Source organism: Theropithecus gelada, chromosome 1 (genome assembly GCF_003255815.1).
Source record: "Theropithecus gelada isolate Dixy chromosome 1, Tgel_1.0, whole genome shotgun sequence".
NCBI lineage: Eukaryota > Metazoa > Chordata > Mammalia > Primates > Cercopithecidae > Theropithecus > Theropithecus gelada.
Window position 1 is genome coordinate 190,845,297 of NC_037668.1, and position 144,179 is coordinate 190,989,475.

At 44.4% G+C, this 144,179-nt stretch overlaps 2 protein-coding genes across 6 annotated transcripts; one reads left to right on the plus strand and one right to left on the minus strand.

Annotated features, from left to right (window-relative positions):
* Positions 1-6,182: 6,182 nt before the first annotated feature.
* KIAA0040 (KIAA0040 ortholog) lies at positions 6,183-41,068 on the plus strand. 5 transcript variants are annotated; one of them, XM_025387881.1, is made up of 5 exons: positions 6,183-6,615; positions 6,754-6,838; positions 21,789-21,862; positions 31,943-32,114; positions 37,489-41,068. In XM_025387881.1, exon 5 carries the CDS (start codon positions 37,622-37,624, stop codon positions 37,916-37,918), a length of 297 nt encoding a protein of 98 aa, XP_025243666.1. In that variant the 5' UTR covers positions 6,183-6,615; positions 6,754-6,838; positions 21,789-21,862; positions 31,943-32,114; positions 37,489-37,621; the 3' UTR covers positions 37,919-41,068. The 5 variants fall into 5 exon arrangements, with proteins under 5 accessions (XP_025243666.1, XP_025243646.1, XP_025243685.1 ...); XM_025387891.1 differs by lacking the exon at positions 6,183-6,615 and adding an exon at positions 23,005-23,079 and having other exon boundaries at positions 6,657-6,838; XM_025387861.1 differs by lacking the exon at positions 6,754-6,838.
* An 8,776-nt stretch (positions 41,069-49,844) lies between these two features.
* TNN (tenascin N) lies at positions 49,845-121,211 on the minus strand. Its single transcript, XM_025404818.1, has 19 exons — positions 121,140-121,211; positions 111,180-111,623; positions 109,312-109,686; positions 108,598-108,861; positions 105,092-105,277; positions 103,517-103,606; positions 94,476-94,739; positions 91,062-91,328; positions 90,167-90,430; positions 79,696-79,962; positions 77,636-77,899; positions 73,116-73,379; positions 70,580-70,710; positions 69,509-69,641; positions 68,928-69,079; positions 61,703-61,799; positions 60,659-60,826; positions 53,117-53,280; positions 49,845-50,714 (listed from the first exon to the last, which is right to left on the minus strand). Exons 2-19 carry the CDS (start codon positions 111,586-111,588, stop codon positions 50,574-50,576), a joined length of 3,900 nt encoding a protein of 1,299 aa, XP_025260603.1. The 5' UTR covers positions 111,589-111,623; positions 121,140-121,211; the 3' UTR covers positions 49,845-50,573.
* Positions 121,212-144,179: the final 22,968 nt, after the last annotated feature.

Below are 144,179 nucleotides of genomic sequence, written 5' to 3' on the forward strand. Positions count from 1 at the left end.
ATTTCTAGTACCCAACAACATTTACTATGTTACCCAATAATATGTACTAAGCAAAGCAATTGCTGTCAAATCATAAGAAAGAGGAGAGAACTCATAATTTATTTGAATATGAAATTTCCACAGCTAACAATATAAGTCCTGGAATTTTGGGATTGAAAGAGGTCATATGGACTACTGAATCCTCTCTCCAGGTATGGCAGTCCCCTCCACAACACCCCTCCAGGCGGTCATCCAGTCTCCGTGTGAATTGCTTCAGTGATGGAGAACTCATCATTGATCAAGGCAGCTAGTGAGTTAGCTAGTTAGTTTTAAAGGCAGAAGCTAGAGTATATGGTGGCCTTTTACTAGGTTGAAGTTTCTGACTTCAGTCTCCCAATCTCTCCCCACTCTAATAAATCCTGCAAAAGGCCACCAGATTAACTGTCTTTGAGATTGGTCAGCCCACTATTCAAACTTTGCAGTGGCCAAAATTACCTACGTACAAACTCTGATCTATTTCTAAAAGACAAAAATAGCCCATACCAAAATGCTACATTTTGGTTACCAGAATTATGGATGTTTTGCTTTTCTCCATTGTTTTGAGTCTTTCCCTAATTTTCTGCATCAACAAGAAAGAGGTGGGTGGAGAGAAGAGGAGAGAGAGAATGAATCATCAAATAATTAACATTACTTACCAAAAGAGTCCTACCATGTTTATTCCTTCTCCACACCTTTGTTCAGGCTGTGGTCAACTAGAAACCATTCTATCTTTCCCTATCTTCAAATTCTTCCACACCTCCCACATTCTGGTCAACTCACCTCCACCAGGAAGGTTTTCATGAATGCTCCAGCCCTCACTGCACTTAAATACAAATTACACAGTTTAGTACTTCATTATAAGCAGTTTCTACTACTGCTAATCATTTCAATGGTCAGTTCCACATTAGATTGTAAATTCCTCAGGAACTTCTATATCCTATCATATCGTATCATAGTGCCTACCCAGCACAGTGCAGAGGTTGTGGCAGGTTCTTCATAAATATTTTTCAGTGGACGGATGGATGGATGGATGGATGGATGGAAATCTATGGCTGTATTTATTAGTTCAGTTGGTTAGGGCACAGTTCTAATGCAGTTTCATAGGTCATCTGATACTATGCTTCTCACACTGTGGTGCATACATCCCCAGAGGTGTATGAAAATGTGTGTCAAGTGTATGTGAAGCCACAAGATATTAAATAATATCTTCCTAAAGCAACAATTTCCTATCTTTTAGGGATACTTCAGTGCGGAATTAGAAGCACTTTTATAGCCATTTTATAGCTTTCCCAAGTGGAAGAATTCCCTCCAAGGCTAATGTCCATACTCTGCATGAGTTCAACAGTCTGAGCTTTGATTCCAGTTACTTTCTGATGACCATTTCAGTATACTACCAAGAGATATTCCTGGAATGTGTCTCTCCAGATACATTCTTGAATTCTGCAAGTAGAGATTTTTGGATTAGAAACCAGACCCCCTGGTTTTAGTCCAGTCATGCAACTATCATGGGCAGCAGCCTCTCCAGGCCCCAGCTCCTCACTGACCTTGCTCCCTTAACAAAGGTTGGATCAAGGTAAATAATCTACGTGAAACATCTCTGAAAACTTACAAAGCTCCAGGTATTATGATTGTCATCATAATGTTATTATTATTGTTATCATCCCAGAATCAGTAATTTAATTCTGCCCCACGGACATCCCATACCCGTCTAGCTGATTAAGGTGAGTAGCAATCAGGCTCTGAATTCAGAAAATTCTGGGTTGAAACTTTAGTTTCACTAGACCAGAGTCCCATTCATTTTTGCAAATCTAATATTTTGCATGGTGCTGGGAACATATCTGTGCTGAATAAAAGTATTTCTCACTACTGTTTATTGAAATATCTGTCTGCCACTTACTGAGCTTTAACAAATTTTTAAATTTTCCAAATCTTAGTTTCCACACCTATTAGATTGATATTATAACAGTACCTCATAGTGTTGTTAGAAATTTAAAGGCAATACGTATAAGCAGTTTAGCACAGTGCCTGGCACAGAGAAAGTCAATAGTGATTAAAACACAGAGAGTGAGTGCACTTTTGCAACTTGATAAATGAAGCCTATCCCATTGTTCTGTGATGTTTTTGTCAGCCCTTCCTTTAACCTGTTATGAACAAGCCAGCCTTGGGAGAGGAAGTTCGTTTGTGGCAACTTTGATGTTCTGAGTCACTGAACTAGTTAAGGAAGTAAATTTCAAAGCCATATTACTTTGTGGGCCCTCAGGGCAAGAGGAATGAACAATTTCAGCCCTCACAGAAACTTCTGCCAGAATGAATGCACTGGGCAGGGCAAGCTGGGGTTTCCCAGGAATCTGTTTGACAAAGTGACAAGAAGTGTTCTACCCAGACCATGTAAATGCTACTACATGAAACCCACATGATGGGCTCACTCAACAAATTGATATGTAAACCCATCCCCAAGGGAAGAGCAGATGACAAGGGAAACCACAAAGAGAGGCAAAATGAGAACTCTGTGAGGCTCTCCCTCTGGCCCGAGACCCCAGCCACAAAATGGAATCCAGAGGCCTGTTGTTTACATCTGAACAAAGCTGATGCTGAATCCCAACAAAGGGTCCTGAAGAGTAGCCCTGGCCAGTTTATGACTGCCAGTGATAGTGCTATAAAAATAGCTTTAAAGACACAACTTGGGGCAGGGGGCTGTGAGCCAGAAACAGAAAATGGAAACTGAGCCCTTTCGTGCCCCAGAAGTATAAACAAAGGGCTTTCTAAGCCACCAGCCCACCCTGACCCCCATACTGGAAGAGGTGGGGCATGGTGCACTATCTCTAGAACTTATAGGAGTGCTCAAGAAAGCACAAAGTGCACGGAGCAGCGGCGCATGTGTGTGGAGGAAGACAGGTAGATTATTAGAGGAGACATCCAAGAGCTTCCTAAACCTCCTCCAGTGCCAAGATTTGGAGCTACAGCTGTAAAAGTAACATTTTCCCAGGCATCCTGGATGTAGCATTGAAGACATTTGGATGCCGCATTAAAAAAAATAAGCTCCCAAGGAAAGTATATTGTTAACTCCGGTTTTTGTTTTGTTTTGTTTTAAGCTTTCATAATTAGAGTAACTTATGTCAGAATTAGATAATTTAGGAGGAAGACCTGAACAGAAATCTAATTGCAAGAGCTAAATATGATAACCAGTATGGAAGCAGACAGACACTCAAATCTGTTTAGAAGTTGAAAGTCAAAATAAAGAAGCAAAGCATTTTAAATGGGCTGTAAGGCTCAGGTAAAAAGAACATGGTTTTGCAGCCTTAAGGCAAAAGCCACAGAGGCTGAAGAATTAGGGAGGTAGTGTTTGTGCCGCCCATCAGCTCCAATCCAAGCCCTGTGCAGGCCAGGACTCTTTTGACCACAAAGACCCTCAGGTACACACTGTGTAAGGCCCCATTGGGTCACCCTGAACTCCCCACCACATGGAGTATCTCTCTGCTTCCTGCAGCTTTCTTTATGCCTCTGCCATTCACCCTTCTGGAATCCATTTATGTTGCCAGTTTGTATCAACTCTGGGAGATAATTCATTCCATACATTTATTACCTGCTGCATGAAGTAGTATTTCCGCTGACTTGTCCTGAACTTGCCCCACTTGTGGTTCCAAAGCACTGCTATATTTCAGGATCTGATGAACAAATCTGTGCTCATCGTATCCACACCATTTATAGTCTGATCATTTCCTCCTAACAGCCTTCTCCTTGTCAGCAGCCCTGTGACTTCTACTCAGTTCCTCAGAGCATCCAGGTTGCTCTTTGGGGACTTTATCCTTTTTAACCTTCTAGACCCTCTCACAGCGTTGCAGGCAAGAATACACCACAGCTATTGGTAAGAGTAAAATAATGTTCCCAATTTAAAATTTCCCACACCTGAAGAATGTGTCCAATTTTGTGCAGCACTGTCCTGGGTGCAACCACATTATAAAAGACATAGTTTCTAGACTCTGAGTTTGCTAACTCACAGGAAACTGTCTCCAGGCAGCACAGGTGGATCAGTACTGGCCAATACTGCAAGTTAACCTGTCTGAAATAGGGGATTGCCAAGAAAGAAATCCAAATGTAGTCAGTCTTAGCTTCAAAGCAGACTAAGTTCAATACTTAGCACTCCATTGATTTTCACAGTATCTGAGAGGGAGGCAACACCTGTTTTCTGCAACATACTGATGTGAAACCAGAGATCAGGAGGTGCTAAAGCTAGTGAGAAGTGGTCAAAAGGGGGTTCCAATTTCCAGTCTCAGTGCACAGATCTGCTTATTTTGGCTTCTTTTTAAAAAAAAAAAAAAAGTTAATATTTTATTCCACTCCATTTAGTGCCCACTAAGCTCTTGACCACCTTCAAATATCCTTACTGAAAACAAGAAAAATAATAAGGATTATGCAAAACATAATAGCCCTGTTGCTGCCTGGGGCTGTCCATGAGTTCATAGGAGTTGGGATTTTACTGCCAAGAGAATAAAATAGTAGGTGGGTGCTCCAACCTACTTTTTTATAAGAAATGCATCATTCATCCAGGGTGAAAACATCCTGGCCAGATGCCCACTTCTTTTCTTCTGCATAATTGCATCTTCCAGTAGTGTCAATACAGCAACAGACTTTGCAGCCTTGGCAGTCTAGTGTGAGTAAATCCATCATCCAGCCCACCTATAAGTCCCTGATTTCTCTGCCACAGAAGTTGCTGGTTTTCAGCACTAGACTTTTCTCCTTACGAATTGAGATAGCTAGAGATACCATCTTATGGATTGCCCCTGGTTTCCTTTCTACTATCAGACAACCATGTCCATGAAGCCCTGAGCTCAACTCGATTGCCCCTGTTTTTCTCATTTAGTTTCTTCCTCTTTTCTCTTAAAAGCAACCCTACATATCCATCACCCTGGCCAGAACCAATCTGTAATGTTGCTCTGGACTTCCAGGAAAGTATTTTCTATGGCCTCCCCCGCAATAGGCATCATTCAAGACCTGCACACTATCCCTGCTCATGTGGAATTCCTTCACAGAAGGCAAGTTCCTCCTCTACTAGGTGATATGGTGGTAAAAGGATGCATTGAAGGTGGGGGGTGGTTGGAAACACTTGGATTCAAACCTGGCTCTACCATTTATTAGCTATGTGACCTTGAGGAACTTCCTTAGCTTCCTCTCAACCACAATTTCCTCACCTATACAATGAGGATAATACTACATCTCATAAATGTGTTGTGAAAGGTTGAATAATACACTGTGTATCAAAGTGTCATTACAGATTTGAGCTTCTCCCAGCTTGCAAATCTACTCTTCCTCTGTAAAAAAAAAAAAAAAAAAAATTATTTTCCTCTTTTTCTAACCATTTTTGGCATTTCAGGCTGGATGGTGGGTTTTCTCTTTGGCCTTTCAACTCAGAACCACGTGGTTTCTACTGAATAAACAGAAAGGAATCTCTTGAATCTCAGTTGTGACAGCTAGTTGCGGTAGGCATTTTAATGCCCACTTACAGAAGCCAAAGGACCCCCATACTCAGGCGCAGTGGATTACGGGCAAGTCCCGGCTCAGCACCTGGCACCTGGTACCTGTGTACCCGGCAAATACAGTCGAGGGAACAGCATCTCAGGCCCTTGTCAGGGAGGACCTCCCAGGATGACACTGAGGAGGCCCCTGAGATGCTCCACAGCCAGGTCCTGGCATCCCCCTCTTTTCCCACCCACAGTATCCCTGGAGGCACTGAACAAGCCCTGAATCATTAGAGCTTTGTGTCTGCAGTCCCCTATTCAACCGGGCGCAGGTCTTTTCATTTCCTAGCATCCCACGTGCTCGGAACTAGAGCCAAGAGATCTGAATAAAAAGTAGACGGAGAGCAGCTGAGGATGAGAGGAAAGAACCCCTGAGAACTTTTTGAAGTCAGCTTTCCCTTCCATCGTTGCTTGTGACAGCTCCTGGAGCGCAGTTTTCATTAACGCCTCCAGGCGTTAAGACTCTTCAGAGACTCTTCTGAGATGACTCTTCTGAGATGTCACCTGCATCCCTTGGAGCAACCGGCGTTGGTTAGAGGGGACTGTCATGCTCATTTGTCCCGATAAGACATCGGAGCCTTCACCCAACCTGTCGCTTGGTATCCCTCTCCAACGCCTCCCACCCCTTCCAGGAAGGCCGCTCTATTCAGGCAGCTGTTTTCCCTGAAGCCGGGTTTGCCCTGAGTTCTATGTCCCGTTCCTGGAACACTGGTGCGTCTGTGAAAGACACTGGGGCTGGCTCCGCAGTGGCTGTGCCCTGAAGGAGGCGTGTTCCGGGGCTGAGGGGGCAAGGACACGTAATGGCGGGGGCGGGGAGTGGGGAGCCACTGGCGGGAAGACAGGGAGGGAGAGCGCGTCTGGGGCGTGTGCGCCCAAGGCCAGAGGCATCCGAGGTGGGCTGGCCCGGGGTGGAAAGCTGGGCCGAGCCCCTGGAGCGGGCGGAACGGCGAGCCAGATTCAGGAAGTTGTGCCTGTGACATCAGGGGCAGGACAAAGTTGGAGCGAAACCTCAACTATGCAAGGCGTCGGCCCGCAGGAGCGCAGGGAACACAGAGGGCGCTGTCCTGGGCGGCAGCGGCAGGTACGCGCGGGGGTGGGGCGGGGCGGGGCGGGGCGGGCTGCTCCCACGACCTCGGCTGACGCCGGGGCCCTACACGCCAGACCTGGCTGGGAGTGGGAGTGCAGAGGCAACCAAAAAGGAACCCACACCTCGCTCCAGGGCCTGGGGCGCTGTCAGACGGGGCAGCACCCAGGAGATTCCCTGGGCAACCACGCCTGCAGGAAGCCCTTCCGCGGACCGAAAGGTGAGTTTCAGGACTTTCTGTTATGTTTTTTAAAAATACATTTTTAAGCGCCTTCTGTTTGGAAGGGGACGCCCACTCAACTGCTGTCTTTAGAAGGATGAGACCTGCCCCAGAGATACAAGGAATTATTCCCAAGCAGCCTCTTGCGCCTTCACAACTTTAGTTCCGTGTGTTTCCCTCCTTCTTGAGGACTCTCAGGAGTCTTCCCCTCTGCGCCTGGGCTGAGTCCACATGAGCTCCTCGGAGGTCGGCGGTGGAGTTACCTTACTCCAGCTGCTGGTAGGAGCGCTTTGAAGGGGACACATGGATATTCTGTTTTTCACTGAGGAAGGCCAAGGCCTGAGACCCTCTGGAAAGCATCGCGGGCTTAGGTGTTTCTAAACCATTCTAGGTGAAGCCAGATTTTCTCTGGGGCTAAGGAACTAGCCAAAACGAAAATATGGCCTGGAGCCAGGGGCGGAGAGGAAACCTGTTTGCTATTCTGAGAGTTTCCGGGGAGCTTGCTGTGACACAGATTACTTTTTAACTTCTCTGACTCTCAATGGTCCCACTCCCAGACCCCGCATCCCACCCATGAAGGTAGAATGGGGGACATAATAGGACCTGTTTCCTTAACATTATGAAGAGCTTTACGGGGATTCTTCATATGATAATAGAGTTAAGTGAACTATAGATGATAGCTAGTGGGAAGACCAGTCCTGTCTAGCCGAAAGGGAAACTGAAGCACAGACAAGCACTCACCCTAATTTAACAGAGAACACTGGCAGCCAGCATGCCATGCTACGTAGTGGGATTGTGCCACCGATTGTGTTGTACGAGGAAGGGAAGGAAAAGACCACTGGAGCATCTTGGAAGCACCTCCCTTCTAAAGCAGTTGCATTTCATTTGCTCAGCTACAGCTCATAAGGACCTGAAGCGAATTTTAAGGTACCCTCATTCTGAAGTTCTGTTAGATAATGGGAGAACCTTGAGTTACAAAGAGCAGGACTTAAAAATATCATTGATGTAACCTGTTCCTAACCCTTTTGCAAATGGTTTGCAAGTTCTATCTAAAGACTTCTGCAAGGGTCTTACCAGCCTTTAAGCTGGATGAGTTGCATCAACCACTTAGTGTAATGTGCCTGCCCTTCACCCAGTGCTGGGTTGTAGAGGCAGCTGTACAGGAAAATCTGACCAAGTCTTTCCTTTTGTCTGAAATTCTGCCTCTGTGTCCCCACCCCAGATACAATTTTAGGAAAGAGATATATTGTAAAACAAATGTTTCTTTGGCCTCCATACATTGTCAATATTTAGCCTGTGAAATGAGTATGACTTCTATCCTCTTCCCTAAGACTAAACCCAAGAGAATAATAAACACTCAGCAAGCTAAGTTATTGATTTCACCAAAGAGGAAGGTACATCCATTCCATACATTCATTCAACATTTACCAAACCTACTGTGTGCTGGCCAGTATACCAGGTCCTTGGAGTCCAAAGATAATGAGATGATTTCTGCTTTTGAGGAGCTTCTGTCTAGTAAGTGAGACAGATACAGAAATAAACTACAGTTCAGGATAATATACATTATAATAGCAGTAGCCACAGGGCACTGACTAATCCAGGGGAGAGGACAGGAGATTCTTCCCCAGAATTATCTGTGAAGTCCACACCACAGAAGTGATGGATGAGCAGGTCCTGAAAATGACTAGGAGTTCCCAGGGAAAAGGTGTTTTGAACAAAGGAAAGAGGGTATGCAAAGTCAATGGCAGGTAGGGAACAGCGTGTAATAGGAATTACACTGCCAGACTGAGAAGGGTGAACTCCCTCCTATGGGAAGCAATTTTAGTTTTTAAGCAGAGGAAGGATCCAGTCAGATTTGTGTTTGGAGAAAGAATTATTGGCCAGATGAGGGCTGGCTTAGAGAGATGGGAAGCAGAGATAATTAAGACCTCAGCTAAGACAACAGCAGTGGGAACTGAGGAAAAGGAATGGATTTTAGGAAGTAGAATCAAAAGTACCTGGTGACCAAGTGAATGTGGTAAAGGAGGAATGAGTTGAACAGAGAGTGATTATAAGGTGTTGAGTGGGATAGGCAGGAGAAGGTACCTTGTGGAGCCATTAATAAAAATCATGTAAGGTAGAGAAGGAGTGGACTTGGGAAGCAGATTGTGGAGAAGGCAGTGGTGAACATTTAGACATATTAAAGTTGAATATGCCCAGGAAATGTCCAGATGGAGATATACAGGTCTGGAACGTAGGTGGAGGTGGAAGGCAGCTAAAGAGGCCTGTGGTAGCACCACATTGGTGCTGAAGAGTCTTGTATTTGTCAGTAGTGGCCTATAGATATTATTTTCATATCATATGGTGACTTCCAGATTACTTTCTCCAAACGCTCAAGGCTTTCTCAGGATACCTTGGAAGATAATTCCTAAAATGAAGGAGAGAATTCTGGGTTCATGGCACAGAGACAGTAAAGATGCATTTAATTATCACTCCCCCATGTGAAAAATTAATAGTTAGTTCAGTTGTAAGATCTGTGAAGACCTTTCCAGAACTCACATTCCAAGTCTTTAGTTACCTACCCCTGTGTGGGAGAGTCCTGACTTCATAAAAACCAGAAGGATGACCTGCTTTGACTAATTTCAGACCGTTACAGAGTAGTTCTTTAGGTCTGGCTGCCAATGCTCAGCTTACTATCTTGTGTGACCTGCATGGAAGAAAAAACCTTGAGCTTGGAGCTAGACATTCATGGGTTCAGTTCCTGGCTTAACCACTTATTAGCTGACCTTGAACAAGTTCTTGAATCTCTCAACTTCATTTCCCTTATATTTAAAATGAGGATAATTATTACTCACCAGGGCAATGGTTAGAATCAGAATCAAATTGAAAAAGAAAGTGCATTTAATGTTCTGCATAAATTATAAGACTCTATAAAAATGTGAGGAGTTTTATTATTATTTCTAATCTTGCCTCTTGAAACTACCAAAATTAGATGGACTGTGTAGGTATAGGCTCTGGGCAGCATCTTCATCTCAAAATTGCAGTTTTCTTATTGTATGACATATTTTAAGGCAGCAATTATAAGTCTCCTTCCGTCATATCAATGACATGCATCTACTCTGGCCTCTTTTGTCCTCCTTATCGAAAGTGGTCAGAGCCCAAAGAAGTCAATGCTCCGCTGTTGCTTATGCTGATTGTGTATTGCATGAGGACTCCTGGGAGTCTATGAAGCTGAAAGCACCAGTATTCCACCTGCTCGGCCTTAGACCCACCCCACTTGCAGTTGAGTCCACATGGAGGGGATGCTTTTTTCTAATTCTCACCAAGGTGCTGGTTTAACCCATTTAATCCAATGGCCCTGAATCTGAGCATCAGTTAATGGTTTGGATATATTTGTGATTTTTCCCTGTCCCGACCAGGGAAGCCTGACTTATTCCAACCCCGTGAAGTTGGAATGTTATGCCAACATCAAAAACCTTCAAGTAAACAGAGTTCTAGTAGAGGCTAAACTGTTGATGAAAAAAAGGAAGTAACCACAGATTCAGAGACTTCAAACGGAAAAACACTTCTGAGAGGAGCCAGCCCCACCCCTTCACTTCACAGATGTGCAAACTACAGTTCAGGGAGGGGAAGTGTGAGCCCAGTCACACAGCTGGTTAATGGAAGGACCAGAATCCAAGTTCTATCTGCCTCTGCCCAGGAATACCCAATACCATCCTGGGTCTCTATCCCCTTTTGTATCTCGCACACAAGGACACGGCTAGGCATTCAAATGCCTGCAGAAAGGTAAAATGAAAAGATTGTACCTGAAGTTCGAATCCTCCCCCAGTGGCCTCCGGGGCGAACTAGGAACAGACCCTCAAGGGATGCAGGTAGTTTTCCACTTTTAAGGCAACCTCTGAACCACCCTCGTCTCTTCTGTTTCCTCAGTTTCAATCCTTAAAGTTTTCTCAGAGTTCCCAAAGACCCCTCAAGAAGAGAAACAACACCGGGTGCCTTAATTAACTAAAATCCTTTTAGTGTTTCCTCAAACTTCTCTCTAGAATGAGCTAGAGACCAGTGGATGAGTCAGAATTATACATCCAATATCGATATGTCATTTACCATTCAGTGAGAAGGGTTCCAGGTGAATAATGGGCATTCAGGAGACTCGTCACAGGCACAGTAAGGGAGATAAAGACAGTGGCATGATAGACTTTTTCCCTCCCTGGACAGCAAAAGGAAAACCAAGTGCAAATTCCTTGAAAGACAATCCCCAGGGCCAGAGCCCAGGCCAGGTTTCTGGCTTTTCCCCCACATCAGTCCCAGCCATCTGAACAGAGCATCATCTGGGGACATGAGTGGACATTTAGTGGAGACCAGGAAAGGGCAGCTAAGTTCCCAAACGAACCTCACACAAACACAAGATTTCTTTCTCAGGGGCAACTCCCAACGGACATGGTGGCATCCAAACTCAATCCCCACCCCTGGGAAGAGACTTTCTCCCATGATTGTGAGCAAGCCTCTCCATGGAGTTTGTCACTAAGAAATAAAACAAAACCTAACCATTGCTGTAGTTCTTCGTCAAAACTGAAGAGATGATTGTATTTTGAAGCCACTGCAGACATGCCCTTGCTCTTGACTATAGCTTCCTCCCAATGGGATGTTTTTCAGTTACGTTTTATTCTCCTCAAATACAACCCTAATTTCAAGCTGGATCGTCTTCAGAAAAGCCCTGCAGCATTTTTTTTTTTTTTTTTTTAGTTTCCCAGGCAAGTTATAAAAAGAAAATTGGCAGAAGAGAGGAAAGTAATATACAAATAATAACAATAAGGATAGTTGCATGTGATAGTGTGTTTAGTCTTCAAATTGTCCTGACAGGGAAAAGAGCTGTGGGCCACAGGTTCAGAGGTGGTGTAGGGGCAGGGAAAGAGGGGCAGGGTCAGGGAAGGAGGCAGTGGGAACAGGGAAGTCCCATGAGCTTAGTATTATGGAAACAGAATAGTACAGTGGATATGCTGTGTATTAACCTGAATGACATGTGACAGTGGCCACCATAAATAAGAGAAAAGAATGCTGCACTCTGAGTTAAGAGCTTCTTGTTCCTCCCCAACCCAAGTAAGATACTGAGTGTGCATCCATCTGCTCATGGTTTCTAACCTGTGATTCCTCTGCAGCCCCATGGGCCACAGTGCCAGCTTTCAAAAGCCCCTCTGCATGTGATCATCATGTACCAAAACCCTGGCTGTAGCCTGCAAGCTCCAGTCAGCCACTCATGCACACTGGCCTGAAACCACCCAGGAACTAACGCTGGGGTCAAAGTGCCCTTCCCAGTGATTTGGAACCCAGAGTAAACAAATGTCCATCCACACTTTCTTGGCTCCCACAAATTTTCAGTGTGCATGCTAGGCTCTCAGTAACCACTTATTGAATGGTGGTGCTAAGAATTTAAGGCATACATTCCTGCCCACCCCCACCAGAAACATATGTAGTTTCTTCAACATTATGTTAGGGAGATGTGTCAATAACAAAAGAGAATAAGTTACTCTTAAGGCCAGTCCTGCAGACTTAGCTTATCTATGAAACCCCTTTCTTGTAAATGACTGATGGCTTCCACCCTCCCTTCTCTTTCCCCACCTTCCACTGCTGATCTGAAACTTCCCTCCTGCCCAAGGCCCACAATCTGCTGAGTAGCAGTTGCCAGCACAGCACAACAGTGGCCTAGATAAAAGCCTCGCAGCTCATTACATGGGTGACCCACACCATCCCATAATGAAACCTCCACTGGGAAAGGGGAACACACTTGCATACCACCCCACCAGGTGCAGCCTGCTCAGAGCTTTCCTAGTTTCCAAATTAGAAACTCAGATCTTGCCCTGCAAGATACTTGGACCAAAGCCTTCACGAGTACAGGAAGAAAGCAATGCATTACCGGGTGCCTTGCTGATTTCCAAAGACTGTGCTTTTCTTGGTTTTGCATAAGGACATCATTGACCCCTTTGAGGAAAGAGCTGGGTTTTGACTCTTTTCAGTGGGTGGATAGCACAACTTCCCAAAGCTGGCCATGGAAAGAACACCTCATTTCCAGACAGAAGCACTGCAGTCCTCCACACTGTCTGGAACAAGGGAGGAGACACAGTCACAAAGCATGTGTCACAGGGGAAGAAGGTCGGATGCTCCTGACTGACATTTTCCAGGAATAAGATTTTGGTGGTTTATAAAATATTATTCCTTCAAGGTAGCGCCTGAGGGTAAGGGGAAAAGTACTTAAACCACTGGGCATGTGGTCATTCAACACTTGGCATTGGAATTGATGAATAAATACACGCTAAAGAGATCACAGACAACATTTTATATTTCTCAAACAATTAATAAGGGAAACTCTGCCATTCTCTCCCATGTGACATCTATTAGTTTTCCAGAAATTTTATTTCCTCTTGCATTTTTTAAATTGAGGTGAAATTTATGTTACATAAAATTAACCATTTTAAAGTGAATAGCTTAGTGGCATTTAGTACATTCAGAATGTTGTGCAATTGCCCCTCCATCTAGTTTCAAAACATTTTCATCACCCCAAAATAAAACCCCATCCTCATTAAGAAATTTCTTCCTATTGCTCCCTTTTCCCAGCCCCAAGCAACCACCAGGCTGCATGCTACCTCTATGGAGTTGCTTATTCTAGATATTTAATATTAATAGAATCACATAATATGTGACCTTTTGCTACTGGCCTTTTCCACTTAACATGTTTTCAGGGTTGATGTATGTTGTAGCATGTATTGGTACTTCATTCCTTTTTATGGCTGAATCATATTCCATTGTGTGCATATACCATAATAGTTTATCTATTTATTCGTTGATCGACATCTGAGTTGTTTCCACCTCGTGGCTATTGTGAATAGTGTGCTGTGAACAAGGATTTGTTTGAATACCTGTTTTCAGTTCTTTTGGGCATAAACCTAGGAATGGAATTGGTGGATCATATGGTAATTCTTACCTTTACCTTTTTTGAGGAGTTGCGAAACTGCTTTCCTTTCCCCCACACTTTTATCAACATACTTATAAATTCATTTTCCTTTCTTGAAGATAATACACATATTAAGTGGCATACCTTTTCCTGTCTGGTCTCTTATTTGATGCATTTGACCTTATGCTTTAATAAAAGATATTAAATACTGCCTCTCATTGCCCTAGAGATTCGGGAGTATTTGGATGTTCGAGATAGAAAATATTTGGGGGTAAACTAAAGCCCCAGAAAATATTTGGGGGTAAACTAAAGCCCCTTCTTGGTATAACTGAGTAGGAAGCAACAGCTAGCAACAGCAATATTTATGGGGTACTCTATCTGTGCTGGGGATAACATTAAGTGCTTTACCTATTTTCCCTTATTTAACCCTCACGTCAACTCAACAAAATAGGTACTACTACAGGTTGAGTATTTCTTATCCAAAATGCTTGGGACTGGACATGTTTTGGATTTCAGATTTTTTTTTCAGATTTTAGAATATTTTTATTTTACTGGAATTACCAGTTCAGCACCCCTATTCAAAGTCCCAGTGTGCATTTCAGTGTCCTATCAGCACTCAAAAACTTTTAGATTTTGGAGCATTTGGGGTTTTGGATTTTCGGATTAGGGATATTCAACCTGTAACATCCCTATTTTATAGAAGAAGAAATTGAGGTCTCCACCAAAAGCTAAGTGCTCTTCCCCAGCTCCTACAAGGGAACTCTGCAGCTGCCACCACTGATGAATAAGAAGCCATTCTGTTTCTCAGGGCATTGCAGTCATTTTGGCAGACAGATAGGTCAAGAGGCAGTTATAACGCAGTGTTACAAAAGCTATGATAGGCATCATGACAGGGACACAGAGGTAGAGCACTTATGCTGGCCCTAAGCTGTAGAATTTTCAAAGGAGATGAAATCTAAGTCTCTTATTTTCTTGATAACCCCGTGGGATCATTGATAATGTTTGACCCTCCCCGGGTACCCTTTGACTTCATTATTCCATCATTGCATTGCCAGTGCACAGTGTCTGGCACACAGTTGCCACTTATTAAACATAGGTTCATAAACGTGTGCTTCCGTAAAAGGAACTCCCAGCCCTGTCACACTGTCATGGAACTCCTATGCCTGGGTCCTATATTTCAAAACTCACAGGCTTTCTCAAAACAGATGTGTCCTGCGATGGGGAAAGGAGATGAGAAAAGGCCTCCAATGGCTTTGGCTGTCCTCTATCTCTGAACAGACACTGTGTGCATGAGAATAAGACAAGGGAAGAGAGAGAAGAAGGGTAGGGAGCGGGGCAGGAGGCCTTCTGGTGGCACTGTGTGAGGTCAGCCCATGCCCAGGGTAGAGACCCTGTAATGTGACATGAGACCCCAGAGAAGAAATGAACTGGGAAACCTCTTCCCTAAACTCTAATTTCTCCTTTTCAATTCAAGGTTTATTATTACTCAAAGATTCATAGCATATGGCTATACATATATTTGCCAATTCATCTCAGCTGGCAGGTACAAGAAGCAGTAACTTCATGGGAAGGTCTAGACTCTGTCCAGTTGGTAATTCTCACTCCTCTCTCCCAGGCACTGTCAGGGTGTATCACTTTTGGTCAGTCATCTGCAACTCCTCTTTGCATAAAGAGAATTTTGAGGACTCCTAAGAGGCCTGGTAGCTTTGCTTTACATGGCAGAAGCTGCCCGGACATGACTCTGGCTGCTTCCATTTTTTCCCATACACAGTTCTCAATCTCTTCTGTGTGTACCTGACACTATACTAGAGGCTGTGGAGAATTTTTAAAAAAACAAAACAAAACGCAGGCACAGATTCCACCCTCAAGGACCTACCACCTACCACCTGCCACCCAGGAGCCTGCAAGCACCTTGCTACAAGCCCTGCCCCTCTCATTGAGAGCTGTGAGAAAAGCCCGTTCCTGGGATTAGTCTATCCTGGGATCTCTGCTCGCTAGTGCGGCCATCTCTTCACCCACTGCTCAGGCTGTGGCTGTGCCATTCTGGAATCCCTGAGTCCTGCTTCACCCTTGTTCCACTGGCTCCCCAGATGTCCGACCAACTTACCTGAACCATAAGCTGCTGCTGTGGGCTGCAACCCCAACTGTGAAAGCTCAGCCCATTGCAAGGTCTTCCTGCTCTGCCCAGGCCCGAGTCCTGGCCCCCTCACCCTGCTGGAGGCCTACCCTGCTATCCCACCCCATCACCTGACTCTGCAGGGGCCTACAAGAAGCTTGCATAGGTATGAGAGCTTGGGGTGCCAGAAGTGAATGTGGGCTTCCTGGCCCATGGAGATAGCATAGCCGTCACAGAGATACTCTTCACTCTGGTTCTTTCTCATCCCCCCCAGACCATAACCAGTCAGTCAGTTACTTAATCAAAAAGCGTGTATTGTACATCTAATATGTGCCAACACTGAACACCCTGGGGATACCCAAAGGAGAAAGCTCTGTAATAGCTTAATGTGGAGTGGGAAAGCAGACAGGAGCAGCCTCTGTACTATCAGTGAGCAAGCATTGTCAGGGAGGTGAGGTGGTAGAGAAGGAAAAAAATTTTCAACTATGATATCTCTGTGCTACACATGATTCCAGAAAATGGCCCCGGGGCTAACAAATCCTCCTTTTTCTCGCCTATTTAGAGGGTACTTTGTCTCAGTTTTATAGGCCTGAGCATTCCTCACTCGCTCTGAAATATTGAAACAGTAGTGTCTTTCCACGATGCACACAGGATTCATCCCTGTCGTCCCTTTTGCATACTCTAGCTCCTCAGCTTTGGGTCCCAGCAGAGGTCACAAGCTCAGATGCCTACAGGGTGCCTGACAGGTAAAGCCAACATGTACTGAAGATGTGCTCTGTGCCAGGCACTGTTTCACCCACGTCACACAGAGTATTTAACTCCTCTGGTTCCCACAACAATCCTACGAGAGAGGGTCTATTCTTATCCCCCTTTTATAGTTGAGGAAACTAAGGCACAGAGAGGGAAAGGGACTTTCCATGTTCAGAAGCCAGTGTGTGGTGGGACCAGGCTTTGACCCAGGCTAGTCCATCTGAGAGGGTCACACAAGCTGGGTGAGAGCATAGACTGAGAGCTGCAGATCAAACACAACCCGCTCTCTGGTGGCAGCTGCCTCCTGGGCTTCTGTTGTACAACCTCTGACCATGGGCCGATCTAGGCTTGACTCTTAGGGCAAAATGTCATTTGGTTTCCACAAACTTTGTGCTAAATGTTGGCAGGCTGAGTGTGGGGGAGGAGGCAGGGAAAGAGGGATCCCTTTGAATGTGAGCCAAGTGGAACTGGCTTTGGTTACCCAGGGCCTTGTGACACCCGATTTGAAGTCAGAATTATCGTCAAATGTAAGGATATGCTGTATAAAGAGATAAAATGTAGTTGGGGTAAGGGTGAGGGACAGGGAGGAGGCAAAAAACTCACTATACACTCAAGTTTCCTTAACACAGTAATCTGCCTTCACAGTGAAATGTGAAAACAATTTGAAATTGTAGCCCTGAATGTCCTTTAGCCCAGTATGTCATCAGTCACTCCTGTTCTCGGCCCTAACCCCGGACACTCAAGTCATAACATGTTATGAGGTATGGAGGGAGAGAACATCAGGAGCAGCCTCCTCCTAGGGCCAGAACCTTGAAGAATCCCCTTCAGGTGCTGGGCTGGTCCCTGGAATGCCATGGCAATTAAAGCAGTGGCTGCGAGAAGACCCTGGGAGAGGGGGTCAGGTGGAGCGAGCTGTTTTAGCGTTGCGGCCATAACATCGGGAGGTTAGAGGCCTCTAGAGCTGAGTTGGAACATAGGCCACTTTGACTGGATTCTTTCCCTGAGCCAGTTCAGTTTCTTGAGCAGCCTGGAATCACCTTTCTTTCCCATCTATGCACCTTGTAGATGCCAACTCAAATCACACCCTCATCGAAGTCTGCCCTGGATTCCTCATTGGAATTAACGGCTCCCTCCTTGCTGCTTCCATAAGCATTTGTTTGAATTTCCCTTGGGACACTGAACCAGTCATGCCTTATGGTACTTTGCCTGTGCTTGCCCAGTTCCCCAACAAAAAAAATAAATTCCTTGACTTTATTCCCCAAGTCTCTATCAGAAGAAGAAAAGTTCAATTCTGATTTCCTTACCCAGATAGCTAGCAAGTTTTCTACTTCTCACTAGGCAGCATTATCTGGGAAAGCCTTAGAAGAGAGGGAAGTTCTTCATGCACATAGTAGATGCTCAACAAATGTGAGTTGAATTGAATAATTTGCTGCTGTACAGCAGAGAATGGAAATGGACGTTCTTGGCTTCCTCGGCCACATTGGTGTCAACAACCCAGAATCAGTGAAGGAAGAAAAAGCCAGCAAAGGAAATTCCTCCCTCCAGGAAAAAGCAGGGAGGTCTTTTTACAGTAATAACAGTGAGGTAGTGAGCCCCCCTACGTACACACATACTCTACTCAGTTGACTTTGCAACCAGAAATTACCAAATGAAATCATACCAATTGAAGAACACACAGAGGCCAAGCGCAGCGTCTCACGCCTGTACTCCCAGCACTTTGGGAGGCTGAAGCAGGAGGTTAACTTGAGGCCAGGAGTTCAAGACCAGCCTGGGCAACATAGGAAGACCCTGTCTCTACCAAAATAATAATAATAATAATAATAAATTAGCCAGGTGTGGCGGTGCACGCCTGCAGTCCCAGCTACTTGGGAGGCTGAGGCAGGAGGATTGCCTGAGCCCAGGAATTCAAGGTTACAGTGATCGTGCCACTGCACACTAGCCTGGGTAACAGAGTGAGACCCTGTATCTTTTTAAAAAGTAAAAAATTAAGAACACCAAGAAGTCAGAAACACAGCCAGTCAGGGCTTTCTAACAACATGGGGGTAGTCTCACTTCCAAGTGATGTAATCTTGATATTCAACATGGCACCCCATGAAAACAAAGCTTGATGTCCATTTGAGACCAATGTTCCTTGGAAGTTGAGCCTTAGCTGCTCTCATCTGTTTCTTAGTCCTGACAGCCTCACTGGAGATTAAAAAGTAGCCAGTCTCCGAAAGAGATCTGAGACTCAGGAGCACCCAAGAATACCTGGTATTTGAGCATACTGCCCAGGATGAAAGAGCTCTCCAAACCCAAAATATTGACATTTCAACTGGCAGACTTTATTTTCCTGGGTATCTCCTTCTAACTGACCAACATGATCTGTATGAACCTAGAAACTAGTGTGGCACAGCAGAAGGAAAACTGGCTATTTAGAGGTAGAGGAATTGGCACATGATCTTTTCTTAGGTATGAGACCTTAGACGAGTCATTTAATTTCAGTGAACCTCAGAGCTTCTTCATCTATAAACATGTTCATTTGTTAATTCAGCACATATTTCCCAAGGGCAAAATATGTCCCAGATGCAGAGGATGCCATGATGGGAATAGATTCCATCTAGAAAGGAAGAACAATGATTAAACAATTATCCTACCACAGATTATGGGTGGTAGCGACAATATAGATATGGCGAAGGGCACAGAGCAGGGGCTCTGACCTGTAATGAGGTCAAGGAAGGTTTCCTCAGGGAAGCAATGTTGAATAGAGGCCAGGAGATGGGGTACAGGGCAGTGGATGGGGGTGGGGTGAGAGACAGCTACGGTTGCATAAGGATCCAAAGCTGGAGGGGAACCCCATATCTCACAGAGTTTGAGAAATGGGAGGCTTTGTAAAATGTGAAGGGGATTGGTTGCCACTGCTTGCTGCCCTCATTGCATTTTAGGAGTTACTTTAGTGCAGAAAGCATCTCATGGGGAAGTGGAAAACTAGAGCCCTGTGTGCCATTGGCCACTAACCAGCTTTACAATTTTGAACAAATTTGGAACAAACTTTTACTGTGAAAAGATTATTCATCTGTGAAATAGGGCAAGAGATCCCTCCCCTCTACAAATTACAGTAGATTGAAGGAAGCAATGTTTTCAGGAGCCTTCAAAAAACTAAACTAAGTTATCAGTGTAGGATATTGATCGGACTTTCACCAATCATAAATAAACCCAAGCCCAGCTGGGTGCCAGTTTGAAGGAGGGAGAACTGATTGCATCCTGTTTTTATCCCTCGCCCCCTATTCCCAAGGGATCAAAAGATAAATAGCCATTTCCTTCTGATTGGTTTGGTGATATTTCATTTCGGTTTATAATTAGATTTTTGTCTAAGGGAGAACGGATGCTATTAATAAAAGTTTTTTTTAATTGTGGTATCTGTGATTACTCTGCCTGACTGGTTAGGGCAGATTGCCAGTGAGCCCATGGCTGGGAGCTTAATCCTGCATAATCCCGAGCTCTGGTAGGGTGTACTTTCCATCACAAGCAAGGTCAGGTAAGAGAATGTGGCCACTGAAACAGTGAGGCTATTAGGTCTCCTCTGCTCACAACTTTCAGGGCCTCCTTGAGGCTGTTGCACCAGCCCCATGTTAGGCTTTCAAAGCCCCCTGTGATCTCACCAAGCTTGCCTGTGCCACCTCAGTTCTCACTCTTCCTTAGAAGGCTTCTTCGCTGCCATCCCCATCTCGAACTCTGTACCTGTTGGCCTCTGTACCTCTGTTCTGGCTTTTCCAACCTATGTAGCTCACCCCAACTCACCCTTTTCCCCACCAGAATGTCCAGCCCTCCATGTAATCACACAGCCCAGGAGCTGGCACAGCCTCTCTCTCCTCCATGATGTCCCCCGCCCCCTGTCCCCCGCTCTGATAAAACCTAAGCCAGCATTGATCTCTCTCCTTTCTAACAGTATCTGCATTTTGTCACTTTCTGGTATTTAGTTTAGTATTTAGTTACTATTATTTTTGAAACTCAACTTTGCAGGACATTTTCAGTTTACAAAGAACTCTCATATATATTATCATTTGACTTTCACAACCACACTGAATAGTGAGGGCAATTGATGTTATCATCATTGTCTTCCCATCTTAGAAACCAGGAGCCTGAGGCTCATGAAGCTCTATGACTTGCCCTACCACTTGGCTAGGCAGAGCAGGACTTCAGTGCTCTAAGGTTCATGAAGAAACTCTTTTAGGATAAGAACCAGTTGGTACAGTTCTTTTTCCCCCTCCAGCACTATGTCAGTTAACTAGTAAATACTTAACTAATACTTCTTGACCGCGAAATCCACATGCAACTACAGGAAAAATCATTCAAATGGCATATTTTATTGATGCAAACAGTTGTTATTAGTGCTATTAGCCTCTTCATGTATAAAGAACAATATGCTTGCAGCATTATTTTTATTATAGGGACTCAGTAAACAACCTAAGGGAGACTCACACACATTTTATACAAAGCTCTCCCCAGCCTCAGAGGCCAAGCAAAAGGCAGCCACAAATGTAGGTACCATTCCCTCTGCTCACACTGAAGGTGCTGCCCCCTGCCTCCTGGCAATGGATGGAATGTGCTTGTCAGAACTTGCTCAGCAGAGTGGACATGCTGGCTAGCCCTTGGAAATCTGGGGTCATTTGTACACATGGAGGACACAAGTTACCCAGCAGCGGCCTCAGCTCCACTACACAAGTAGGTGAAGGGGCTGGCCTGGTTGTGGAGAGGATTTAGGAGTGGTCTCCATCCAGCCATTCTGGGTTGGAGGCAGGAAGACCTCCCAACATTGGACCAAATTTCCCAAGAATTTCAGGCCACTTTGACTATCTGGCGGAATTGAGGAGTGACTTTTTTTTTTTTTTTGCCATACCCCTGCAACTGCTGGGAATAATACCAATTATGACTCTAAATATTTGTACAGTTCCTAACCGCCCAGACACACATTACATGCACTCTGTGCTTTTACCTAAGGACCCTGTGAGCAGGTACTCACTTCCACTTGTTGGTTTAATTTAGAAAGTGTATACATGTGATCAGACATTCAGAATGGTACCAAAGGAATGAGAGAAAAAGCCAGTCTCCCTTCCAGCACTGCCCCCAATTTCCCTCCAAAGGGGCAGTACATGCTATCATTTTCTTGTGTATTCTTCTAGATTTTTCCCCATTTTGGAGATGAAGAAACTGAGACTCAAAGCAGCTGAGTGACCTTCCCAAGGACACACACTGAGTGAGTCATAACTGCTTCTCATTCCTCAATCCATTAGCTTCCTGTGCACTCAAAGTACCCTTGAGCCAAGAATTTGGCTCCTAGGGCAAGTTACGAGAATGTGAATAAGTAAAATCAGATAAAAGTCAAAGCCAGAACAGGGGGCCTAGGCCCCACAGATTCTCCACTGAGAAGCATAACTGCCTACCCCTATGAGGCACTACAAGGACGTCCACTTTCTTCTCTGGCTGCTCTAGGCCAACTGCCATCCCTAGGGCATCTTCTGCCTTCTAACTGTCATGTGTAGAGTCTAACATTCAGAATATCTTGCTCTATCAAAGCACTCCCACCTAACATGTTACTTCTTCAAGACCCTGATACTTTGAGGGTTGGTCTGATAAAACATATGTCTGGGCTGCTAAGGGGAGATAAAGCCTAAAGTCTGGTGGGCAGCCTGCAGATAGCTCAGCCCTGAGGCCACACCATGGAGAGCTCAGAGACAAGGGCTGAGTTCCCTGGCCTCTCTGACCATCCCCACCAGCTCCCAGTGGCCTTAAGTACTTTCCAGAGGTTCTCCCACAAAGCCTTGAGGTCACCAGGCATGGATGGAGCAGAGGTGGTGGACGGGAAGGAATGAGGGGATGAGGCTGAGGGAACCCTGTGTCGAGGGGGGTTCCCCCTGCAATATGGGACACCCCCCTGCAATCCCCAGCTTAAGCAGTTTCTTCCATACATACTCCCAATTCAAGAATTCGCAATACCTGCCATCTCCTTTGGGAACGGCATTTCAAGGATGGAGTGGAAAACGTTTGGGCATGCTGAGGGCATCAGGGAAGAGGTGACGGCTGTTCTTAGGGATAACAATATCTGCACGCAGGCAACTAAAGCTGCACGTGATGAGACTAAGCATATGTCATCTGTATCAAAGAAAGAAGGTGCTGAAGCAAAAAAAAAAAAAAAAAAAGGCATGCTACTTAACCTGACACTGGATGGGTATTCAATAAGTATTTTAGCTCACTCATATATGTTCTCTGCATTCATCAACCATTACTTATCAAAACCATAAAAAAAGAACACCCCCTGCAACATTAGGAATGCAGATTTAAGCCCATGCAGAGAGGAAATAAAGATTTATCCTCAGACACATGAACTCCTCTGCACAGCCCACCCTCTGAGGCAGAAGCTGCAACCCAAAGCCTGGCAAATCTGAAATCCACCACACTGAACATTCCACAGAGGTGAGTTATTTGTAATGAGAATATTTATGCTCACTCCCTCTATGATTTGATCTTTGCATTTTAAGACTTAATATTGCAGTAAGGTAGCTTTTGGCTTTTAATTGCCCAGAAATTTTGTTAACATTAAACGAAGGGACAAAATGGAAAGGAAAATAGAACTATATCTGTATCGCTTTTGAGTTGCATAACTGTATATTTTTGCCACTCCGTTAGTTTTCAGCTACTCCAGCCTGTAAATGTCTCCCCCACCACCACTAACGAAAAGAAATATGTCAGTCATCCTGTTATTGCCACAAAGTTTGCAGAACTCTTAAGTTCCCATCTCTAGTAGTAAAGAGAATTATGCAACTTTTAATTACCACCTGTGTGGCAGGGAGACCCTGAATGACACAAATGTTTGGTTGTTCTGATGCTTTTTCAAAAAACACCTTTTCCTTCCAAGAGGATATGACGTTTGAACACTTAAGCATCAGTTATTGGAGTCGGCCAGAAGCAGAGGTTTCCCTTTATTTGTGGGACAGAAAAGGCAACGCCCCGCTAAACCACTCCTAACTCACAGATGACCTCAGAGCCTTGGCTCTGGCTCTCCAAAAACAAAACTTCACCTAGACACTTTACCACACCCACAAACATTGGCTCCAAAATCCTTTACCAAACTATTTTGAAAAATGAAAATGAGAACTGTATAACCAAGATAGTTCACTGTAACCATGGCTACAGGTTTCATTAGCACTAATACCAGGATGTGGTCAGATCATGTGTGTGTGTATATATGTATATAATATATACATACAGATGACGAACAGAAGTGTGAGTGGTATTAGAGTTCCCCTATGAATTCTCCATATTGGAAATGTAGCTTCTAATAACTACAGACTGGGGGGAAGAGAGGGGATAGGAGGGTGGAGGACTGCATCAGTAAGAGAAGCTCAGTTTTCTACTTTGAGCTTTAATTCAGCCTTTTAATATAATCCCCTAAAATACCACTACCTTGCATTGAGATTGCAATTTTCCCTGCTCAGTGTTCTTCCACATGTTTTGTCTGTTCTTCACAATAATCTTGAGAGATATCCAGGTTGAGTGATAACCTCATTTCTCAGATGAGGAAAGGGCTCAGAAAGCTTAACTGATTTTGCCCAAGGTCAAAGGCCTGGAGGACAACTGAACTGGGACTAGGAGAGGGTCCTCTGACTCCTCGCTTAATTGCACCCTTGGGCCAGCTGTTTGTATTGTGCCCAGGGGCGTTTTGATATGCATTAATTCCTCTTGCACATATCCCTCACCCTTATCATTTGTCTGATTAACCACAGATCAGGATCAGTCCATCAAACTGGAGGTTAAATCTGCTATGTGAGGCTTGCCTTTTGTCCTCATTTATATTTTTTAAGCCCCCTGCATGGCTCTTCTCTACATAGATGACAGCACAGAGAACATGTACCATAGTGCCTACTCCTGAGTGAGTTAAATCCAGGGGAGATGAGCTTAAAATGCTTCCAGGGACCAGGTGGGTGAACAGGACTGGGTGAAGCAGGCAGGATGGGGACTGGGGTGTGGGGTCGGGGAATGGAGAGAACACAGGCCCTTTTAAAGCTCCAGCAGATTGTGGCCCTGTGGGAGATTAGTGTGGCCAAATCTTAGGACCACATTGAGTCCTAAAGATTGAGAATTTGATATGAAACCGAAGGAAGCAGAAAAATAATACAAAGTAAAAGTGCCTGGGGGTTGGATATAGCTCCCAGACTGCCAATGAGTGCTACGCCTATTTAGTGGAGTTTCATGCCTTGGGGCCCCAGCATATATGGGGTGATATATATTATGTGGGATGTTGTATTGCACTTCTATTCAACATGTTTGGTCCTATTAAAACATGAGCTCCTTGAGGTCACGGAAGGCATCGTAATCAAGAGTGCACCCACAGGGTGTGACGCACGTGGCAGGCTTTTACATGCTGATGGATGAATAGTTGGATGAACACCCCATCATCTTGGAAGATCCAGAAATTAAAGTCCTCAGCATTCTGAGAATGGTGGTTACAGCAGGATCTTTGGACTCAGAGAGGACTAGAGTCAGACCTCTTTCTGTGCTTGAGTAGCTCCATGTCTTTGGGCGAATTGCTTAATCTCTCACAGCCTCAGTTTCCTCATCTGTAGAATGGGCATAGGAAAAGCCTACCTCTTGAGTTGTTGAATGGAGACCATGTCTGTAAACCCTTGATTCCACACACAGAGTTGCACACTTAGTAAGAACTCAGCAAATGGTGGCTTTTTGATTCAACAGATCATTCCCCGTTTGTGTGAAAGGTGATAAGACTTTTGCCAACCCTCTGTTTTGAGATTTTTGGCCTCCTGAAGTATTTAAGTCAAAAGAGGACTGTCAAAAGAAAACAAATGAGCATTCTAGCTGAAATGAAGAGGAGAAAATTGATAGTGATGGACAACACAAGGCTCCCTGAGAAGTGCGATCCTGGCGGTCAGGAGGGCTGGGAGAGGGAGAAGCAACTGGGAGTGAATGGAAATAAAGTTAGCAGGAAAGCAGGGGAGAGGCAAAGGTGGCTGCCCTGATTGACTAGGGGCTGATTAACTCATTCTCTACGCCAATTCAGTGAAAAGCTGATCAAACTCTAATTAGAGCAAAATAATTCACAAATGGATGTTTTCACCTTTCACACAATGTGAATAGTATAATAATAAATATAGTGTTTTACAGTTGTCAAGGCAATTTTAAGGCACCCACTGTGTGAAATATACTTACACAACATGCTTCACACACATTATCTCATTTACTCTGCTCAGCAATGCATTCATTCAGTCATCCATTCAGCAAGTACTTACTGCCAGTCCACTTTCTACCAGGCCCTGTGCCAGATACTGAGAGTAAAATGATGTAACACAGTGAATAAAACACCTAGCCCTCTGAGAAAGATGGTAATATCCTTGTTTACAGAAGAATAAATGGAAAAAACACTTAAGTGAATGTTCCCCAGACCCACACCATGTTAGTGGTGGAGACAGGTTTTTTTTTTTGGTTTGTTTTTTATTTTAGAGACAAAGTCTCACTCTGTCACCCGGGCTGGAGTGCAGTGGTGCAATCACTGTAACCTCAAACTCCCGGGCTCAAGTGATCCTCCTGCCTCAGCCTCCTGAGTAACTGGAACTATTGGCATGTGCTACCACACTTGGCTAATTTTTTTAATTTTTATTTTTGTAGAGATAGGTTCTTGCTGTGTTGCCCAGGCTGGCAAAATTCTTGACTACAAGTTATCTGGCATATGAGAAGAAAAATTAGGAAATTTCCTTGATCTTGAGGAGGTAAATATGAGGAAGTTGACTTGCTAACAGACTGGAGAAACTGTATTCACTCACATTTAGTACAGCTGGAATTTTCAGGGAATCAGACATAATTTCACATGATTAATCCTAAGGGTAACATGAGGAGAACTAACTATTCTTAGAGTGTATAGTCTGGACCCTTTGGAGAAAGATAATTAGGGATGAAAAGAGAGAAAAGGAAGGAAAGAGGAAAGGGAAAAGAGTAAAGAAGTATAAAGGAACTGGAGATTCCAGACCTTCCATAATAGAAAATCAAAGAAAGTCCACATGAAGCCTTTTTAAAATTCTTTTCATCATTCTTAAATCATTCTCTAATTATTTCCCTGGTATCATCGTTGAGACAAGAGAGGATGTCTTTTACCTCCCCCATATTTCCTAGCATGTCTTAATTAATACTTGACTGACTGAAAGATTGACTCATTTGAACCCAAAGTGAAATGGAGCTTTTTAATTTTCTTTTCTGCTGAACCTGAAATAGAGCATATAGTAATTAGGAAAGAATCCCTTGTTATCAGAAAGTCCCAGCTACAATGGGCTCTTTGTAACTGAGCAAAAGGAAGGTAGATGATTATTTAGGAGCTGATAAAACACTCACCCCCACTTTCTACTGCTCTCAGTGATAGATTTTCTTGATCATTATTTCTCCCTCCAGTGAGTTTTCGTGGCTGGAAGATCTGGCTGGACAGCACAATCTGCGGGTGGGTAATTATCATCAAAGTCCAGCCACAGTGTGACTGATGGTCACTTTTCTATGCCCTTTGGTGCTTCTACTCTTTCTCCCCAGTGACCTGGTTTGCCTGACAGATGATTATTCAAGACCTCATTTTTTTAGAACCCTTGAATTAACTTCACTTATTCATTAATTCATTCATTCATTCAGCTACATGCCAGACTCTGGGCATCCAAACAGAACAGGACAGGCAGGGCCCTGCTCTCATGGAGCTTATATTCTAATGGAGGAAGACAGGCAGTAAACGTGGAAACCAGTGTGACAGCAGCATTGTAAGTGACTGAGAAATTTCAAAGTGAGGAGTATCACCAAGGCAGTAGGGCAGGATGGTGAGATAGGGGTTGGCTGGGGGTTGGGCGACATTAGATTACCATACTCCATTAGAAAAGGCCTCCTGATGAGGTAACGCAGGAGGAAATTTGTATGAAAATGTATTTGAGCTGACACAATTGTTGTGAAGCAATCACGCCAAGATCTGAGGAAAACCATACCAGGCGAAGGGACAAATAGGGTCCTGAGCGAGCTGACAGTCCAGGAGTAGGTGCGTCTAGCCCACGATGAATGGGAGAGAAGAGAATACCAGATGAGGTCCAGAGGAGCCAGGGGCCAGATGATGGCAGGGCCTGGGGATATGAGAAAGAGTTTAGATGTCATCCTTCTAGTGACAGGAAGCCAGGAGGCGTGAGCAGGGCCTGGGGGCGATATGATCTGGCTCTAGTGGGGAGAACAGGCCGCAGGGAGGGAGGAGCAAAACCAGAGAGATTGGTTAGAAGCTGCTGCAGTAACCCAGGTGAGAGGTAGCAATGGCTTCACCATGGAAATGGTGGGAAGTGAATGGAGTCAGGACACAAAGAGAGAGCAGGTAGGACCAGCTGATGAGGTAGGGGTGGGGAGGCAAAGCTGAGGAGAGAAGCTTAGTCTAAGTGTTGAAGGAATTCATTTATTTGTCCCATGTTGATTAGCACCTATGATGTGATAAACAGCTAGGGTGGTGGGGGTGGTGGAGGAAGGCGAGGCTGCGGTAATAGGAGAGTCAGATCATCAGCGAGTCCTCCTTGCTAAGGAGGTGTGATTATCATACAAGTGGTAGCAGCCAAGCGAGGGGTGCGCAGGGAGTGCACGTTACATCCAGATTTTAGAAAGACGAATTGAAAGAAGGAAAAACTAGAGGTCATTTGAAGACCTGGACAAATAAGGTAACAATGGGGACAAAGCGGAAGGCACCTTTCTGTGCCTTTCCATACCCACAGGGCCCAAGTCCCCCTCGCTCTAAGCCCTGCTTTACTTACGATGCTCACCATGGTTCAGCCGCACTGGCTGCCCTCTCTCACGGATGTGCCTGCTCTTTCCCACTTCAGAGCTCTCACCCTTAATGTTCCTGCTACCCAAGGTCCTGCCCTTAGCGCTGTGCACACTTGGTCCTCAGCACCCCGAGATCTCAGTTCAGAGTCACCTCTGCAGAGGCCACTCCAATTATTTCCTTTATTGCACTAACATGTATACTTTCTACCTGGAGAAGAGACATAACAAGAAGTGCACAAACAAAATGTCTATCTTATGCATGACTATACCCACGGTACCAGGACAAGAACTGACACATCCTAGAAGCTCATTAAATACATTGGGGGAAGGAAAGAAGGGAAAGTAGGAAAAGACGAAAGGGCAGTTTGGTGTGGGGGTAAGGAAGGAGGCTTCTGTGTCCTACTCCACACAATCTTGGGAGAGCCCTGCAGAGAGGGGAAGGAACTATATCTAAACCCTTATAATTCAGCTCCTGAGTGATGCTTATCCATATTTCCATTCTGAAATGGTCGCCTGAAAGAGAATGATGAATGAACTAATTTAGTCTACCACAGGAAAACTAGAGAAAAGAGAAAATGCCTTGTAAAGGAGACCTACATAATCAAAGTCATGACTCCAGAACCATCTCACATTTGAAAAAGACAAATAAAACCATCATTAGCTAAGGAGTCAAGGGATGTTTACTTTGGCCAGCCTATTTGTTTGGGATCAAACAATCAGGACTAACTTTTATTGCCAGGCAAGGCTCTGAGGCACTCTACTTCTACTGACTCATTTCATTCTCACAACATCCTATTATTGTCAATGCCATTCTACAAATGAGAAAACAGAGCCCCAGAGAGAGGTTAACCTGCCTGATGTGATACAGCTAGTGAGTAGGAGAGCCAGAATTTGGACCCAGGATATCTGGTCCCCGAACCACTGCTCAAAAGCACTAAGGTAAACCCCTCTTGGGCCAAAGTTGCCCTATAGAAGAGTTGTTGAACACATTGCACATTTGTTATAAGCAAATCATTCTAGGGATTATATATGCAATGGTAATTAATAATCATTAGCAACTAGCTTTTTTGTCACTTGTATTAGGCAGGATAGGCTAACTGCTATAACAGAAAATCCCCAAATCTCAGTGGCTTCACCCAACAAAAGTTTATTCTAACCCATTTCATTTTTCACTGTGGTCAGCAGGGGTGCTCTGCTCCACGCAGTCATTCAGGAACACCTCCCGTCTCTGCCATCCCCAGGGCTCTTGGAGTCCTCCCCTGGATGCTCTGCATCTGGCCAGCCAATGAGCAAGCAGAGAGAGAACAGGGAGGTCCCATGAGAAGATTTCGGGAGCCACGTTTCCTTGGCTGGAACTCAGTCACATGGCCCCACAGAGACGTAAGGGGCTGAGAAGTATGGTCACACTTGTGCTCAGAAAGAGAATATAGTGGGCATCTTGCAAAGCACTGTGTCAATGCTTATTTTTGAGGATGTTTGTAGAAGAGACCTGGCAGAAAGGTAACCTGGGCCTCAGAAGACATTGGTTCTGGCCCTGGCTGTACTAGCCACTAGCTGAGTAATCTCCCGCAAGATGCCGTCTCTTTGGTCCCAGATTTCCCATCAGTAAAGTAAGATAATCAACCAGATGGCCCATTTCAGGAGTCTTCTAATCCAGAATGTTTACACGATAAAGCATCATTTTATTAAATAACCATGGTGCCTTAATCATTTTTCTATTGATGCTCTATTTGTGCTTTTGTTCAAAATTGCAACCATAATTGTAACATCAATTCTGAGGGAAAATTCTATCTATTTTCCTTTAATACTCAATATCTAGTTACGCATCATATATACTCTGGGGGGAAAAAAGAGCTTCCGACTTTGTGTTAGGACTAGTTATTTGAAGCAATTCATTAAATTGGGGTAAATGTAGATACCTGTTTCAGAATGCCTAGAGCTGGGTCTAAGTAGTAAATGTAATATTCTGCAAGCAGATCATTTACTGTGATCAGACCATATTTGTAAAAACAGTACTTACATCTATTTGAGGGCACCTGAGCATGCCAGGTTAGCAAGGTGAGAACCATCAAGCAAATATATATCCAGAACAGCCGAGTTAATAACTACTGACTGAGGTTCCACTTCGTGCCCTCACTGCCAGAGATCCTTGGTTTCTGAAGTGTGTGATATTATCGTAACCACAGGGATTTTGCAAGGCAGTATGGTTTGAGGGCTGGGGCAAGGTTTCGACAGGCAGGGTGGAGAGGCCTGGGGTTGAATAAGATGTTTTAAACTCCCAGGAAAGATGGTGAGGAGTCAGGTAGAGACTGATGATTTTCCTGTTTTGGAAAGAAAAAAGAAAAGAATATCCATATACAGTCCAGACTCAGAGCCCTCATAGGAGACTAGGGTTAGAAGAAGGAAAGTTGGGCACACCCAGGGACACCTCCTCTCGTGTCCCTCTGCCTGAGAGTTCTCCCACCCACATCTGCTGGAAAACACCTGAGCTACGCCATCATCCCACCCTTTCCGGCCACCATCACCCTTGGCCCAGCGGTCAGTTTCCCTGGACAACTGTGATCATTTCCTCCCCCTACACCCTCTCCCATCTGTCCTCTCACACCTCAGAGAGAGTGTTCTTTATGAAATACACATCAATTATGTCCCCTCCTTGCTTTAAACCCTGTGGCTCTCACAGCAAACTCTAGCCCTCCACGTGGCTTACAAGGTCCTGTGGTGTGGGGCTGCCATTCATGGGTCCCGCCATCCACGCTCACCCCACCACTGCTGCTGTCAGCTACACTGTCCTTTCGGGTCGTTTTCAGGGACAGCAATGGGTCTAATTTGTTCATCTAATAAAAAGCACAATACACATATTATTTGCCTATGTTTCTAGACTTTGGAGGGGACACTTTACAGTGTATTAACAATTGAACTCATTTTTTTAAATGTAGAGAACTTCACCTGAAAAGGTACTGGATGATTGAAGAAAAGCCTATCAAGCATATTACTTGGAAATGCTTTAAAATAAGTTTATTTTGTGTTTCAAGATTTTTCAGACACCCTAGCCGTGTGTTTGCTGTTTTTGTCATTCGGATCTTAGCTCAGTCATCCCTCATCAGACCCTTCCTAAGCTCCCTGTTACCCCTTTCGTAGCATCATGGGGTCTCATTCATGGCACTCACCATAATTACACTTTCACACCTGCCTGTATGGTTCTTTGATGAATGTTTGGTTTGGTTCCCACACTAGACTTGGAGCACAGAAAGGACAGGGATCTGGTTTGTTTGTTCTGGATACACAGTTCCCAGCAGGAGTAGGTGCTCAGTAATTAGACACTGCGTGATGCCTGCTCAGACGCTCATCCTGATGGTCATTTCTTTTCATCACCTTCCTTCAACCCTCTCCAGGCAGGACTGCTGGCTGCTTCTGCCATGCTGCTCCCATGTCCCCCCTACACAGAACTTGACCACAGAACTCATCAAACTATACTTCTATTTTTCTTTCTCCCCCTTGTTAGACTGGGCAGTGATCAGGATCTGAATGCACAGGGCTGGTGTTCCGCGATTGTTTACTACGTTGAACGTGACCTCTAGAAAAGCAGTTCTGGCTGAGATCCCCTGACAACACAGAATAAGAAGTAACGTGGAAGGAGGCTCCCCAGGCTAGCCATTGTGCTGCTGTGTGTGGAGGTAAACTTCTTCCCCCCTCTCCTCACCCATGATTCATTCCCTCATTTAGCACATGGCTCCTGTGCTCATAAATGAAGGTCGGCTGCTCAACTTGCTTATGCAATGGGTCTCAAACCTGACAATTGTCCAGAAACACTTGGGCTGCTTGCTACAAACATAAATTCCTGGGCCCATCCTAGACCCGACTGAATCAGGGTCTCCAGGAGCAGGATGCAGGAATCTGTATTTTTAACTGCTTAAATGACTCTTCATAGCCAACAGTCCATCCTGCTGTCACCTGGGATCCTGGGCAGAGGAGCTAAAGCAAGCACAGTGATCAGTGCAACCCAAGGCAGAAAGCTCAATGGAGCCGTCTGAGCAAAGGCCCAAGGGAAGGTCTTTGCTCCCAACTGTCAGTTATAAAATGGCCCCCCACACAAATCCAGGAGTCAGCAGCCGCAGAAGAGGGGCCTCTTAAGGTTCTCATAGAGAACTGAACCTCCCACCTCCCCCTACAAGAAGGGTGACGATTTGTACCATTTGGAGGTCACTCTGGAGTTGGTCTCAGGGATTCTAATTGGGTGCCAATGTGATCCTTATTATTAACCTTTCCGGAAAGTACTTACTGTCTCACAGACACTGTTCTAGAGCTTTACATGTATTGTTTTATCTAACAAACAAGAACAATGAGAGGCTGATGCAGAATAGAATGTCCTGCTCCCTTCTTGGAGAGCACCGGAAAGAACAGTAGTGTCAGGGCCAGCCCTGAACATAGCCTGCAGTAGCTTTTGGCTCTCAGAGATTGAAGCAGACCTCCCTGTGGAATGACCCACGCCTATAACACTTCCAAGGGTCCCAAAGCCTGGGAGGGAGGCTGGGGCCTGTAGATGGCCAGCTGTTCTCCTCCACCTCACCTATGAACTCAGCAATCCTCCAGGTGCCTTCAAATGTTCCCCAAGCAACCCCTCTCCATCCTATTTCTGGATGCCAGAGTCTAGAGCAACAGCTGCAGACCTACAGAACAACCATATCAGGGAGATTACTTGTGAAGACCTTTTCATTTCAGTGAGGTGGGGGCCCATGATTCTTTGACAATAGGGATTGACTTGGAGGTGAGGAAGGAGGAAGAAAAGCCCAGCACTAGAATTAGTCCATTGTTATTTCAAGATAACTCACTTTTTATGGATTATATTTGTGTAAATATTTTACAGTTTACAGAATGCATTAAATATATTGAACCCTTTTGATCCCCACAATGTCATTATGAGGGAAGCTCATTAGCTTCATTTTGTAGCTGAGGTCTGGTAACTCGCCAAGGTCATGCAGGTTGACCCAAGGCACAAAACCAGACCTTCTGGCTCTGGGATCACTGTTTCATTGACACCTCATACGTGGGTGGATAGAGGCTTGTGACAGAGGATATAGAGGTAAATAATATTTGGTTTCAAAGAAATTGAAAGCAACTTTTCCTCTCTTCTCTCTCCTCTCACCCACCCCCATAGCCACAATCAGACAGATGAGGTTGGTTGGCATCTATTGTTGGTCTTACAAAAACAGATGAATTACTTTTTAAACCGTGTCAGTGCTATTCAAAAGCCAACAAAAGGCTAGAATGTACTTCCAGGGGCCGAAGTGTGTCTTCTTTTGCATTCCATGGAAGTTCTCACTTTTAATTCATGCCACTAAGGAGATATTTGATTGTTTTCTGGAAATGCTAATAATGCAAGACTCATAAATACTAATGAAACGCTATAGATTAGCAGAGCTCAGCAAGTAACCTGGGGGGTGCCTAGAAAAGAATTCTTAGATTAAAAAATATAAAGAATACCTTTTAATGGAATTTTCCCCAGACTGGCTTCCCAAATGTTAATGAATACTCTTTGGCTGTATGGAGAGCAGCCTCAAATAAGTCCCTTAGGAATCCAGAAGTGAATTATTGACTTAGCTTTAGCTTGAAAAGAAATCTATTTATTCAAAGGCCATTTTAGGTGCCAAGGGATGGATGAGTTTAAAGCAAAAGTTGGGAGGGGTGGGAGGGCCCGAGACGTTGAGATAAACATATAATTCAAATGCATGCTTCTACTTCAGCCAACTAAGCAATCTAGTTTGGAATTTGCTTATTATACTTGGCTTTTATGACTTGATCTATCAATAGTAATAACTCCCCTGGAATGGTCAAGGCTCCCCGATGTCCGAAACCATATCTTTGTCATTCACTATTGAATCCTCAACACCCAACAGTGCATGCAACATATTAGGTGCTCAGTGAATGTTTGATAAACGGATAAGGAGTTTTAAAGAACCTTCTTAACACATTTTCCAGAGTTCTTCAGATCTTGTTATCTTTTCCTGAAAGGCAGCTCTGATCACAACATTCTCCTGTTGTAAAGCCCCCAAATAAGCGCAAACCCTATGACGGCCTCTCTACCCTGGCCATGCCTACCTCCTAGCGTCCCTTCTCATCCTCTCTTCTCCCACCCTGAGCTCCAGGCTCACCAGAAGACACCCTGTTCTCCTGCTCATGTTCTAGAAGTTTCTCTGCCTGGAATGTTTGAACATCCTTTTCACTTATATTTCTCTGTCAAAATACCACGCATCTTCAAGGTCTTCCCCAAGTGGCTCCACCTTCATGAAAACTGCCCTGATGTTCTCCATGGGCTTGCCCTCCTTCCTCGCTGCTGAATGCAGAGGGGCCTCTGATACCTGTCTGCTCCCTGCAGGAACAGCACGACCCCTGGCACAGAATAGTTGGTGAACATTTGTGGTGGTGGTGTTATCTAACATGAATCAGGAAAGCTGTGAGTAGGATCAAATTAGAGAAAAGCACCCAAAGCCTTTCCACAACAGAGCAGAAAGATCCCAACAGACAGGGTCAAAAACCCACCCAAGACTGAGGTAAAAGCAAAGGTCATGGCAAAGGGAGAAGGAAAATCCAGAAGAGAGATGAGTGGCCTGAGATACAGTGTCACCAGGGCTTAGAAGCATGCTAAGGGCTGCTTTTCTCTACAGAGAACCTGGCAGCTTGATGGTGTGTGGGCAGATCCATGGCATGGGCTGTTCCTAGGCCTCAGAGGGGCTGGGACTTGAGCAGAGCCTTGGACGAGAGGACATGACTCCTCAGGATACTTTCCTCTGTTGCATGTTGAGTTTAAGTTCGGGCAGCCATATGCTTTCTATAAACCTGCACTTGGGCAGGACTTGGTTTTTATTTTGTGTATCTTCATGCATTTGGGAAATATTTAACAATGAGAAATAAGTCTTTCTGCAGTCTTTCCTATAATAGACTGGGATAAGCATTTAAGTCAATCTGGGGAATAGCCAAATATTGTAAGATTCTGTAAATCCTGGGCTGCTTGCCAAAAATGGGTTAATTCCACACAAAGGAATGGGAGGCCACAGAGTAACGCCTGTGAACAGCTCACTCCTTGGGGATCTGGAGCCAAACTCTCCAGAATGAGGGAGACCGGCTCTGGCACTCACTCACTGTGTGGCCTGAGCCTCCATCTCTTCAGCTGCAGGATGGGGGAATCACAGTACCTACTTCATAAGGGTGTCATGAAGATGAATGAGTTAATAGAGTGCCTAGAACAGTGCCTGGTATATAATTAGTGCTAACTAAAAGTTGGCTAAAGTTATTATTGTCATCCTATAGCATTTCTTTAGGCTCCATGGACCAATGGCTCAGTAGTAGGTGCCAATTTCTACACTTGCAAAAACTATGTAAATAATGTCATGAGAGGGTGGGATTACATGCCGGCAGACCAGGACTGAGGTCAGCTGGGGCTTAGATGGGCACATGGGCACTGGGATCATGAGACATTGATAGAGCATGCTATCCAAGGAATTAGACCTCTGAGGACAATTGCTGGGGCATCAGGTAGAAAACATCACCCAGGAGGGCTGCACATGTATGCAACGAAGCCTGAGCTGATCTTGAATTCCAGGCTCAGCTCCCCAGTGTTCCCATCCATAGGCACAGCACCATCCTGTTTCTCACACAGAAGACTAAATGCAGATGAAAATGATTAGAAAAGTATCAAGTGAAATGCAAGTATAAAGTGACATCATTATATCTTTTGTTCCTCTGCTTGCCTGGCAGCCTGGGGAGAGTGCTGAACCCATTGTCGAGGTCTGGGTGGGTCTGGGTGGGCTTGTGTGGCCTGGGTGGGTCTCCATGGCCTCAGACATGTCACCTCACTGCTCTGGACCTCAGATTCTTCATACTTAAGTGAAAGAGTTGGTTGGGATGATCTCTAGAGTGTCCATCCTGAAAATCAACCACTTCTTAATATTTGGGTCCTGGGGAATGTCTTACACCAACAGGCCTCTTAAATTTCCTTGAATCATGCCTGTCCTTGAAGTCTTGTTTGTACACAGCAACTTGTAATTCCAGAACTGAAGGCAGCCTCTTAAGACCTTATACTTGAGAGCTGAGCTTTAAGATATATGTGGAGGGGTGATCAGGGAAGAGGGGCAGCTCTGTACAAGCAACCAGGAGAATGGCCCCAGCTATATGCTGAGTTCAGAACAGGAGCAGGGAGGCACCCAGGAACCTCACCCTGGTTTCTAAGCACCATCACTAAGCAGCCTGCAAGGACTCCTTTCCCATGGAGAAGAAAGAGAGCAGGAGACTTTGGAGTATTTGGTCGAGGAATAGAAAACAGAGACAAGGGTAATGAGGGAGAGGAAGGTAGAAAGTGGAAAGGCAGCAAACGGTCACCTCTGGTTCTCTCAGCCTTGGAAGGAGAGGACTTTTCAGGCACAGGAATGGGATGTAAGGAGGGGAGGAGACATGGAGTAGGGAAGAGATCATGAGGGGACAGCAAGGAAAGCAGGCATGGGGCAGGATGAGGAGTGATGACCTCTTAGCCCAGAGGAGACCCAAGTCCCCTACTACAAACAGCAAGACGTAGACATCTCACCTTGTGCTTAAAGCTTCAATAAGCTTTGAAAATGGCAAGTTATGTTAATAACAGGTTACATACAGATCTGTCCCATGGGGAGTGTGTGTTCAACATCTGTCTGTTGAGCTGCAGTGGAAAAAAGATTGAGAACTGCTGTTGCAGAAGGGTTCAGGGAAGCAACCCCTCATCAGAACACTGAACACACACATTGATTCATTTATTCCACAACTGCTGAGAACTTCCTACGTGCCAGACCTGATATACTATTCATTTTTATATCCTAATATAATGTGTGTACATAGCAAGAATTAGTTGATGCTTATTGATTACATGCATGCATTTATCTTGTTTATTGAGTCTCAATGCAAGTTTACTGAACCCTGGAAATCTTCAATTCCTTCCCCTTTCCTAAGCCTAAAATCTATGAAACTATTAAAATTGTAGACCAGTCCCTCTGCATTTCTCTTCAGTTGTCTGTTTTAATCCTTCAGGTGCTGTCAGTGGCATGCCCAAACCCAAAACTGGAAGAGGAATAAATTACAAGTGGTCAAGGTTGCATCCTTTTGAGCCCAGGACCTGCTAGTAAGCCGAGAGGGTTCTCTGGCCCTAATCTAGCCAAGCACCATGGAGAGAATCAGCGCCTTCTTCAGCTCTATCTGGGACACCATCTTGACCAAACACCAAGAAGGCATCTATAACACCATCTGCCTGGGAGTCCTCCTGGGCCTGCCACTCTTGGTGATCATCACACTCCTCTTCATGTGTTGCCATTGCTGCTGGAGCCCACCAGGCAAGAGGGGCCAGCAGCCAGAGAAGAACAAGAAGAAAAAGAAGAAGAAGAAGAAGGATGAAGAAGACCTCTGGATCTCTGCTCAACCCAAACTTCTCCAGATGGAGAAGAGACCATCACTGCCTGTTTAGTTAGGCAGGAAGCAGAGGTGTTTCCTTTCTGGGGCTAAGCCTCCTTCTGACCACACACAGACATTTCAGGAACCCCTGAAATGATGCACTTTGTCCACAGAGTAACTACTCAACCAAGGAACAAACCTCAGACTAAGTGTCCCGGTGGAGGGCAGTCCCAGGGACCACGTGGACAATTCTTGGATACTGTCTTGGCAGCTATGTGTCCAATAGCAATGCTCCTTACTGCAGACCCAGGCATGCCTCCCACCTGTCTCTGGCATACCCCATATGCAAAAGCACAAAGAACATTTATCCATGTATCTTGATATGGTTTCCAAGTGTGTGCACATGCACATAACACACACACACACACACACAAATTCAGGCAACAGGTACATGGGCAAGTATATTCTGCTCATCAAATGGTCATTGGCTATGTACTTTGTTCAGGGAAGTACATTATCTATAATCACAAAAATGTCTCACGGGAAAGCCTTGCCAGATTCAGACACATATATACAAATTCATAACCAGCAAGGCCCCCATACACCATCTATTCCATAAGCCACTCAGGTTAGATATGCATGCTTTCCTATTTCTATCTCTACACATAAATTTTACTGGAAGTACTCATAATTGGACATTCCAGCAAACTGCTACAGTCCCCACCCCTGTATGTCTTGATACAGACACACCAAGTTTATGTGCCTCTGACGCCTCACCTGTGCCAAGATATTTAAAGCGTCATGGTTCAAAATTCATTGAAAGCTCTTTTCTTGTAACTCATGACAAGGTCCATCCTCATTGCCACTGAGAGGTGTTTAATGTGGTCCAAGACCTCTCTTTGAAACATGACCCCCCGAAACCACTCAGCAAAGTCCCTTTCTCCACAAACAGCTCTTGGTAGTAACTGCTAGAAAGCTATGGAAGCCCACTCATTTATGTCAGTGGACTGCAATTGGTTACCTGTGCAATGTAGGTTTTACAGATGGAAAGGGTAAGGAGATGCTACACCTGAGCTAGGTATCTCCTATATAACCAAAGTTTCCAGCAGGGAAGGAACTAGACAATCATCAGGACAGTCTCACAGAAGGCAACACTGGAAGTGATGTCATAAGATTGTAATGCGTGCATGGTATGGCACAGGCGGGATGCAGAGGTAATGGAGTTTAAATGAAAGTAGGATAAAGCTAAAAGAGGTTTATTTATGTTTATCTTGAAGCTCAGGCAAGTGCCTTGCACACAGTAGGTACTTATAACTGTTTGTGGTTACTGTTGGATATGTGATGTTGTTAAGGGTAAGCTTGTAATACCTCACCAATTCTCCCCAAGTGATCTTCTCTTCTAAGTGAGCCCACTAATTGCTGCAATGGATGAAATTGGGTGTTTAATGCTGCAGGTGGGTACATGTAGGTGACACGTGTGCCCTGAGGTATGTGAGGACATGTATATTAGATCCACAGTGAGCTGAGGGGGGCTTTCCCCACCAGAGAGAGGTTGGGAAGCAGAGTTAATCCACTTATAGGATGAACTGGTTGGTATTTTGATTGTATTGTGACTGTATTGCAAAGATGGACAATTCACTCCTTGGGAGCAAGTTGTGCTCTAGAAGTTTATTTGCAAATATGCTGGGAAGCTCTCTTGAAGTATTTTCCCAAGGAAGCTATTCTACACAGTGGCAAAATTGCTATCTAATTAATAATGTAGCTAAACTATGATATTTATAATAGCAAAAAACTAAATTCTATAAGATTGCATTAAAGGAAAGATATATTCTATTTGCTCATTTGGGCTGCCTGGTACTCACCTGCCCTCCAGGTGTACTTTAGGCCTGTGGAGGGTGGGCATTTAGTGGTGACCCTTGCACCAGGGTTTTCTAACAGATGACCCCTGTGAATCATCATTCAAACCTGCATATATTTTACAGCCAGTCGCATTTGCCCTCTCACCGTATATGGCCGTAAACTGCCTGAGCGCTCAGGCCTCCCACTCATCAACCCCTTTGACCAGAGAACGAAGCACTCTGGTTCTCTATCCCCTTGTCATATAGAGAGTTTTTCATGGAGCCGCTGGCTGTGCCCTTCACATAACAGAATGACTTGCCATCTGCCTGCACCAAACCCAGGGATGTGGGAGATGTCTCCCCACATCTCCCACTGCTCACCAGGACAAGCTGCCCTTCCTGTCTCCACCTCTCAGTCCCCCTAAAGTGGATGGCAGGGGAGACGTGGAGGCTGACAGCTGAGACGTGGTGTCAGATATGATCTAGGAGGGCGGATCACCGGGATCCGGGACCATACAAGTAACATGGTTTCCATGGCAACTGCTTGCTCCTTTGAATTAAGACAGTAGTCAGTTGTCATTGCCATGACAAGGCCTCTATCTCCAGGCACAGTGTCCCTGCTGTCTTCTAATCCAATGGACTTGCTGTCACGCCAGGCATGAAACACCCAGGACCTCACTTCTCAGTCACTTCCACAGCCTATGACTCAGAAGAGCCAAACCCAGAATGGGGCCTCTCTTTTCCTCACCACAGCCTCCCCTGACAACATTTCGTGGTGTAGCTAGAGGAGTCCCAGCGCAGGATTGGCCTTAAAAGTTTTGTTAAATAAACAGGTGCATGAAAAGAGCCTAAAGCCTTTCGTTGGTGTCCGCTCTCTTCTTTCCACTTCCTTCTCATCTTTTTCTCCGTGTTTTATGCTTCTCTGATTCCCTCTTCTGCCTGCACCAGGCCAGCCCCAGCCCTTTATTCCTCTCCATTTTCACTCTTTCCAGCCTCTGTCCCTGAACTGCCACTGGCAACCCACGGGACCTCAGAACCAGAGACTGCTTGACTCATCTGGGGAGGTTAAGTTCACGGGGGACAAAAAAAGGATTCCTAAAGAAGAAGCTTCCTAGACCAGCACAGGCTTGAGAAAGAGATTCCCTAGGCCTGGACTTCTCCAGCCGGCAGCCAGAGGCGGCCTTTCCCCATTGCTCGATGGATTCCATGTTTTTATTTCTCGGGGGGGAGCAGGGAGGGAGAAAGGTAGAAAAATGGCAGTCACCTTTCCAAGAAAAATATAAATGGTCCAAGCTGTATAGTATTTGTCAGTATTTTTTTTTCTATAAAATTCAAACACACACAAAAGAAAAATTTATTTAAATAAAATACTTTGAAAATGAAAAGTCTTGATGGAGTCAGACGGTTACTTTCTCAACATTAGGTATTACCCCCACTCAGACATCACTCAGCAATGATCGATGCAGGGACTCTTTCTGTGACATAAATGTCCCAGCCCTCCCCGGTCACTGCCTTCACCATGGTAGAGTCATAGGTCTGAGGACCAGGAATGTGGCTGTCTCACCCTTGCTTGCAAAACAGATGGCCTTGGAGACCAGACTCCCCCAGAGGTGCCAGCTACAGGAAAAATACACTGATGTTCCTTGGCAACATTTAGAGAACTTTCCGTCAATGAGGTCCATCAATGGCTTCTTAAAGGAAAAGGGGGGAAATAGCAAAAACCTAAGGAAAAATGGATCTTTGAGTTAAATCCAGTGTTGGGAAGGAAGGGATCAAAAACCTCTATAGTAGCCACTAGGGCAAAAAATGTGTGTGTATCTGTGTGTGTGTGTATGTGTGTGTACACTGTCCAATATGGTTCAGTATGGTACCACTAGCCACAGGTGACTTTAAATTCATTGAAATGAAATGAAGGTACACTAGCTCAGCTACGTCTGCCATATTTTTTTTTTTTCTGAGATGGAGTCTTGCTCTGTCACCCAGGCTGGAATACAGTAGTATGATCTCAGCTCACTGCAACTTCCACCTCCTGAGTTCAAGCAATTCTCATGTGTCAGCCAACTGAGTAGCTGGGATGACAGGCATGTGACACCATGTCCAGCTAATTTTTTTTGTATTTTAGTAGAGATGGGGTTTCACCATACTGGCCAGGCTGGTCTTGAACTCCTGGCCTCAAGTGATCCGCCTGCCTCAGCCTCCCAAAGTGCTGGGATTATAGGCATGGGCAACTGCGCTTGGCCATGCCAGCCACAACTCAAGTGCTCAGTAGCCACACGTGGCTAGCGGCTGCCATCCTGGACAGCATAGGTCTATGACCTTGTTGGGGGCAGGGTCAAACACCTGGGAAAAACACCCATGCTGATGGGATTTCAAGGAGGGCTTAGGAAGGAAGGCCTAGAGCACAGGTGGACTCTTTGCCTTATCTCCCCCAAAGCAGATTATATCTGTAGTTCCAGATGAGTTCATTCCTGGGCTCTCTTCCCTATCACCACACAGTCATGACAACCAGAGAACAGAGACTCCTCATTCAGCTCCCTGTTCATCCACCCAGGACATTGCTAAACTTTCCAGTGCAGAGGAGGAACTGATGCTCAGAAACCATCTGGGAGGGGAGCAGCTGCTGCACACCTGAGGGGATGCTGGTGCTCAATGCCCGCAGCCCCACCCGCCCCGGCTCCATCCTGGCCTTGGGATATAATATGGATTTGGACGATGCCATCACGCCATTAGCATTCTCAGCTCACCACAGCACTCTGCGCTGGCCCCTTGCCCTTTGACCTTAGTAATATTTCCTAATTCAAAGTCACAGGTTTACAAGACTGAAAAAAAAATCCCTTCAACCTGCTTTCTGTCTGTCATAGACTCAAAGGGGTGTTTTCAAACACCTGTGTGCGCAACGCCACACTATATTTATTCAGGAATGGCTGTGACTGTGTACCTCCAGCCCTCTTTTGAGGCTGCTCATCCGATTAACATTTCTGACTGTTTACTATATGCCAAGCACGCTAGGTGCCAGTGATACTAAGTTGTCCTAGAGGGGCTCAGAACCTGGTAGGGCGGCACAGACAAGCAAGCAGACCATCACAAGACAGTGTGGCCATTCCTTCCTTAGAAGGAAGCTCCCAGGCTGGCTTCAGGACAGGCCAGGGGAGATTGCCAAGGAGGTGTCTAGAGACTTGACAGGAAGAAACTGAGAAAGGAGGGCCCCAGGTGCACAGTCTACAAAGTGCAAGTGCACCCTGGAGTAGTGATGCAGGCAGACAGGCGGACCCTTCAGAAGCCATCGGGGCTCTCTGGAGGCCATAGGTGCGATGGGCTAGGACTCAGGACTAGGGTTGTCCCAACCCTGATGCTAACTCCATCTCTCACTAGTTATGTAATTGGGACCCATGGCTTAATCTCTCTGTAAGACTTACCTGCTAAATAAAGCTAATGAGAGTAACTACCTCATAGAGAGCATTACATGATTGTGTGTATAAAGCATTTAGCACAGCACCTGGCTTATATTAAGTGCCCAATAAATGTTACTTATTATTATTAAGGATTGAAGGAAAATCATGAGACAGCTGTGTCCTAGGAGTCAAAGGAAAAGAAATTTCCAAGAAGAAAGCAACAGTCCATAGAGTCAAATGATACAGGTAAATCGAATGAGATAGGGATTGAAAATAATTTGCATTTTCTATTCCCCATGCTGTGATGTGTTCCTTAATTTCACCACATACTGCACTATCTACAGGATTACCAATACTGCATGGATTAAGGTCTCCTGATTTGCAGTATGTGACAGGCGAGGCTGCCTAATTATCTGTGCCGCCTCTGCCCACAACCAAGTCGCCCTAGCGTGACAGTGCCACCTGGTGGCCAGATCAGGAGAAAGCGTGAGTCAACATCTTACCTTAGAAGTGTTTCCTGTAGAACATCCATCTAGCTAGTTCACCTGTTCTCAAATTAAATGTGCAAAAGAGTCACGGGGCTTTATGTGAAATTCACAAATCTGTCAGGGTCTGGAATGCACTCTACGCGTCCTCTGCTCCCGTCTTCCATGGAGGGCTAGTGCGCCTCCGGCGTCCTCTGCTCCCGACTTCCATGGAAGGCTGGTGCGCACTCCAGGCATTCTCTGCTCCTGACTTCCACGGAGGGCTGGTGCACACTCCACACATCCCCTGCTGCCGTCTTCCATAGAGGGCTAGTGCGCCCTCCAGGCTTCCTCTGCTCCTGACTTCCACTACAGGCTCAGTCAATGTCGTCTCCAGAGGAAACTCTTGCTGCAATGTACACAGATTTTCACTAACCTTTATGAACCTTTCTCTTTTACTCTTCCCTTTCTCTTTCTTCCATTTGCAACCCATAATAATCCTGTTGGTGACTGTTCATAGCAAATATACTTTAGAGCTGCTAAAGAGACATCTCCATCAAAAGGAAAAAAGAGAAAAAGATTTAAATGAAAATATGAAGACTGAAAATCCAAGCCCACTATTCTACCATTCCAGAGTGCCTTCATACATAAAAACCACTTTCATTATTTCACCTGATTCTCACTTTATAAGTGAAGAAAACGAGGCCCAGAGAAGGTAAGCCAGTTTACCCAAAACTGGAATAGAAACCCACGCCTTCAGACTCCTACTCCAGTGCTCCTTCTGCATACCAGGCATCGAGATCCAGGCCAATCTGATGCTGGTTCTTCAAAGACTGTTGAACTTGTAGACGCATCTCCCTTAAGTTGGAAACTTACAGAACACAATCAAGGGCCTGCCCATAAGCCTTGAAAGTGCCTATATGTCTCCTTTATATGTCACACAGCAAGCCTCATCTGCCTCCTTCTCCTTCTCTAATTAAACCTAACTTTCGTCACTCACCAAAATAAAGAACCGTTTCTATTCCATTTTGTTTCTTTCTTTTATTTAAATTACAGTACCGCAATACTATTCTTTTCTATTTTTCATTATACATACACAGCAACTCATCTATGTTGTAGAGTAAACAGAGTTTTATGGGCTAACCTGAGAACCTACCTTCTTTATATAGTATTAGAATTGGAACTCAAATCATTTCACCCACAGAAACAGCCAACTGACAGAAGGAACTGGAGAAGTGAATTCATTTGCAAATTAGGAGCTGCCTGAAATCCCTCCCAGGGGTGCTCCCCTTCACCTTTCATCAGGCTGACCACCTCCATCCGCCTTTCCTCCCCAGCTCCCCAGCAGCCCACTACGCCGGGTCTGGGGATAGAGTCCAATCTCACCAGGCAATCTCCTCAAGGTTGTTCGCAATTATTTTTTGCGCATTAGTCCAGCTTGCTGGACCCTGCCTAAGAAACCACCAAGTGCAGGCCCAATACTAACCTGGACCTCACCGACTGACTCACCAGATAGCACCACCCAGGAAAAGAGAAAAGTGGGGACTTAGCCCCCAGAACAACTCTTTATAGGAGAGAGAAGTGGCGCTGAAATGAGAGGCTCCCGACAGGACAACACTGCCATCTCCTGGCCATGCTGAATATAGCAAGCCTCTTGCACTAAGCTGCACAATACCGTCCCAACGGTATTGATCAGTTTCGTATTGACATGAACTCCCTCCTGATCCCCTCCACCACCCTAGCGATGAGCTTGAGGTAATGACTTATAATTTTTTTTTTTTTGAGACGGAGTTTCGCTCTCGTTGCCCAGACTGGAGTGCAATGGCTCAATCTCGGCTCACTGCAACCTCTGCCTCCTGGGTTCCAGCATTCTCCTGCATCAGCCTCCCGAGTAGCTGGGATTAGTGGAGGGCCTTTTCCATCAGCTGGCTGAATTCCACCAAGAGTTTCTCGCTGTTATACTTGTTTTTCCTTCTGCCACGCCATCCCTTCGTCTGCATGTTCCCTGTCCACATCTCTTCACACACCACACCTGGCCTTTTTCCTTCCGTGATCACAATTTCTGGAGGCATTTTCTATCTTTCTCCTCAGCTCCTTCAGCATTTCCTGGCTTTAATCATCTTGAAATCCCTGAGAATTCAAATTTTAAACGCAGAGCTTTTGATCTCATTTGACAAACATAAACTCTGGGGCCCTATTCCCAGAGGAAGCCACCGTCAGGAACAACCAGTTCTAAGCTCTGACATGAAAAGACTCATCTCTTGCCTGTACCACCCATCCTCTCAAAGCCCCCCATTCCTTCTTCCTGGATATCTCACCAATCTAGGCCCTCCTCCCCTTCTCCGCCACTTCTGCCACAGGCCAAGGAAGTTATGACCACTTGCCTGAACTATCACAATAGCACTCAACTTGCCTGTGAGTCCTTATCCTTCCTCCAAAACCTCCCTCAACACCCCCAGCCCTGTTCTCTATCCTATCACCAGACTGATATTTCCAAAATATGCATCTGACCTTGTCACTCCGAGGTTTAAAAACCTGTGTGTTCCCCACTTTCCACATGCTTTCGTCTGAGCAGTGGCTCTCAACCGTGGTCTACGTTGGAATCCTTGGGGGCACTTTAGGAAGCTCAGGGGCACAGAACTCACCTGAGACCCGCTGGAGCAGAGCCTGTGGAGGGGAGGGGAGCTTCTGTACCCATGGAGGCCCCCCCACTGACAGGCAGTGGGCACCGAGAACCACAGTACTGGCCTGGCAAAGGAAGAATCCCCACCCATCTCACCAGCCTGTCTCCCCACCAAGCTCTCCTCACCCCAGTAAGAAACCATTCTGCCCCCCTCAGACATGCCACACTCCACACTTTCTCTTCCTTGCTGCCAAGTCTCCTGTACCCAATGGCCCCCACCCACCTCGGGCCTCTGGTTTCTTCCCCCCGGAACTCATCCTTCCAGACTTAAAGCCGACATCACATCCCCGTGAAGCTCTCTCCCTTGGCACCCCGGCAGGATGAGTCACCCCGACTCTGCCCACAGTGTTCAGTCCACCTCCCTGTGGACTCACTCTCCCCGGTTTGTTTCCACAGCTGCCTCTGCCACCACTCCAAGAGCTGCTGGAGGGCTGCATTTGTGTTCTGTTCATCACTGTCTTGCTCGCGTCCTGCATAAAAGGCAACACTATGGAAACTTTACCAAGACTTCTATCTTTGCATCTACCCTACTGCCTGGCTTGCAGCCTGTCCCTTCTATGAGAGCTTTTGTTTGCTTTAGTTTGTCCTAAAGGGTAGAAATTGTTCCTATAAGCTTCAAAACCTTGATGGCTCATAACCTGGTTCTAAGAAAATGGACTCTCTCTAAAAAGCAGGTCTATCCAGAAACTCATTCCATGGGCCCATACTCGGCTACCAGATGGGAAGTTGTGAGCACTGGTCACGTCAAAATGAGGTTAGGCATGGAAGTTTCCAGTTGGAATGTTCTCCTCAGTCAGACAAAGTCCCCTTGAAAATGAGTTTCTCCCAACTTCCTTCCTGGTCCCCAGCAGAACCTTTGAAAGGTCAGCTGAGGTTTTCGTCACCCGCTCCTTTGTGCACCATGGGTCCTGCAGGCAAAAGAATGTAAGAAATAGCTCCTGTTTCCCAAAAGTCCTCCTCTTGGCCAGTGGTGGAGAAACCCTGGGGTCAATGAACACAGGGGTGTGCGTTTTATAATTTGCTACCATCACAGACTCCTCCAGAGCAAAAAGACCACCAGCAGCTCCCTCACGCCAGAGCTACTCAGAGTGGACACCACTCCAGCAGCAGCCCTCGGCCCAGACCCACTTAACCAGAGTGTCTGGGGAAGGGACCCCATAATCTCTGTGTTAACAAGCATGTTCAAAGTTGAGAAGGATTGCCAACAACCACCATCCTTGGCGCGAAGTTGATCTCTGGGATTTGATCCATTTTGCAAAGCAGGCAGTTTTCTAAAAAGCCTGGACCACTGTGATGAGCCCAAAGCTTCGGAATCACGAAGTTGAGTACCCTACATGCAAACAGGGTCATGGAACAGCAGAAGGGAATTCCAGCCAGGTGCGGCGGCTAGCACCTATAGTCCCAGCTACTTCCCGAGTCGAAGCTGGAGGATCATTTGAAGCCAGGAGTTCAAGACCAGCCTGGGCAACATAGCGAGACCCTACTATATATCTATAGAGACAGACATAGATATAGATATAGATACAGATATAGATATAGATATATACGTATAGTTGGGCATGGTGGCACTCACCTGCAGTCCCAGCTACTTGGGAGGCTGAGGTGGGAGGATCGCTTGATTCCAGGAATTCAAGGTCACAATGAGCTATGACCACTCGCCTTTTTTTTAATTCCCTTTATTCTTCCTCACAACACCAGAAATTAAAAGGGAGAGATTTACACTGCTTTCCTCACACAGCCTGGGTGACAGTGAGACTCCATTTCTATTAAATAAAACAATAAAAAACTTTAAAAATGTTTTTAAAAGAAGAGAATTTGAGGAGAAGACTTGGAACTGGCAAGTTGTGCAGACAGACCTTTAAGACAGATGAGGAGACCAGCCTGGGTAAGAGAGCAAGACTCCATCTCTACAAAAAAGTTAAAAAATTAACTGGGCACAGTAGCATGTGCCTGTAGTCCCAGCTACTCAGGAGGCTGAGGTGGAAGGATTGCTGGAGCCCAGGAGTTCAAGGCTGCAGTGAGTCTTGGTCCTGTGACTACACACAGCAGCCTGCATGACAGAGGGAGACCCCATTCAAAAACAAAAAAAGACAGACAAGGAAATTAGCTCAGGCTCAGGCCCTGACAAAGCTAGATCAAGACCAGGAGAAATCTGGTCAATCTCTGTAAACATCTCCTCAGAGAGGCTTCATAGTCCAACACCATGTAACACCCTCATCTTCTCATCCTACTTTTTCTTTCGTGACACTTCCTACTTCCTGTAACTACACATTTTTTTTTCCTTTTTTTTTCCTTTTTTTTGGATGGAGTTTCACTCTTGTTGCCCAGGCTGGGGTGCAATGGCGCGATCTCGGCTCACCGCAACCTCTGCCTCCCAGGTTCAAGTGATTCTCCTGCTTCAGGCTCCCTAGTAGCTGGGATTACAGGCATGTGCCACCATGCCCGGCTAATTTTGTATATTTAGTAGAGATGGGGTTTCTCCATGTTGGTCAGGCTGGTCTCAAACTGCCAACCTCAGGTGATCCACCCACCTAGGCCTCCCAAAGTGCTGGGATTACAGGCATGAGCCACCGCGCCCAGCCGTAACTACACATTTATTTGTTGTTTAATGTCAGCCTAGAACCACGAGAATATTAGCACAAGGACGGGATTATGATGTTATGTCCTTGATTAACACCAATGCTTAGAATGGAACTTGGCACATAATAGGGCTTCATCTCTATTTGTTGAATGAGTGAATGTAAACAAATGAATGAATGACAGCACACAAGCTCCATTAATACAAAGATAGTGTCTATCTCGCTCACCTCTGTTTCCCCAGGCACACTGCCTGATACAAAGCAGACAAATACTTAATAAACTCTTGTTGAATCAATTAATAACATGCAGGTACATTTTTTCATCGTCAGTGTCAACACTAAAACTGTATTTCACTGAGACCACTCATTGTCAGAGCAAGCAGTTCCATGGTGTTGCTTAATGTGTGTGTCTGGGGAAGGAAGGCAACAGAGGGGGTGCTGAAGACTTTAAAGGTTGACAGACACGGTTTCAGGAGTATGGTTTGACACTTACCCAGAGGTTAAACGTGCAGACACCTAGGCCATAGACTACACCCTTGTCCTGGAGGGGTATGGCAGCTTTCAGGGCATTGCCTTCTTTCCCATTCACTCACTTCTGTATTCTAAATACCATTATTTCCCATCATGCAAATCAGAGTCCACAGCCAACCAAATTCCATTACAATGCACAAATTGTACCTTCACTTGCACTTAGGTTCAATTTAGAATTCAAGGGCACTTATGTGGGGGGAAATAACACAAGGCAATTTTTTTTTTAATCAAGGGGTTTATTATTTTTTTTCTTCAATAGGAATTTAAGTTACTTCATTGGTCACTGACTTTGCTACAGAAAACCCTCCAAAATGATAGAAAATAAGCAAAAAGGATCTGATCTTGCCAACTGTTCGATCAAACAGTGAGACTCACGGTGCTGAGCACTCCCAGAAAACCCAGGGCTCCAACAGTGCAGGGCGGGGAAAAGAGGGAGTCTGAAGCCTGGTAGGCATGAACGGGAGTTGCAGAAGAGTCTTTGGGAGGAACCAATTATCAAGAGAGTCAAATTATTCAAAGTTGAAATGAGTGAGAATTTATTCACAACATATGCAGTTCTATGGATGCAATTATGCAAATGACTGAAAAGAGGGCACTTAAAAATAGCAGTAAGGCGGCAGTTTTGGTCTCCAGCATGCTGGATACTAGTCAGAACTTAGCTAAGTAAGTCCATCTTAGCCCCTTTTATTCCCTTTATTCTTCCTCATAACACCAGAAATTAAAAGGGGGAGGTTCACACTGTTTTCCTAAAAACCCAGTGGGAAAGGAGTTGACAAACGTCCGGTTGCCTCAGCCCTAACCCCTGAGTCATGAGAACCCCCCTTCTGTGCTTCTTTCCAGAGAAAAGATTTGCATTAGCAGAGCTTTAATACATAGATGTAAATTTCCAGAGATTTCCAATTGGTGAAGTGTTGGGTGATTCCTTCTCTTGCCCTAATCCAGTATATTTGTTGCCGAAGATAAGCTGAGAAACCTTGCCGTCCCAGTCCTGTCTTTCCTACGCATACTGTGTAACTACTGTTTTGATTTTCAAGACCCTCATAAAGACGGGCAAAAATGCAGGTGAGAGGGAAGGAACCTCCATGGCTTGAAGCTTGGTGACATGATTTGTTCTCTGGGCTATCAGGCGATCCCAGGACCCAGAGGCTCTGAGCACTCCCAGACCCCAGTCACCACTACCCACCCCGCCCCAAGCTCCCACAGCTGGTGGTGTCTCCTGCAAGGACTGCTCACACGGGCCATCAGAACGTTCGCAGCCTTCCTCCCAGCGTCCGCTTCTTTCTGCCCAGGACAGGCTCCTTGCTGTAGCCATGAGGGCGGATTTTCAACTCCACGTAAGGAATGGAGAATTCATGTCCTTTCCAAGGCTCCCAGTTCACCCCCTACATAAAATACATAAATAAATAAATAAAGCCACATCAAGAAGAGGCTCTTGGGAGGAGGGCAGGGTGGGTTATGGTACAAAGGAATTAATTAGTCACCAATGAAACCACTCCCTCTCTGCTCAGGGGAAAGAGACGGGGGCGATGAGAAGGGAAGGGAGGGCAGGATCCAAACACACGCGCCCTCTGCTGGGCAGCTGGGGTTAGACTGGCTGAGGACTTGGACATTTGGAAGCTGGCGGTCTCTATGGTGGGAGCAAGGGGGTGTGAGCCCAGGAGGTGGGTGAGGCCAGAGCAGCCACAGAGACAACACAGAGGTCAACCAGGCCGTCAACGGGCAAATTATCTTTGCTTCCCTCTTTTCCTTTCCAAAAAATTAAAGGCAAAAATAAACATATTAATTGGCCAATTGTGTAAAATCATTTTCAATTTAGACTGTTTAGATACTAGCTCTGGGGTAACAAATAGCCTGCTGAAAACTAAATTTCATTTTATGTCTTTTGACTGGTGAGTGCAATAATATTTAATTCACTTAATAACCTTGCAACCTGGCCAATAAAAAGCCCAAGTGACCGATTTTATGTATTTTAATTTGTGAGGTAAATAATAAACAAGAAGCTAAATGCCTTGCAGACTGTGAAAAGCGCATTAACCAGATGAATGTCTTTTATTAGCAAATATGGGATGGTTCAGGGCATCCTGCTTGCTCATTTCCAATATTTGATCTCCTATCCCAGGCTTCCCTGAGCCAGCCCACACGCTGCCACCATGATTCATGGGCCAACCCTCCCCAGCTTCCCTGGGGGCAAATTTCTTCTTCCCTTTGAAAAATCACATAAAGATTGGAAGTCCCCGCAGCCTGGTCAGAGCCAAAGTAATCAAAATGTACCTGGACTTTGGATGTGCTAATATTTACAGTAATATTGGTACAAGGTGAGTTCTGAAGAGGTGGCTTCCTGGAGGCTTAGGATCAGGGCTGTGGATGGGAAATTAGAAACCTAGGATGGGGACTCAGGGTTTGTGGAGGGGAGAGGATTAATGATGAGCAGAGACAAAGATGCAATTTTCAAGAAACTGTGAGGGAGCAGGCAGGAAGTGCCCTGCAGCTGTCAAAGAGTCAGGATGATGCACTGGGGCAGAGGAGGCTTGAGAAATAGCAGGTGGGACAGTTTCAGAGCAATGTGGGGAGAGGACCCCTCCTGGACCCCTGGGCCCTGGGTGCACACTCCCAATGCGGAGAGACTGGTCTAGCTCAATGTTCTGGGCAGGCTTTGGGTGAAGTGGACCCAAGAGTCGGTCTGACCTAAGGCACAAAAGACTGTTTTCCTGGTGATCAAAGGACTTGAGACAAACAGCTTTTTTTTTTTTTTTTTTTTGAGACAGGGTCTTGCTCTGCCACCCGGGCTGGAGTGCAGTGGCTTCATCATGTCTCACTGCAGTCTCAACCTCCCAGGCTCAAGTGATCTTCCTATCTCAGCCTCCCTAGAAGCTGGGACTACAAGTGCACACCATGATGCCCAGCTAATTTCTGTATCTTTTGTAGAGATGGGGTTTCACGATGATACCCAGGCTGGTCTCAAATTCCTGGGCTCAAGCAATCAGCCCACCTCAGCCTCCCAGAGTGCTGGGATTACAGGCATGAACCACCGTGCTCGGCCAAAAGAAATAGTTCTTGTTCAACTAGGAGAAAAACTAGAAAAAAGTAGGCAGTGTTTATTATAAACTGAATGTTTGCATCTCTTCAAAATTCATGGAGTAAAGCCCTAACCACCCCCTACCAACATGATGGTATGTAGAGGGGGCCTCTGGGAGGTAATAAGGTTTACATGAGACCATGAGGTGGAGTCCCCATGATGGGACACATGCCCCTATATGAAGAAGAGATCAGAGCTCCTTTCTGTCCACCATGTGAGGACGCACAGCCATAGTCAGCCATCCACAAGCCAGCAAGGTCCACCAACAAGAACCAAATCTGCCAGCACCCTGATCTTGGACTTCCTAGCCTCCAGAACTGTGAGAAATAAATGTCTGTTGTTGAAGCCACCTAGTCTGTGGTATTTTGTTACAGCAGCCAGAGCTGACAGTGTCCATGTGTGAGCTAGTGAAATGAGACAGTGTGTGGAGCACATCATCTGTCATTACATGGCAGTGGGCAGCCCAAGCTTTCCCCGCACCTGCCCCTAGGCAAGTGTGCAGCACTGGGAATGCAAAACAAGCAGGGCTGTGGCCATCAGGAAGGGGAGGCCACAACCTCAAGGCCATGGAGCCTGGAGGAGAAACTCTACTGCTTTGACTGGAAGCTTCAGAAGGAGAGGGGCTGCCAGACTGGCCTGGAGGGTGTCCCTTTGGAAGCTGAATGTGGGCACACCCTGGGACAGAAAAGACATTCACTTGTCACCTACCTCACTGTGCTTGGTCTCCCCATATCTGCCATTGGGGTTGGCCAAGTGGCAGTTCTTATACCACCAGCCACCATGATGTGTCAGGGCACAGTTGCTAAGTGCAATATCGTTGTCTCTGTCGAAAGTTGTAAACTTCCACCCATTGTGGTAAGAAAGAGCATCCCCTGCAGGAGAGAAGAGACAGAGGTGAGAGCCTAGGGTTAGCCACCAAGGAGATGATCAAAAGAGGACCCAGCAGGAAGATCTCCAGGCATGAAAATGCCAAGGATGCAGCCAGTCATGTCACAGGTGGTCACTGCTCTCTCACAGCCCAAATGGGAACATGACACATGCGAACAGGCTCTTTTTCCTGGCCTGTACCCCAACTTCACGCCTGTTTCTCCAACAGTCCTCATAGCGTTTTCACTTGGAAGCTCCACAGTCAGATCAAACATCCAAACATAACAACTCTCCCCAAGTCCCTGACCACGCCACACACAAGAGCACCACTCTCCACTCTCCCCCGTCTGCCTGGGGTGCACTCCTCTCCCCACCACCCAGACCTGGAACATGGAGCCATGTTTGACAATCCCTTCATACCCTTTCTCAAGCCCGCCCTCCTGCAGATCGCTCACATACACCCCTACGTCTCTGCTCCCATGACACCCGCCCTCGGCCTTCTCTCATCCTGGGTCTGTGTTAACAAAACAGCCTTCTCTCTGGCTTCTTGCCTGCCAGCCCCTCTGGAGTTCAGACGTCCATTTTCATCACCTCAGGCCCAACAGTCTACTTTGTACCACAACGAGGTGAATTCCCGTTCCGTGCCTTGCAGGCCTGTAGGTTGGCTGTGCCCTGTGCACAATCTTGCATCCCACCATCTCCACCACGCACCCTCCAGTGTGGACCAGCCCACCATCCAGGGGATTTCTCTCTGCCCTCATCTGTCCAAATAATCCTAACCATCCTTCAAAGCCTAGCTCAGGCCCACTTGTAAGGAAGATTCTCCTTATTGGTCCTCCCACGCACCCTCCTAACACACACACAAACACACGCACATGCACACACACACGCACACACACACCCCTACACACAAACATCCCTGAACTTCCAGAGTCCTTCTGGAGACACATGTAAAATTCAGTCCTTCCTTACATCCCATCTGGAAAACTGTCTTAATTATTTTGCTTGTGTATCTCCTGTTTCCCTCTCATATTTGTCATCCTTTTATAAACTTTCTTTTCCTGCTCATAAAAGGCAATAAGGGCCCATATCAATCACAAGCTTCATCAAGCTTTGTTCCTGCAATAAGGATTCTTACATTTATATCTCAGCTCTGAGTTTAGCAATCTTCTTCACATGTGCATTCTCATTTCACTCTCACAGCAAACCTGTGAGGTGGGCAGGGCAGCTCTTGGTCCCATGAGGAAACAAATTCAAAAAGGTTTGACTCTAGGAACTTATTAAGGTCCCACACTCCACAAACAGCAGAGCTGGGACTCAAATCTCTGTCCTGAGATTCCAAGTCCAGGGTTCTTTCTGACACACCAATCCACCTATGGCTTCCTTGTTTCAATGGGGGGCTTCATCTATCAATGGTTCTTCAAGTGGGGTTCCCAGACCAGCAGTGTCCACATCCCCTGAGAACTTGTTAGAAATGCAAATTGGCCAGGTGCAGTGACTCACACCTGTAATCCCAGCACTTTGTAATCCCTGCAAGGCTGAGGCAGGCCCATCACAAGGTCAGGAGTTGGAGACCAGCCTGGCCAATATGGTGAAACCCTGTCTGTACTAAAAATACAAAAATTAGCTGGGTGTGGTGGTGCACTCCTGTAGTTCCAGCTACTCTGGAGGCTGAGGCAGAAGAATCACTTGAACCTGGGAGGTGGAGGTTGCAGTGAGCCGAGACCATGCCACCATACTCCAGCCTGGGTGACAGAGCGAGACTCCATCTCAAAAAAAGAAAAAAAAAAAAAAAGAAGGAGAAAAGAAAAGAAAAATGCAAATTATTTGGCCTCAGCCCGGACCTACAGAACAGGAAACTACAGGGTGGGCCCTGGCAATCTACGCCTTGACAAGCCCTTCAGATGATCTGACGCAGTACAGTGTGAGAACCTGTTCTACAACTTCACTCATTTGATTTTAGGGAACATTTACTGAACACCTGCTATGGAGCAGCACATGCTTGGCTCTGTGAACACAAAAATGAGGAGGTCCTTGCTCTCAGAAACGTTTTTGGAGTGAGTTGGGTGAATATGCAGAGTTGGTAGTATATGTTAAAAGGGCAGGTCCTAATTTGTCCCCCAAGTCTGCAATCTCACCAGCAGCTCATTTATACCTCACCCGGAAAAAGCATGAGAATTCCCGGGCCACAGAGGCCACTTCCACGCAGACACAGCAGATGGGTCTGTCTCCAGTAGTTTTCTCCAATCCAAGAAAGTTATATTGTCATGCTAGTCATACACATTTCCTCCTCCCTCCAGACTTCCTACAGAAAGTTAACCACAGCTTGAAATAACGTGCAGTGTCTCCCTTAGTAACCTTCTTTAATGAGCACAGCTTACCTAATCTACATAGAAGGTTCCCAGGGCCGCTTTCTAAGAATCTGTGCAGAGGCTCCCTTAAAGACATGTTTGTGATGATCTAAACCTGGGCACTGGGATAAAGAAATGTAAAGCAAGTGTTCACCCAAATGTGGGAGGTCTTTTTCTGCAGAAGGATTTTCTACCTTCTAGAAACTGAAGCCATCCTAATGTTCAGAGTGTAGAGAGTGAGAATGAGGACTGGAGGGGTTCGTGGCAGGCCCATGAAGGGCGGCACCCAAACTCAGAGGTGACCAAGCTGGTCACCATCCATCTCATCAAAATGTCCCTCTGAGACCCACTCTCCCCCTCTAGGATTCACCAGGACGGGAAAGATGGCCCAGGCAGCTGCACCTCCAAAGATCAGGAGAAGCCATTAACATCACATCCTCCGTCAGTCACACACAGACACAGTACTGTGTGTCTGAACCTTGAATGTCTTTTATTTCAGGATTAAGAATGGATGATTACAAATGATTTGTGCCATTTCTAGCTTTCCCTTTTGTCCATGTACCCATTATTATTTTTTTTTCAAGTGCCAGCATTTAAAAATCCATCCCTGGCCCCCAACCCACTAAATGTTTCCAGAGCTCCCCAGTCACATTTCCAAGTGCCCCCAGGGTGGGACCCATCCCTGGTTGTGCTCCCACTGTAGCCCATGCAGGTGGGACTTGAAATCAGCTGTAAATAATTGGTTAGCCCTAGAATTCAGTCTGCACCATTCTGAATGCCTAGCTCTTTATGTTTTCATTATGATTTCTAAATAGATGAATAGTATCTTAAAGGTGGAGCTCATAAGATGCTCCCTGCCCCCACTCAAAGACTCAGAATCAGAAACTAAATTTACACATCATTTCCTTGCTGGAATTTGCCTCATGAAGGGAAAATGGGCTTTCTGATAAGACTTGAGTGGAAGTCAAAAGTTGAGGGCCCACGTGGACAGTCTCAGCCTTAAGCCACACATTCCTGCCAGGCTGCTAATCAGAGCTAAAATGATGATAGAGGCTGGGGAGAGCTGGTGCGTGCAGGGAGGTATCAAAATGTTCACCTTTCATTTGAATGCCATGTCCTCTAAACAGTGCCTCAGCACTCAAGACATGAGTAGCCAGGAGCTTTCTAAATTCTGAAACCCTCCTCACGGACGATCAGCATACATAAGGAACGTTAGGACTCCACTAATGCTACCATTGTAATTCAGAATTTAAAAGCGGGAATGATAGTACACATGGGAAGACTAGATCACTGCCTAAATGCTGTGTGAAAGTCTCCTATTAAAAAATAAATTCTATTAAAAAACACATCCTCTACTGGCTGGCACTGTTGGCCTGAACAACTTTAGAACAGGAATTATCCCCTCATTGCAGGTAACATGCAAACAGATTACCTGGGAGGAGAATTAAAATAATTCCCAAATATGTTGACTCCCTTTCAGTCTCTTTCCCATTGGCATCAGTTCATTTGCTGGATCATTTTAGCACAGGCTTCAGAAAAGGCAAATGGTAATGGCCAAGGGAAAGGAAATATGCAGCCTGGAGGACAGGCCTGAGTGAGGCTCATGACCAGGAGGCCAGGGAGGGCACTGGGTTTCAGGGAGAGACGTGGGGCATGGGGGCCAAAGAAAAACACCCAACTTCATATTTTGTACAGGGAGGGTCCCACACTCGGAGCTTATGTAGACTTCTTTAACCCAAGAAGGAAAGGCTGAGGCTAACTGATGGCCATGATGAAGAGCAGACAACAGGGTACTGGAAATCGAAGAAATGATCAGATGGACTCCAGGCGCACTGAAGAGGCCCAAGGGTTCTGGGACAGACTGGAATGTGTGTACTCTGTTATACCAAAGGGTTGGAAGAACCTGGAATAAGCTGTCAGGAACATAGTCTGATCTCATTTAGAGATGGGGTGGGAGCATATGGGCAGTGTGCTTAGTCATACAAAAGAGCATCTTTAAATCCCCTCTCATTCAGTTAATATCCTCATAATCATATGAATGTCCATCTATGTTTCCCAATTGTATTATAACTGTCTTTTTCTATACCTGAATTTCATGTTTTATACAGTCATGCCTTGCATAAGAACATTTCAGTTAACAAGGGGCTGCATATACGACAGTGGTCCCATAAGATCGCAATAAACCTGAAAATTACCCAGTGACATCACAGCTGTCGTAAGGTCGCAGACCAATGCATCACTCATGTGTTTGTGGTGATGCTGGTGTAAACAAACCTACCAGTCATACAAAAGTCTTGCACATATCATTACATACAGTAAATAATACTTGATAATGATAAAACAATTATGTTACTGGTTTATGTGAATAATACTATACTTTTTATTGTTATTTTAGAGCGTATGACTACTTATCAAAAAAAAAAATCCTGTAAAACAGCCTCAGGCAGGTCCTTTGGGACATACTCCAGAAGAAGGCATTGTTATCCCAGGAGATGACAGCTCCATGTGTGCTATTGCCCCTGAAGACTTTCCAGCGGGACAAGATGTGGAGGTGGAAAACAGTGATATTGATGATCCTGACCCTGTTGCAGGCCTAGGCTAATGTGTGTGTTTGTGTTTTAGTTTTTAACACAAAGGTTTAAAAAGTAAAAAATAAAAGTAAAAAATGTTTAAATAGAAAAAAACTTACAGAATACGAATATAAAGAAAATATTTTTGTACAGCTGTACAATGTGCTTGTGTTTTAAGCGAAGTGTTACTCCAAAAGAGTCAAAAAATTGAAAAACATGTTAAAGTTTATATAGTAAAACAGTTACAATCAGCTAAGGTTAGTTTTTACTAATGAAGAAAGAACATTTTTAAATAAATTTAGTGTAGCCTATGGGCAGTGTTTCTAAATTCGACAGGAGTGTACAGTCATGTCCTGGGCCTTCACATTCGCTCACCACTCACTGACTCACCCAGAGCAGCTTCCAGTCCTGCAAGCTCCATTCATGGTAAGTACTCTGTACAGACTGACCATTTTTTATCTTTTATACCATATTCTCACTGTGCCTTTTCTATGTTTACATATATTTAGATCCGTAAGTACTTACCATGGTGTTACCATTGCCTACAATATTTAGTAATATGCCACACAGGTTTGTAGCCTAGTAGCAATAGGCTACACCATATACCTAGGTCTATAGCAGGCTCTGCCATCTAGGTCTGTGTAAGTGAATTCCATGTTTGCACAACGATGAAATGCCTAACAATGCAGTTCTCAGAACGTATCCCTGTCGTTAAGCAACGCATGACTATGTTATACTTCAAGTGCACGTAGCACAGCCTGTCTCCAGCCCGTGGAGACCTAGGACTACTGAGGAAAGAAGTGACAGTATCCAAAGGCAGCAGGGATCTTCTAGCTGCAATGCTTTTTTTTCAAGGATTGTCTTTTCCCTGAAATAATTATTTGTATACTTTTTCTCACCCAACCCCTACTCAGAATCCTGGAAGTTTCCTCATGTCTGTAGCCAAAATGCCTCATACTCTGGTAGGTGCCTACCACTCCCTCTTTGTCTCCTCCCATGTCACCATGTCACCAAACTCACACTTTCATTCACCCCTGTGGAACCTATTGGGTCTCAGGGACTATTATGTAAGATGCTAAACATCTGTAAGATTATGTATATAGAAAAGTCCTGCTAGCAATTTCATTTTTTAAACTCTCCCACTCTGTACCAGGCTCTGAGATAGGCCCTGGGAAGTAAGAACAAATGCAAAATTCATCTGACTATTATTTAAATGAAATTGTAAGATCTCAAAGAAAGGTTTGCATTCACAGTTGGCCACCCCAGATCATGGCCCCAGACACTCAGAAGTTCTGTTCACGGTCTTCTGCCATCAGGGCTCCTTGAGTAGACAATCTTGAGAAGTCCAGCAAGGCTGTGAGATAAACTCCAGCGTTCTTTCCTCCACTCAGTCCCCACTCACCCCGAAGCCCCCGGGCCTGGAGAGCCCTCTCTTTCCTCCCACTCGAGTTTCCCCCGTTTTGCAGATCCAACTCCCTCCAGTTGCTTCATCCTCCATGTGCCCACCTTCTCCACACTCCTGTAGCTCTTTATGTTTCTTACCCCTTATGTGACTGTCTGCAAAAGTTACCTTCTTTTGTTTTCACCTATCTACATTTAAGTCTAAGGAGAGAGACCGCCATGTCTTATACAGTCAGTCAATCTGGCTGGTAACACATTCCTATATAAATACACCAAAGTCAAAAACATGCAAATGTCAAAACACAGGCTTACTTGTTAGGGTTTAAAAACCATAAATACAGCTTTTAAAATATTAGTATTAAAACAATAACCACACCTCCCCCTCTTACACAAAATATTTAATTTACTGGTATCATTCCAGCATTTCAGTCATGTTGCTTAATTTTGTTCTTTTTCTTCACAACCAAACACACCAGCAACTGGCTTAGCTCCAATGAGCAGCCACTAGAGGATAAAGGTTCCCCGACTTTCCACTGAACTGCTCATTTCTGTGTTGTCACAGTTGAATTAAGTTAATGAGTCCCATACCTATTATTTGAATCAGCACTTTCATTGTTCTGTTTTTATAGCAAAGTGCCACCAAAGGCTCAAATAATAACACACACACACACACACACACAACTGTGCAAAGATGACAGCCACACTGCTAAAGTTGAATGAAAGACTGACAAGCATCAATAAATTGTTCAGAATATGGGCTCATCAGCTAATGTACAACGGCCCGAATAAGCAGAGCACAAGAGGAGGGTTTTTACTGGGCGTGGGGGCGGGGGGGTTGTGACGTATAACATACACAATTTCCAATTTTATGGTGGTCAAGGATTGCTTTAACTACTTGCTCACTCCTGACCCCCTGCAGACAGTAGGGCCTCCACTGTCAATGAGAACAATTCACCTCCACAGAATAATATTCCATCCCCCAGATCAGTGGCATACAGCAAACCAATCCTTATACGACAGAAAGCAAGAGACCTTTGCAGCAAGAAAACATTTTTCCTCACCCGCTGTGCCTCTGTATTTCCCAACTGTCAGCTTATACCGCTCCTTGCTGGAGGCCACTTGGAAGAAATCATATATAGCATAGGCGGATTCATTGGCAGTCTGTAAATCCACTCTCACCTCATACCGCGTTGGAGTGCCGGTGGTGAGGTTGTGTAGCTTGTCAAGTCCTAAAAATAAAAAACGGAATTCCAACACCCAATCCACTCATGTGTGCGACTGAGTACTCAACATGTGCGTCTGAGGCTTTCAGGACCTAAAGTCACTTTAGTCTTTACCTTCTCTGCTAATAAGGGGCAGTCTCAGCACTTTCTCTTTCGGGGACTCATAGTCACGCTAAGGAGTGTGGAGACCATGTTCTATGGAAGGGAGCAGTGAGGGGTCAGGGTAACCCCAGAAGGAATCTGCCTCCATTGGCTCCATCCCTCTAAAACAGAAGCAGTTGTATTTACCATCCATTTATCTCACCAAGTAGGAGGGCGGGTCAATGACTCATCCTAAGATCCCCGAAGAGATTTTATACTGAACAAACCACAACATCATCTACTCTATTAGACACTGGGTATCTGAATCATGACTTTTTAATTCTTCATTTCCCAATTCATGCTTTTGGCTATTTCCCTCTCTGTGAACATCTGCTCCAGAGGAGAGCAGAGGGAAAAGGGGAAAACATTGCCCATAATGCCTGGCATCACCACCAGAATTTTAGAGACTGCTAGAGTGACCTTCCAGTAATGACCCAGCATCCCAATCCCTGAACTTTTTTTCTACTACTGTGCCTTCTAAGATCTTCAGGCTGCAGGCAGATCCTGCAGAGCTTAAATCAGCATAAAACCCCTGTGACCACCCTACCTTTCAACAAGTTCAGAGTGCAGGAGAGCCTTCCCATCAACACGCCCACCAAGACCCTGCTCAGCACAGTCCTCTGTCTCCCTGCCACTGGGGCCTCTCTGTGAAGGTGGTGAGCTTCCCTAAGCTTCCTAGCTAGCTTGTCCTGGGAGAAATCACCCCCCACAGCCCCAGCCTCCTGGATTCTGAGATCATACCAAGCCAGAACTCCTTCGTGGGGTCCCCAAAGCCTTCCACATAGGTCCTCCATCGCTTGAAGAAATCCAGCTGCCCAGTGTTCCGCCTCTGGAAGACCTGAGAAGGGAGACGAACACTTCATTCTGACCCTCCAAACAGATATAGGTGCTGGGAGACAAGAGAAAACCAAGAACTTGCTCATACACTGCCTTCCTCCAGCTAGCATGTCTTTCTTTTTAGAGAGGCTTTTTATTTATATGTCAGTAGATTCACTATATTAATAAGCATTATTTATATGTACAGTAGTATGTCAGGTACTAAGGAGTGTAGAGCAAAAGCAGAGAAGCTTCCTGCCCTCAAGAAATTTCAGTTCTTTCCATTATTTGTGTGATTCAGTTGCTAGTGTGGATTGTCTAGGGCAAGACATTCCAGACCTCTGCCAATTCTCACATGTAACTTTCAACACCCATTTAACTCCATTGGGGCACATCACATTTATAGCATCTTTTTTCCCCTTTTCTCAAATAGTTTGAGAGTAGAAATTATTTTTTAATTCACCTGATTCTTAGCATAGCGATTATTTAATACTTATGGAGAAAAAAGTTCACACAAGTATTTACTGAGCATCTACTATGCACTAGGCAATATACAAGATAGTGTGCAAAGTGAATAAATCAGAAATGGTTCTTTCCCTCCTGGAGCTAATAGTTCAGTAAATACAATTACTAAATTAAATAATTTTTTAAATGCAATTAAAACTGTAATAAGGGCTATGAGGGAAAGATGCAACAGAACTGCAAGAGCGTAAAACAGGAGGACCTGACCAAGGAGCCAAGAAACCACCCCCAGGACATGGCTGAGCTGCAGGATGAGTAGGAGTGGTCAGGCAAGAGCACGGGGAGCAATGTTGGGGCTGCTGGGGGCTGAGGAAGGGATGGAAAGGGAGGCTGAGAAGATGGTAAGAGTCAGTCCTGGTAAGCTTTTAAAAGAGATTGTTGAAGACATTGGTCCAGGTAAGAACGGTGGAAATTATTGCAGAGTTTTAAGCAGGAAATGAGATCCGATCAGATTCATCTCTAGCTAGAGTGCATGGAATGGACTGGTCAGCGGTAAGAGTGGAAGTGAGATGACTAGTTAGGAGACTACTGTAGAGTGCAGATGAAGGGGGACAGTAGCTTGGATGAGGGATGCCCTGAGGATAGACGGAAGTGGATAAAAGGTAAAGTTGACAGGGCTGGTGACAGAATGTGGAACTGAAAGAGGAGGAAGTCAAGGTAAGATAAGTTTCTTATAGTTTGGGCTTGCAGATGACTCTTCCCTCAGCTATTCACTGAGATGGGGGATTCAGAGAGGACAGGTTGTAGTTTTGGGGGTTTTTGTTGTTGTTGTTGTTTGTTTGTTTTTTGAGGTGGAGTCTCACTTCATTGCCCAGGCTGGAGTGTAGTGGTGTAATCTTGGCTCATTACAACCTCCACCTCCCAGGTTCAAGTGACTCTCCTGCCTCAGCCTCCCGAGTAGCTGGGATTACAGGCACACACCATCATGCCCAGCTACTTTTTGTATTTTTAGTAGTGACAGGGTTTTACCATATTGGCCAGGCTGGTCTTGAACTCCTGACTTCATGATCCACACACCTCGGCCTCCCAAAGTGAAAGTGTGAGCCACCATGCCTGGCCGAGTACAGATTTTAAGAGTGGGTCATGAGCTCATTTGGGGATGTGGTAAGTGTGAGTTATTTCTGAGGTATGCTGGTGAATGAAAATATCACAGAGCAATTGGATGTAAGGGCTGGAGTTCTAAAGAGAGGTCTAGGCTAGACTTATTGAGGTAGAGTGTGTCTCAGGCAATGCTAGGAGTTCACCGAGTCCCAGTTCACTTTCTTCTTCCCAGGAACACAAGAGGATGTCCATTTACAGCTTCCCTTGCATTCAAGTTGGAGCCATGTGACTATTTGCAGCCAAAAGGCTGTAGGTGGGAGCCTTTTGTGTGTGGGTGGGTTCTCCACACTCTCTCTTCTACTGCCATGCACCACAGGGCCATGGGAAAGGCCACACACTGAAACAGCAGAACTATGAGATGGAAACAGCCTGAATCCATGAGTCACACTTGTAACTGGCTGCCAAACCTGCACAACACATTGCACACATGAGAAAAATACATTGTGTTTGTTCAATTGCTGGAATTTAGAGTTGGTTTGTTACTGCAGCATAGCCTATTCTATCCTAGTTAGTGCAGAGAAGCATGGGACCCAGAGGAGGGTAAAATGAAGTCATGGGAAAAGATAAGACCACGTAGGAAGAAGATGGGAACTGAAAAGATAAAGTGGCCTAGAATCAAGCCTTGAGGACATCCAGTATGTATAACGAAGAAGGACAAATCCATCAAGGAAAGAGAAGGGGCAACAGAAGTGGAGAAAAAGAAACTAGAAAAATATGGAATCACAAAAGCCACAAAGAGAAAGGTGTGGTCAGTAGTGTCAAGTACTGATGAGAGGTCAAGGAACAGGAGGTCAAAACCATCCCTAGAATTTAGTGGCACAGAAATCACTGGTGATTTTACCTAGGGCTGTGTCAGTGTGAGATATGGACAGAAGCCAAACTGGAACGGACCAAAGAATGAGTGAGAAGCAAGAAAATGGAGGCAGAGTTGGGTACCATTCACCAAAGTGTGGACTGCTTTGTTTTCAAAAATTCCTCTGTTTGGAGAAGGAAGGCACTGTTCCAGTCACAGTAAATTGGATTCTTTTATAGGAAGTAAATCTGAAAAGTACCTACATACACCTGTGTACACTACTGAAATTGATAACACATCTAATTCCACATGACCTTGAGAACCAAGCTGAACGCCATCCTAGCTAACCTCAGGAACGATTCCCACTAACCAAAGGCTGGAATTGCATTTCTCCCTCTGCCTATTTTTCTTTGCATTCATTCAGATGCAGAAGCCCCAACACAAAATCTAATCTCCCTCTTTTCCACTAGACTTCACAGCATGTGCCTTGAAGTAAAACACATTATCTTGAATTTATAAGGTAAACCGCCTGACATTTGTGCATTCTTTATATTTTTCTCCGGAAAGAGAAAGGGAGGGAGGAGACAGTAGGTTACCCTGCAGCAATGCTGAGAACTCCACATGGGAATTCATATTTAACTCCTTCCAAAGCACCCATCCAAGTTTGCTGGCCAAGGAGTGGGGCACCATGGATGCAGAAGGCTCCAGGCTCCAAGTCAGACCACAGCCACTTCCTGGGCAGGGGACGGGTGGGGATTGCTGAGGCAGCCTCTTCTATTCCTGACCCTCGGCCAGCTCATGGTAAAACAGGAATGGAAGGGAAGAGAAGAGCCTACCTCATAAGACTGCTGGGAGAACTAAATGAGACACCACATAAAATGTTCTATAAACGGGCAAGAGCTGCCAAACAGAATATAGGAAAGATCACGACAAACAGTTAACACCGCGTTAACACTGTTGCTCTCTTTCCCCTTTGCTCAAGGATCCATCTTTTAAAGGTGCCCTGTTTCCTTCTTGGCTTCCCTCACTTTTTTTTCACTCATTTATTCACTTAGATGACAATCATTTCGTGAGCATCTGTTGAGTGCTGGCCCTGGAGCAAGTATTTATGATGCCATTTGACAGATGTGAAAGTCCAGAAAAGCGAGTATCCAGAGTGCTACAGCTAATCACTGATACAGAGACCACGCATAAACCTTATCTTTCTGTCAGAAAGTTTGAAAATACCAGCCCTACTGAATCTGTTTTGCAAATAGCATTTCCAAAGACTCTGAGAACTTGCTAATTTCCTAACAAGGTGCCTGATCCCACCCCTTCCTTGAGACTCTTGTTGTACCGTGGACAGTGGAAATTTAGGACAGATGTAGCACTGATGTATGGCTCCACATACATCGGGTCAAATCACGTTCCCACCACAAGGTCAGGCTCAAATCCAGCCTTTCCTTCCTAGGATGCATTACAAAGGTAGTTGGTCTCTATCTCCAATCAATGGACCCAGTGCCCAAGCTTGATAGGAGCTTTCCAGCGGTGTGTGTGTGTGTGTGTGTGTGTGTGTGTGTGTAACAATACTTCATCTGGGCCAGGGAAGCTTCCAAAAATGATTCTGGTGCTCTTTGCATCACTGTTTTGAACCAGAACCAGCTCTATACTTACTAGCTGTGTGCTTGGGCAACCTTGACAAGCCTCACTTTTCCAAACTGTTAGATTAACATGTTAACAGCCTCTCGGTCACAAGCTTAAATCAAGGCTTCAGCAAGGTCATTAATCATAGTAAATCATAAAGTAGTTAAGCCAGACCGTGGCACATAGAGATATAAGAAGTTGTTATGATCTCTCAATAAATGTTGGTTTGCATTTTATTATATCCGTTTCCAAATGAACGGACCCACAGGGACCACTGATGCATCTGGATCAGGCAGCCTTAACTGACTCACTCAGAATCTAAGCCACTCTCATTTGATGAGATGAAAACACCTTATAATGAACTATTAGGGTATCATAAAACCCCCTGACCAAGTAAGTTTCAAAGGGGGAAAAAAAAACCTCTTTATGTCTCGTTCTATACTAGAGTGGTCATTGCATTTTAGAACTTATTCAATGCCCTGAATGACTAAATACAGAGAAAAAAAAGTCAAACTTGCACTGAAATGTCTGTGGAAAGAGCCTCTAATGCAGCCCTTAAGACTTTCAAGATGGAAAACAAAGATGGAAATATTTGAGACATTAAGTGTTTCCTGATGTTCTTTCCAGCCTCCCACCAGCGGCAGAGTTTACCTCAGGGCACAGTTCTTCTGGTCTGTTCTTCAAATTGAGTTCCTGCTGCTTGGGATGGAAGAATTACCATAAAAGGATTTTAAAAGCTCAATAAAACAGAGAAACTGACTATGGGTCATCCTTCAGTGACAAAGGACTCTTGAACTCCCCCCAAAAAACTATGACAACTGTGAGTAAAATGTTTTGTGGGGAAGTTTTCAGGACTCTGTTTTCTGGAGCATGGTGCCTTTAAGTAAAACCCTGCAGAACCTCAGTTCATGCATGACCCCCAGGAATCTGGCTCAGAAAACAAGACTTGGGGTGGGGTTGGGGCTGGGGAGGGTCAGAATGCACAGTGGTTTTATTATTTTTGGAACCAATCTCTGTGTTTGAGGAGGGGTCCTTTCCATGAGCAGGATATAAATGGCAAGCTGCTTGGGGGCAGGGATTTCCATTGGTTTGGTTCACTGCTGGATCTTGAGTACATGAAACAGTGCCTGACACACAGTAGGCACTCAATAAATATTTGTGCAATAAGTCGTGACTATTCCAGGGCAGACAGACTGACAGATCTCTTTCTAAATGTTGTCCCAGATAAACGCCTCTTTCTCTGTGGGAGCTTGGCTTACAAAAAGGCCACACTAGACAATACAAACATCTTGCCAAAGGTCAATTATGGGCACAAAGGCAGGAAATTGGACTGCAGGCCTGAAGGGACAGAATGCTTAGCCTTACAATGGTGCTGATGAAAACCAGCAGGTACAGCCCTATGGGTCTGGTCGGGTAGAGGACCTCCCATGTTACATTCTGTTCTGTTGTTTTTTACATCAATCAAGAATTTCCCCCAACCAATCCAATTACTGCCTTTCAACCGTCAGATGCCGCTGTGCAGATAATAAGTTTCCTTCATTGCTGCTCATCAGATGGTATCTTTTTATTCATGTCTGCTCAAGTGTCTTTGGTTTCCCAGGCCCCTGAGTGAATGTGTAAATGAATAAGGTTTGAGCACTATGAGATCATGCTCTTTCTTTCCCACAGTGACTTGCGGAGGCACAGCAGGTTAAGGCTGCATTGTAGCTTGGAGCAGTGACAGTCTTTATCATTCAGGCACAGGAAGAAAAGGGGCAAGGGGAGATGGAAGGATCAGATTGCAACCCTCAAAAGCAGCTCATCATATAATTGGATCAGGCTGCTGCAATCAAGGAAGCTGCCATGTGGTTTAGGCAGACAATGGCCCGAGAGAATAAAACGTCTACACAGAAGAGGGACAATTAGAGCATTGCCCAAGTTTCCGTCTTTCAGGCTTTAGTCTTTCCAATCAAAACCTCAAAGGCCTTGTTACTGTACTGTGGAGCCAGGGTACAGAACTTGGACAACAGACTCCAGTTCAGAGGACTGAACTCCCCAGACAGGCTATGCATTTGCATTTTGGATGACCTGAGATGAACTCACTGAGAAGACCAATGAGTTAGGAGGCTGGAGTCTTGAAATCTGGTCCCAGCTTTGTCATTCTTGTATGACTTAGGTCAAGCACTTCTTTCTGTGGGCCTCACTGTCCCTATCTGTAAAATAGGAAAAACAATCCTCTCTCACTTACTCTAAAGCTGTTGTGTGAGGGTCATGTGTTCAAAGTGCTTTGCAGAAGGTAAAATATAGGTAATACACACATATAAGGCATTACTAGATGATGATCAACCCACAAGCCTTCATAGTCATCAGCCTTAGTCTAACCAAGCCTGTTCTAGGACAGGGAATAAGTACTAGGCTCTATCCTTACAGTGGGTTGGTGTCAGAGGCGTTTGAACCAGAGCCATCTTGAGTGAGTGCTAAGACAATGGGGCTAGGACTTGCTGGGCTGCGTTCCCAGAAAGTTAGGTATTCCGAGCCTCCAGATGTTTATGGTTAAGGGAACAGATTGACAGTGTTTACTAAACAGACCCAGACTTAGGAATGTCCTGATATCCTGATATCTTGAGAACAGAAGCACTCCTAATTTTGCTTTAAATATAATAATATTGATTCTTGCAAAATGCAGTAATTAAGAAAATTAATCCTCTATCACAAACCCTTGTAACAGAGCACATCTCCTCAAGATCTTTTTTAATCCTATATATAAACAAGTACCGTACCTAGGGTGCATGCATTCCTCCTTACTTTCAGAAACACCCTACTCTGTCTATGGAGTAGCTGTACTTTCACCACTTTACTTTCTTAATAAACCTGCTTTTGCTTTGCACTGTGGACTCGCCCCGAATTCTTTCTTGCATGAGATCCAAGAACCTTCTCTTGGGATCTGGATGGGGATTGCTTTCCTGTAACATTGGGATCTCTCTAAAAACAGCAACAAGCCACCAAAACTCCTCTCTTCCATGGGTGGAGAAGAAATAGGGCTCCAAACACTCTGTGGAGCATCCATGACCGGCATCCTGGGCTGAGAAGCAAGGCCCTATGCAGAGCTCCCCAGGGTTCTGCGTGACTCACAATCCAGCCACCTCCGTCCGTGTCCATGTCGCAGTACACCTGCAGGGGCCGGCTGGCATCGCCGTGCAGGTAGATGGTGTACAGACCACTGGCGGCATTGCTGTTCTGCTGAACCTGACTGCAGTCCGAAGGGTGTGGGAAACGGGCACCAACTGGGAGCCAAGCAGAGACAGTATCGTTAGGAGCAGGGCAAGGAGGAAAGAGGTGGAGTTTCTCCCAATGTTAAGGCAACTTATTTTGTTTGGAAATCATTTTGTAACTTCCTACTTTAGCTTCTTCCAACTCTTCACTCATATCTTATTTTTCTCTTCAACTCCCCAAATGTACCAGGAAAAAGTCAAGTTCACATCACCTCCTCCCCCAGCTCAACTGCCCACAAAATAACACTCTCTTTCACTCCTCTCTTTAGCCTCCCCATTGTGGGATGGATTTCTTTTGAACACATAACTCCATTTCCACTTCCCCATGCCTAGAGAAATCAATAGTTCTGCATCCACTTGCTCCTCCCTGGACTGCTTTGCTAGCCTCTCCAATGCTGGTTCTCACTGCATGGTCGTTCAGAGCACAGGATTCCACATTACCTGTGGAGAGGGTGGTGGATACATTTCTGCTCCGGAGACCACCCTTAAAGGCAACAAGGGAGACAGGGTAGGTGGCACCTTGCTCCAGGCCTTGCAACTCAAACCTCTGGTCTTCTCGTCCCAGCTGTATCTCCTACCAAACAAGGCAGATAATAGACAGCTAGTGACTCAGTTTATCACCCACTAGCACCCTAGGTGTCAACAGCATTCCCGGGTACTCATGACAGAAGCTCTCTGAGGGCACAGTCTTTTGTCTCTCTGAAGCCTCAGTGGCAGCCCAGAATCACAGTGGGTCCCAGCCACTTCTCTGGAGAGCCATGCCATGGAGAGTCAGCACCACTGGGAGCATCAGCTGAGAGCCAGTACCCAGGACTGCAGCTTCAGGATTACCGGCCAAGTTTCTGGGATACTTTGGCCTTCAGATACACACAGGGGCTCTAACTACAGCCATCGCTGGCAGCAACAGGCTGGCAATGCCGGGCTAAGAAGAAATTAATAGGGGAGGTGAAACTGGCCACTGATATCTGAGACAAGGAGATAGTTGGTATTTCAATAAATTTCCTTCTGAACCGGTCTTACTTCCTCTATAAACATAGGGCTAATCTTCCTAGTGGTGCTGTCATAAGCACTAATTAAGATAACAAATAAACCTAAGTGTCCTTCCTGTTTTTCCTTCCTCCCTTCTTTCTTCATTGGCAAGGAGGGAGAATAATAATTTTCCATTGGGACAGGTTTTGAAAATTTGCTGGCCTTCAGATTCTAAGGGGAGCTATAACCCTTGAAATAAGGGTTAATCAATTCATTCAATAAATATATATCAAACACCTACCATGTGCTAAGCACTGTCCTATGCACTTTAGATATGGTGATAAATGAAACAAACATAGAGCTTACATTTATTAAGGAAGACTAACCATAAACAAAATAACCCGGAGCAGATGTACAAGCAGCAATGTAATCAATAAAGATCAGCAAGCTGCCATGAGGCCAGCAAATGAGCGGGTTGGCCCAAGTTAGTTGCTTCACACAGAAGAGAAGGCACCAGGAGAAAAGACAAGGAATCCCCCGTACCTTAACTGTGCCGTCTGGGAACTGGTAGGTCAGAATGTAGCCATGGATCTGAGCAGAGGGGGGTGTCCAGGTCAATACGCCACCAGACTGCGTTACAGCAGATGGACGAAGGTTTCTGGGAGGGTCAATTTCTGTACGTAGAAAGTCAGGTAATTTTTATTACTAAGATACAACGGAGGTAAGGTAATTTTTGAGACATCAGTTTATATTTTCTCCTTTCAAACCCTCCCATTTCTCCTCCTTCTTTCAAGCAGTTTGCAGACTCTCTTCCTCCCTGCCACAGGGCCTTTCTGACCTTTGTTTCTAAAAGTACAGACCCATTAGAGACAAGAAGAACAGGGCATTGGGTGGGTCCCAGAGGAAGAGAAAGAGAAAGAAAGAAAGAGAGAGAGAGAGAGAGAGAGAAGGAAGGAAGGAAGGAAGGAAGGAAGGAAGGGAGGGAGGGAGGGAAGGAAGGAAGGAGAGAAAGGAGGAAAGAGAGAAAGGGAGAAAGGGAGAAGGAAAGAGAAAGAAAGAAGAAAGAAAAGAAAGAAAGAAAGAGAGAGAGAGAGAAAGAAAAGAAAGAAAGAAAGAAAGAAAGAAAGAAAGAAAGAAAGAAAGAAAGAAAGAAAGAAAGAAAGAAAGAAAGAAAGAAAGAAAGAGAAAGAGAAGGAAGGAAGGAAAAGAGAAGAAAGGAAGAGGTGGGGGAGGGAGGAGGGAAAGAGAAGGGATATAGGAAAAGCAGAGCTTTTCTTCAATGTACTTCCTCACTCAAACACTAGAGGGAAAGCAAGTGTGTAAGCAAGCGTGGGTAAGCAAGTGTGCACTGTAGACCAGGAAAACGAAAGCTCAGTAAAAATACTAGTCAACATCATAACTGGTCAGAAGGCTCTTTTTTTTTTAACCAAAGAAGATATGAATGGAAATTTCTCTTTTGAAAAAGCATTATCACAGAAGGTTATTTTAATTTAGAACTTCCCAAAAAGACGCCTCCAGGCTATTTTCTACCCAGTAGCATTTCAGCTGAGAACTGAATTGCAGTATTTTAATAGAAATCAGACAGCTGTTGTTTTGAATTAGTATGTTTTGACAAATTTTGAGTTTCTGTAATATCAACTTGGTTTGATTTTCTAAAGCATAACATCTGGCATGGATTTTATTCTAGTCGTCTCACAGAAAAACTGAATTTCCTGATTTCATAATCAAGGCAAAACTGTGGCTATTTTAATATCTTAAGCAATCTCCTGCCACCTCTTTGCCCACCACCCCCTGGTTATGGACTAGAGACGTATGTCTTAGTTACTTTCACATTTCTATGGAGCAGGAAAATAAGAATTTTTTTTATTGCTGTCTTCAAAAATGGAGAAGGTGAAACCAAGCAAAGATAAAGAAGAAAGAGGAGAAGAAAGGAATAAGGGAGAAAGGAATAGAGAAAGGAAGGGGAGAAGGAGGTAGGAAGTGGGAAAAAGGGAAGGAGGGAGAACTGGCTACTGGTTGCATCTGGAGAGCAACACTGCGTACTAGGGAGTCCAGGACAAAGAGAAGACTTGTTTGTTTGCTTGTTCTTGAGATGGAGTCTCGCTCTTGTTGCCCAGGCTGGAGTGCAATGGTGCAATTTTGGCTCACTGAAACCTCCTCCTCCTGGGTTCAAGCAATTCTCCTGTCTCAGCCTCCCAAGTAGCTGGGATTACAGGCACCTGCCACCACACCTGGCTAATTTTTTTATTTTTAGTAGAGACAGGGTTTCTCCATGTTGGTTAGGCTGGTCTCAAACTCCTGGCCTCAGATGATCCGCCCGCCTCGATCTCCCAAAGTGCTGGGATTACAGGCATGAGCCTCCGTGCCCAGCCATTTTTTTTTTAACACATCTCTGTTTAGTTTGAAAATATTTACTACAAGCATATATTACTTTTTAGATTAAAAACGCAAGTTAATTTTAACTAATAAAGATCATAGAGAAATTCAAGACATCTCTAGGTCCTGTGGCAACATTTGGTGCATTCAACCATGGATGGAATGGACAGACCTTGCCCGCACTGCCTGAAGAGGCCCACAGACCTCAAGGTGGGCACAGTGCTGTCTTCCAAGTGCTTTTGGGTTCTGACCTCCCTGATGCTCCGCCAAGACCAGAGGCCCCATCCCACACACAAAATACATGCAGTTCAGGTGCCTTTCCTCATCAACTGAGGATGGAAAGGAGAAAGATGCACCCCCTTTGCCTCCATTGTGGAAGATGGAAACAGAAGAGGCTCCTGCCTCTATCTTCTCCCAACTGCAGCTAAGGCCCAACCATTTTCTCCATAGCAAGTGTGGAGAGTCTGAGCGCTGGGCCAGGTGGAGGGGTGAGGGAGGCCGCCTTTGACACCAGCACTCCCTCTACACTCTCTTAGCTGTGCTGTTGGGTCAACTTAATTATCTCAAAGACATAAAAAAGGAACCACTTTGAAGAATGCCCTCAGGTAAAGCAACCACCCTCCTGCTCCCTTCCCTAGCCCATGGAGGAAGGTTCTCTCCTGGTAAGTGTGAGGGGTTCCCCTGGCCTGGTCCCTCTCAGTACCTGTCTGGGCCTTGGTGTCGGTCTTCTTGCTCTCCTGGTCCCCCTTCTGGGCCCACACGTGCACCATGTACTCCATGCCCGGTCTCAGGCCCGTCAGGACGGTGCTGCTGTGCTCCTTCCCCACCGGAACCTCCCTGGTCTCTCCATCCGCAGAGGTGTAGCGCACCACATACTTGTCAATCGTGGCCTGCACCGGGTCCCAGGAGACAGTGGCCATATTCTCTGTCACCCGGTCAGTCACCAGGTTTTTGGGGCTGTCAATTTCTTTTTAAAAGGATTTAGAAAAGGCTGAACTTTAGAACAAAGGAGGGCATCCCATCTTACCACCCCATCACCAGGCGCTCTCCATCATGTTACCATTAATAACGGTAGAATTCTACTTAAAACACCAGTCAAAGGCCCCTGGTCTCCATTTCCAAGGAAACAAACCACTGGACATAAAACTGGAAGGAATCAGATCTTCTCCCAGTTTTTATATATAAAAAATTTCTGTCCTTGTAATTCTCATCAAAATAACAATAAAACTTGCTAAGCAACAAGATGAGCCACCAAAACTGCTGTGGATATAACCTCTTTTCTGATCTCCCTGGTATCTAGTTACTTTGAGAGCCGAGGTCATATCCTCCAATCTTTCTGACTTATAAAACAGGAGGAGAATGCAGGCCCAGGGAAATGGAGGGTACAGGCTAAGTTCCTGTTGACATCTTATGTTAAAGCCAAGACTCTTCACTCTGAATTTTGGGCCCTCCCACCCTCTCAAGGACTTTGCTGCGGATCTGCCCTTTCTCTCCTGTGTCATCAATCTCTTCTTCTCTTTCATCAGTCCCAGACAAGCAAGGTCTAGAATCCCCCATCCTCCCCCATATCATTCCATTTCTCTGTAACCCTAAACTGACAGATTGTCTCAAGAGAAATGTCTACATACCCAACTTCACTGCTTACTCTCCAATCAATTGTGTTTGCATCTTTCTATGCCACACAACTAAATCTGCTAGTCTAAGTCACCAACAACATCTGTATTGCCACCTCTAATGGATACTTGCCTTTCTCAACTTTACACTGCTTCTGGGTGGCATTTGGCAGAGCTGATCCATGCCCTCCTTCTTGAAACACTCTCAACCCTCAGCTTCCGTGACTACACACTCCCTTGATTTTCCTAACTCACTGGCTCTTCTTCAGTCGTTTGTCAGCAACCTTCAAACACTGGAGCACCCAAAGCTCCCTTTCTTTGTTGTTTGCTTTGTTTTGTTTTGTTGATACAGAGTCTCGCTCTTTCACCCAAGCTGGAGAGCAGTGGTGCCATGATAGCCCACTGCAGCCTTGACCTCCCAGGCTCAAACAATCCTCCCACCTCAGCCTCCTGAGTACCTGGGAATACAGGTGCATGCCACCACACTCAGCCAATTTTTTTATTTTTTTTGTAAAGACAGGACTTCACCAGGCTGGTCTTAAATTCCTGAGCTCAAGCAATTCACCTACCTTGGCCTCCCAAAATTCTGGGATTACAGGTGAGAGCCACTGCACCTGTCCCAAAGCTCTCTCTTTTCCTCTCTCTGCTTTTCCGCCTAGGTGACCTCACTCATGCCCGTGACTTTAAATACCAACTAGATGCTAATTGCTCCACAATATCTATTAATTCTGAGCCCCTCACTAGTTTATACAACTGCATCTCCACCACAGTGCCTGGCCTGTATTAGACACTCAATACATATTTATGTAATCAATAAATGAATCACTCAACTAACAAGGAATCTCACAAGTATCTTGAACTTAAATATTTAAAAGTCTTGATGTTCCTCCCCAAACTTTTTATTTCTCAGTCTCCCCTCTCAAGAAATGGTAGTTCAATCTCCCATATTGCTCAAATAAATAACACAAGTCATACCTGAGTCATTTTCTTCCTACCTCAAATCTGTCAACAGGTATTATCATCCATACCTCAAAAATATATTCCAGACATCCCCTCTTCTCTATCCCTTTTGCCATCACACTTATCTAGACAATCAGCATTTTGCACCCAGACTTTTCTAGCAGCTTCTCTACGAATCTCCCCACTTCTATCCTTGTCATTTTATCCATTTATTCTCCTCACTGTGGCCTGGAAAGTGTTTTTTAAATGAACACTGCATCATATCACTCTTCTAATATTAATAAATATAGCCCACTTTGTCCTCTAAGCACCACACGGTCCTGGCTGACCTGCCCCTGCTCCTCCCACCTCATCTCAGGCTACTTGCTCTCCCACCCACTATGCTCCAGCAAAACCAGCCTCTTTTCATTTTCCAATCATCCCCGGTACTGTTCCAGCTGAGGGACATCACACATACTCTTCCCTCTGCCAGAAATGGCTAGTTTTCGCCAACATCCATTCTCCCCCTTCTTCTGTAAGCATACTCACTGTCCAACAGATCTCTCTGCAATGATGAAAGTATTCTATGATCGGCACAGTCCGATACTGTAGCCATTAGTCACATGTGGCTACTGACCATTTGAAATGTGGCTAATCCAAATAAGAAAATTTTTTATTTTAATTATTTTTAATTAATTAAAATTTAGGCTGGGCATGGTGACCCATGCCTGTAATCCCAGCAGTTTGGGAAGCCGAGGCAGGAGGATCACTTGAGCCCAGGAGTTCAATATAGTGAGACCCCATCTCTAAAAATAATTAAAAATTAGCTAGGCTTAGTGGCATGTGCCCATGGTCCCAGTTACTTGGGAAGCTGAGGTGGGAGGATTGCTTGAGCCCAGGAGGTCAAGCCTGCAGTGAACAGTGATAACACCACTGTACTCCAGCCTAGCTAACAGAGAGCCTGTCTCTGAAAATAAAATAAAAATAAAAATAATTTTAATAGCCACATGTAGCTAGCAGCTGCTGTGTTGGACAGGACAGCATAACTGAAGTAAAGCTGGGCACAGGGCCATCCAGCTAAAGACCTCATTTCCTAGCCTTTTGTGCAGTGAGGTCTGTCTGGGACCTGGCAATGGAACATGAGAAGGGCTGATGTGTACAATATCCCAGTGATGCCCTGACCTTCAGCATGCCTCTTCCCACTGGCTACAATGCAGACAGGGTGGTGACCAGGTAAAGGAGGGCAACTTGCTAGGGATGACTAACCAACAATCACAGAAGCAGCCTGGGTGTCCTGGATGAGGAGCGACCGTAGCAGCCCTGGCCATTCTTCAGAGAGGAATACACTCCTTTCCTGCTGAAGCAACTGTTGTTTGAGTGTTTCTGTCAATGTATAGCAATAGCATAGCAATCCTATTACTACTCACCCTTCCCATCTACAAGACATCCTTACCCTGTAATTCTCTATACCTATACCTTGTTCATCTCCTTCACAGAATTTAGCACAATTTACGGGTTTAAATGTGTTTTCTTATTTATTGTCTATCTTCACACTAGACTTCAAGAGAGTAGAGATATTTGGTTTGTTCGCCACTGTGTTCCCCAGGCCTGGCACTTAGACGATACTCACTAAAAGTCAGTTGCCTACTGCAAGGAAACAGGGCTCCAGCGCCCAGGTGAATACTTGCTCCTTTCTATTACACAGCGTCTATTCGGTCAAACCTACACAAAATAGCTTGCCACAAAACAGGATTTTAATCAGTGGTTTTAAGAATTTTATATTGGTTTTACATTATTTTCTATAATTGTCTATAGCTGAGAGACACAATGATTGAAAACACAGGCTCTGGAAAGAGTTCGAAGACATTCGTGGGAAAAGACATTCGTGGGACTGCTCCCACTGGGTCCAGTACTGTAGTTTTTCAGACACGCTTGAACCAGAGCAACTCCATCTTGAACAGGAACTGGGTCAAATAAGGGTGAAACCTACTGGGCTGCATTCCCAGACAGTTAAGGCATTCTAAGTCACAGGATGAGACAGGAGGTCGGCACAAGATACAGGTCATAAAGACCTTGCTGATAAAACAGGCTGCAGTAAAGAAGGCAGCCAAGACCCACCAAAACCAAGATGGCAATGAGAGTGACCTCTGGTCATCCTGACTACTATTCTCCCACCAGCGCTATGACAGTTTACAAATGCCATGACAATGTCAGAAAGTCACCCTCTATGGTCTAACAAGGGGAGGTATATATAATCCACCTCTTGTTTAGCATATCATCAAGAAATAACCATAAAAATGGACAACCAGAAGCCCTCAGGGCTGCGCTGCCTATGGCTAGTAGCCACTCTTTGATTCCTTTACTTTCCTAATAACTTGTTTTCACTTTACTCTATGGACTCACCCTGAACTCTTTCTTCCATGAGATCCAAGAACCCTTTCTAAGGGTCTAGATTGGGACCCTTTTCCTGTATCCTGTAACACTTTGTTCTTTCTTTAGGTGAATGAAAGTTTTTGTTTTGTTTTTTGTTTTTTTTTTTCACAGCAAACTCTCCTAAAACACTCTGCAGCCCTGCGGTTACAGATGTCAAAAGCAGCTGCATCACCACTCAGCTGCAATAGATCAACCTGCATTAACTACCCCGGTTGGCTCTTCTCTTCACTCCTATTACCTGTCTGAGCCTTGGTGTCAGCCTTCTTGCTCTCCTGGTTCCCCTTCTGGGCCCACACGTGCACCGTGTACTCCACGCCCGGCCTCAGGCCCGTCAGGACAGTGCTGCTCTGCTCCTTCCCCACTGGAACCTCCCTGGTCTCTCCATTGGCAGATGTGTAGCGCACCACATACCTGTCAATGGTGGCCTGCACCAGGTCCCAGGAGACAGTGGCTGTATTCTCTGTCACCCGGTCAGTGACCAGGTTTTTGGGGCTGTCAATGTCTGGAAAAAAAAAATGCTGATCAATATGCACTATGAACAGGTCCCAGAGTGCAGAAACTCATGACCATTTTGCGTGGGGTGAAACCCTTTCATGTTTTATGGGGTTTCCGCCTCATATGCTCTTGTTTCGTTTTTAGCTGTTTCATGGACATCATCTTCTCCCCCGAGATACACCTGGCTCCTCAAGTAGAAAGCAAAATAGATCAGAACCTGAAAATCCAGGCTGTTACCTCTACCAAGTCTTTAGCAAAACAAATCTTTTATTCATCTAGAAAGGGTATATCAAGCCCCAACTCTATGCACGAAATGTTCTAGACAGTGTGCAGAATCCAGAGTTGGGAAATACATGGTCTCTGCTCACAAGGAACTAACAATTTTGTGTCTGGCATCATGTCAGTAAAGACTTCCTATTTCATACTAGAAGATTCTAAAAGCCACTCCTAAATGTAAGCCCCTAGAGGAAAAGGGCAGCATCCTATTCTCCTGTGTTCCCAGTGCCTAGTAGTGGGCAGGACACATGGAAAGTACTTACTATATATTATTAAATAAATCAGCAAAAAGTAAAACCCTGGGTGAATATTCTCTAGTATATCATAGATTCACTCATCATGCTGGTTTGCTGATTAAATCACTGTAGAAAATATGGTTAGATATCGCTTCCACTAAAATAAGAATATAACGCAAGAGCTGTCCTTATCCTCAAAACTCTGGCCAATGTATACTCTGCTGTTCCACAGAGGGGAACATGCTCTTTTCTTGTTTAAGCAAGAGTTATTTGGTTGTTCTGGTCATGTGTATCCTATTGCTATTTACACATCCTATCTGAGAAACATCACTACTTCATTATTCTCTACACCTACACCGTGTCATCTCCTTCATAGAACTTAGCATAATTTCTAGTTATAAATTTGTTTTATAGTTATGATTCATTTGTCATAAACCAAATGATATACATCTCCTTGCTATGGCAGATGTGACGTCTACATTCTTTTTTTTTTTTTTTTTTTTTTTTTTTTTTTTTTTTTTTTTTTTGAGACGGAGTCTCGCTCTGTCGCCCAGGCTGGAGTGCAGTGGCCGGATCTCAGCTCACTGCAAGCTCCGCCTCCCGGGTTTACGCCATTCTCCTGCCTCAGCCTCCCGAGTAACTGGGACTACAGGCGCCCACCATCTCGCCCGGCTAGTTTTTTGTATTTTTTAGTAGAGACGGGGTTTCACCGTGTTCGCCAGGATGGTCTCGATCTTCTGACCTCGTGAACCACCCGTCTCGGCCTCCCAAAGTGCTGGGATTACAGGCTTGAGCCACCGCGCCCGGCCGTCTACATTCTTAAAGTCCAATTTTCAGTATACTATTGACAAAATTTGATTTTCATTTTCTGTTCCCACTCACAGACTCACTAAGAGACCCTTGATACTATCTATGGCAAAAGATCCATTCTAAAGTCCAATTTTCAGTATACTATTGACAAAATTTGATTTTCATTTTCTGTTCCCACTCACAGACTCACTAAGAGACCCTTGATACTATCTATGGCAAAAGATCCATGCAATCAGAAGAGGAGCTGATGGACATGACCATGTAATCATAGCTTGGAGACTGCCATGTGGCCCTGACTTGCAAAGAAACTAGTTAAAGGAAAATGAGGGATGGTGTGTGTAATCTGTTATGAAAGGATGGACGCCATCCCACTCTTCCATTAATCATTGATTTCTGCCAATGTCAGAGAAGGAAAACAAAACTTGTCATCCATTGACTTAGCATGAAAGCTCTTATATTCCCAAAGAACAATGCTCCTTACCTGTCTGGGCCTTGGTGTCAGCCTTCTTGCTCTCCTGGGCCCCCTTCTGGGCCCACACGTGCACCGTGTACTCCACACCAGGCCTCAGGCCTGTCAGGACAGTGCTGTTCTGCTCCTTCCCCACCGGAACCTCCCTGGTCTCTCCGTCCTTGGCAGAGGTGTAGTGCACCACATACCTGTCAATAGTGGCCTGCACTGGGTCCCAGGAGACAGTGGCCACATTCTCTGTCACCCAGTCAGTCACCAGGTTTTGGGGGCTGTCAATGTCTGAAAAAAAAATTGCTGATCAATAAACACTATTAACAGGTAGCAAAGAGTGAGATCTGGGCATTTCACTTGTGGTGAGGCAGTTTCCTGTTCTTATGGTTTCTCCATATCACATGCTGGTTTTCAGTTATTTCATGGATGTAGACCTTATCCCCACAGCTGGATTCTTGGATTTTTCAATAAAGCAGCACAGGAGAGTGGTATGAGTACTAAATCCAAAGTCAGAAGAACTGGGTTCTAGTTCCAGCCCAGAGAGGCAGAGTAGAGGTGCAGGGTAGAGCCAGGTTACTAGCAATCTAATCCCAGCTCTGCCATCTGCCAGCTGTGGCTCTGGACAGTTCAGTTGCTGCTGGCTGGGCCTCAGCTTCTTCATCTGTAAAATCTGAGGTTTGGGTTTGATAAACTTTTAAGATTCCTTCAAGCATGAATATGCCATGCATGTAACTAATTTCATAACTTACTAACTTGTTTTTGTGACTTTGGGCAAATTGCTTTACTTTACTTCTGTATTTGTTAAAAGTGGTTGTTAGTGATTATTGCACTTACCACACTCTGAGTAGCTCTGTAAACCAAGAGAAAAAAATGTTATGTAGCAAAGGGCTTTGAAAATGTTAAAGTATTACAGTGTTTACCACTCTGAAGCCACAGAATATTTACTCTATAATTTAAAACGTAATTAAGGGCAAACCTACCTCTCTGCCTCAATTTTCTCCACAAGAGAAAAAAAAGGCAGGGAAAAATAATATTAGTACATATTCTACAGAATTACTGTGAGTATTATATGAGTTAATAACATGTTTCCTAGTGTGATGTCAGCAAGATGGCTGATTAGAAATCCCTGACACTCATCTTCTGCACAAAAACAACTAAAACAAAGAATAAACAACAATATTTTTTAAAAAACTAAAGGAGAGTGCAGGATTATATCAAAGGAGAAACAGAAACTCTGGTAAGCAGAGAAACTCAGGATAGCCAGATAGAGAACAGAAGGAAACCCTGGGATCCCAGCACTCCATTGCCCAGCTAAGAGCAGCTGGAAACCAGGAAGAACTTCTCCCTACAGCAAAAGGCAAGCAAGAAGATCCCAGTAGCCCCTATCAGCACCTTGTACACCTACCATCATCACCATTGGGATCTCCTACAGCTCTCACAGGCACTAAGCCCAGCTGAGGGAGCTGCCTACAGGCACACAACTATGCTCCTTAGAGATGGAGCCAATACTGTGCCCCATCCTCTGTGGCCTGCATGGCTACTGTGCTACACCGTCTTGGCATCTTGGAACCGGGACTACTGTTGGAATGTGTCTTGCTCTGGGGGTGAGTAGCCATTCACCCCTTCATCCCTGAGGGTAAACTGCTGCTGAGACACCACCACTCAGTGACCTGACATCTCCAAGCAGAGCTGTGAGCAACTGTTACACCTTTCCCCATGGGGCCAAGCAGCAGTGGAACCACTCCACATCCCCATCCCCTACCCACTCATTCCAGAGCTGAAGCTGTACCCTCTTCCCTGGAGAATCAGTACTTTGGTAAAATAGCTCCACCCACTTCTCTCACACTAGGCAGCACCCTACCCATAGGGGCCTAAGCCGAAACTGCACTAGTTTCAGTTCCTAAGTGAACAATGCTTTTGGCAGAGCCCTATATCCCAGGACAATGGTGTTGAGGCTATCTAGAATAGTCACATCCCTCAGGACTGAACTGGAGTGGCACATTGCCTGCTGGGGAATCAGTGCCTCAGCCAAGCTGAGCAGCTGTATGTCCTAGGGCTGTGCTGACATAGTATCCTAGGTCCCAGGGAAATACAGCAGTGGCTGGCTGAGACACCCCACCTTACTGGCCAGACAGCTCTAGTATTCTGCTTCTTTAGGGCTGGAGTAGGCCCCTTGAGTCTGAGCTCCTGAGACACCCTTCTCCCAGGGAGTAGAGTCATTGCTGTGCTGCTCCCTGCCCTGGTACAGCCCAAAAAACAGTGTGCTTGATTATTTTGGGGAGCTTGCTGCTGCTGCATCTGACCTCACAGAGACTGGGATACTGTCAAGTCCCACCATTGCAGAGTCTAGAATCACCACTACAGAATTCCTCACCCCTAGGCATCCAAGTTGCCACTGAGCTCTATTGGTGCAGTTTCCCAAATTACAGCAATTACAGCCATATCTTGCACTCTGGGTTCACACTTCCAGAGCCCTTCTTTCTCTTCCAAGTTAAACCAGGGCTGCACCCTGCCCACCAGGGGTAGAATTACAGTTACAACCTGACCCCCTGAAGCCAAGCTGATAGGCACCATGGGCAACCTATATCCAGCCCTGACACAGAGACCACTCTGCATCCCAAGACTGAATGCCACTATAGGTTCACAAGACCCTGAGCCTAAGTAAGAACTTGCCCCACAGTTGCTTTGAGCACCTGTACTTGAAATCCAGTGCCTTGGCAGCTGCTTCTATGCCATGTCAGACCTGACACCAAGAGAGAGCCCTTCAGCTAAGTCTTCCCATTATGGGGAAAATAAGAATAGAATAGCCCTTGCCACAACAGCCCTTGCCACCAAGGACATTAACAACCTATGCTGCCACCACCACTACCACAAACTTCTGTAGTCTAGGCCACTGATATGTTCATAGTTATTGCTGATGTCAAACACAGTCAAAGAAGCTGCACAAAGACTATACCACTGAACTTACAAGAACCACCCTTCCCAACTGGCACATTAAAATTCAACCAAGGTAAAAGTATTTCTCTAAGAAAGTCACTCTAGAAAGTTTGGAAGAAGCAATTGTTCAACCAGACACACAGACCTCAATGCAGGAACACAGTGAACATGAAGAAAGCAAGAAAATATGACACCACCAAAGGAACATAATAACTCTCTAGAAACAGACCCCAATTAAAAAGAAATCAATACATTGTCAGAAAAGGAATTCAAAATAATGATCTTAAGGAAACTTAATGAAATTCAAAAAATACAGATAGACAATTTGATGAAATCAGAAAAATAATACATGATATGAATGAGAAATTCAATGAAGAAATAGATATCACAAAAAAGAAACACAGCTAACAAATTCAAAGAATGAAATTTAAAAATATAATGAAGAGTTTCAACAGCAGATTTGATCTAGCAGAAAAAAGGAATCGCTGAACTTGAAGATAAATTGTTTGACATTACCCAGTAAGAGAAAAAAAGAAATAAAAATGAAAAAGAGTAAAGAAGGCCTACAAAACCTATGGGATACTATTAAGTGAATAAATATTCATATTATAGGAGCTCCAGAAAGAAAAAAGATGTAAAAAGGTATAGAAAACCTACTTAATGAAATAATAGCTGAAAACATCCCAAGTCTGGGGAGAGATATGAATACTCAGATCCAGGAAGCTCAAGTCCCTAAATAGATCCAACCCAAAAAAGGTGCTTCCTGAAGTATATTACAGTCAAGTTGTCAATAGTCAAAGACAAAGAGAAAATTCTCAAAACAGTAAAAGAAAAGTGTTAGGTCACATATAAGGGAATTCCCCTTAGACTAACCATAAATTTCTCAGCAGAAATCTTATAGACCAGGAGAGAAAGCGATGATATAGTCCATGTATCTGAAAGGGGTGAAAAAAACTGTCAACTGAGAATACCATACCCAACAAGTATATTCTTCAGAATGAGGGAGAAACAAAGTCTTACCTAGAAAAGCAAAAACTGAGGGAACCCATCACCACTAAACTGGCTCTACAAGAAATGCTCAAGGGAGTCCTACATCTGGAAGCAAAAAGATGATAATCACAATCATGAGAACACAGAAAAGTATAAACTTACTGGCAGAGCAGATATACAAAGGAGAAAGAAAAGGATCAAGCCTCAATACTACAAAAACCTACCAAACCACAATAATAAACAATAATAGAAGAAGAAATTAACAAAGGATATACAAAATAATCTAGAAAACAATTTACAAATGACAGGAGTCACTCCCGTCCTATCAATAATAACCTTGAATGTAAATGGATTAAATTCCCCACTTAAAAGATAGACTGGCTGAGGCCGGGCACAGGGTTCATGCCTGTAATCCCAGCACTTTGGGAGGCTGAGGCAGGCTGATCACTTGAAGGTCAAGAGTTTGAGACCAGCCTAGCCAACATGGTGAAATCCCATCTCTACTAAAAATACACACACAGAAAAAAATTAGCCAGACGTGGTGGCACATGCCTATAGTTCCAGCTACTTGAGGGGTTGAGGTGGAAGAATCACTTGAACCTGAGAGGCAGAGGTTGCAGTGAGCCGAGATTACACCACTGCATTCCAGCCTGGGCAACAGAGTGAGGCTTTGCCTAAAAAAAAAAAAAAAAAAAAGATAGACTGGCTGAATGGATCTTTAAAAAATGACCCACTTGTGTGCTACCTACAAGAATCTTCCTTCACCTGTGGAAACACATATAGATGCAAAGTGAAGGGATGGAAAAAGATATTCCATGTAAACAGAAACAGAAACCAAAAGCAAACAGGAGTAGCTATGCTTACATGAGATTAAACAGATTTTTTAAGTCAAAAGTATAAAAAGAGGCAAAGGAGGTTATTATGTAAAGAAAAAGAGATCAATTCAGCAAGAGGATACAAGTGAGATTTATCCCAGGGATGCAAGAATAGCTCAACATATACAAATCAATAAATGTGACACATCACAAACAGAATGAAGAATAAAAATACCATCTCAACAGAATGAAGAATAAAAAGATCATCTCAACAGATGTACAAAGCATTTGATAAAATTCAACAATGTTTCATGATAAAAACCCTCAACAAGCTAGATATAAAAGAAGCATACCTCAACACGCTAAAGTCCATATAAGACAAAGCCACAGCTAACAATACACTGATTGGGGAAAAACTGAAAGCTTTTCTCTAAGAACCAGAACAAGACAAGGATGACCACTCTTACCACTCTTATTCAACATAGTACTGGCAGTCCTAGCCAGAGCAATTAGGCAACAGAAAAAAATAAAGAGCATTCAAGCTGAAAAAGAGGAAGCCAAATTGTCCCTGTTTGCAGATAACATGATCTTATATACAGAAAACCCTAAAAAGCTCTACCAAAACACTCTTAGAACTGATAAATTCAATAAAGTTTCATGATACAAAATTAACATGTAAAAATCAGTAGTGTTTCTATACACCAGCAATGAACTAGCAGAAAAAAAAAATTAAAAAAAAAAAAATCAAAGAAGCAATCCCTTTCACAATAGCTACTTTTAAAAACACACCCATAAATAAATTTAACCAAAGAGGTGAAAGATCTCTACAAGAAAAAACTATAAAACACTGATGAAAGAAATTGAAGATGTCACCAAAAAATGGAAATATATCCTATGTTCATGAATGGGAAGAATATTGTAAAAATAACTGTACTACCAAAAGCAATCTATAGATTCAATGCAATCTGTATCAAAATTATCAATGACATTCTTTAGAAAAAACAATTCTTTTTTTTTTTTTTTTTTGAGACAGTCTTACTCTGTCTCCCAGGCTGCAGTGGAGTGGCATGATCTCAGCTCACTGCAACAACCATCTCTCCTGGGTTCAAGTGATTCTCCTGCCTCAGCCTCCCCAGTAGCTGGGATTACAGGCATGCACTATCATGCCCAGCTAATTTTTTTTGTTTTTGTTTTGAGACACAGTTTTGCTCTTATTGCCCAGGCTGGAGTGCAATGGCATGATCTTGGCTCACTGCAACCTCTGCCTCCCAGATTCAAGCAATTCTCCTGCCTCAGCCTCCCAAGTAGCTGGGATTACAGGCACCTGCCAACACACTCAGCTAATTTTTGTATTTATTGTAGACACAGGGTTTTGCCATGTTGGCCAGGCTGGTCTCGAACTTCTGACCTCAGGTGATCCACCCACCTTGGCCTCCCAAAGTACTGGGATTACAGGCGTGAGGTACCACAGAAAGCCTTTTCTTTTTTTTTTTTTCTTTTGTATTTTTAGTAGAAACGGGGTTTTGCCATGTTGGCCAGGCTGGTCTTGAACTCCTGACCTCAAATGATCTGCCCTCCTTGACCTCCCAAAGTGCTGGGATTACAGGCATGAGCCACTGCACCCAGCCTAGAAAAAACAATTCTAAAATTCATATGGAACCACAGAAGACCCCAAATAGCCAAAGAAATCCTGAGCAAAAATAAAGCTGGAGGCATCACACGAGCTGACTTTAATATGTACTACAAAGCTATAGTAAACAAAACAGCATGGTACTGACATAAAAACAGACACATAGACACAATGGAACAGAATAGAGAACCCAGAAATAAATCCACATATTTAGAGCCAACTGATTTTTGACAAGTAACCAAGAACATTCAGTGGGGAAAGAACAGGCTCTTCAATAAGTAGTTCTAGGAAAACTGAGTATCTATATGCAGAAGAATAAAACTAGACCTCTATTTCTCACCTTATTCAAAAATTAAATTAAAATGGCTTAAAGAATTAAATTTAAGACCTGAAACTATGAAACTACAGAAGAAAACATTGGGGAAACACTTTAGAACATTGGTCTAGGCAGATATTTTGGGTAAGACTGCAACAGCACAGGCAACAAAAGCAAAAATAGACAAATGGAAATACATCAAACTAAAAAGCTTTTGCACAGCAAAGGAAATAATCAAAATAATGCAGAGACAACCTACATAATGGGAGAAACTATTTGCAAGCTGTCTGTATGATAAGGTATTAATAAACAGAATACATAAGGGATTCAAACAACTCAATAGCAAAATAATAATATCATCATCATCATCTTATTTTAAATTGGGCAAATGATCTAAATAGACATTTCTCAAAAGAAGACATACAAATGGCCAACAAACATTTATGAAAAAATGTTCAACACCACTAATCATCAGGGAAATGCAAATCAAAACCACATTGAGATATCATCTCATCCCAGTTAAAACTGCTATTATCAGAAAGACAAACAATAACAGGTACTGGTGAGGATGTGGAGAAAGGGGAATACTAGTTCACTGCTGGTGGGAATGGCAATTAGCACAGCCACTATGGATAAAAGCTATGGAGTTTCCTCAAAAAACTAAAAGTAGATGTACCATATGATCCAGCAACCTCACTGCTGAGTATACATCCAAAAAAAAAGGAATCAGCATAGCAAAGAGCTATCTGCATGCCCATGTTTACTGCAGCACTATTCATAATAGCCAAAATACTGAATTAACCTAACTGTCCACTAGTGGATGGATAAAGAAATTGTGATATATATATGTATGTGTGTGTGTATATATTATATATTATATAACATTATATATATTATATTAATTAATAACATATATAAATATACAATGCATATACATTATATACATTATATATATACACACACACACACATACATACACAATGGAATACTATTCAGCCATAAAAGGGAATAAAATCCTTTCCTTTGCAGCAACATGGATCGAACTAGAGGTGATTATGTTAAGTGAAATAAGCCAGGCACAGAAACACAAACATTGCATGTTTTTACTCATATGTGGGAGCTAAAAAAATTGATCTCATGGAAGCTGTGAATAAAATGATAGTTACCAGAGCTTAGGAAGTGTAGGGGTAAGGGGAATGAACACAGGTTGGCTTAAGGGCTTAAAAATACAGTTGGATAGAAGAAATACCTTCTAGTGCTTGATAGCACAGTAGGATACTATTAACAACAATTTATTGTACATTTCAAAATAGCTAGAAGAGAAAATTTGACATGTTTCTAACTCAAAGAAATGTTGAATGTTGAGCTGATGGATATCCTGATTACCCTGATTTGATCATCACACATGGCAAGCATGTATTAAAATATCACATGTACCTATAAATATGTATATTATTATGTATCAATTTTTTTAAAAAAGAAATGTCTATTATGAGTTCTTAGCACTGAGTAGGTGCCCAATGACCATAAGCTATCATTATTAAGACCAGCTTGTTGATACATTATAAATACAAGAAATTATGCTCCTCCATACCACATACACAGAAGATACTTAAAAATACATTCACCAAAAAAAAAAAAAAACAAACAAGTAGCATTTCTTTGTTCTAAATAATTCATTACAAAAGTCATTTTCCCAAAGTCACTTGCTCACACATCCTATTACACATGTTGGTTTAGGCTGTAACCCCAAGAAAATGGGTATCTACATTCCAACCTGAGGGACCATAGTCAAAGCAAGATCAACAACAGTTTTGTGACCCTTGGCTGACCAACAGTTTTCACCCTATAAAAGATGTTGGAGAAGTCAATGAGGTGGGACTTAAAGAAGGGATTTATTTGGAAAAAGATACACTGTGAGTCCCATGGGTGAGGCCCAAGCCTTGAATAAGCAGTTTTCAATAGAATCCCTGACAGACTTTGTTTTGTATACCCTAGAGCAGCAGTTTTCAACCAGGGGCAATCAGCAATGTCTGGAGACACTTTTGGTTGTCACAACTCAGTGTGGGATAGGGGGAGACATCAGGGATGCTGCTAAACATCTTACAATGCACAAGACAGACCCCTGCAACAAAGAATTATCCACCCCAAAATAGCAATAGTGCCAAGGGTGAGAAGCCCTGCCCAAAGCTTGGGGATCCATATGGGCTGGTGTCTGACATATGCTAAAATATCTAAGAGGTAAGGAAATAGCTGGTTGCTGCGACACAGAGCCAAGATAGGCTGTAGCATTGCAAAAGAGTTGCGCATCTGGTTGAATGGACAAAGGATGCATGCAGGTTCTCCATGGACCAGACTTGGGCCCAGCACAGCAGGGTAGGCCTGGGGTTGTATTAGAAGCTGTCCAAGAGGATCACCTAGAGGGGCAGGGCGACCCCACCAGAGAGACGCTGGGGAAACCCCTGATGTATTGGCAGAGGAAAGGAAGTAAGAGACCAGTGGAAGACAGGCATTTGCCTACAGTGAGAGACTCACAGCGGAAGAGGAGCACAGAAGTGCTTCATGACGGAGTCAGCTTTAGCACTCGTCAGGCTCCAGGGCAGGCCCAAACACCTGTTACAGTCAAGCATGACCTTCCACGACCCCCGGCTCCCTCCTCCCTAACCCCTGGCCTCTATTCTCTTTTGACCCCTCACTTCTCTTCCTCCTGACCCCTCACTTCTCCTCATCCTGACCCTTCACCTCATCCCCTCCTGACTCCCTCAACTCTTCCCCTCCTGACCCATCATCTCTCCCCTACTGACCCCTCACCTCTCCCCCTCCTGACCCCTCACCTCTCCCCCTCCTGAACCCTCACCTCTCCCCCTCCTGACCCCTCACGTCTCCTCCTCCTGAGCCCTCACCTCTCCTCTTACTGACCCCTCACCTCTCCTCCTCCTGACCCCTCACCTCTCCTCCTCCTGACCCCTCACCTCTCCTCCTCCTGACTCCTCACCTCTCCTTCCCCTTGACCCTTCACTTCTCCTCCTTCCTGACCCTTCACCTCTCCCCATCCTCACCCCTCACCTCTCATCAGTTTACCTCTCCCAGCAACGCCAAAGATAAATGGGTGAGAAACTGCATACAGCAAGCTAGAAGAGCAGCACTTGAGGTACACAGCAGAAAATACAAGAGAAACTGCATGTCCCCTGCCTGGAGCAGGCAGCTGGCCCACAGGTGGCCCAAGCTGAGAGAAAGGAGATTTCATGTAGGGAAGTAGGGACTATTGCATGAAAATGACATAATTACTAAAATGATACATCTGGGGAACTAAAAATGACTAGATATTTGCTTATTTTTAGCTAATGAAACACTGTTATTATTTCTGCCTAAAACATTCATTCGGAGGGCAGGAACAAAAACAAGCTTGCAAAGGGTTTAAACAGGTGAGGAATGTTTTTTTTTAAGGTGTTTTTTGATCACAATCCCTAAGTCTGGCTTCCTCAGCATGATAGTTACTTCTTAATATTTATTCCTTGTCAAGGTGAAGCAGTTAGTGTGTTAATGACAAAGGTACTCAGGCAAAGAAGAAACAAAGAACTATGCGCAGTGGTCAGCCATCTTTAAAGACTAGAGTTTGGAGAACACCACTTAGGCATTCTAAGAGAGGCCAGTAAAAGGAAGTGAGGGGTACACAATGTATTATGGGAGGATACCAACCTGCTCTTCCATAAAGCCTCCCTTTATGCCAAGGTCAGAGAAGAAAACTCCATGTAGACAGACCCTGAGCATGGCACCAGTACAGTGATAATGCACACTCCTTACCTGTCTGGGCCTTGGTGTCGGTCTTCTTGCTCTCCTGGTCCCCCTTCTGGGCCCACACGTGCACCATGTACTCCATGCCCGGTCTCAGGCCCGTCAGGATGGTGCTGCTGTGCTCCTTCCCCACCGGAACCTCCCTGGTCTCTCCGTCCGCAGAGGTGTAGCGCACCATATACTTGTCAATGGTGGCCTGCACCGGGTCCCAGGAGACAGTGGCCATATTCTCTGTCACCCGGTCAATCACCAGGTTTTTGGGGCTGTCAATGTCTGGAAGGAAAATATTTGGAAAGGTTTAAGCTCTGAAGCCATGGAAGACATATCCATCCCTCCATCTTCATCATTTTCATCTTCCCGAGCTCTTTTAGAACAAGGCAATGGCATTCTCATCCTGAGTCTCCGCTGGGAGTCTAAGGAGAAAGTAGCCCTTGGTTCTGAAGTTCAAAGGAGGAATCATTATAAATGAGGCATTCTTTCTTGGCTTTCAGTTCCCTAAAATGTGGGAGGAACGATGTCTTCTCAGAAGCACATGGCACATCACAACCTCCAATTAAACAGCTGCCATGACGTTTAGGGTTCCTAACTTAACATTTTATCAAGGGCTGCTGCACTGATGAGCACTCTAAAAGTATTATCACAAGCATTGCAATGACCAGATCCTGTACACATCTTCTGCTAAAAGCACTGTTACTATAAGACTTTACCAAGTGGTCTCATGAACAGCTCATCACTGTCAGGGAAGAGCAGCCCACTGCCATCACCACGAGAGCTCAGTCTTTCTTTCATCTTTAAGACTTCTAATTGCAAAGTCTCTCTGCTCAGGCCACATCCTTTGATACCATACCCATTCAAATCGACAAGCTCAAAACTCAATTCCAATTGACCATCTCTCTTTTGTTACCTGTTGGGGCGTTGGTGTTGGCCTTCTTGCTCTCTCGGTCCCCCTTCTGGGCCCAGACATGCACTGTGTACTCCACACCTGGCCTCAGGCCTGTAAGGACAGTGCTGCTCTGCTCCTTCCCCACCGGAACCTCTCTGGTCTCTTGGTTGTCAGCAGAGGTGTAGCGCACCACGTACTTATCAATGGTGGCCTGCACCGGGTCCCAGGAGATGGTGGCAGTATTCTCAGTCACCCGGTCAGTCACCAGGTTTGCTGGGCTGTCAATTTCTTTAAGAGAGAGATGGAAGAAGAATGTAGCCTTTACCACCCTCTAATTCCATAATGATAGCACATACACAGTCAAAATCATAACCTCAACAAATGTCAGAGTCTCTAATATGTCAATGATTGAGTTAATGTAAAGGTCTAATTAAGCAAATGGTCTGAAATTCCAGTAATAGGCTAATAACATTTAATAAGAAGTGGAGTTTTCAAACAAAGCCAGCATCTTTATCAACTCTATAAACTTTTCCCGTAAGTTGCTTTGGAATAAAAAGAATTGGTCTTCACATTCAAATTTCTCCTTTACCCTGGACTTATATAATATATTCTTCTAGTTCCTGACTCCTTGTACTAGAAAGCAATTATACTGAATAAACCTCTGCATCTGCTCTAATATGTTCTTTGAGAAGAAAAATATCCTAGAAGTAGTAGCCATCAGTTCTTTCCATATAAAACATTATATCTGTGGCCAGGGAACCAGGAGACTTTTTAATTGATAGTATCCGAGGTCTGGGCTAATAAAAAGAATAAAACTTGTAGAATCTGTCTGGGTTTCTCTGTGATTAAACTGGGTTAGAACCTGGGCTCCATCTCTTCCTGGTGGCTAACTTTGGACAAGCCATGTAATTTAAGTGTCTGTCTCCTCAACTCTATGAAGAAAGAAATACCAGTACCTACCTCATAGGTTATGGTGAATAGTAAATGAGATATTGCATAGCAAATGCTTAAATATAAGTTGCTATTATTAATGGCATGTGAGGCATGAAATACCACTTTCTCCTCAAAACGTACATCTTTTGGGAGTCAAAAATCCAAGCAATTATGTGTGTGGTTAGCATGCCTTTATTATCCTCTTTCAGAAACTACCTCCTCAAAAAAGGCTGTAGTTTTTGTGACGGTACCTGCATTTCATATCTGCACAGGACCACTTGCCGAGGGGGACAGGCCAGCATGGTGGAATGCACAGCCACGTGCAGTGACTCACCCTAGGGAGCAGAGTTCAGCAAGCACCACAGACATCTGACCTGAGGACAAATGATTTAGCACCCAGGATTCTGAGCTGGCTTCATCCTTCACTAGTGCACCAAACACACAGACCGGCCCGCCATAAAAACCCCTTGAGAGGGACCTAACCTATCATATTCTCACACCTTAGCCTCTGCATATGCTGCCTCCCGTGCTAACTCCCACCCGTCCTTCCAGGCTTTGTTCAGGTGTCACCTCCTCCCACAGCCTGCATGACCCCTATCCTGTCCCAGTCTGTGGTAGGTCCCTTTTCTTCAGTTCCCCATAGCTCCAGGGACCTTTGTTTCCTCTAGAACATAACTCACTGTCCTTTATCTTTTTCACTTGTCTTCTCTACCCAGAGGATTGTGAATGTCATACGGGCATGAACCACGTCCTTCATGTTTGTGCCCCCAGAGCTCAGCTCTGGTCTGACCCCTTCCCAGTGGCAATGTCACCCCCTAGAGGTTCCCTGCTGCTCACACAATCCCTGCCTAAGAAAAGGGAAGGTTCTTCTCTATTCCAACTTCCTCTGTTTCAAAATTGGGCCGGGCGCGGTGGCTCACTCCTGTATTTCCTAGCACTTTGGGAGGCCAAGGCGGGTGGATTGCCTGAGCTCAGGAGTTCGAGACAAGCCCTGGGAACACAATGAAAACCTGTCTCTATTAAAAATACAAAACTTAGCCGGGCGTGGCAGTGGGCGCCTATAATCCCAGCTACTTGGGAGGCTGAGGCAGGAGAATTGCTTGAACCCAGGAGGTGGAGGTTACAGTGAGCCGAGATCACGCCATTGTACTACAGCCTGGGTGAGAGAGCAAGACTCCATCTCAAACAAACAAACAAAAAATGCCGACCCAAATGCTCTTTTCATGACACTCAGAATCCTAGTAAAAAAGAGAGTCAGGTGTAACGTAAACCAGGAGCGGCAATCTACAACCCACAGGCCAAATCTGATCCACTGCCAATCTTTATCAATAAAGTCTTATTGGAACACAGTCACACCAGTCCATTTACACATCATTGTCTGTGGCTGTTTTCACACTCCAATGGCAAAGTTAAGTAATTGCAATAGAGACTGTTGGACCCCCAAAGCCGAAAATATTTACTATCTGGCCCTTTACAGAAATTTGTTGACTTTGACTTTAAACAGATTTAGATATCACCATCCTTACTGTCAATATCTTCTCTGCTCCCCTGAAGAAGAGGTCAACTATTGAGGCCCACATGGATCTAGGAGGCTGTGCACCACGAAATCTTTCAAGGGCCAAATACTGACTAACATTCTAAAAAATCATTGCTCTCACTTATGCCATAAGAAACAGGAATGTAAGTAAAGTAACTTGCCCAAAGCCACTCAGCTAGTCAATGGCAGAACTGGAGTTAAAACCTGGACAGTCAAGCTTCTGAAACTATATTCCTAACCACCTCTCTGCTTCTCTGAGAGTCTCTATACTCAGTGACTGTCCAGAACAGAATGCAAACAATAAGCGAAGCCTTTCCCTCTGATTTCCTGCCAGGTGTTTTGGAACCTCATGTGGGCTCCAGGATCAGGCTGCTCTAAATTCAGAGAAGCACCAGGAGAGGATTTAAGCAGAAAGAATGGCTGGGCTATGTCCCAGCATAGTCCCAGGACCCCTACAGGCACAAACTGAGCAGAATGACTGGGTGAAGTAAGAGAACCCTCGCAGCTTCTGAAAGCTTAAAGGAAGAATTGGTCCATTTAGTAAATGTTGACTCAGGATGCAAACTATTTCCACGGTCTAAAAGAGAGCTCCAGATTATATGCAAAGTGCCTGTACAGCCACTGCAAACTGAGATAAGCATTCAAATTCACTGTCAGCCCAGTGTTTTGAGTTTTCACACTAAAAAATGAAAATTAGAAAGTGTTACCCTATTCTGAGGGGGTTGCATACAGAATTCCAACTCAAATAAGTATGACCTTCTGCATCAAGTGAAAAGGCTGATCTCTTTCGTTTGATGTCAAAAAATAAAAAAATACATAATTATGAAAATCAAAATTGGTTTTGCAACCCTCCTCCCCACTCCTGCAAACAAAAGAGCTGACGCCAGGTGAGCAATGACCTCCTGATTAAAAAATCAACCTTCTCCCCGCCACGAGAAAACTTTATGCTCCCGTCCTTCTGTTACCTGTGAGGGCATTGGTGTCAGCTTTCTTGCTCCCCTGGTTGCCCCTTTCAGCCCATACGTAGACCTTGTATGCCTCTCCTGGCTTCAAGCCCGTCAGGACAGTGCTGCTGTCATCCTTGTGCACTGCCATTTCCTTGGTGTCCCCATCAGCAGAGGTGTAGCGCACCACATACTTGTCTATGACAGCCTGCACTGGTTCCCAGGAGACAGTTGCTGTGTCTTCAGTCACTCGATCCGTGACAACATTGGTTGGACTGTCAATTTCTTCATAAAAATACATGAGAAAGAAAAATCAAAGAAACCAGTTGGTTGGTCAAGATCATAGATTGTTAAAGATCTAGTTCACCTGGGTGACCTAGTTCAATGGTCTATGCAAGGCAAGGGGGTCTCTCCATCATCAGTGACAGGTGGACAACTGGCTTCTGCTTGAACCCTAAACTGAGAAAGGACTCTCCAACAGACAACACAATGCATTCCATTTTCCATTTTCAGACTACTAAACATATTAGAGAAAACTCCTTCAAATGTAACTCCTTTCAATTGTCTACCCTAGGTAGACAGAGAGAATACATCTAATTCCCCTTCCAGGAGACCAAGTATTCAAGAAGAGTTATCATTCTCCTCCCTAGTTCTCCTCAAATCAAAACAACATCACCTCCCCTATTCATTCCTTCCAATTACAGTTTCCAGACCTGGCACTTATATCTACACATGCTCCTCTCTCTCTTTTCCAATACAAATCTCCAAAACTCAGTTCATTCATTCAACAGCACTTCACTGAATATCCATTATGTGCCAGGGAATGTAACGACATTTAGGAGTTATCACTGAGCAAAACAGTCAGAAATCCCTGCCAATGTGGAGTTTATATTCAAAAAGAACTAACCCAGAACAATATGCCAGCTATGTCCTAGACTCTGCGCTTCCCAAGAACATATCCTTAGCCCATGACCTTAGAAAGTCCCTCATTTTTTCTTTTACACATGTCCCTGCTAACCCAAGGTCCTGCTTCATGTATTCAGGAAACAGCAGGGATGCCAGTGCATCTAGACAGAGTTAAGTCAAGTGGCTGGAAGGGAGGCCAGGAAAGTGAGAGGGACAGTGGACTATGGATGGCCTTGAAGGCCATTGTAATGACACTGTCTTTTACATTAAGTAACGTGAGAAGTCTCTGGGGGCTTTGAAAAGAAGAATGACCTTATCTGACTTGAGCTATCAAAGGATCCCTCCGGCTTCTGGGGAGAATACTGACTCAAGTGAACCAAGAGTGAAGGTCACCTAGGAGGCTGCTTCAATGGTGTATATGCAAGATGGCAGGGGTGCAGGCAACTGCGGCAGTAATGAAGGTCATGGAGAAGGCTGGCTTTGGAGCTTTCAAAGGTAAAACTGTCATAATCTGCTGATAGATTCGATGTGGGATACAACGAATGATTTGTTGGCTTGTGGCCTGAGTAATTTGCAAAATGGGGTGGCCATTTATAGAGACATCTATATCTCTCTATATATAGATATCTGAGGGATAGCTGAGGGAGGGAAGCGTTTGCAGTAGGGAGTCGGGAGAGGAAGAGGACCAAGAGTTTGCTTTGGGATACATTAAGTGGTAGAGCCAAGATTTGAACTCATTCTTATCTAACAAAGACTGTACATTTCCACTTTTTACCTCTATGTCCTAAGCAGCACTATCAATAGCATTTTCCTTTGAAACTAATAATAATAATAAATCATAAATAAAGTAAAGTGTGATCTGAAAGGTTACTGTGACCTGAAATCCAGCAGCAGTAATAGACAGGAACTAAAGAGAGAAACTGGTCTCGAACTCTTGCCTTGTGAGACAATAGTCTCACTGTGACTGTGAGCTCGGAGCCAATAGTCTTACAATAGTCTGCCACTTGTGGGCCTCCAGGAATGACAGGGGGGACAATTAGGATGCAGGCATCCACCATCTGACCCCACGGCCAGGGCCTCTGGAGGCTCTAGCAGGCTCTAAGAGGACAGTCAAGGAAAAGAGTGCAATGATAGAGAGAAATCTCTCCGCATCCTGTTACAACTTTCGGTGCAAGATATGATCCTGCATGTCAAAGGGAAGAGATGACAAGAGCCATCCAAAACCAACATCTCAGTCTGGGGAAATTAGTGACAAAGTGGAAATGGAAAACTAAGGGTGCAGGAAGAACATCCTAGCAGTCCTGCTCTTAAAGTTCATGGCCCTCTCCTTCTCAAAAGTGTCCACATCTGTACAACCCCATATCCCAGCAGTGCCTCCCACCCCATCTCCCTGCCCCAGATCTGTGCTTGCTACCATTGTTTCTGGGACCCACAGCAGAGGTCTGTGGCTTTGTGGGGTTGGCGCTGCCTGTGTGTGTTGAAAGATATATCACAGCCAGGCACAACAGCTCATACCTGCAATTCCAGCACTTTGGGAGGTTGAGCTGGGTGGATCACTTGAGGCCAGGAGTTGGAGACAAGCCTGGCCAACATGGCAAAACCCTGTCTCTACTAAAAATACAAAAAACTAGCCAGGCAGGGTGGTGCACGCCTATAATCCTAGCTACTCAGGAGGCTGAGGCACCAGAATGGCTTGAACAGAAGGCAGAGGTTACAGTGAGCCGAGATCACACACCACACTCTAGCCTAGGAGACATAGCAAGACTCAGTCTAAAAATAATAATAATAAATAAAAATAATAAATAAATAAAAGTCAACAAATAAAGGAAAGATCCATCACGTCCACATGGGTGGAAAGAGGAAGCAGCAACCAGCCCTGTAGCTCCTTTCTCCCCCACCAGTCCCAGAGCTCTCAAGGGATGGAGAAGAACCAGGAAACAGCATCTTGGGCATGAAGAGTAGGAAGGTAAAACTGAATCATATTATGCTTAGGGTTATAGGAGACCTGGAGGTTTAAGGAGGTTTAAGAGAGGAGATGTGACTTCTCCAAGCTCACAGTGCCAGTACAGCTCTCAGCCCCCTGCCTTCCCTTTTCTCTCAGGTCCCCAACCACAGCAACTCAACTGAGAGTGGGTCTTCACAGAGCTTGCTCTCCTTAACCATTCCAGTGATTGGGATCAGGTGCTGAGACACAGGAATGGGAGGAAGGCCTCAGAGATGGGACCCCCACGATAGGACAGATTGCTGGAAGAGGCCAGCTTTGCAGGACTGAAACCTCTCTCTACCAAAAAGGGATCTGGAGATTATGAAATAGTTTTTCCATGCAAGAAAGCCTTGCAGCAGCTGCAGCAGCTGGCTAAATCACAGATGAGCCATAGCTGTAGCCTCTACTACAAGACAAGCTCTCCCCACCACAGCCCAACATCCTCCCCAGGCTGTAACTTCCCAACTGCTGGACACCAGCAGCCCTGGTGGGACCTTTCTCAGGGCCATTCAAGGTCGGAGAGATGTAAGGTAAGGTTTATAAAACTGGATAGGTGGAACTCACCTATGAATACATATGTTAGTTAGAATAAAGGTGCACTTCACTTCAAAGAGATCTAATTTGCAAAACCTAAACACAGTATATGGAGGAGGTTAATTAGAAGCTCTGTTCACATCAGGAAAGCTTATTCCACTTTATAACATGATTCACCACAGGGTTGGGTAGGGAATGGCTATCTTCAGTCTAGGCTGTAACATCCAACAGCCCATGTCCACACTTGAGCACTTAGTCACAGGCATTAGGAACAGGTTTCTCCACTCACAATGGCCACCTGTGAATCTCCCAGTTGGTGCAGTAGAAGATGGCACGGACGGGATGTAAAATCTATGAGAAATGAGCTTGGGGGAGGAAGACGCAGGGGCAGGACCTGTGTCATTGATTTGAAGGTGGGTTCACGGAAGAGGTGCCTTGAGACCACAATACCTATAAGTTCTGCACTCTTGTTTACACATACCTCCTCTAATGTCTTTCCACTGTGGCAACAAAATTATCCAGAAGGCACCGTTTGTAGAAAATGCACTCAGAGAGGGCAACCCTTCTTCCTGTTGTCCCCCAGCTTTTCTTCTAAAAACGTTATTGACTTTGATTTCAAGTGAACCTGAGTTGTGCCAGCTAGCTATTCACTAGCTCACCCTGAGTCTCCTAAACGTTGTAGGCCTCAATGTTCTCACATGTAAAATGGAAATAATAATGCTTGCAATCCTATTGATATTATAAGGACCAGAGATCATATTTACAAAGTCTCACAGTGTACAGAAGCCCACTAGAATACAGTGGTCACGCAAATGATAGAGATTGTTGCTGTTGTCCAGATGCTGAATGTGTGTGTTGGTGACTGTGTGTGAGACAGGAGTTCTGAATGGTGACAGGAGCTCAGCTTAGGACACGAAGGAGTTTCCAAAGTTTTAGGGGCTAAGCCATTTCAAATGGAACACTGTGTTTGGAAATCCGTAAGAAGTGAAAAAGATATTAAGAAAAGCAAAACTGCTATTTCACAGCATAGTCTAAGGAGGAAAGTTCTGAGAAAATGGATGACAAGTGAATATTCTAGGCTATAAGCTCTGCTGTGCATGGGAGCCCGTGAAATTATAACAAAGCAAGCATGCTTTGTTTTATACACACCAGGGAAAAGCATGAAGCTATTAACAGAATACCATCATCATAAGAAAAGAGAAAGGACTTTAAACTCACTTAGTCCAATTCTTCATTTTACAGATAGAGGACAAAAGAATGACATCACCTCTCAGTTAGTAGCCTCCCTTTCTTCTCATTCGATGGGAAGCATAGCTGTCAGGGTATGATGCAGAAGTCCAGGGACCTTCCCCCTCACAAGCCCCCACAGACACCGGCCTGGCCTATGCTTGCTGCTCCTGAAGCTGATGTGCTTCTGAGGCCGTCCTTTCTGGAAGGTGTTCCAGCGCACTTTGAGTGTGCTGGGTTAACAGGGTGAGGAATTTCAGTCAACCATTTCCCTGTCATGGTATTAGTTACACTGGGTGCCTCATTAAATGAAAAATCCCTGAATTGTGTCGTTTCCTCCCTGCACATGCTTAGGCTGTTCTTAAGTTCCAGCATCCTTTTCCACCTGGTGGGATGCAAAACATTCGGAGAAAACAGCGATTCTTCTTTTCCCTTAAATTACTTAACAGTCTAGCCAGGTTTAAGAGTGTTTCCTGACCCTGTAAATTACAGTGTCTTTTTCTTTTTTATGCTGGTAAAACACATGACACAAATTTATTTGCAATCCAATAAAATATTCTATCGGCCGGGCGCGGTGGCTCAAGCCTGTAATCCCAGCACTTTGGGAGGCCGAGGCGGGTGGATCACGAGGTCAGGAGATCGAGACCATCCTGGCTAACATGGTGAAACCCCGTCTCTACTAAAAATACAAAAAAAAAACTAGCCGGGCGTGGTGGCGGGCGCCTGTAGTCCCAGCTACTCGGAGGCTGAGGCAGGAGAATGGCGTGAACCTGGGAGGCGGAGCTTGCAGTGAGCCGAGATCGCGCCACTGCACTCCAGCCTGGGTGACACAGCGCGAGACTCCGTCTCAAAAAAAAAAAAAAAAAAAAAAAAAAAAAAAAAAAAAAAAAAAATATTCTATCCTGGTTTTAGGATATAATTGACAATAAAAACACTTTTGAGTAGTAACAGTCCAGTATACGTGAAAGGCTAACTAGCAATTCAAGGCCATATGTGATTAAATGCTCTCAGACCTCAGAGGCAAATCTGGCTGACATTTAATGAGGTCATAGAAGGCTGCAGTGGAACCTCACGTTATTGCTGTGATCCCCTGAAGGACAAGGACCATGGCTTATCAGCTCTGGAAATTTCTAAAGGGATCAGGTCTCTTTGGCCCAGATACATCCTGCAATAAATGTTTGTTGAATTAAATTAATTTGTGGCTAGAAATAATAGCAAGGGTTTTCTAGGCTGAGTAACAACAGAAAGCCACTTGCAGAGATAAGTCTTCTGTTAGGAAACCCCAAGAACAGTCTGGCTACAGGAAGGCTTTCCCTGGGGAAACAATGAGAATAACAATGGCCCAGGCTGCACGGACCACGGAGGCCAAGATAAAAGCATTATGCTTCCTCCTCAGTCTGTGATGAATCATAGAAAATTTTTCAGTTAGGAAGCAAACAGTATGAAAATTAACCAGAAATAATGGGCAAGAAGGATGAGAGGTGTGATATTATGATTTATAACAAGAAACACGTTTGGTCTTGGTTCCCTGATTGCTGGCACACAGCTCCTAAAAGCCTTGGAATCTCCAAAGTGAGGTGTCTTTTGTATGTTAATGAGATGACTGCTGTAAGGGGTTGGAGGGTGCTCCTGGATAGCCTCAGAAAGGAGGTGGTTGCCAGGGAACCAACCTTGTGATTAGGGGATTGGAACTTCCAGCCCCACCTGCCCACCCTGCTAACAAGGGGGAGGAGAGAGGCACTCACAGTTGCTAACGGTTGAGTTAATCACCAGTGGTCAATGATGTAATCAATCATTCCTATATAATGAGGTCTCCATGAAAACCCAAAAGGACTGGGTTCAGAGAGCATCCTGGTTGCTGAACATGTGGAGGTTTGGGGAGGGTGGCACACCCACAGAGGCCATGGAAGCACATACCTTGACCTATGCATCTCTTCCATCTGGTTCTTCACCTGGATCTTTGTAATATTCTTTATTATAATAAATAAGTAAATGTAAGTAAAGTGTTTCCCTGCATTCTATGAGCCGCTCTAGCAAATTAATGGAACCTAAGGAGGGGAGTCATAAAAACCCCCAATTTATAGCCAAATGGTCAGAAGTACAGGTCATAACCTGGGGACTGTGACAGGCATCTGAAGTGAGGAAAGTCTTGTGGTCTGGGCCCTTAACTTGTGGGATCTGATGCTATTTCCAGGGAGGAATGTCACATATGAATTGAATTATAGAACACCCAGTTGGTGTCTGATGGAAAACTCCCTGGTATATGGGGAAAAATCACTTCCAGAGGGGAAATGTTCTGAGTTGTGTTGACTGTGTAAGAGAAGAAAAAGCGTTTATCTCTTACAGGAGGGTAAAAGTGGGAAGCACTTTAGCTTTGTAACGTGAAAGGAAAATAAAAAACTCGGGACCCCAATTCACTCTGCCAAGAGGAAAAAATAAAGCTGAAAGCTGAGTTATGCAAGAGGCTGCCTTTCCTTTTGTTCCTATGCAGGCTACAGATAACAGGTTAAATATCTCCACACGTAGCTACTCCGTGTTCACCTTATCCTATGAAAAGTGCAAATTTACTCAACACATAATTGACTATCCCCCTACCTGCTCCTTTTCTCTTCCAACATGGGAATTATACCCTCCCTATTTCCTCTCCAGCCCACTTTTCCCATTTAAATATTGAAGCCCTCAAAATCCTCTCTGGAGAAAGGTACAGACCACAGATTGTTTCTGTGATTCCATGTTTCTTTCTCCCAGGCATGTCCTTAACCTTGGAAAAATAAACTTCTAAGTTGATTAAGGCCTATCTCAGATACTTTTTGGTTTACAGTAGCTAAGCCCAAAGGCTTACACTTGGGTATCCTGGGTTCAAATCCCAGCTCTGTCCTTTCCTGGCTAGGCAATCTTGAGCTTACTTTCTCCAGTTTTCTTATATATGGCAGAGAAATAATAATAGTATCTACTTCATTGGATTGCTGTGAGAACGAAATGAGATATTCATAAAAAGTGTGTAGAGATTATAATGCCTGGCACTCAGTAAGCTCTCAATTAATTCACAGCTACAGGGAATGCCACTGGAGGCACAGAAGTACTTACCATTTCCCAGCTCATTAAAACGGTTCACTAGTCCACTATTCAAGCAGACTGTACAGTCCACATTGTCTAGTTTGTAAATTAAGTTATATGTTCTCCATTATAATTGCCCAACTCTTTCATACTGCATATAAGCAATCTGTTAGGCAGCTGAAATAGTGAATTCAATTCTCACAGCATCTCACCCCTTATTCTCTCCACCATAACCAGCTATTTCCAGGACTGAATTGGAAAGAACTAAAAAACTTTTCAAGAAAGACTCAAAACTCAAAGACTCCTTCTTTACCAGCTCCAAGGATTGGTTTCCCCAAGTGGCACCATGTTCTAGATCACGGGTTTCCAGCATGGGGAAGGCAGGAGCACAGAGTTAATGAGGAAGTTCACAATTCAATATGGACTCAATTATTGTTTAAAAACTAAAAGTTACCTAGGATGTCTCATGTGTATGCCTACCATGTTTTCAAATTCTGTTCTGATTAATAAATTACAAACTTATTGTCAAATATAACTGATTTGTAACCTTTTATCACTATATATTTTCTGAATACACAGATGACAACATACCGCTATTCCCATGTGAGGATTTTTAATATCTTTTGACATTTTAGAGGAGTCTACTAAGTGTGGTCATCAAGAAAAAACACAGATGTGGCAAGAAGAAAATTATAGATCACTTGTTTTTAGGGAAAAAGGAGCTATGTGCCTATATCCTAGATAATAAATGCCTTAAAAACAATGCAGTGACAGAAGCTATTAAAATAAGCAGAAGGGTATCAGATACGGTCTTATCCTTTGACTCCAAGACCCTGGGAGAGAGTTTCAATGGCAAGAAAAATTTGAAATATGAAAAGTCTGCTTCCCTTTCCCTGCCTAAAAATAGACATCAGTAATAAAGGGATAGACTCTCTCTACATGCAAATCCCAGAATTTTTTTTTTTTTTTTTTTTTGAGATGGAGTTTCACTCTTGTTGCCCAGGCTGGGGTGCAACGGCATGATCTCAGCTCACCATAACCTCCGCCTCCCAGGCTCAAGCAATTCTCCTGCCTCAGTCTCCAAGTAGCTGGGATTACAGGCATGCGCCACCACGCCCAACTAATTTTGTATTTTTAGCAGAGACAGGGTTTCTCCATGTTGGTCAGGCTGGTCTTGAACTCCCGATATCAGGTGATCCGCCTACCTTGGCCTCCCAAAGTACTGGGATTATAGACATGAGCCACCCCGCCTGTCTGCAAATCCCAGAATTCTTATCCAGAGAGGAGTTAGCCAAGAAAAATGTGAGAATGCAAACATGATTAAACGTCCATAGTGCCTCCAAGTAGCTCTCACCTGTCCTGCCATTCAGGAGGATCGGCTTGCCCTCCAGCATTCCTCGCATGGGCACCACCGTGATCTTATATTCGGTCCCTGGGTGCAGACCTGAAAACAAGCAGGCAGTGCGAGACATGAGTGCAGGCTCCAGACTCCTCTCCCCAGCACGGCTCCTCCCCAGGATTTCTCCCATGAGGGAGGATGAGGGGTTTTGCTTCCTCCTCCAAAGATGAATCTGTATCTGCAGGCGGCAAATAAAGCCCCGCAGGAGCAGTGGAACTTGAGGAGTCACTGAGGGGGCTTACTGGCTGGGGACAGGAGTAGGGCATCAGAGCAAATGAGAAGACGCCAACTGAAATGCATTTCAAATGCTCTCTGGTTCTTCACTGGGCCACCTAGCACTTATTTCCCAATTTTATTTATAGGTCCAAATGTGTTTCTGCTCCCAGCAACCCTTTTCCTTCCAAAGTATCTCTCCTTCTCAATGTAATATTTAGCCTAATTTTTTCCTATTTATTTATTAGAGACAGGGCCTCACTGTGTCATTCAGGCTAGAGTGTAGCGGTGCAAACACAGCTTATGGTAACCTCAACCTCCTAGGCTCAAGGGATCCTCCCACCTTAGCCTCTTAAGTAGCTGGGATCACAGGCGTGAGCCACTATGCCCAGCCCTTTTTAAAAAAAAAAAAAAAATTATTTCTCTGTAGAAGCAACTAGAATTATTATTTTTCCTTGGGCACAAATACTCAGACTCTAATGGTAAAATGCAGACAAACAGCAGCTTGTGTGAGGCACACACCCTCATTCTTCACTCCACAAACACTAAGAACCCCAAAATGTCCTGTCAACACAGAACTCAAGGAGTGGACGGCAGAACAAGGCTCCAGGAGGGAATTCACCATGAAGCTAATAAGCCCCACACTTTCATGGGTCCATTCTAAGGCCTTGTGCCTGATTGGGTATTCATGATTGTGTATTACTTTTCTTAAAAAAGAGCCCTGGAATTGTACAAACTTCAGGCACTGCCAAACTTGATCCATCCCTACAGCCTTGTCTCCTTAGCAGCCATTTGAGCTCCAGCTCTTGGCAGCATTAACTCAGAAATCTGAAACAAGGAGCCATCCCTGCTCACTGCACCCTGCCCTCCTCCACGCCTCCCAACACAACCCCTTCCGTGCATCATGCTCAACAAACCAATCTCAATCTGTCTCTCTCTCTCTCTCTCCTCCCCCACTCTTGCCCCCAACACCCAAAAACACAAGTTCCTCTAAAAGGAATATCTATACACCATCAAATCCATCCTGAGACACAGACAGGGTCTTCAAGAGAGTTTGCTGACTTGGAGAACATCTCACAAATATAATCTGTTAACAAGGTGCTCTGGGATCGAGTTCTGGAATGCTGGGACAGAGTCTACAGGCCTCCCGGGTGGGCTTACGTCTGGCAGATTCAAGGATCAGATTCAAGTGTGATTCCTAAGGCCCCTGGACTCTCTGTGCACACTTGAGCAGTGCAGATGCCAGTGCTCTCTGCACACACTATCCCCACCTCTGCATCTACAGCAAACACCCCACATTCCAGTGATGGCTCTTACCAGTGATGTCATATCGGCTCTTGGGGTCACTGCTCTTCGGCACAGTGACCTCAGTTACCTCCTGCCCTGTCATGGGGCTGTATCGCAGCTTGTAGTAGTCCACCTCGGTCGAGGGGTTTTCCCACTCCACGTCAAGGGAGTGCTCAGTCTCCTCTGTCACCCAGGCAGTGCCAAGCACAGCGAGGTCTAGGGCAGGGGTGAGGGAGGCAAGAGAAAGTGGTGAAGAGCAGAGGTTCTGAGATTCTGTGACAGGCTGTTGGTTATCAAGTCAGCTCCCTTTCTTGACATCTCAAGAGCTGGCTTCAGTCCCAGGACACAGTTCTTAACAGGTGTCTTTGAGCTACCCAGCTGCTGTTTTTCACATATTCCACAGGCAGACTGTCTTTTGGGAAAGCCTCCACTTCCCCCATCCCACCAGAGGCCATGTGGTCTTCCCTGTCCACACTGACTTTGGTCAAGCCCAGACTGTACCTCTCAGGATGGCCACCCAAATCACTCAGTCCAGAGCTCAGAGAGCTACAGCCCTGAACTAAAGGCCCACTCTTCAGCTGCAGAGCCCCTGCCCTCTAAGACGACCTCAGGATAAGAAGCTCAGGCACTTCCATGGAAAGTGGAGAGAATCCATTTCAAACTTTCTCGAGAACAACACTGATGATCCAACAAGTTCCTTCCTTCATCTCCCAAATTGCAGCCCTTGCCTCTCAGATTCTCCTCTAAGGATGAACCCTAGGCAAAACTATAAAGTAGGTGAATTTTAACTCGGTCCATCTGAGTGTCCTTCCTGCTCTTTCTACCAAATTTTAGCACTTCCATCAGGTACCTGGTATTCTCATGCTGCCCAATCTGTCTGTCCTGTGAAGGAAGAGAGTTATTGCATATATTTATTTATAGTGAAGTATTAACGGCTAAATGTTTACTCTTCTACTCAGAAAAAAAAAAAAAACATGAAATTACAGTGATTAATACAAACGAATGGCTCATTGCTATGGCTCTAAGGGGAGAGCTTTCCTAGGGGATGGGAGGACTGGGGTCTTTGAGGAGCAGTTTGAATTCCAACAGCCACATCCCAGGCTGAGGGAGCCTGGCCTTCTAAGTTTGGAACAGGAAAGCCAAGGCCCCCCCAGTTCTCAGGCTTCCCCCCTTCATCAGTCATGCCCCCACCTTCACCTCCCTGGAGGTGTCTCCACCCAGGCCAACTGACGGATGATGCAGGACAGAGAATTAGTGCATCAGGCCAGGTGTGAACTCAGTGATCTCAAGGTCCCCAGGCTCTGAACATCCCCGATTCACTCAGTTATGGATAAAGAGCCTCACAGAGCCTTTTCTCTGAAGCTTTTCCTCTCATCCACGGGCTTCCATCTGCCAGGTGCTGTTTTTAGACTTCCATTAAAGATGGAATTCCCTGAAGGACAGGTCAAGAGGTGAGTAATAAACGTGACTTGAGGCTTATAGAAGAGTTCCTACATGGTGTAAAAGAATTGGGAGGGAGTCACAAATGAAAAAGCAAGGACTTAATGAGAATGTTCCCGATTATGGTGGGGAGGAATACCTCTTGTCTTAGGCTCCCCTGAGGAGCAAATAAGAATGTGTTTAAGCTGAATCAGATTAGAAGGTAAGAGAAACTTCACACTAGCAGAATTTTACAAATCTCGAGAGCAAGATGTCATGACGGGCTGCTAGGACTTTCAGAATAGGCATCTCTGTGCTGCACTGGGAGGCTTTGGACACAGTGCTAGCTGTACCAGAGGTAGCCATAGACAAAATGGGGAAGAAGAGAAAAGCAGAGTCTGCCAGCCACAGCGGGCCTGGCTCTCACAGTGAGGACTTGGTGTCTCCTATTGAACATAAATCATTTCACAGGACATCAGTGTCAGGTCACTCTTGACCATGTAGATCAAGACAAAAGCAAGACCCTTCCATGATCAACTCTGAACACAGACAAAAACATGACCATTGTCCCAACCACACAAATAGCTAAACACCCACTCTCTTGACTACTATGAGTAATGACCACTTCTGTTACAATCACCAACTTTAGCCTCTCAGAGGGGAGAGGTTCTCCCCACTTCTTGACAGCACCCAATCCCTGCTTCCTTACACTTTCCCCCAAATTACATAACACAGGCCCAAATTCTCTAACCAGTCCTTTCTAACACTGTCTACTGAGACAGCCCTATGGTCTCCCATAGTGTGCAGTCATCCATGCTAGAACAATCAAGACACCCAAGTTGTTTAACTACAGGGGTGCTCCTGGGGGTCTTTAGCTTGAGGGCACTGACAAAGGCAATCACATGTGGTGCCCTCATGATGACCAAGTCTCTCACAGTCCTTTCCAACACTGACCCATCCCCACCTTCATCCTAGTCCCACCGCCAAAAAGGACAGGCAGCTTGATGTCTCTGCAAAGACAACTGCATGCCAAAGCTCCATCCATCTGTATCTTCCTAGATCTTTCCCTAGAAGTTTAGGGCAGGATGGAGGCAGTAAATTTTTATCAGTACCTAGAGGAGTGCCTGACAAATGGTAAGTGTTCAATAAAAATGTACTGCGTGAAGGAATGATTCAGTCATTCAACCAACTACGTTTTTCCAAATCCTTGAAGATCTAAGCTGCTTTAAGAATGTTCACAAGGAAACAAGAATGTTTAAAGAGTAAGCAGTGATGCTTATCCTTCTAAACATTTTGGTGGCATTTGCTGGTGCACAGGAGGTTCCGTTTCTCCATATCAAGCCTCCACCATCCTCCATCTTGTTCTGTACCCCAGGCTATGATCTCTGTGAATTGAATCAGCCATTTTCCCTGACCCTCTGGCTTCCAGGTTCAGCTAGCAGGAATCATCAGCAGATCAGAGGGCAGAAGACAGAATTCTGTGGAGACACAGTGGATTGCCTGCATCCCTCTACCAAAACAATCCCACCAAGCAGCTCTTTTCCACAGTTCTCTCTGCGTCCAAGTACCAACGTCTATCCCTTGCCCCTTCAGGCAGGAGTGTATCCTTATTGATGCAGGTCTTTGTGTTTCACTATCCAACCCCCACCCACACTTTTGTGAACAACCTGTTGATTAAACTTTGAAATTTATTACCCTATTCGTGTCATGTCTTTCCCACCGAGATGAATCTAACTGATACAGGTGGCTTCAGCAGCCTCTCACCCATACCGACTTGAACTTTCTGAATGGCTTTGGGGGTTCAGTGAGGGACTGGGGATGCAGGTCCACCCTTTGACTGCTTATGAGAAGGTGCAGACCCTACTAATCTCAGGGACAGAGAAGACCCCATGAGCCCCCATCTAGCAGGTCTTCATGGGCTTAGAGGACCCAGTAATCAGGGAGCAAGGAAAGAAGAGAGAGAACTGGGACTCTTCAGAACCTAGGATTGTGGCAGCTGTGTTTTTCAAACTCCAAGTCAAGGTAACTGCCTGACGGGTATTTGTGGGAATAATGAAAGAAAACATTTAGAATGGGGCCTCTCCTGGGAACCCTGGGGCATCAGGTGGCTTCCTCACCCGTGGTGGCAAGTAGATGCTGTGGGCTGCTAAAAATGTCTTTCTTGACGTTACGCAGGGTGACTATGTATTTGGTTCCAGGCAGCAAACCAAGAATCTCATAGCTGTGTTGCTCCTTGGGCACTCGGATCTGCTTCCCAGACAGCTCCTTCCCCAGGGGGTAGTAGTTGAGGAAATAGTGATCCACCTGGCTGGAGGGCTCCCAGCTCACCAGCAGAGAATCCTCCGTGCTCTTGAGCAGCTGCAGGCCCTGTGGGGCGACCACTGCAGGCAGAACAGGAACAGGGAAGAGAGGGTGAGCAAGGGAGGCAATCCAGACCCAGTGAGTATTCCCTGAGCACTATAAGGGTGGGTGTGCAGGATGCAGACATGTGTAAGACGCCATTCCCGACCCCCAGAAGTTATTAGCTGAACGACAGGTAATGAATACTAACCCCCTCACCACAGGCACACACTCACACACAGCCATTAGATCACAAGACCAGCGGTCCTCAAGGTTAGGGCCTCAAACCAGCAGCATCAGCATCACCTGGGAACTTGTTAGAAATGCAAATTCTTAGGCCCCATCGCAGAATCAGAAACTCTGGGATTGGGACTCACTAGTCTGGATAGGCTAAAGGAAGACACCCCCAAAGGGAACAACGTGTAATTGACAGTTAAATGGTGCATTGGAAAGAACAGTCCGGCGGCCCGAGGGCACATCTCCGCTCTCACCCTGGGCACAGTCCAGGCCTGTGAAGCCCTCCTCGCAGTAGCACTCGCCCGTGTCGCAGAAGCCGTGGCCGCTGCAGTCGCCGGGACAGCGTCGCTCGCTGCAGTCCTCAGACGTGAAGTCTTCGTGGCACTGGCACACGCCGCGCACGCACTCGCCGTGCCCGCTGCAGTTCTCAGGGCAGGCCGGGTAGCCGCAGTCGGCACCCACGTAGGGCTCGTGGCACAGGCAGCGCCCGTCCACGCAACGCCCGTGGCCGCTGCACGCCCCGGGGCAAGCCAGCTGCTCGCAGGCGGGGCCCTCCCTGCCCTCCTCGCAGTGGCAGCTGCAGGTCTCCAGGGAGAAGGTCCCGTGGCCGCTGCAGCGGCGGCTCAGATCTGGGAGGGAGAGGTAAAACAGTAGGCTGGGTTGAAAGGTTGTGCGAGGGGATCTCCTTCCTTTGAGATCAGCCATGCAAGACCCAGAAATCACTAGCCCCATTCTTAAGGGTCTGGTGATTTCTGGGTCTTGCACGGCTCTTTTTTGGAGGATGGTGGAGCTCCACAAGTGAGAAAAGGTGTTGACCCTTTCCAGCCTGGGCCAGGCTTTCTAATCTGTGACATCTGCAAACGTCTCCTCCTTTCTCTGCCTGAAAAGGCTGCAGGACCCACCCTTCTTTTCCTTCCCATGTGAATTCCCCCTGTTCCTTCCTCTCTACATGGTGGTCATTATTTAGTGCCTTCCTATGGAGGGGCCTTAAATGCTCCACCCTGGCCAGCTGTCACTGTGGGGCAGGACTCCTGGGGGGAAAGTGAGATCCAGGCAGGTTGGAGTTTGCTGGAACTAGCAAGGCTGGGACCTTGTGAAATGAGTCCAGATTGAAGCCTGGAAAAACGAAACTGCAGAAGCCACAAAATAGCCTACTCTTAACTATGGGTACTGTGGAGAAGGGAATTAACCAGGCTCCCCTCTCTGACCCTACACAGCAAGAGGCAGCTGGAGGGCGGACCGGTCAGTGCAATCTCCTTTGTGGCCCACCTTCTGCTTCTCAGAACACCTTCTCTCCTTCCTAAAAACGCTTCCAAAGTGGGGGCTCCTCAGAGGCAAGTCCATGCTGGTTATTCATGGCAGTGGCCCTGGTGCCGAGTTCTGTATCTGGATCCGAAAGTTAAGGTGCTCTTAACCGTAGCAATTCCTTCAGGCATGAAATCCTATGCCAAAGTACTGTTCATTATCCTTGGATCAGCCTGGGCAGTTTATGTTTAAAAGTGACGGGGGATGGGTGGGGGGAGAACCTTCATTATTTGTAAAATTAAATTGTAATTATTTTACAATTGTAATTATTTACTAATAAGATAATTATAATTTACTGATTTGTAAATTCCACTAAGGACCAGGAATCTTCTATGCATCATCTCTAGTTCTCAGAACTATACTAGTTGATAGAATTATCCTTGTTGGACAGTTGAGGAAACGTAAGGGATTTGCCCAAAGTCACACAGCTAAAAAGTGGTAGAACCGGGATTTGTAAACTGTCCTGTCTAGCTCCAAGGCCGTATCTTTCCTGTGTATGTCATCGCTTCCTCTCTGAATAGAGCTTTGATTCACAGGCATGACAGCCCCTAGAAGCATTCCCATCTGGAAGCAATAGGCCAGGAGTCTAGACTCTCTGCAAGAGATGCTGGTCCCTCCCTGCTCAGCTTCCAGATGCTCCCTGGAGCTAGTACCAGTGAATAAATGAATAAATAGGGATGGGCCCCCTAGAGAAAACCTAGAATGAGAAGTGGGAGCACGCCAGAGTCACAAAGTGCTCATGAGGCTAGCGGAGCCCCTGGCACATAATAGGTACTCATGAAATGTTTGTTGAATGAATACCAGGTGGTGAGCTCACCAGTAGCTCCCTGGCAGCAGCGCTGGGCACTACACTGTTCCTTCATCTCCACCATCTCTTCCTCCAGCTTTTTCACCCGGGCCAGGAGGTCCTGGACACTGCCTGCCAACTCGCAGTCCTTCTGTGGCGTCTGAAGGCGGATGTTGTGCCTGAAGACGATGTTCTGTTCCTCCCCGGCCTCACCCAGGGCCAAAAGCGAAGCCCCATCGTCACTGAGGGGCTGAGGGTCAGCCTCCACCTGAACCAAGGCAGACTTAGGCACATCGATCTTGTAGGTGTGGCTGACAGTGACCTGTTGCTCCTTGTTGTTGCAGCTGGGAGGCTCCAGAGTGGCTGGGGCCGAAGCCACCAGGAGCACAGAGCCAAGCAGGAGCCCCAAGGGGAAGCGGAACATCTCCTGGAGACTCATCCTTGGAAAGACAGGGAGCAGACCCTCCAGGATGCCTGTATTTAGAAACATTACAAAAGAAAGCCATGAAGATGTGCTGAGGGAAGCTGGCTTTTTTACCGATTCTAAGAGCCCACAGGAAGCTGAGAAACCAGCAGAAAGAACTCATTCTATTTCTCCCAAGGATCCGAACCAAATTACTTTCTTTTCCTGCCTCACAGATTGCATATTCCTGCCTCCTGTCTTTGCTTACTGTTCACACTGCCCAGGATGCCCTTCTCTTCACCTCTCATTCTAGGCTCACCTGCACTTATTAATAATAATAAGAGCAGCTCTCTTATGTTGACAGCCTATTGTGTGTCACGCTTTGATCCCCCTAATTCTGGATCTTTACAGCAACCCTAATATTATCCTCCCTCTTAACAACATCAACAATAAGAGCTGCACATAGAGCACTTGCTGTGTGATAGGCACTATTCTAAATGTTCTAAGTGTTTCACATTTATTAACTCATTCCATTCTCACAATTGTTTGTGGAATATACTATGATTACCCCCATCTTATAGATATGGAAACGGAAGCACTACTACTTTAAATGATTTGCCAACCAGGATTTGAACCCAGGCAATCTGACCCCAGAGTCCACGCTCATCCCCACAATGCCACGCTGCTTTGCACAGATGAGGAAGCTGAGCAAGTTGTCCTGAGTTCCACAGCCAGGAAGAGCAGAACCTGTACTCAGACTCAAGTCCACTGACTGCAGGGCCAGCGTCCTGCTCATGACACCTACTTGTGTACCAGTAAAATATAAGAATTTCTAATAAAATTACCCGCTCCACAAAGTCTTCTCTCCTGTCCCCCTGCCTCATCCAGCTAGAGACTAGCCTCGCTTCTGCTAAGCATTCAGAGAAATGGACCTGTCCCTCACTGCTGGTCTCTTGAGTGTTGACCTGGTATTACAGTTACTCTTGTATGCAGCTTGTCTCCCCACTAGGCTGTGAACCTGTTAAGGACAGGACTGATTCATCTTGGGGCCCTCCTGGGGCAGGAGCACAGTCACACATGCTGAGAGGTTTGGTCACTGTTTCTCAAATCTATCCGTGCATGGGTGGCCCAATTTGTCAGTCAAGCAGATGACCTGAGATGGGGCCAGCGGTTAGGTTTTGCCTCCTCCCTCACCAGGAGGTGGTGTCTTCACCACTGTCAATGAGCAGAATAACTCCTCTTTCCAGTCCTTTCCCCTTGTGCCCCCAATCCCCATCTGGGATGGCCCATTCTTTGCACACTAACAAGTTGAGGCAGGACAGACCACAAGAGACCCCGCTTTCACCTCACATTTTGCTCACAGGAACCTCAGTCACAAGACACATCCCAGTTGGGCTTGCGTACAGCAGTTATCTAGAAACTGATCTGCAGAGCTGTCTCTTGACAATGGGTTTCTGTAACCAACCTAAGACTGCAATTATTTATGCCAAAGTTTGAAGTCAGGAAACACAGTCCTTTCCTGTGGTCTGTGTTTTGCTTGAGCCCAGGCTCTCCCTGCCTGTGGTGAGAGGCAGTTGGGATATGGTGGAAAGGCACCTCAGACAGGCTCCAGGATGTGCATCTCTAAAAGTGCTCCTCATCCTGAGCCTCCGCCTCCTTGTCTGTAACGTGGGAATGACAGCGCGTCACCCCTCTTGGATGTGGACAGCAGTGAGCACCATGTCTGGCACGTGAGCAGGGCTCAGTCAATATTTTGAGATTTATTTTGTTTTCAATCAAGTACTGAATGTGACTTCCTTTTCTTCCTTATGTTTTTTACTATAAAGAATAATGCCAGCCAGGCACGGTGGTTCACGCCTGTAATCCCAACACTTTGGGAGGCCAAGGCGGGCAGATCACTTGAGGCCAGGAGTTCCAGTCCAGCCTGGCCAACATGGTGAAACTCTTTCTCTGCTAAAAACACAAAAATTTGCCAGATGCGGCGGTGCACTCCTGTAATCCCAGCTTCTCAGGAGGCTGAGATAGAGAATTGCTTGAACCCGGGAGGCGGAGGCTGCAGTGAGCCAAGATCGTGCCACTACACTCCAGCCTGGGTGACAGAGCAAGACTCGATCTCAAATAATAATAATAATAATGATACTAATAATGCCTAGGTTGAAAGGCAACTTTCAACTATATTGATCATAAAAGGAAGAAATATTTCTAGCCACTAAGCCAAATTCTGGTAATATGTAAAATGTTTTACTTTTAATAGTCATAATTCATTTAGTATCAGGAAATTGAGGAAACAGGGGATGAAGAGCCCTGGGAGAATAAAAGAAGAAGAATCTCAATCGTATTAGATGCTAAATGTTATTTATTGAGTTGCTGCTACGCGCTAGGCATTGGCTAGGTGCATTAATCCGTGTAATTAATCCCCAGAGCTGCCATGTAAGCTCAGTGTTCCTCTCCTCACTCAAAAGGTAAGGAAACCAGATCTGAGAGGTAAAGTCATTTGCCAGTGGTTGTCCAACTAAAAGTGGCAGAGCCAGGATTCAAACGCAGACCCATCTGATTGCAAGCCTATGCTTGCTCTGCGTCAGTATGACGTTCTGATACAAATGACAAAAGAGAGCAGTTAGATACATGTCCCTATGCAATGCTTTCATCTGTTATACATGTTGTACCCAAGGGATGTGCCACCACTGTGAATTAAACAGAATGGTACCTATGAAGAGTTTTTCTTTGTGTTACCCCTTTGCCCTCCCACTCCTTCGTGGCTCTTCCTATCACATGTATTGTTGATAATAATAATAGCTCACTTCTTCTGAGCACTGAGTGCATTTCAGGCACTGGACTCAACACCCAGCAGATGGAATGAAATAGTCAATGGGACACTTCTTGCTGTCTTGCAACTTGGACCATGGGTAATAAGTGCCTGCACATTTCTTTTCTTTTCTTTTTTTTTTTTTTTTTTTTTTTTTTTTTGAGACAGAGTCCCATTCTGTCACCCAAGCTGGAATGCATTGGTGCAAATATGGCTCACTGCAACATCCACCTCCTGGGCTCCAGTGATCCTCCCACCTCAGCCTCCTGAGTAGCCAGGACTACAGGTATATGTCACCGTGCCTGGCTAATTTTTGTGTTTTTTTGTAGAGATGGGGTTTCACCATGTTGCCCAACCTGGTCTCGAACTTCTGGGCTCAAGCAGTCTGTCCACCTCAGCTCCCCAAAGTGCTAGGATCATAGCCGTGAGCCACCGCACCTGGCTGTGCCCACACATTTCAAAGAGAGTGTGCTACTGGAGGTTTGGGGGTTGGGGGTGAGGTCAGGATGAATAAGGCGGAGTGGCAGGCAAAGAGACCAGTGCCTGATTCTGGCCCAGAGGAATTCACAGAGGGAAGCGTGGCTGGAACAGGGGGCTGCAGTGTGAGAGGCCTGAAACTCAGACTTTGGCAAGGCCAACTTGATGTCACAGAAATGAGGCATGTTAGAGCTGCCAAGAGGGCAGTTGAGGGCCCGAGCTGAGGTGCATGTCCACCGTTCAGTAGGAGTGTGCCACCCCAAGGCGGCGACTGCAGGAGGACATGCTCAGTGGGTGGGAAGGGGAATATCTAAAGATCCCACAGAAGCTCCCCAGAAAGGAGGGGTGGCCCAGCACTGGGAGCATTCGCCGTAACAAGGGCATCCAATGGAGGGAACCACAACAGCCCCAGTAAAGTAAAAATGCCCTCTTCTTCTTTTCTAATCCCCACCTCGCCCCAGGCAGCAGCAACCTGGTGAAGCCAGAAGCAGCCATGCATGTCAGGGAGGGAGAAATGGAGGGAGGAAAGCACCAAGCCCCTTCCCTCCAGCTTCTCTGCAGGTTCCAGCGTCAGGTCTGAGCTGAGAAAGAAGAAAAGATGTGACCTGGATGACAGACTGAGGCTCAATACTGAAATGGACTTGCCTTCACAAAAGCAATTCTCTTCTAAGACCAAAAGCTACCAGAAAAGCTCTGGAAGCTGCTTGAGATTTGTGTCAGAGGATGGAGGGAGTGGGAAGCCAGGAGAATGAATTGGAAGGCAGGTGTAGGATAAAAATAATGATATTTCACAATGACCATCCTTAAACATTCATTGCAAAGATAAAAGCCACACACTTTTCTCCACTTGATCCCCAGGATAGGAACTGAGGCTCAGTGGCATCGAGCAACATGTCCTGATTATGCAATTGATGAGCACACGGCCACAGATGCAACCCCAGGTGCACAGTTTCCAGCAATGGAGCCATTAACCCCTGTGTACTTCTGCCGTTCCCCAGTAACAATTCATATTGATCTCTGAAGCACCTACTGTGTTCATGGCAGCCTATGAGTTTCCACTATCCAAAAATCTTCTTCCTGGGCAAAAATAGGGCTGAAAAAGCAAACTTCCCTGCCCATGCTTTCCATCCCACCCCCTACCCCCAGCCTGAGACATAAATGGAGTGCAGATGGTTTTCTGAAGAAGTTCTCAACGAACACACACACAAAAAAAGCCATGGACTCTTGCCATAAACCACAGCAAGGCTGCCCAGAGCCCAGGTCTACAGCATTTGTTTTTGTAGCCTGGAATATGAGAAACCCCAGAAGTCCCTGTTGGAGCCCTTGGTGTTGCCTGTCCTTCTGATTTGTAACAAGATGTCCTCATTAATTACTGCCTCTCAGATTCCAAAAGTTGCACTCAGATTTTCCTGGGTAGGTTGATTGTTCGAAAGAAGATGAGAGCAAGGGAAATCCTCAACCTAACACTCTGTCAAGTGTAATGAGAAAGAAGAGAAGCCTGCTGGCTCTCACTTCAACACGTGGCAGGAGAGAGACTCCTTGTTTAATAGCAGAAGGGAAGGATGACTTCATCAACTCTTTCAGTATGCACAGCAAACCACAGGCTGAGCTCCGTGACGGTGGGGAGGGGGCAGAGAGGGCAGAAGATTTTTGTAAGCAAAACGGAGGATGATACATTTCCAAATAGGGAGGATTATTCTACTGAGGGGTATTTTCCCATGGAAAGTTGGGTAAATTCTTCAGGGATGCATGAAGCAAAGGGCATTTACATGCAGGAAATGTGTATGTAGGAACCACAGAAAACCAGTTGTCCCCAAGAATCATTGTCTTACAGAGGCTAGTCAGGTCTTTAATTCTAACTGCAGGAGAGGTGTTGGGTGGTGTGGGAAGCTGGGAGGGAGGGATACATTAGACTCAGGAACAAATGCTTCGTTGTATTGCTTTTACCAGAAAGGCTCTTTGAGGGGTACACGACTGACCACAGATGGTCCCCCTACTTCTGCCTTCAGATGTTGCAGGGCTCTATGCTTCTGCTGTGTTCTCTCTTGGTATCTGCATCTACCCCTGTGGCTTTAATTTCCAGCCAAATATTGACAGCCACCAAATCTGTATGCATGTTCCTAGCCCAGGCATCCTCATGAGCTCAGAGATGACAGAGATGGCTGTGACTGTGTTGATCCCCTCTGTATCACCAGCCTCATAGCACAGTCCTGTCAAAGTAATATTTTGTGAAGTAAATAGTAATAGCCACTGGATTTGTGTGTGTGTGTGTGTGTGTGTGTGTGCTTATTAGATAACGGACATTGTGCCAAACGCTATAAAAATTATCCTCATTTAATCCTCAAAATCCTGGGAGTCAGTTGATATCATTCTTTGTGACAGGTCCTCAGAGAAGTTAAGTAATTTGCCAAAGGACACACAGCTAAAAAGCAGCAGAGCTGGGATCATACACCAGGTCTGTCCACTACCCACATCTGTGTTCTTTATCTCTCTGTTATATGTCCTGTATATATAAAAAACAAAACAAATAAACAAAAAAAAACCCACCAAATGTCCTCCGTTCTGCCACATGTTTTTAAGACAGGGTTTTTTTTTTCCTGAAAATAAAAGAAACCCAAGATACAAATTGGGTTTTCAGTTAAAAATTAATAAATCGATAACTAAATCCTGTGCCTGTACTTCCTCTGAGTGGTGCCAAGGATGATCCACTGGGAACATGAATTGCATTTCCCTCACATGGAGGTTAAGTCCCAGTCACTTCTCATGAAAAGCTGGAGAATTCCCTTCCTAGGAAACACCAAAGTGCACGGAGACTTCTGTCTGCAGGGGCAGATGGCATCTAAGCGTTGGCCAAGGGAGGAGGATGGCCCCTGAATCCTGATGGTCCTCTTGGCCCCCAGGGGTGGATGGTCTCTGTGTCACCTCATTTTCCCCAAAGAAGGACACACACCCTGGGTCAGGAAAAAAAAATACTACTTACACCAAAGAAGAGAGGTAGCCAATTTCTAGCCACTGTTACAGACCTTTATACTTAAATTCAGGGCTTTCTCTGGTTCCCTTATTATCTCATCCTGCCTTGACAGTTAACCACAAGAAAATGAAAGCACTGCTTTGGGTTTTAGAAAGAGTGTATCATCGTGGATTTCCAGCAGAGTCACTTAAGAAGATATTCTGTCCCCAAATGACAGGGTGGATATCATTAAACTATGAAGGAAAATGAGGGAGATGAGTGGCTAGGGATGCATCAATGTCACAAACACGGGCAAACTTGTCACTGCTTTCTTAACTCTCTTAGGCATATTTTGCTAATGATCTTCAGCTTGGGCCCTGGGTGACTCAGGGGTCTTCCCTGTACTTCCCAAGTAACCTGGTCCAGGACAGCAAGTTCTCAGCTGGCTGAGGAATCTACCCTGGTTCAACTCACCGTGAACTGGAGGCTTAGGCAACAGATTTCACCTCTGTATCTCTTTCTCCTTCAGATCCAAGAACATGGATGTACAAGGGAGGTCTGTCTCTCCTAGGTTAAACTTCAGGGGCAGCAAGTACATACAAACGTCTTTATTTCTAGTCTCTGTGACGCTGAACTCTGTGCAAGCATTGCATGTAGGATACAAGACAGCTAGGTGTGGACAAGAACGGAAATTTGGTTTTATGTGATAGGGCTTAGTACGGTCACATTCTGGGCATCACTCTGTCCCCCCATTCTCCTAGTTCTGTGGGACACCCACAGAGTGCCCAGGAAGTCCTTGGAGATGACTCTCACACCACTGTGCTAGAACCTTTTTCCTGGAGAGCCATCCCATCAAGTCTGCCCACCCGCCTGAGGCTTGAAAAGATCAAGGATGGTGTCCTGACCCAGCCTCAGCGCTCAATCACTTTTTCAGGGGTGGCCACAGGCTCATTGTGTTTTCTTTTGACAACTGACTCTTAATCTGCCTTGCAAAGGCTTAAATGGGTGATGATAATGGTAGCTACCATTTTCTATGCATTTATTACATGCCAGGCTCTGGGCAAAACACTTTAAAATCTCCTCTTAAACATCAGGCAAAGATGGTCACTTACCCCCAGAGGATGAATCACTTTTTCACAGCAAGAACTTCCTTTAGCTTTTGTGGGACCAACCTCGTGCACAATAACAAGATAAAATAGACCCAGGACCTAAATTCAGGAACCTTCCTCTCCCATATTCAACCAAACAGCCAGTTTCCAGAATGACTAAGTATTACTTTGTATCAAATTAGCCCTAATATCCGTGGATGTGAGAGGCATCAGATTAAAACAAAACAAAACAAAAACTCTGCAATTTCTTTCTTTAGCTAATGTGTTTTTTTTCCACATACTGAAGTAACTTTAAAGTTCCAGCCTTCTAGCAAGGCGGAGAGTGTTTGCTAATTTCCAAGCATTTGCACTGTTCCACTCTCACACGAGCTGGGTACAGATTCAAACGGTGGCTGGGCAGCATTAGCAGTGAGTCCACTGTGGCAGAAACAGCAAAGTCCCTGTCCATCCATGGATCAGGCCTGAGATCTTAGCATCCTCAGCTCACAGACTGGTGGCTCCAGATGCTGCTACAGGACCTAAACCATGATCTCATGTCTGTATCCAGATCCTATTGGAGCCAAGGCTCTGGAATGAGCAGTGAATGGACAAAAGTTTCCACTGGGCCTGGGCACAATTTCTTCAGGCATCTTCTCAGAAACAGAGCTCTGCCCACCCTACATTTCAAACCACAGAGCAGCACTGGACTGGAAAACCAGAAGCCACAGGATGATTTGAAATCATTTGTTCTATTTTCCCTCCTTCAGGAGTCAGCTGCAGCCTACAAATTGGGGACAAAGCAGTACTTAAGAGTTGTATGAAAGAATGCCAGGTGCCTTCTTTCCTTCTTTCCGGGAAAAACGATACCAGTATTGACACTCTTATTTTTTCCTGTGTCTGACACTGTCACCTTGATTCTGAGTCTGCAACAAATGTCTGAATGTCAAGAGGCCAGTTGTCAATATGTAGCCCTGACCGAGCAAGGTACCATCTGATGCCTTGGTGACACCTCAGCTTTTCCAAGAACCAGTGGATTTTAGGCACTATGGCTAATCTGTGTCCAGATGTGGGTAGTTTGTTACTTTTATGTTGGAACTTGTTCTTTTCTTTTAATGCTTATATAAGCAACACAGGTTTCATGCTTTTAAGTGGAACCCTGCCTGTTCTCATTCATTCTTTCTCCATCCTTCCCCTAGATCTCTCCCAAGCACAAAAATTAATAAATAAGTAAAAAGTAAGACCTCCAAAAAGTAGCGTGGTTTTTTGTTTGTTTGTTTGTTTTGTTTTGTTTTGTTTTGTTTTGTGACGGAGTTTTGCTCTTGTTGCCCAGGCTGGAGTGCAATGGTTCGATCTCGGCTTACCGCAACCTCCGCCTCCCGGGTTCAAGCAATTCTCCTGCCTCAGCCTCCCGAGTAGCTGGGATTACAGGCATGCGCCATCACGCCCGGCTAATATTTTGTATTTTTAGTAGAGATAGGGTTTCTCCATGTTGGTCAGACTGGTCTCGAAATCTCAGCCTCAGGTGATCTGCCCACCTCGGCCTCCCAAAGTTCTGGGATTACAGGCGTGAGCCACCGCGCCTGGCCAAGTTTTTGAGATATCTTGAAATGTTTTCTTTGAGGTAGTGTGAGGGTAATAGTATGGGGATTTGGAGAGAAGTTGTCGTCTAAACAAATAATAATTAAAACCTGTAAAATTAAACGTCTGGATATACTTCAAAACTGTTCAAATGTGTTTGCAAACATCCCCTTAACTGATTCACACAAAATCCAGAAAACGGGAAAGTTATCCTAGCTTCCTAATCCTAACTAAAATAACCATTCTGTTTTAGGATTTAAAAGAATAATGAGATATAACAAATACTAAATTATCCAAAAAGAGAGAGAGAGAGAGAAAGTTTTGACATTGTAAATAAGTTAAAAAGAAAAAAAGATGAGAAGGAACATCTTAAAGGAAATATTTTATACAAAAATGTGTTACTCCAGGTAGAAACTGATACAACACAGACTGCATCTGGCCAGGAAAGAAGATAACTATGCTTAGCCCTGTCTGAGATTGGCGTATAATACTAAGGACGCAGCACATGGGTCCTGAGAGGTACCTCCCAATTCATTTTAACTTTTCATGGAGTGGGTAAGAGACTAATTACACTGCCCAGATTTTCAGGCTCGGGAATGGAGGCACCTGAGCCACCACTTTTGAGCTCATCCGCATTGGCCACCTTCCTCCCTCCAGTAAGTAAAGCTTGGGCAACTGGCACTCTCACCTGGGAGGCTGCTGGGTGCCTCTTCCAACGCTGCTGCTCCTGTGAGCCGGTCTCCTCCTGCCGCAGACCTTGGTACTTGCTGGTCGTCCCTTGTTCTCGTCTCTCCTTGGCTTCCCTCCCTGGGTTTAAATCCTGTCTAGGCCAGAGGAGGAGCAAACGGAGACTCCTGGTGTTTTCCTCCCTTCCCAGCAGGGACTCTGCTAAAAGATATGAGCAATTCCTTCTCTTATTCTAACTAGGAAAGAAAAATATATACATTTCCTTCTTCTTTTTCACTTTGATTACACAGCAGCTAAAAATACTGGAGGCTGTTTCCATTTAAGTGAATCCAGAATAAGGATATTAAAAGAGTTTGCCGTCTCCTGGCCAGGAGCTGGGTCTCCGGGTTCAAAAGTGCATTTATAAAGTTTCTCTTTTTCTTGTTTCAGGCATTCCGGGACTTATTGCCTACTGCTTTTAAAATGGGAAAAAGTCTTTAGCACAGAAAGAAATGAGTGGAGACCCTCAGGGACAGAAGCTCTTCTGACTTCCCTCCTCCTTTATCCATCGTCTCACACTTGTGAGTGGCAGGGCTCTGAAGTGGGGGCAGGAATAGCAGACTGGGGACATTCGGTCCCACAAGTCCACTCCGACCCTCACCCCATCCCAAATGCCTCCCACATGCCAACAGCACAAGAGTTCCGAAACCAGGAAAGAATAGTCATGCCCCTTTCTGGCTGCCCTTCCTCTTTTGCCCTCAGATGGACAGGCCTTCATCCTTCCAATGAGCCAGAGTCATTTCAATAGGGCACGGCTGACACCTGCTGCCTTTCCTCACACCCCATCCCTCTCCTGCTCTGTGGGAAGTAGATTCTGGAGTGCAGATCCACAACAACATGAAGGAGACCATATGTCTCCAGTTCACCTATGTCAGCACCAAATGCTGCTGGAGGGAAAGGAGAAGGAGAGACGGGGAACCAAAAAGTGGCCCCCAGAAATTGGAGGGGGTGCCCCGAGGCAGCTTGCCTGTATCTGAAGCTTGTGTCTGCTACTTGCAAATGACTTCTGACAACTTCTTTGTGGCTCAGCTTACTCATCTGTAAAATAGGAAGAGTATCTTATGGTTATTGTGAGGTTCAAATGAGTAGATGGGGTAAAGAACTTAAACTAGTCCCAAGACACAATGAGGACTCGGTAAAGATTACCTGCTACCATGATTATTGTAATTTTTAAATTCTCCTTATGTATCCCACTAAATCATATTTGATCATCTCCACGTCAGTCCAGGTGGGTTCATAGTTCTCTGCCCTTCACTTACAATCATAAATAGTTCTGATATCTGGCCCTGGAATCAGGCCAGCCATACACAGAGGTGACCAGTGGGGTATGAACCAAGGTCACCAGAAAATTCCCCAACTCCCAAACATCTCTTTTCTCCCTTGGACTTTTTTCTCTGCTCCATAAAAGGGAAAATCTGTTCTAGAGGATCCTAAGACTCTATTGCACCCTCAAGTTGCTCTCCTATTCTTAATTTCCTTTCACCAATTCTCCCCAAATGAGTGGTCTTCACCAACTCTCTCCATGACCCCATTTTCCATGCCCTCAATAGGAATAACTAAACCAGTGCACCACGCTCCTAAGAAGCCACCTTCTTCTAGCCTCTCCTTATTACAGCCGGTATTAGTTAGTTGCCTGTATTAGTTAGGACATGGAGCTGTAGCAAAGAGACGCTCCAATGCAGTCGCTTAACAACATAGATGATTTCTCTCACATAACAGTAGAAGACAGTGGCCCAGGGCTGGTAGGGAAGTGCCGCCATCCACAGCACACACCCACCACGCTCTAGGGCCATCATCTCTCAGCCAATAGGAAGGGCAAGGGGATGAGGGCAGATGGAAGTGCACGCTCATTCCTTACAAACACAAAAACAAAAACTTTTTATACTTATTTCAGACTTGCAGAAAAATTGCAAAAATATTGAAAGAATCCCTGTATACCCTTCATTCACATTCTCCAAGTGTTAGCATTTTATCATATTTGCTTTATCATTCATTCTCTCTTAATAGTTTTCCCCAAAAACATTTGAAAGCAAATTAAAGACATGATTTATCTCTTTATCCCCTTATGTCTAAAAAACTGCAGTATGGGGTGTTTCCCAACAAGGGCATACTCTCCCATAACCTCAATACAATGATCAAAGTCAGGAAGTGACATTGACATAATACTATTGTCTAATTTACAGACTATATTCAAATTACATTGATTGTTTCTCTAATGTCTTTTATAGCAAAAGAAAAATAATTTACTGGCCCAGGATTCAATTCAGGATATTTAATTGCATTTAGTTGCCCTGTTTTTAAAATTTCCTTAAATTGGAATAGTTCTTCAGTCTTTGTCTTACATGACCTTAACATTTTTTTTAAGAGAAAACGTCAGTTATTTTGAAGAATGTCCTCAGTTTGCATTTGTGTGGTGTTTCTTCAGGCCTAGATTTAGGCTATGCATTTTTGGCAGGCAGCGGCAGAAGCGTGTCTTTTGATCCATCATACCAGGAGACATTTGATGGCAGTCTGTCCCCATGTTGGTGATGTTACCTTGGACCACTTGGTTAGGGTGATATCTGCCAGGTTTCTCCACAGTAAATATTTGCCCCCTTTTATTTAACAGGTATATTGTGGGATGATGTTTTTAAACCATGTAAATATTCTGCTGCTTCTCCTATTTTCACCCACTAGTTTTAACATCCATTGTTGATTCTTGCCTGGAACGATTACTACTATGGTGGCTGCCAAATGGTGATTTTCCTAATTTCATCTTTCCTTTTATGTTTATTAGATAGAATTCTATTATAAAAAATAATTTTTCTTCCCCCACCTTTATTTTATCAATTACTTTACATTCAAAGTGACTCATATTCTTTTTTTTATTCTATGGGTTATATTCCTGTACTATTATTATTTTCTTGCTCAAATTACACCAGATTTGGCCAGGGGGAACCCTTCAAGCTGGTTCCTGTGTGCTTTTAACACACTCCCATCATTCTTTGAGTGTTTCTTTACTTTTAGCACAGCAAGATATTCCAGACTTATCTTGCACTTCTCTTACCCAGTCCTTTAGAAGCAGCCATTTCTCCAAGAAGCTTTATTTATTTCTATTAGAGAATGATGCACTTTTTGGATAACCCTCGAAAAGGTACATATCACTTCTCCTGCATCCCATTGGCCAGAATTTAGCCAGTGTGCACATAGAGCTGCCAGAGAGGCTGGCACAGTGGTTGTGTTCAACTAAACCTCAGGAGCTCTGAGTAAAGAAAGGAAGAAGAGGGGTTGATGGGCAGCTTGAAGTCTGCCACAGAGGCTACCCAATCACTACCGGCAAAATGTTCTCCCTGAATTCTAAAATCTAATCATATCATTTCCCTGCCCCAAAGAGTTCCCTGTCCAGAAACTCTCATTACTTACAGGATTAAGCTTCTAAAGTTCTCTGTAACTGCCCCATCATGCCCCTTCCTATGCACCACTATATCCAAATTATTCCCCTGCTATTTACAAATACAAACTACCAGGTTTTTTGTTTTTTAGTTATTTTGTGAGAAAGAGTCTCACTCTGTTGCCCAGGCTGGAGTGCAGTGGTGAGATCTCAGCTCACTGCGACCTCCAACTCCGGGTTCAAGTGATTCTCCTGTCTCAGCCTCCTGAGTAGCTGGGATTACAGGCACCCACCAACACACCCGGCTAATTTTAATTTTTTTAGTAGAGGCGGGGTTTCTTCATGCTGCCCAGGCTGGCCTCGAACCCCTGACCTCAGGTGATCCACCTGCCTCGGCCTCCGAAAGTGCTAGGATTACAGGCGTGAGCCACCACACCTGGCCCAAACCATCAGTTTTAACCAACTCAGCCTCCTCTCAGTCCCTGGTAAACGTGATGCTCCTCCCTTTTTCCAGACACTGGTCATGCAGCCCTGACTTCTTGAAGTCAATCCCATCTCCACATCCAAGAGATCTGCTCAGATTTCCCTACTATAATCGCCCAAATCAATGTGAAATGTTTACTTTTTTAACACCTGACTTCAGAGTTTTTCTTAGAGAGATAACTCTCTTTGTTTAGGAAAATACTTAGGATCCTTAGGACAAGTTTGCAATGAAACAAAGAAACAAACCAAAAAAAAAAAAATGCAAAACTGCTCTGCATGAAATAAATAGGAACTGGCAGTGGGAAAACAGAAAAGATTGTTAAGATTATGAAGGTCGTGAGGCTAAGGCCTGGGGAGGAGTGGGGCAGGTGAAATAGGAAAATCACCTTTAAGAACAAGAATGTCTTCTCAATATTACATTGTTTGCTTTGCCTTTTTTTTTTTTTTTTTTTGAGACAGAGTCTCACTCTGTGGCCTAAGCTGGAGTGTAGTGACGCAATCGTGGCTGACTGCAACTTCTGCCTCCCAGGTTCAAGTGATACTCCTGCCTCAGCCTCCCAAGTAACTGGGACCACAGGTGCGAGCCACCACTCCTGACTAATTTTTGTATTTTTAGTAGAGACAGGGTTTCACCATGTTGGCCAGGCTAGTCTCAAACTCCTGGCCTCAAGTGATCCACCTGCCTTGGCCTTGCAAAGTGCTGGGATTACAGGCCTGAGCCACCACCCCTGGCTTGTTTGCTTTGTTTTCTATAAATCCCTCTTCCTGGTCCCAAACCTTAAGTTAAGTCTTCCACCCACACAAATACTTTTTTAACTCATGTGATGGGGAAAGACAAACCAAAAGACAGGAGCTACATCACACATCTGGGTCAGCACTGCACAAGGAAATGTCCATAAGATGTGAGGCATAGTGCAACAGATTTCAGAGAAAGCAGGAATTCGGGTCCAGGCATGACCCCTGGGATGTAAGCCCTTCACCCTGCCCAGGACAGAATCCAGAGGAGTTGGTGATGGATGTGGGAATGGGGAGATCTTGGATTTCTCACAAGTTGTAGGATTGAGATTGGAGCCAATTTTATTTAACTCCCTAAGAAAGCTGATCTTGGCTGACACCTGAGCTATAGGATTTCTTCTCAGAATTCTTCATTTAGAGACTTTCAGTAGTGGCTAGCTGTTAGTTGTGTCCATGCAGAGGCTCCTTAACTTCAGTATGAGCTCATGGAGAATGAGGACTGTTTTCTTTTATTGCCTTCACTACCTATGGTATTGTAAAGTAAATAATAAGCTACCTGAAATTCCATCATGACAGATTTATGCCTCAAGATGCTCAAGAACAAGGCAAATTCCCCAAACATATGGGGCCTACACCGTGGTAGCAGGTTCTATTTTGCCTGCCACCCTGACAGCCTTGCCCTCCTTCTTCTGCCCCAAGAACCCTAATTTTATTTTGATGTCTACTCACTGCCTCCTGATCTTGTTTGAGTTCAAGGAAGGGCTCTGACTGATCTAAGCCAATCAGGGTAATTTCATCACCCTTGCCAGTGACTAAATTTCATCACCCTTGCCAGTGACTAATTTAGGCAAGAACATGCAGTGAATTTGGGGGTTGGTGAGACATAAAGGAGAGGACATCAATGGAGATTCAAGGAAAGGTTCCTTCACTCCAAAAAAAAAAAAAAAAGACCAGGCGTGGTGGCTTACACCTGCCATCCAGGCACTTTGGGAGGCCAAGGCAGGCAGATTGCTTGAGCCCATGATTTTGAGACCAGCTTGGGCAACATGATGAAGCCGCATCTTAAAAAAAACAAACAACAACAACAACAAAAAACCCACAACACGACAACAAACACAAAACACATACACAAAAATTAGCTGGGTATAGTGATGTGAACCTGTAGTCCCAGCTACTCTTGAGGCTGAAGTAGGAGGATCACCTGAGCTCAGGAGGTCAAGGCTGCAGGGTGCTGTGAACATGACTCTGGACTCCAGCCTGGGCAAGAGTGAGATCCTGTCTCAAAACAAAACAAAAAAATTCAAAAGAATTGGATATTGTCACATCTACAAAGAACACCTGGACTGTGGCAGACACCTTATAACCAACCGTAAGGGGTGCTAGCCAAAGACAAAGAAAACACACCAAGGATGTCGGAACAGAAAATGGAAGAAATCCCGTTTATTTATGATGTTGCTATCCTGCTGAATTAACCACCTCTCAAGTTTTCCTACTTCAGAACCCTCTTGAATCAGGAGTTTGTTTTTTAGAGCTGCTAGCATTCTAAGGGATTCAGGGTTTTTTTTTTTCTTAGGAACATGTAAACGGAAAAATGATGGAACAGCCTATACTCAAACTAGGGGAATAGTTTAACATGAAACTAATTTCAACTCATTTTGTCCAAATAGTATACCCCATTCCAGAACAACCCAGAAAAAAGTCACTGATTCTAATGATGGTTCAACCAACATGTTATTATGTTTTATTTTATTTGAGAAAAATGTAGGAGAAAGCATTCCAACTTCAGTCATCTGTGGTCATCTCTAATTGTATTCATCCTGAGAAATCACCAAAAACCCAATAGGCCAATGTGCTGGCTCTAACGGAACCTGAATCTGTTGTCTAGTTTGGAGACCTAGAGCTGCTCTCGGCTGGTTTTGATCTGTTTGAGCTGGCTGGAAGGTATGTCTTCCTATCTTTAATTAGGATTCTGCTGAATCTAAAAGAACTGAAACCAAAGTTGAACAGACATCTAGGGTCAAGATCTTGTGTTGGCTCTCTCTCTCTCTCTCTCTCTCTCTCTCTCTTACTCTCTCTGTATCTGTGTGTGTGTGTGCGAGCACAGGCGCCATAAATTATATTTATTATGTACCCATAGGATCATTTTCTTCTTATTCATTCCTTGTAATGGATATTGAATTCAAATCTGTAATAGGGCTCACAGAGATGTACCATCTTTGACTTTAGATGTCTGTGCCTGTAAAAACAGAGAAGAGAATGTGGGATTTAGCAAAGAAGGTTTATTACTCCCTTCAAGGCAATGGAAGACCTTGATTCTTTTCCCATCAATATTTCCTTCTCTTGGGTCAATATATTTTGATATCCATCTCAGTAGAAGTCAATATCTTCTCATTCCAAACCTCTTTTAGCAATAGCAGTTGCTATGAGCCAATGACCTGGTGTGTGAAATCAGAAATCTGCATTTGCAGCTAGGGACCCGGAACCTAGGGGATGACATTTTGATCCTTAGAAGGCTCTTCATGCATTACTTGCCCATATGTTGCTATTTTGTAAATATCATTATTTTCATGATAAAAGTAACTTATTATTGTAGATTAACTAGAAAATGCATAAAAATATTTTTTAAAAATTAACATTTTCTGTAATTTTCACAACCAGAAATAACCAGTAATTTTTTTCAACAAATGTTTTCATATAAGGAGGGACATATAATATCTGTGCACATACATAAAAAGAAGATTAAACAATTCAGATTATATTATATAGGGAATTTTTTCTGCTGTTTGCTCTTTATACAGTAACTTTTTTCTCCATTTCCTTACATTTGTTTTAAAGGACACGCTTTTTAATGTTGCTCAGCATTCTAGTATATACATCAAATGTACGGGGTGAGGGATTGGTTGCAGAGGGACACAAAGAAATTTAGGGGAGTACTGGAAATGTTGTATATCTTGATCGTGGTGGTTGTCATAGGACTTTATACTTTGCCAAAACTCATTGAACTGTACATTTTACAAGTATAAGTTTTAATATATATATAAATTATATCTCAATAAACCTGACTTAAGAAAAAACAAATGAAAAGACTTGCCGAAGGATCCCCACATAATCTGACTCAGTGTTGCCCAGGTCTTGGTCTACCCTACAATTCTCTCAGTCTTGGCAGCACATGGTAATCACTTGGGAAGTTTTAAGAAAAGAAATTGGCAGTGTTGGGGTGGGGAAGAGAACCAGAGATTTAACTGGCCATGGGTCAAACCCAAGAACTGTATTTTGTAAACGTTCCCCTCGTGGTTCTAAAATGTGCAAGTGCGTAGCCAGAGTTGAGAACTACTGATCTACACTATAAGTCATTTAGATCAGGGAGGCAGGAGGATAAAAAATGGAGTAAGTAAATTTCACAACCATAATATCATTTTATATAATAAATTTCATAAACTAAACATTTATTAGTTCACTGATTTTCTTTGTCTTATTTTCCCCAAAGCCCTGAGATAGTCATATATATATATACATACATATATATACACACACACACACACACATATATATATATATTTTTTTTTTTTTCCCCAGACAGTTTTGCTCTTGGCTCTTGTTGCCCAGGCTGAAGTGCAGTGGTGAAATCTCGGCTCACTGCAACCTCCACCTCCCAGGTTCAAGCAATTCTCTTGCCTCACCCTCCCAAGTCACTGGGGTTACAGCGACAGTCCACCACACCCAGCTAATTTTTTGTACTTTTAGTAGAAACAGGGTTTCACCATGTTAGCCAGGCTGGTCTCGAACTCCTGACCTCAAGTGATCCACCTGCCTTGGCCTCCCAAAGTGCTGGGATTACAGGCATGAGTCACTGTGCCCAGCCATTATATGTTTTTTGAGATTTAATTCATATACCATAAAATGTATACTTTTAATATTTTGATCTAACGGTTCTTAGTGTGTTCACAAGGTTGAAAAGCCATCAGCATTATCTAATTTGGGAACATTTTTATCAACTCAAAAAGAAACCCCATACCTATTAGCAGTCACTTCCCACTTCCCCCTCCCCCAGGCCATGACAACCACTCATCTACTTTCTATCTCTATGGATTTGTCTGTTCTGGACATTTCATATAAATTGAATCATGCAATATGTGGCCTTTAGTGTCTGGCTTCTCTCACTGAGCATAATGTTTTCAAGATATATCCATGTTGTAGCATATATAAGAATTTCATTCTTTTTCATGGCTAAATAATATTTTATCATATGGATATACCACATTTTGTTTACCTATTCATCAATTGATGAAGATTTGGGTTGTTTCAACTTTTTGGCCTTTAGTAATAATGGTGCTAAGAACATTTGTGTTGAAGTTTTTATGCAGATAAATGCTTTTATTTGTCTTTGATATTTGGATATTTAACTAGGAGTGGAGTTAATTTCTGGGGAATGTGGTCTCTCAATATTTAATTTTTTGAGGAACTGCCAAATGGTTTTCCAAAGTGGCTGCACCATTTTATATTCCCACCAACAATGTATAAAAATTCCAATTTTTCTGTGTCCCCACCAATACTTACTATTATTTGTCTTTTTTTTTTATAGTGGGTCTGAAATGCTATGTTACAGTTTTTATTTTCCTTTCTCTATTGATTAATGATGTTGAACATCTTTTCATGTGCTTATTGAACATCTGTATATCTTCTTTGGATAATTCTTTGCCCATTGTTTCATTTGGGGTGTTTTTTTTGTTTTTTGGTTTTTTTTTTTGGTTTTTATTGTTGAGTTGTATGAGTTCTTTATATATTCAGGATACTAGACCTTTAATAGATAGATGATTTGCAAACATTTCTTCCCATTCTTAGATTATCTTTTCACTTTCTTATTATTACACTTTATGTTCTAGGGTACATGTGCACAATGTGCAAGTTTGTTACATATGTATACATGTGACATGATGGTGTGCTGCACCCATTAACTCGTCATTTACATTAGGTATATCTCCTAATGCTACCCCTCCCCCCTATCCCCACCCCACAACAGGCCCTGGTGTGTGATGTTCCCCTTCCTGTGTCCAAGCGTTCTCATTGTTCAATTCCCACCTATGAGTGAGAACATGCGGTGTTTGGTTTTCTGTTCTTGCGATAGTTTGCTGAGAATGATGGTTTCCAGCTTCATCCATGTCCCTACAAAGGACATGAACTCATCCTTTTTTATGGCTGCATAGTATTCCATGGTGTATATGTGCCACATTTTCTTAATCCAGTCTGTCATTGATGGACATTTGGGTTGGTTCCAAGTCTTTGCTATTGTGAATAGTGCCGCAATAAACGTAAGTGTGCATGTGTCTTTATAGCAGCATGATTTATAATCCTTTGGGTATATACCCAGTAATGGGATGGCTGGGTCAAATGGTATTCCTAGTTCTAGATCCTTGAGGAATCACCACACTGTCTTCCACAATGGTTGAACTAGTTTACAGTCCCACCAACACTGTAAAAGTGTTCCTATTTCTCCACATCCTCTCCAGTTGTTCCTATTTCTCCACATCCTCTCCAGTTGACCTCTCCACACCTGTTGTTTCCTGACATTTTAAAGATCACCATTCTAACTGGTGTGAGATGGTCTCTTGTTGTGGTTTTGATTTGCATTTCTCAGATGGCTAGTGATGATGAGCATTTTTTTATGTGCCTGGTGGCTGCATAAATGTCTTCTTTAGAGAAGTGTCTGTTCATATCCTTTGCCCACTTTTTGATGGGGTTGTTTGTTTTTTTCTTGTAAATTTGTTTGAGTTCTTTGTAGGTTCCAGATACTAGCCCTTTGTCAGATGAGTAGCTTGCAAAAATTTTCTCCCATTCTGTAGGTTGCCTGTTCACTCTGATGGTAGTTTCTTTTGCTATGCAGAAGCTCTCTAGTTTAGTTAGATCCCATTTGTCCATTTTGGCTTTTGTTGCCATTGCTTTTGGTGTTTTGGACATGAAGTCCTTGCCCATGCCTATGTCCCGAATGGTATTGCCTAGGTTTTCTTCTAGGGTTTTTATGGCTTTAGGTGTAACATTTAAGTCTTTAACCCATCTTGAATTCATTTTTGTATAAGGTGTAAGGAAGGGATCCAGTTTCAGCTTTCTACATACGGCTACTCAGTTTTCCCAGCACCATTTATTAAATAGGGAATCCTTTCTCCATTTCTTGTTTTTGTCAGGTTTGTCAAAGATCAAATGGTTGTAGATGTGTGGTATTATTTCTGAGGGCTCTGTTCTGTTCCACTGGTCTACATCTATGTTTTGGTACTGGTACCATGCTGTTTTGGTTACTGCAGCCTTGTAGTGTAGTTTGAAGTCAGGTAGCGTGATGCCTCCAGCTTTGTTCTTTTGGCTTAGGATTGTCTTGGCAATGCGGGCTCTTTTTTGGTTCCATATGAACGTTAAAGTAGCTTTTTCCAATTCTATGAAGAAAGTCATTGGTAGCTTAATAGGGATGGCATTGAATCTGTAAACTACCTTGGGCAGTATGGCCATTTTCACGATATTGATTCTTCCTATCCATGAGCATGGAATGTTCTTCCATTTGTTTGTGTCCTCTTTTATTTCATTGAGCAGTGGTTTGTAGTTCTCCTTGAAGAGGTCCTTCATATCCCTTGTAAGTTGGATTCATAGGTATTTTATTCTCTTTGAAGCAATTGTGAATGGGAGTTCACTCATGATTTGGCTCTCTGTTTGTCTGTTACTAGTGTATAAGAATGCTTGTGATTTTTGCACATTGATTTTGTGTCCTGAGACTTTGCTGAAGTTGCTTATCAGCTGAAGGAGATTTTGGGCTGAAACGATGGGGTTTTCTAAATATACAATCATGTCATCTGCAAACAGGGACAATTTCATTTCCTCTTTGCCTAACTGAATACCCTTTATTTCTTTGTCTTGCCTGATTGCCCTGGCCAGAATTTCCAACACTACGTTGAATAGGAGTGACGAGAGAGGGCATCCCTGTCCTGTGCCAGTTTTCAAGGGGAATGCTTCCAGTTTTTGCCCATTCAGTATGATATTGGCTGTGGGTTTGTCATAAATAGCTGTTATTATTTTGAGATACATCCCATCAATACCGAATTTATTCAGAGTTTTTAGCATGAAGGGTTGTTGAATTTTGTCAAAGGCCTTTTTTGCATCTATTGAGATAATCATGTGGTTTTGGTCTTTGGCTCTGTTTATATGTTGGATTACATTTATTGATTTGTGTATGTTGAACCAGCCTTGCATTCCAGGGATGAAGCCCAACTGATCATGGTGGATAAGCTTTTTGATGTGCTGCTGGATTCAGTTTGCCAGTATTTTACTGAGGAGTTTTGCATCAATGTTCATCAGGGATATTGGTCTAAAATTCTCTTTTTTGGTTGTGTCTCTGCCAGGCTTTAGTATCAGGATGATGTTGGCCTCATAAAATGAGTTAGAGAGGATTCCCTCTTTTTCTATTGATTGGAGTAGTTTCAGAAGGAATGGTACCAGCTCCTCCTTGTACCTCTGGTAGATTTCGGCTGTGAATCCATATGATCCTGGACTTTTTTTGTTTGGTAGGCTATTAATTGTCACGTGAATTTCAGAGCCTGTTATTGGTCTATTCAGGGATTCAACTTCTTCATGGTTTAGTCTTGAGATAGTGTATGTCTCCAGGAATTTATCCATTTCTTCTATAGGTTTTTTAGTTTATTTGCATAGAGGTGTTTATAGTATTCTCTGATGGTAGTTTGTATTTCTGTGGGTTCGGTGGTGATATCCCCTTTATCATTTTTTATTGTGTCTATTTGATTCTTCTCTCTTTTCTTCTTTATTAGTCTTGCTAGTGGTCTACCAATTTTGTTGATCTTTTCAAAAAACCAGCTCTTGGATTCATTGATTTTTTGAAGGGTTTTTTGTGTCTCCATCTCCTTCAGTTCTGCTCTGATCTTCGTTATTTCTTGCCTTCTGTTAGCTTTTGAATGTGTTTGCTCTTGCTTCTCTATTTCTTTTAATTGTGATGTTAGGGTCTCAATTTTAGATCTTTCCTGCTTTCTCTTGTGGGCATTTAGTGCTATAAATTTCCCTCTACATACTGCTTTAAATGTGTCCCAGAGATTCTAGTATTGTATCTTTGTTCTCATTGGTTTCAAAGAACATCTTTATTTCTGCCTTCCTTTCGTTATGTACCCAGTAGTCATTCAGGAGCAGGTTGTTCAGTTTCTATGTAGTTGAGTGGTTTTGAGTGAGTTTCTTAATCCTGAGTTCTAGTTTGATTGCACTGTGGTGTGAGAGACAGTTTGTTATAATTTCTGTTCTTTTATATTTGCTGAGGAGTGCTTTACTTCCAACTATGTGGTCAATTTTGCAGTAAGTGTGATGTGGTGCTGAGAAGAATGTACTTTCTGTTGATTTGGGGTGGAGAGTTCTGTAGATGTCTATTAGGTCCACTTGGTGCAGAGCTGAGTTCAATTCCTGGATATCCTTGTCAACTTTCTGTCTCGTTGATCTGTCTGATGTTGAGCTAATAATGGGTGTTAAAGTCTCCCATTATTATTGTGTGGGAGTCTAAGTCTCTTTTTAAGTCTCTGAGGACTTGCTTTATGAATCTGGGTGCCACTGTATTGGGTGCATATATATTTAGGATAGTTAGCTCTTCTTGTTGAATTGATCCCTTTATCATTATGTAATGGCCTTCTTTGTCTCTTTTGATCTTTGTTGGTTTAAAGTCTGTTTTATCAGAAACTAGGATTGCAACCCCTGCCTTTTTTTGTTTTCCATTTTCTTGGTAGATCTTCCTCCATCCCTTTATTTTGAGCCTATGTGTGTCTCTGCAAGTGAGCTGGGTCTCCTGAACATAGCACACTGATGGGTCTTGACTCTTTATCCAATTTGCCAGTCTGTGTCTTTTAATTGGAGCATTTAGCCCATTTACATTTAAGGTTAATATTGTTATGTGTGAACTTGATCCTGTCGTTATGATGTTAGCTTGTTATTTTGCTCATTAGTTGATGCAGTTTCTTCCTAGCATCGACGGTCTTTACATTTTGGCATGTTTTTGCAATGGCTGATACTGGTTTTTCCTTACCATGTTTAGTGCTTTCTTCAGGAGTTCTTGTAGGGCAGGCCTGGTGGTGACAAAATCTCTAAGCATTTGCTTGTCTGTAAAGGATTTTATTTCTCCTTCACTTATGAAACTTAGTTTGGCTGGATATGAAATTCTGGGTTGAAAATTCTTTTCTTTAAGAATGTTGAATATTGGCCCCCATTCTCTTCTGGCTTGTAGAGTTTCTGCTGAGAGATCCACTGTTAGTCTGATGGGCTTCCCTTTGTGGGTAACCTGAACTTTATCTCTGGCTGCCCTTAACTTTTTTTCCTTCATTTCAACTTTGGTGAATCTGACAATTATGTGTCTTCGAGTTGCTCTTCTTGAGGAGTATCTTTGTTGCATTCTCTGTATTACCTGAATTTGAATGTTGCCCTGCCTTGCTAGGTTGGGGAAGTTCTCCTGGATAATACCCTGCAGAGTGTTTTCCAACTTGGTTCCATTCTCCCCGTCACTTTCAGGTACACCAATCAGATGTAGATTTGGTCTTTTCACATAGTACCATATTTCTTGGAGGCTTTGTTCATTTCCTTTTACTCTTTTTTCTCTAAACTTCTCTTCTTTCTTCATTCATTCATTTGATCTTCAATCACTGATACCCTTTCTTTGAGTTGATTGAGTCAGTTACTGAAGCTTGTGCATTTGTCACATAGTTCTCATATCATGGTTTTCATCTCTATCAGGTCATTTAAGGGCTTCTCCACATTGGTTATTCTAGTTAGTCATTCATCAAATCTTTTTTCAAGGTTTTTAGTTTCTTTGTGCTGGGTTCATACTTCTTCCTTTAGCTGGGAGAATTTTGATCGTCTGAAGCCTTCTCTCAACTCGTCAAAGTCACTCTCCATCAAGCTTTGCTCCGTTGCTGGTGAGGAGTTGCATTCCTTTGGAGGGGAAGAGGCGCTCTGATTTTTATAATTTTCCACTTTTCTGCACTGCTTTTTTCCCATCTTTGTGGTTTTATCTACCTTTGGTCTTTGATGATGGTAACGTACAGATTGGGTTTTGGTGTGGATGTCCTTTCTATTTATTAGTTTTCCTTCTAACAGTCAGGACCCTCAGCTGCAGGTCTGTTGGAGTTTGCTCAAGGTCCACTCCAGATGCTATTTGCCTGGGTATCAGCAGCGGAGGCTGCAGAAGAGTGAATATTCCTGAACAGCAAGTGTTGCTGTCTGATTGTTCCTCTGGAAGCTTCGTGTCAGAGGTGTACCCAGTCGTGTGAGATGTGAGGTGTCAGTCTGCCCCTAGTGGGGGATGTCTCCCATTAGGCTACTTGTGGGTCAGGGACCCACTGGAGCAGGCAGTCTGTCTGTTCTCAGATCTCAAACTCCATGCTGGGAGAACCACTACTCTCTTCAAAGCTGTCAGACAGAGACATTTACATCTGCAGAGGTTTCTGCTGCTTTTTGTTTAGCTATGCCCTATCCCCAGAGGTGGAGTCTACAGAGGCAGGCAGGCAGGCCTCCTTGAGCTGCGGTGGACTCCACAGAGTTCTAGCTTCCAGTCCGCTTTGTTTACCTACTTAAGCCTCCACAATGGTGGGCACCCCTCCTCCAGGCTCCTGCTGCCTTGAAGTTTGATCTCAGACTGCTGTGCTAGCAAAGAGGGAGGCTCTGTGGGCGTGGGACCCTCTGAGCCAGGTGCGTGATATAATCTCCTGGTGTGCCCTTTGCTAACACCCTTAGTAAAGTGCAGTATTAGGGTGGGAGTGACCCGATTTTCCAAGGGTTGTGTGTCACGGTTTCCCTTGGCTAGGAAAGGGAATTCCCTTCCCCGTTGCGCTTCCTGGGTGAGGTGATGCCTCACCCTGCTTCGGCTCTCGCTCATTGGGCTGTACCCACTGTCCTGCACCCACTGTCTGACATGCCCCAGTGAGATGAACCCGGTACCTCAGTTGGAAATGCAGAAATCACCTGTCTTCTGTGTCTCTCACACTGGGAGCTGGAGGCTGGAGCTTTTCCTATTCAGCCATCTTGGCACCAAGTCTCACTTTCTTGATAACGTCTTTTGAAGCACAATAATTTTTAATTTAATAAGGTCAATTTTTTTTTATTTTGTTCCTTGTGCTTTAGGTGTCATATATAAGAAACCATTGACTAATCCAGGGTCATGAGATTTACAAGTTTGTTATAGTTTTAGCTTTAACACTTAAGCCAGTGATCCACTTTGAGTTAATTTTTGTGTATGACATGGGACAAGAGTCCAACTCTATCCTTTTGCATGTGGATATCCAATTGTCCCAGGAGCTTTTGAGAAGGACTCTTCTTTCCACATTAAATTGTCCTGGCATTCTTTCCTGTTGAAAATCATAGTCACATGCATATTTTTAAGAATTTAATTTACACTCCCACCAATAGTGTAAAAGGGTTCCTATTTCTCCACATCCTCTCCAGCATCTGTTGTTTCCTGACTTTTTAATGATCACCATTCTAACTGGCGTGAGATGGTATCTCATTGTGGTTTTGATTTGCATTTCTCTAATGACCAGTGATGATAAGCTTTTTTTCATATGTTTGTTGGCCACATAAATGTCTTCATTTGAGATGTGCCTGTTCATATCCTTCACCCACTTTTTGATGGGGTTGTTTTTTCTTGTAAATTTGTTTAAGTTCCTTGTAGATTCTGGATATTAGTCCTTTGTCAGATGGATAGATTGCAAAAATTTTCTCCCATTCTGTAGGTTGCCTGTTCATTATGATACTACTTTCTTTTGCTCTGCAGAAGCTCTTTACTTTAATAACATCCCATTTGTCAATGTTGGCTTTTGTTGCAATTGCTTTTGGTGTATTAGTCATGAAGTCTTTGCCCATGCCTATGTCCTGAATGGTATTGCCTAGGTTTTCTTGAAGAGTTTTCATGATTTTAGGTCTTACGTTTAAGTCTTCAATCCATCTTGAGTTAATTTTTGTATAAGGTGTAAGGAAGAGGTTCAGTTTCAGTTTTCTGCATACGGCTAGCCAGTTTTCCCAACACCATTTATTAAATAGGGAATCCTTTCCCCATTTCTTGTTTTTGTCAGGTTTGTCAAAGATCAGATGGTTGCAGATGTGTGGTGTTATTTCTGAGACCTATGTTCTGTTCCATTGGTCTATATATCTGTTTGGGTACCAGTACCATGCTGTTTTGGTTACTGTGGCCTTGTAGTATAGTTTGAAGTCAGGTAGCATGATGCCTCCAGCTTTGTTCTTTTTACTAAGATAGTGTGGTGATTCCTCAAAGATCTAGAACCAGAAATACCATTTGACCCAGCAATCCCTTACTGGGTATATACCCAAAGGATTATAAATCATTCTACTATAAAGACACATGTCCATGTATGTTTATTGCAGCACTATTCACAATAGCAAAGACTTGGAACCAACCCAAATGTCCATCAATAATAGACAGGATAAAGAAAATGTGGCACATATATGCCATGGAATACTACGCAGTCATAAAAAAGAATGAGTTCATGTCCTTTGCATGGATATGGATGAAGCTAGAAACCATCATTCTCAGCAAACTAACACAAGAAGAGAAAACCAAACACCACATGTTCTCACTCATAAGTGGGAGTTTAACAATGAGAACATATGGACACAGGGAAGGGAATATCACACACCAGGGCCTGTTGGCAGGTGGGGGGCAAGGCGAGGGATAGTATTAGAATAAATACCTAAGGTAGATGACGGGTTGATGGGTGCAGCAAACCACCATGGCACATGTATACTTATGTAACAAACCTGCACGTTCTGCACATGTATTCCAGAACTTAAAGTATAAAAATTAAAGTATTTACCTCTGCTCACCTGAAAGAAATGTTTATGTATTCTATCTGTTGGTTAGAGCTCTAAGTCCAATTATTTATGTCTATATACCAGTGGGCCTTGTGCCTACTAGTTGTGGCTTCCACGTGCCAAGTTCCCATAGCTCCTAAATAAGTACTTTTGAAATAAATTGATCTTGAGGTCAATGAATTTAGTAAACATAGCATAATTTATTTCTGATCACGTTGATTATTCTGATTCAAGTGGATCTCTATAATCAACCAAAAGGACCAAACCAACTTGTCAAGTTGACAGCCTTAGAATTGAAATAGTGGAAGAATTCTTGGGAGGACAGTTGCTTACCAAGCAGGACCACAATTTTGTATGGTTGTTTACACTTCTTCCATGTGACTCGTATTAAATCCTGATTTATTCTAAGCCAATCATAGTAATTGTAGCCTCTCTGACATTGTTTGATGTAGAAAAGAATGTTTGACCCAATTCGGTCAAATGAGGCTTCTGGAACAGTTTTCCAGTATAGGAAAAGTTAGTCCTTCTCCTTCCAATGGTGGTTGTCATCGTTGCCTGGAATATGGCAGCCATTTTACAACTATGAGGGGAGCTAAACATGACAAAGGATGACAGAGAAGAAATACGGGAGGAATCTGAGTCCTCAGTGACATACTTAATCCTCTAAGTTAATCAATCTTGGTGCTTTCTTACCTTGGGATTTTTCATTCTCTGAGTATTTATTTCTTCATCATTTAAGCAAATTGGGTAAGGGTGCTGTCTTACTTGTACTCTAATCATTCTAACCAACATGGACCCCCTAAGTTTTCACAAAAAATGCCCTTCAGACTGCAAAATTTCAAGAGGATGGTAAAACTGGACACAGTGACATGGAAATTTGAAATTCTCCAAGAGTAGAGTTTCCAAACTTAGCCCCAGATTAAGCTTCCCTGAGATCTGCAAACAGTCCTGCCCTCTAGACTGAGGATGATGGGAGAAGTATCACACATAGGTTGAATTTTTTGCACTGAGGAGCTGAGAGAGGCCATAGATATAGGGGTCTCCTCCCTGACAGTGGCCATCCTCCCTGCTGAGACCTCTTCCTGGGGAGCTCAACATCCTGCAATGAAGGAAGCCCCAGTGGTATGTTGTAGCCAGCATGTATGGCTTTCCAAAGATGATTATGCTCCATGATGTCACATTGGTAGCTTAAAAATCAGCCATTGTGGGAGTATTCATACCATGGAAATCAGCAAATGCATTCTCCCTATGGAAAGCCGGCTGTTAAATGTTACCAATACAGCACTGGAAATTCCCTCTACATTGCTTCTGGGGATCAGAGGTTTCCTTACACAACCAAGGCATCCTAACATCTCCCAGATTTCATGGGTGTAAATCAAAAAGATGAAAGACTCCACTGTCCCTCCCTGAAGATGACTAACTGCTTAAAAATGATGGGAAAATCCACTTACTTTCCTTTCCTACTGAGTGGTAGTGGTAGTGTCCTGTCTCAAATTTTCCTCCTAAGGCCATGCTGTTCAGGCTTTAAAAAACAAAACAAAACAAAACACAAGTTTGATTCACCCTAATAAGCCTAACTGCCAAAGTTTGGGCTTTATTTTTCAGTTTTCTTAATTGTTTTCTCAGAGGATGGTACTACAGCAAGTCTGCTGTGTGGGCGACTGTTCCATTCCATGCAAGGGCAAAGCCACGCTTAATGACAAGGTCCTCTTGTGGAAGTGCTGAGGTCACCCATTTAAGGCCATCTGTGGTCCCTGAGAAATGAGTATATAGGCAGCTTAGAGTGACTGGGAAACAGGATTCCCACAGGCACCTCTGCAGACCACCATCCCTCTGCCTCCTGCCTTCCCATCTCCCTCCAGCTCTACTCTCCTGTGGCTATTCCTAGCTTGACCTCACAGGCTCTGCTGCCCATGCTATTGCCAAATACAGGTCTGGAAAATGTTGGGAAGGCGGCAAAATTCGTTGTCAACACAGCGTCATCCCCACTGGAGCCTAAAGCTCGAGACAGATATTTTTTTAAATTATGGAATATTTCGGGCAAACAAAAAGATATACAAAAGGGTGTTATAAAAAACTTCCCTCTCTCCAAGAAAGAAATACTTTCCTGAAACTGGGATTATCATTCCAGTACATATCTTTATATTTTTATCACATATGTCTGTAGGTAGGTTTAAACAGTACATAGAATTGGTCTAAGTGCTTTTAAGCTTTATGTAAATAGTATCATCATATGTCTCTTGATGCAACTTGCTTTATTTCTGTCAATATTATGGAATTTTTTGTTTTGTTTTGGTTTTTGGTTTTGCGTTTTTGTTTTTTGTTGTCTGTTTGTTTGTTTGTTTGAGACAAAGTCTCACTTTGTTGCCCAGGTTGGAGTGCAGTGTTGCCATCATGTCTACTGCATCCTCAACCTCCCTTGCTCAAGCGATTCTCTTGCCTTAGCCTCCTGAGTAACTGAGACCACAGGTGTGCACCACCATACCCAGCTAATTTTTTTTTAAGTTTTTTTTGTAGAGATGGGGTCTCCCCATGTTACCCAGGCTGATCTCGAACTCTTGGCCTCAAGTGATCCTCCTGCTTTGGCCTCCCAAAGTGTTGGGATTACAGGCATGAGCCATTGCACCTGGACCAATATTAGGTTTTTATCCATGTTTGTGTTTATTTCTTATTGCTGCATAACAAACTGCTACAAATGTGGTGGCTTAAAACAACACACATTTATTGTCTCACAGTTTGTGTGGCTTAGAAACCCAGGTGTGGCTTAGCTTGGTCCCCTGCTCAGGATCTCACAGCTGCAGTCAAGGTGCTGCCTGGACTCCATTCTCATCTGGAGAAGGTGGCTGGGGAAGAATTCACTTCCAAGACATTCAGGGTTTTGGCATAACTCATTTCCTTGAATCTGTGTGGCTCAGGGTCTCAGCTTCTAGAAGTTGCTCACAGTTCCTTGCCACGTGGCCCTCTTTCTAGGCAGTTCATGTCACAGCAGCGTGCTTTTCAAGGCCATAAGAAGTCTCTCACTCTAGTCTGCTACAACGGAGTCTTACATAATATAAAGACCTATCCCATCACTTTTGTCATATTCTGTGGATGAGCATCAGGTTACAGATTCTGCCCATGCTCAAAGGGAGGGGATTACAAAAAGTATTGACACCAGCAGGTAGGAGTCATTGGGATCTGTCTATCTGCCTGGATCTGTCTGTCAGCCTAAGATCTGTCTGCCACACTGTTGATACATGTGACTCTAGTCAATTTATTCCTGTTGCTATGTTCTCAGCATGGAGGAAAGACCAGGTGAGGACAAAGAAAGTAGCTGGCCATCTACATGCCAAGGAGAGAGGCTTCCAAGGGAATCAACCCTATTGACACATTTATCTCAGACTTCCAGCCTCCCGAAGTGCAAGAAAATAAATTTGTGATGTTTAAGTCACACAACCTGTGGTATTTTGTTATGGCCTCTCATGCAAACGAATACGGGGAACACTGGTGTATCAGTCAGAACACTGAGTTTTCTTATCTGCAAATGTGGGCTATCTCTCCTTTTATTCTTTATTATATCTCCATTTAATATTATTGTTTATTATTTTCTACTGGCAAGGTTCTGTAATTTTCTCCATAAGCATCTTAATATATCTTTTGTTAGATTTATTCTAAGTTACCTTATATTTTTGTTACCTTATATTTTTATTATCTTACTAATTCTAATAACTTTTTAATAGATTTTCACAAGTTTCTCTAAAAAATAATAACGTGAAAATGACAGTTTGATTCCCTTCTTTTCTATTCTTACATTTTTGCACAAAATTGAATAGGAGTACTGAAAGCTGCTATCCTTATTTTGATCGTGATCTTCAAGGGTATGCTTCTAAAGTTTCAAGGTCATATGTTTTTCTGAAGGGACTTTTGCCCCCTAACATTCTGCAGCAGATGCTGAGTAAATCCACCCCTATTGCCCCCTTTCTCTGACCCCTTCTCTCTCCTCGACCTCCATTACAATCTATCTGTTCTGAGCTACACATCTTGAAAATAAAGTTAATTGATGTGGCAATTGACACTAAGATGCTTTTGGCTGATCAATGATCAAATGACACATACACATTTAGAGGGGGAAGTCTAGATCCAGGAGATAACTGTGACTGCTGGGGCCTGAGTATAAACATCTCAGATCATAGCAGTCATGGAAAATACCCACAGGCCCACTTTACAACTACCTCTTAAAGTTATCATTTCTTTGGCACTTATTCTCTGGGTAGCCAGATCAGACTAGCTCAGATGGAACCAGGAGAAATTCCAGAAGATGGAAACTTAATTTCTCCCCCAATTTTGATCAGACTACCCAGATTCACACTCCAGTCCCACCATTTATTGATGTGGCCTTGGACAAGGTTCTTGTCTTCTGCCCCAGTAGCCTGACCTGTCAAGTGGGGATCATAGTAGTACCTTTCTACCCACAGGTGTTGTGAGGATGAAAAGAATATTAATACAACTCACTTGGAACAGTGCTGGGCACACAGTAAACCCTCAGTAAATGTTAACTAAACCCATGGGATGGCCACCTCTGCACCTCTTCAGTTACTTAGTAGATTTTATATTTCTTTCCTTTTTCCTGAAAATCTCAAAATATAGTATGTAAATGTTATTCTATCCCCTATATGTTCCACCCTGCAGCCTGGCATAGAATACTGCTCTAGTCTTTCTGTAAAAGTTCATCTAATCCCACCTTTCAACAGTCACATTACCACTCTCTGTGCCTTTTTTTTTTTTTCTTTTTCTAATATATTTAAGGTTGGATGCCATGAGCTTCTAGGCCAGCTTTCTGCAGTAAATGAAGTGCGGAGTAGGAAGAAAGCAATCCTGAAAGGACCATGCTGACCTTGACAATAGTCAAGGAGGCTACAGATGCTGGCATGCTGGAGGGAACCCCAGACAGGGCCTGGTTCACAGCCCTGTCTTCTAGAAACTCTAGGGGGCTCAGTAGACATGGAGACTTCGATGCTATCTGGACCAGGGTCACAGAGAGTAACGGTGGAATGGGGAATGTCCAGCCTTACTTCTTTTCAGTAAGACCCATCAGATATTGAACTTGCTAGACTGTAACCTCTTGGTGGGCAGAGAGCTGCCATGCTCATTCACCACATTATCTCAACATCTAGCACCATGCCTGGTACCTAATAGGCACTTAGCAGTTGGACACAAGTTTATAGTAATTTCCCCTGGCATCCAACCCCATCAAAGCCTAATGCAGTTCTAGCTACACAATAGATGGTTAATAAGTATCGGTGAGTTCTTCAAGCGGTGGTTGATTGTGCCGCAAAATTAGTGCTATTACTTTGGTAAGCTGAGTTACTGGCAGGTATCCACCTGTCTTGCAACACTCTTCTGTTACATTGCACAAGTGCACACATCCTCAGTAAGCCACTGTAGAGGAGAAGTTAAGTCACTAGAAAGATGCAGCTCTGTCCACTAAGATAGGCATTTTGCTGACGGTAATGAAGTATTGGATGTTACTGTCTTTCTCAGCAGCAGCAGATATGTATTGAGGAACAAAGCCAGGCAAAGCACTGTGCCAAA

Coding starts and splice junctions, on each gene's coding strand:
- KIAA0040 (XM_025387881.1), top strand. CDS start 37,622: ATGGAGAGAATCAGCGCCTTCTTCAGCTCTATCTGGGACACCATCTTG.
- TNN (XM_025404818.1), bottom strand. CDS start 111,588: ATGAGTCTCCAGGAGATGTTCCGCTTCCCCTTGGGGCTCCTGCTTGGC. Junction 90,431..91,061: donor CAACACCAACGCCCCAACAG/GTAACAAAAGAG, acceptor TTTTCCTTCCAG/ACATTGACAGCCCCAAAAAC. Junction 61,800..68,927: donor CGGACGGAGGTGGCTGGATT/GTGAGTCACGCA, acceptor CTCCCTTCTCAG/GTCTTCCAGAGGCGGAACAC.